Source organism: Fundulus heteroclitus, chromosome 14, assembly GCF_011125445.2.
Source record: "Fundulus heteroclitus isolate FHET01 chromosome 14, MU-UCD_Fhet_4.1, whole genome shotgun sequence".
NCBI lineage: Eukaryota > Metazoa > Chordata > Actinopteri > Cyprinodontiformes > Fundulidae > Fundulus > Fundulus heteroclitus.
Genome location: NC_046374.1, coordinates 33357090 through 33501268, shown reverse-complemented (window position 1 = coordinate 33501268; position 144179 = coordinate 33357090). Strand labels below are relative to the sequence as shown.

At 41.2% G+C, this 144179-nt stretch overlaps 7 protein-coding genes, 3 long non-coding RNA genes and 1 pseudogene across 10 annotated transcripts; 9 read left to right on the top strand and 2 right to left on the bottom strand.

Annotated features, from left to right (window-relative positions):
* The first annotated feature begins 7250 nt into the window (after nucleotides 1–7250).
* LOC118565807 (E3 ubiquitin/ISG15 ligase TRIM25-like) lies at nucleotides 7251–8255 on the top strand. Its single transcript, XM_036146822.1, has 2 exons — nucleotides 7251–8081; nucleotides 8236–8255. The coding sequence occupies exons 1-2, from the start codon at nucleotides 7277–7279 to the stop codon at nucleotides 8253–8255; spliced, it is 825 nt and encodes a 274-aa protein (XP_036002715.1). The 5' UTR covers nucleotides 7251–7276.
* A 14820-nt stretch (nucleotides 8256–23075) lies between these two features.
* Nucleotides 23076–24325, top strand: LOC118565806 (annotated as a pseudogene).
* Nucleotides 24326–25419: 1094 nt separating this feature from the next.
* LOC118565861 lies at nucleotides 25420–25695 on the bottom strand. Its single transcript, XR_004932674.1, has 2 exons — nucleotides 25575–25695; nucleotides 25420–25502 (listed from the first exon to the last, which is right to left on the bottom strand). It is a non-coding gene; the product is annotated as an uncharacterized LOC118565861 (long non-coding RNA).
* A 14416-nt stretch (nucleotides 25696–40111) lies between these two features.
* On the top strand, nucleotides 40112–41934 carry LOC105921924 (tripartite motif-containing protein 16-like). Its single transcript, XM_036146821.1, has one exon. The coding sequence runs from the start codon at nucleotides 40174–40176 to the stop codon at nucleotides 41932–41934; it is 1761 nt and encodes a 586-aa protein (XP_036002714.1). The 5' UTR covers nucleotides 40112–40173.
* A 2214-nt stretch (nucleotides 41935–44148) lies between these two features.
* Nucleotides 44149–46035, top strand: LOC118565823 (tripartite motif-containing protein 16-like). The gene has a single exon (XM_036146855.1). It carries the CDS (start codon nucleotides 44223–44225, stop codon nucleotides 45981–45983), a length of 1761 nt encoding a protein of 586 aa, XP_036002748.1. The 5' UTR covers nucleotides 44149–44222; the 3' UTR covers nucleotides 45984–46035.
* Nucleotides 46036–52085: 6050 nt separating this feature from the next.
* Nucleotides 52086–54766, top strand: LOC118565824 (tripartite motif-containing protein 16-like). Its single transcript, XM_036146856.1, has one exon. The coding sequence runs from the start codon at nucleotides 52098–52100 to the stop codon at nucleotides 53835–53837; it is 1740 nt and encodes a 579-aa protein (XP_036002749.1). The 5' UTR covers nucleotides 52086–52097; the 3' UTR covers nucleotides 53838–54766.
* Nucleotides 54767–61598: 6832 nt separating this feature from the next.
* Nucleotides 61599–61901, top strand: LOC118565855. The gene is made up of 2 exons (XR_004932667.1): nucleotides 61599–61726; nucleotides 61819–61901. It is a non-coding gene; the product is annotated as an uncharacterized LOC118565855 (long non-coding RNA).
* Nucleotides 61902–75563: 13662 nt separating this feature from the next.
* On the top strand, nucleotides 75564–76180 carry LOC118565856. Its single transcript, XR_004932668.1, has 3 exons — nucleotides 75564–75705; nucleotides 75777–76034; nucleotides 76102–76180. It is a non-coding gene; the product is annotated as an uncharacterized LOC118565856 (long non-coding RNA).
* Nucleotides 76181–78177: 1997 nt separating this feature from the next.
* Nucleotides 78178–100262, top strand: LOC105924167 (E3 ubiquitin/ISG15 ligase TRIM25). Its single transcript, XM_036146820.1, has 3 exons — nucleotides 78178–78662; nucleotides 93119–93356; nucleotides 100246–100262. Exons 1-3 carry the CDS (start codon nucleotides 78186–78188, stop codon nucleotides 100260–100262), a joined length of 732 nt encoding a protein of 243 aa, XP_036002713.1. The 5' UTR covers nucleotides 78178–78185.
* A 584-nt stretch (nucleotides 100263–100846) lies between these two features.
* On the top strand, nucleotides 100847–102016 carry LOC110367565 (E3 ubiquitin/ISG15 ligase TRIM25). The gene is given in 2 exon segments (XM_036146865.1): nucleotides 100847–101914; nucleotides 101916–102016. Coding segments are annotated over 2 exon segments (987 nt in total). The 5' UTR covers nucleotides 100847–100970; the 3' UTR covers nucleotides 101959–102016.
* Nucleotides 102017–106872: 4856 nt separating this feature from the next.
* LOC105920087 (SH3 domain-containing protein 19) lies at nucleotides 106873–139120 on the bottom strand. The gene is made up of 17 exons (XM_036146908.1): nucleotides 138636–139120; nucleotides 129365–129401; nucleotides 123756–123796; nucleotides 122126–122186; nucleotides 121247–121382; nucleotides 119875–120022; nucleotides 118682–119800; nucleotides 113732–113797; nucleotides 111712–111919; nucleotides 110202–110451; nucleotides 109904–110113; nucleotides 108456–108514; nucleotides 108115–108371; nucleotides 107799–107824; nucleotides 107457–107631; nucleotides 107120–107214; nucleotides 106873–107020 (listed from the first exon to the last, which is right to left on the bottom strand). Exons 1-17 carry the CDS (start codon nucleotides 138724–138726, stop codon nucleotides 106913–106915), a joined length of 3087 nt encoding a protein of 1028 aa, XP_036002801.1. The 5' UTR covers nucleotides 138727–139120; the 3' UTR covers nucleotides 106873–106912.
* Nucleotides 139121–144179: the final 5059 nt, after the last annotated feature.

The following is a 144179-nucleotide window of genomic DNA, read 5'->3' as shown; positions in this document are numbered from 1 at the left end:
TTCAGTTTTCAGACTGTAGGGTTGAGTCGATACTTACCCCATTTTATTTTACTAATTCATATTAAATTCAGCAATAATACCAATCATTATTAAAACTGCTGCAACTTTGTGCAATTAGGCATCTGCTTTGACTGGTCTGTATTGGGTTCAGACCTCTTATTTATGCTGACCAGGCCACCTTTTGTCACTCTTTTCAATCCATCGGTTATTTCAATGTTTTGCCAATCAATTACTTCAGGTGTTGTGCAATTATAGGCAAGGCAAGGCAAGGCAAATTTATTTATATAGCACAATTCAGTACAGGGACAATGCAAAGTGCTTTACATGATTAAAATATAGCAAATTAAAACAGAATAAAAGCAAGTAGGAATAAAATGTAGATAGTGTGATGAATTTAGGAGGACCCAAGAAATACCCGAAAACAAGTGAGTACAAAATATTAACAGTCTTTATTTTGACGCTGGTGGCGCGGTCCCCTGGCTCGGCTCGCACTCTGCGACTGGCCGCTCCTGAAGGCAGAGTCGCAGGTTAGTGACCAGCAGATACAGACAGGTTGGTGAGAGAGAAGTAGGGTCACTAACCTGGACGTACTGAGGGCAGAACTCTGACTCCTTTTGTCGAAGGCGTCCGAGAGGGGGTTATCCAGGGTTCTTTGTCCAGGTCCGGTCCAGGTCTTTGTCAGGGGGAAATCCGTTTAACTCAGGCAGCGGTTTCCAAGGGAGAATCCAACAGAGCGTCCAGGTCCAGGTCCAGGTCACAATCCAGAAAGCACAGACGGACAGGGGACAGGCGAACTCGTTTTTACTCACGGACAGACTGGGGTCAGAAACACGGTGAGGCAATCCAGTTCTCTGAGGCTGACAGGCAGGACCCAGGCAGGCAGACAAATCCAAAAGGGGGCAGACAGGTTTTCAAAAAACAGAGGCAAAACAGGTCGAGAGACTGACTGGCAGACAGGAATTCAAAAAGAAGGCTGGAAGCGCTCACCGTGTGGCTCGAGACGTTCTGGCACTGGAGGCTGCGGGGAGCAGAGCTTTTAAACAGTCAGGGCGGAGACAGACACAGGTGTGCTGATTGCAATTAGCAGCTCCAGTGCCAGAAACGTTACAGATAGAAATTAGAACAAAGAAGTGGTGATTCAGTTAACTAGAACAGTTGAAGGCAATCCTAAACAAATGTGTTTTTAATCTTGATTTAAAGGAACTCAGGCTTTCCGCACCTTTACAATTTTCTGGAAGTTTGTTCCAGATAAGTGGAGCATAGGAACTAAATGCTGCTTCTCCTTGTTTAGTTCTGGTTCTAGGTATGCAGAGTAGGCTGGAGCCAGAAGACCTTAGTGGTCTGGATGGTTGATACACTGATAACAAGTCTGTGATGTATTTAGGTGCTAAACCATTCAGGGATTTATAGACTAACAGAAGTATTTTAAAGTCTATTCTCTGAGATACAGGGAGCCAGTGTAAGGACTTTAGAAATGGGGTGATGTGCTCTACTTTCTTAGTCTTAGTGAGGACGCAGGCAGCAGCGTGCTGGATCAGCTGCAGCTGTCTGACCCACTTTTTAGGCAGACCTGTGAAAACACGTTGCAGTAATCTATTCGACTAAAAATAAACACATGGATTAGTTTTTCCAGATCCTGCTGAGACATCAGTCCTTTAATCCTAGAAATGTTCTTCAGGTGATAGAAAGCCGACCTTGTAACTGTCTTTAGGTGCTTTTGGAGGTTCAGGTCTGAGTCCATCACTACTGTTTCATAGTCACCTGGTGACATGGTGATGTAGAGCTGTGTGTCGTCTGCATAGTTATGGTAGCTGATGTTGTTGTTTTTTATTATCTGAGCAAGAGGGAGCATGTAGATATTGAAAAGGAGGGGACCAAGGATGGACCCTTGGGGAACCCCACATGTGATTTTTGTCATCTCTGATGTAAAGTTACCCACTGATACAAAAAATTCCCTGTCCTTTAAGTAGGATTTAAACCAGTGGAGAGCTGTACCAGAGAGACCGACCCAGTTCTCCAGGCGCTTTAACAGAATGGAGTGATCAACAGTATCAAATGCTGCACTGAGGTCCAATAGAACCAGCACGGTGGTTCTTCCACAGTCTGTATTTATATGGATGTCATTAAACACCTTGATAAGGGCGGTCTCTGTACTGTGGTGAGCACGGAAGCCAGACTGGAAAACATCAAAGCGGCTGGTCGTTGTTAAGAAGGTGTTTAATTGTTGAAATACAGCTTTTTCAATAATCTTACTGATAAAGGGGAGGTTTGAGATGGGCCTGTAGTTCTGGAGTAGTAGTTTGTCTAAATTGTTCTTTTTCAGCAGTGGTTTGGTAATTGCTGTTTTTAGGGACTGGGGGAAAACACCCGACAGAAGGGACGTGTTTATTATCTGGGTCAAATCAGACGCTATGACAGGCAAAACTTTCTTAAGGAAAACTGTGGGTAGAACATCAAGGCAGCATGAAGAGGAACTTAGCTGCTGAATGATCTGCTCTAAGCTTTTGTGGTTTATTTGGCTGAATTGGGACATTTTGTCAGGATAATACCCAGCTGAGTACGGCTTTGGTTCTAGAGTTGGTGTGGATGTACAAACTGATCCTCTAATTTTTTAGGATTTTTTCAGTAAAGAAGTTAGCAAATTCATTGCAGGCCCTGGTGGAGTGGAGTTCTGAAGCCACGGACACAGGAGGATTTGTTAACCTGTCGACTGTGGAAAATAAGACACGAGCATTATTAATGTTCTTGTTTATGATCTCAGAGAAGAAAGATTCTCTTGCATTTTTCAGTTGCAAGTTATATCTGTAAAGTCTCTCTTTATAGATGTCATAGTGAACCTGGAGTCTATTCTTTCTCCACCTGCGTTCAGCTTTCCGGCATTCCCTTTTTTCACTTCTAGCTGCTGGAGCATTTCTCCAAGGAGATTTTTTCTTCCCGGAAACAACTTTCACTTTAACTGGAGCAATGCAGTCAATGATGTCTGAGACTTTAGAATGAAAGTTATCTACTAGCTCTTCTACTGAGTTGCAGCCCAAGGTTGAAGTAGCAGAGTAAGCTTGAATAAAAGTTTCAGTGGCATTGTCCTTAAAGGTGCGTTTTCTTACGATGTCCCTTTGGCTAAATGAGTCACTGGAAATGATACATTCAAAGGTAACAGAAAAATGATCAGATAGGGCAACATCAGTTACATTGACCTGTGAAATGTTTAGACCTTTAGTGATGATCAAGTCTAAAATATGTCCCTGTTTGTGTGTTGGCTGTTTAACATGTTGGGTTAAACCAAAGTTTCTAAGTGTGTCACACAGTTCTTTTGCACTTCTGTCTTTAGGGTTGTCAACGTGAAAGTTGAAGTCTCCCACAATAATTAAAAAGTCAAAATCAACACATATCACAGACAGCAGGTCACTAAAATCATTAAAAAAGTTTGATGTGGACTAAGAAGGCCTGTACACATTCAGAAACATAGTTCGTACCGGGCTCTTTACCTGGAGAGCCAAATGTTCAAAAGAGTCAAATTTTCCCAAAAACACCTTTTTACACTTTAGTGAATCATTAAACAATGTTGCTACTCCTCCACCTTTCCTTTGCTGTCTGCTTTCACAAAGAAAATTGTAGTTTGGAGGAGTCGACTCCAGCAGAATGGCTGCTTCATTAAATTCATGTAACCATGTTTCTGTTAAAAACATAACATCAAGATTATTGTCAATAATGAAGTAATTAATTAAAAGGGATTTTCCTGACAGAGATCTAATATTTAGTAAACGCAGTTTATATGATTTGGTGGTTGATGATGTCTCTGCGGCAGGTTGCATTTGACAGTTTATGACTTTTAAGTACGACTGATTATTCCTGTCTGTTTTCCTTTTGCTTTTCTTATTTCTGCCACGTACCATAACACATATTCCATATTCTCCGTCAGGAGGCCCAGGCTGATGCTGGAAGCGGTCTTGACTGATAAACGTACTGCCAGGGCCCGCTGAATATCACAAGGAAGTTATCCGAAGGTCTTCAGGACAGGCATGTTCTGTGATATGTAGAGGAGGAGGAGGATCTGGACCTCTACGTCCTTTGGAAGATGCTGATTTAGTCACAGAACTGTGGTTTTCAGAATTAATATGTGGAGAGGATGTCAACTGTAGACCAATCTTAAGGACTTTGTTCATGTTATGAGAAAAATCCAGAAAAGGAACCTCTGGGCTTTGTGGAGAGGAAGGCGAGGCGGGTGTAGTCTGGATCGGTGTTCGTGACGATGACGGTTCTTGGTCCTCTCTTTGTCCTGCTGAGATCTGGGATGAATCGTCCTGTAGCTCTGACAACGCCTCATTCTGTGTCATCTTTCTGGCCATCTTTATCTTGGCTTGTTCGGGCTGCACTGGGCTTATCTTTTGTTTATGCATTGGATGAGCTTTGTTTTGGAACAAAGCTGATGGTGCATGGTTCACAGAGTAGAAGATGTTTGAAATCAGTCGTTTTGCACCTGACCTATTTAGAGAGAAACCATCTCTGTTGAACAGATGTCTTCTTTCCCAAAATATGTTAAAGTTGTCTATGAAGGTTACAGTTGTTTCTTTGCATGTTTTTTCCAGCCATTTGTTTAGCATCAGAATTCTGGAAAAAATCTCGTCTCCACAGGTCATGGGAGGAAGAGGGCCGCTGAGAAGCACCTTGACATTTTTGCCATGAACTAAGTTCAACAGACGAATGTAATCCTCTTTCAATACTTCTGATTTTCTTATCCGGGAGACGTCACCCAGGGCTTCAGCTTGTATTATGAGTTTTTCCAAGGTCGGGCGTTCTTTCAAGATCCTTGGAAGGTCTGTCTGAAGGATGTCTAATAAATCAGACACCGGGCCATAGTTCGAGTCGTTATAAATTAACCATCTGTGTTTTTCTTGTTACAGAAATGTTTAATCCCACATACAGACACACTGCATAAAATCAGGGTCCTTGGCCCCGTGGCATGTCCTTTCTCTGATGTATTAGAGCAAAAGTCGTTGATGTACCTCTGAGTGTTGTCATGATTCTTCTGGGTCACATTTTGGAGCGGAGCGAATCTGTTTCGTAAAGGAATTCCAGCATTTCCAGCAGGTTTACTCCTATCATTTGTTGTGGGAACAGCCCGCTGTTGTCCTGGGACATCTCTCTGTAGTCTCGGCCAGTTTTCTTTGTCTAGGCGTGGGGTTCGTTGATCCTTTGGTCTTGCACTCAGAGTGGTCCAGGGATTCTCGTTTTCCTCAGGGATCTGTTTGTTCAGAGAGTTGCCGGGCTGGTGGTCACCGTTTGGAGTCGCAGGCAGGGTTGTTTCATTTCCATACCCGCCGTTTACATCATAATTCAGTTCGAGTCGGCATATCTTCTGTTCTATAACAGCGATCTTCTGTAGAAGCGTGTCAAGGTCCACTGTGGTGAAGGTAGGCATCTTTGCAAAATCAAAATCAAAAATAAATAAAAAGAAAATAAATAAAAATAACTAAATCCAACTTTCCGTGGTTTTGGCAAAGAGATAAAAAGGAGATAAAAAGTAAAAGGCAGGAAAATGCAAGCAAGCAGGGAGCAGAGAAAAATGCGTCCGAGCAGGCCATACTAAGGTTGCATGACGTCCACGGCCCAGGAATATATGGGCTGACTAGAATTTTTTTTCAGTCAAATTGATTATTTTTGCTTTAACCCCTGAATATTATGGATTTTTCAAAACGTATATTAATACATGTCTTGTGTCCTTCACATTTGTAAATTAATTTTGTTGTTTGTTTTTTAAGAGTATTATTACGTTTTCTGCTCAAAGCGGTTAAAGTAAATTAATACCCACTCCCGAGTTATGACAGTAGATGGCGCAAGTTTAAAGACAATAGTCTAACCTACTGGATCTAGCTAGCTAACCATTATTAATAAAACTTTTATTCATTAATAAAACTTTTGAAATGATCCACCCCCCCCCCCCCCCCCCCCCCCCCTCACCCCCGGTTCTTTTGCAAATCGCACACTGCACATCTTTATTACTTTCAACTGGAAGAGAGCACAACAAAATGCCTGTTTTTACACACATAAATACAGGGAAAACATAAAAGACACAACAAAATCAAAATACCAACACAGAACAAGTCCGTATTGCACATGTCAGGATAAATGTAATTTTGGCTTAACAAACTGTAGAAATATCCAAATTACCCAAAATCTGTCAAACTTGTTGTTGATAGAATAATTAATCATCTCAAGGGCAACATAAAATATCGTCCTATTGTAAGAATACATATATTGACTCCTTCTTCCATGCCGTTGCAATACAACACTTAGCTTCTATAAAAACAAACATTAAGCAGGGATCTTAGGTTGTTTGGAAAAAACATTGTCACAGACAGACTTTCTTACTGGTAATTGCATCTCATACATGTGTCTGGGATATTAGGGAGGAAGTGGCTTAACCTCGCCAGGCGTAATATATGGCCTAGTTAGCCATCTATAGATTGTAAATGTTTTTTTTAATTTCTGAACAAATACAGTGATTCAAGAGCAGCTCTTTCTTTACTTAAATGGTGAGTTTTATCAGTCAATACCAGCTATTTACATAAACTGTATAAAGCGATTCATCCATTTTTGTAATTTTTCTTATCACCTGTAGTACGAGGAAATGATCACTAGATGTCAGCTAAAGAATGTTTATCAATTCATGGTTTGTGTTCATGTCATATCAATAAATAAGAAAATGAGTGAACAGGCAAATATGTGGTGTGGGTCTTACACGAATTGAGGACAGTGATGGGTGCAGAGGGCCTCAATGCTTTTAGTGGTGGCAAATGTGATGTTTGTTGCTTCATTGGATAGAGTTGCACTTTCAACATTTCTGTATCTGAAGTTCTCAAAAAAATAAATAAAAATATGGCAAACATTTTCCTGATAGTTCTCATAAATGCTATGTTAAATACAACAGAATAAAAGTTATGTATCTCTAGGAAAAGTGACATGCTCTCTTTGATCAACTGATTTCTCACAAAACATGAACATACAAATTATAAAACTGACAAAAACTGACAAAAGCGTGCAAATAATCATGCCAGATAAAGCTGAAAAGGTATTGGCAAACCAAATATTTCCTGAAAGAGCTGCTCCTCCCCTTTTGTTTCAGAAAGCTTTCTTGGAGAAACTATTTCCTTTGTCTGACAAAACATATTTGTTCTTCCTGGTTACTCCCCTTTCAGAGAACTGAAACTTTACGGACCTGTTAAGCAAAGGCTTATATTCTTCAGAGGAAAGGAAACCTATCATTCAAGCCGAAGAAATGGCAGAGCAAGGATATCAAATGGATTCTGTGAAATTCTCCTGTTCCATTTGTTTGGATCTCCTAAAGACTCGGGTGACTATCCCCTGTGGACACAATTACTGCATGAACTGTATTGGAAACTTTTGGGACGATGAAGACAAGAAACAAAGCCACAGCTGCCCTCAGTGTAGACAGACGTTCACACCGAGGCCTGTTCTGATGAAAAACACCATGTTAGCAGAGTTGGTGGAGGATCTGAAGAAGACTGGACTCCAAGCTGATCTCTGCTATGCTGAACCTGAAGATGTGGCCTGTGGTATCTGCACTGGGAGGAAGATGAAAGCTGCAAAGTCCTGCCTGGTCTGTTTAGTGACTTATTGTGAGAATCACCTCCAACCTCACCATGATGTTCCTGGACTCCAGAAGCACAAGCTGGTGAACCCCTCCAAGAACCTCCAGCAGAACATCTGCTCTCGTCATGATGAGGTGATGAAGATCTTCTGTCGTACTGATCAGCAGTGTATCTGTTATCTCTGCACTATGGATGAACATAAAGGCCATGAAACAGTCCCAGCTGCAGCAGAAAGGGCTGAGAAGCAGAAGGAGCTCCAGGTGAGACGACAACAAATCCAGCAGAGAATCCGGGACCAAGAGAAAGATGTGAAGCTGCTTCAACAGGAGGTGGAGGCCATCAATGTATCTGCTGATAAAGCAGTGGAGGACAATGAGAAGATCTTCAATGAGCTGATCCGTCTCATCCAGAAAAGAAGCTCTGATGTGAAGCAGCAGATCAGATCCCAGCAGGAAACTGAAGTGAGTCGAGTCAAAGAGCTTCAGGAGAAGCTGGAGCAGGAGATCACTGAGCTGAAGAGGAAAGACGCTGAGCTGAAGCAGCTCTCAGACACAGAGGATCACAAGCAGTTTATCCTCAACTACCCCTCACTGTCAGCACTCAGTGAGTCTACACACTCATCCAGCATCAATATGCGTCCTCTGAGATACTTTGAGGATGTGACAGCAGCTGTATCGGAGCTCAAAGAAGAAATAAAGGACATCCTGAAAGAAGAACAGAAAAGAACCTTGTTGCCTGTCACTAAGGTGGATGCAACCATGAAAGTCGAGGAAGCCAAGAAAGTGGATGCAGCCATGAAAGTAGCCATGAAAGTGGATGAAGCCAAGAAAGTGGATGCAACCATGAAAGTGGATGAGGCCTCAAAAGTGGATGTAGCCACGAAAGTGGATGCGGCCATGAAAGTTGTTAAAGCCATTAAAGGGTATGAAGCCATGAAAGTGGATGCAGCCATGAAAGTGGATGAAGCCACGAAAGTGGATGAAGCCATGAATGTAGATGCAGCCATGAAAGTGGATGAAGACATGGAAGTAGCCATGAAAGTGGATGAAGCCAAGAAAGTGGATGAAGCCATGAAAGGGGATGCATCCATGAATGTAGATGAAACCATGAAAGTGGATGAAGCCATGAATGTAGATGCAACCATGAAAGTGGATGAAGCCATGAATGTAGATGAAGCCTCAAAAGAGGATGTAGCCACGAAAGTGGATGTAGCCACGAAAGTGGATGAAGCCATGCAAGTGGATGAAGCCATGAAAGTGGATGAAGCCATGAAAGTGGATGAAGTCATGAAAGTGGATGCAACCATGAAGGTGGATGGAGCCTCAAAAGTGGATGTAGCCACGAAAGTGGATGCGGCCATGAAAGTTGTTAAAGCCATTAAAGGGGATGAAGCCATGAAAGTGCATGGAGCCATGAAAGTGGGTGCATCCATGAAAATGAGTGCATCCATGAAAGTGGATGAAACCACGAAAGTGGATGAAGCCATGAAAGTGCATGAAGCAATGAAAGTGGATGCAGCCATCAAAGTGGATGCAGCCCCGAAAGTGGATGAAGCCTCAAAAGTGGATGTAGCAACGAAAGTGGATGAAGCCATGAAAGTAGCCATGAAAGTGGATGAAGCCATTAAAGTAGCCATGAAAGTGGATGAAGCCAAGAAAGTGGATGCAACCATGAAAGTGGATGAAGCCTCAAAAGTGGATGTAGCCACGAAAGTGGATGCGGCCATGAAAGTGCATGAAGCAATGAAAGTGGATGCATCCATCAAAGTGGATGCAGCCCCGAAAGTGAATGAAGCCTCAAAAGTGGATGTAGCCATCAAAGTGGATGCAGCCCCGAAAGTGGATGAAGCCTCAAAAGTGGATGTAGCCACGAAAGTGGATGAAGCCATTAAAGGGGATGAAGCCATGAGAGTGGATGCAGCCATGAAAGTGGATGAAGCCATGAAAGGGGATGAAGCCATGAATGTAGATGCAACCATTAAAGTGGATGAAACCACGAAAGTGGATGAAGCCATGAAATTGCATGAAGCAATGAAAGTGGATGCAGCCATCAAAGTGGATGCAGCCCCGAAAGTGGATGAAGCCTCAAAAGTGGATGTAGCAACGAAAGTGGATGAAGCCATGAAAGTAGCCATGAAAGTGGATGAAGCCATTAAAGTAGCCATGAAAGTGGATGAAGCCAAGAAAGTGGATGCAACCATGAAAGTGGATGAAGCCTCAAAAGTGGATGTAGCCACGAAAGTGGATGCGGCCATGAAAGTGCATGAAGCAATGAAAGTGGATGCAGCCATCAAAGTGGATGCAGCCCCGAAAGTGGATGAAGCCATGAAAGTAGCCATGAAAGTGGATGAAGCCATGAAAGTAGCCATGAAAGTGGATGCAACCATGAAAGCGGATGAAGCCTCAAGAGTGGATGTAGCCACGAAAGTGGATGCGGCCATGAAAGTTGTTAAAGCCATTAAAGGGGATGAAGCTATGAGAGTGGATGCAGCCATGAAAGTGGATGAAGCCATGAAAGGGGATGAAGCCATGAATGTAGATGCAACCATTAAAGTGGATGAAGCCACCAAAGTGGATGCAGCCATGAAAGTGGATGAAGCCTCAAAAGTGGATGTAGCCACGAAAGTGGATGAAGCCATGAAAGTAGCCATGAAAGTGGATGAAGCCATGAAAGTAGCCATGAAAGTGGATACAACCATGAAAGTGGATGAAGCATCAAAAGTGGATGTAGCCACGAAAGTGGATGCGGCCATGAAAGTTGTTAAAGCCATTAAAGGGGATGAAGCTATGAGAGTGGATGCAGCCATGAAAGTGGATAAAGCCATGAAAGGGGATGAAGCCATGAATGTAGATGCAACCATTAAAGTGGATGCAACCATGAAAGTGGATAAAGCCACGAAAGTGGATGCAGCCAAGAAAGTAGATGAAGCCATGAAAGTGGATGCAACCATGAAAGTGCATGAAGCCACGAAAGTGGATGAAGCCATGAATGTAGATGCAACCGTGAAAGTGGATGAAGCCATGAAAGTGGATGAAGCCTCAAAAGAGGATGTAGCCACGAAAGTGGTCGTAACCACGAAAGTGGATGAAGCCATGAAAGTGGATGCAACCATGAAAGTGGATGAAGCCTCAAAAGTGGATGTAGCCACGAAAGTGGATGCGGCCATGAAAGTTGTTAAAGCCATTAAAGGGTATGAAGCCATGAAAGTGGATGCAGCCATGAAAGTGGATGAAGCCACGAAAGTGGATGAAGCCATGAATGTAGATGCAGCCATGAAAGTGGATGAAGACATGGAAGTAGCCATGAAAGTGGATGAAGCCAAGAAAGTGGATGAAGCCATGAAAGGGGATGCATCCATGAATGTAGATGAAGCCATGAAAGTGGATGAAGCCATGAATGTAGATGCAACCATGAAAGTGGATGAAGCCATGAATGTAGATGAAGCCTCAAAAGAGGATGTAGCCACGAAAGTGGATGTAGCCACGAAAGTGGATGCAGCCATCAAAGTGGATGCAGCCCCGAAAGTGAATGAAGCCTCAAAAGTGGATGTAGCCATCAAAGTGGATGCAGCCCCGAAAGTGGATGAAGCCTCAAAAGTGGATGTAGCCACGAAAGTGGATGAAGCCATTAAAGGGGATGAAGCCATGAGAGTGGATGCAGCCATGAAAGTGGATGAAGCCATGAAAGGGGATGAAGCCATGAATGTAGATGCAATCATTAAAGTGGATGAAACCACGAAAGTGGATGAAGCCATGAAAGTGCATGAAGCAATGAAAGTGGATGCAGCCATCAAAGTGGATGCAGCCCCGAAAGTGGATGAAGCCCCAAATGTGGATGTAGCAACGGAAGTGGATGAAGCCATGAAAGTAGCCATGAAAGTGGATGAAGCCAAGAAAGTGAATGCAACCATGAAAGTGGATGAAGCCTCAAAAGTGGATGTAGCCACGAAAGTGGATGCGGCCATGAAAGTTGTTAAAGCCATTAAAGGGGATGAAGCCATGAGAGTGGATGCAGCCATGAAAGTGGATGAAGCCATGAAAGGGGATGAAGCCATGAATGTAGATGCAACCATTAAAGTGGATGAAGCCACGAAAGTGGATGAAGCCATGAATGTAGATGCTGCCATGAAAGTGGATGAAGCCATGGAAGTAGCCATGAAAGTGGATGAAGCCAAGAAAGTGGATGAAGCCATGAAAGGGGATGCATCCATGAATGTAGATGAAACCATGAAAGTGGATGAAGCCATGAATGTAGATGCAACCATGAAAGTGGATGAAGCCATGAATGTAGATGAAGCCTCAAAAGAGGATGTAGCCACGAAAGTGGATGTAGCCACGAAAGTGGATGAAGCCATGCAAGTGGATGAAGCCATGAAAGTGGATGAAGCCATGAAAGTGGATGAAGTCATGAAAGTGGATGCAACCATGAAGGTGGATGGAGCCTCAAAAGTGGATGTAGCCACGAAAGTGGATGCGGCCATGAAAGTTGTTAAAGCCATTAAAGGGGATGAAGCCATGAAAGTGCATGGAGCCATGAAAGTGGGTGCATCCATGAAAATGAGTGCATCCATGAAAGTGGATGAAACCACGAAAGTGGATGAAGCCATGAAAGTGCATGAAGCAATGAAAGTGGATGCAGCCATCAAAGTGGATGCAGCCCCGAAAGTGGATGAAGCCTCAAAAGTGGATGTAGCAACGAAAGTGGATGAAGCCATGAAAGTAGCCATGAAAGTGGATGAAGCCATTAAAGTAGCCATGAAAGTGGATGAAGCCAAGAAAGTGGATGCAACCATGAAAGTGGATGAAGCCTCAAAAGTGGATGTAGCCACGAAAGTGGATGCGGCCATGAAAGTGCATGAAGCAATGAAAGTGGATGCATCCATCAAAGTGGATGCAGCCCCGAAAGTGAATGAAGCCTCAAAAGTGGATGTAGCCATCAAAGTGGATGCAGCCCCGAAAGTGGATGAAGCCTCAAAAGTGGATGTAGCCACGAAAGTGGATGAAGCCATTAAAGGGGATGAAGCCATGAGAGTGGATGCAGCCATGAAAGTGGATGAAGCCATGAAAGGGGATGAAGCCATGAATGTAGATGCAACCATTAAAGTGGATGAAACCACGAAAGTGGATGAAGCCATGAAATTGCATGAAGCAATGAAAGTGGATGCAGCCATCAAAGTGGATGCAGCCCCGAAAGTGGATGAAGCCTCAAAAGTGGATGTAGCAACGAAAGTGGATGAAGCCATGAAAGTAGCCATGAAAGTGGATGAAGCCATTAAAGTAGCCATGAAAGTGGATGAAGCCAAGAAAGTGGATGCAACCATGAAAGTGGATGAAGCCTCAAAAGTGGATGTAGCCACGAAAGTGGATGCGGCCATGAAAGTGCATGAAGCAATGAAAGTGGATGCAGCCATCAAAGTGGATGCAGCCCCGAAAGTGGATGAAGCCATGAAAGTAGCCATGAAAGTGGATGAAGCCATGAAAGTAGCCATGAAAGTGGATGCAACCATGAAAGCGGATGAAGCCTCAAGAGTGGATGTAGCCACGAAAGTGGATGCGGCCATGAAAGTTGTTTAAAGCCATTAAAGGGGATGAAGCTATGAGAGTGGATGCAGCCATGAAAGTGGATGAAGCCATGAAAGGGGATGAAGCCATGAATGTAGATGCAACCATTAAAGTGGATGAAGCCACCAAAGTGGATGCAGCCATGAAAGTGGATGAAGCCTCAAAAGTGGATGTAGCCACGAAAGTGGATGAAGCCATGAAAGTAGCCATGAAAGTGGATGAAGCCATGAAAGTAGCCATGAAAGTGGATACAACCATGAAAGTGGATGAAGCATCAAAAGTGGATGTAGCCACGAAAGTGGATGCGGCCATGAAAGTTGTTAAAGCCATTAAAGGGGATGAAGCTATGAGAGTGGATGCAGCCATGAAAGTGGATAAAGCCATGAAAGGGGATGAAGCCATGAATGTAGATGCAACCATTAAAGTGGATGCAACCATGAAAGTGGATAAAGCCACGAAAGTGGATGCAGCCAAGAAAGTAGATGAAGCCATGAAAGTGGATGCAACCATGAAAGTGCATGAAGCCACGAAAGTGGATGAAGCCATGAATGTAGATGCAACCGTGAAAGTGGATGAAGCCATGAAAGTGGATGAAGCCTCAAAAGAGGATGTAGCCACGAAAGTGGTCGTAACCACGAAAGTGGATGAAGCCATGAAAGTGGATGCAACCATGAAAGTGGATGAAGCCTCAAAAGTGGATGTAGCCACGAAAGTGGATGCGGCCATGAAAGTTGTTAAAGCCATTAAAGGGTATGAAGCCATGAAAGTGGATGCAGCCATGAAAGTGGATGAAGCCACGAAAGTGGATGAAGCCATGAATGTAGATGCAGCCATGAAAGTGGATGAAGACATGGAAGTAGCCATGAAAGTGGATGAAGCCAAGAAAGTGGATGAAGCCATGAAAGGGGATGCATCCATGAATGTAGATGAAGCCATGAAAGTGGATGAAGCCATGAATGTAGATGCAACCATGAAAGTGGATGAAGCCATGAATGTAGATGAAGCCTCAAAAGAGGATGTAGCCACGAAAGTGGATGTAGCCACGAAAGTGGATGCAGCCATCAAAGTGGATGCAGCCCCGAAAGTGAATGAAGCCTCAAAAGTGGATGTAGCCATCAAAGTGGATGCAGCCCCGAAAGTGGATGAAGCCTCAAAAGTGGATGTAGCCACGAAAGTGGATGAAGCCATTAAAGGGGATGAAGCCATGAGAGTGGATGCAGCCATGAAAGTGGATGAAGCCATGAAAGGGGATGAAGCCATGAATGTAGATGCAATCATTAAAGTGGATGAAACCACGAAAGTGGATGAAGCCATGAAAGTGCATGAAGCAATGAAAGTGGATGCAGCCATCAAAGTGGATGCAGCCCCGAAAGTGGATGAAGCCCCAAATGTGGATGTAGCAACGGAAGTGGATGAAGCCATGAAAGTAGCCATGAAAGTGGATGAAGCCAAGAAAGTGAATGCAACCATGAAAGTGGATGAAGCCTCAAAAGTGGATGTAGCCACGAAAGTGGATGCGGCCATGAAAGTTGTTAAAGCCATTAAAGGGGATGAAGCCATGAGAGTGGATGCAGCCATGAAAGTGGATGAAGCCATGAAAGGGGATGAAGCCATGAATGTAGATGCAACCATTAAAGTGGATGAAGCCACGAAAGTGGATGAAGCCATGAATGTAGATGCTGCCATGAAAGTGGATGAAGCCATGGAAGTAGCCAAGAAAGTGGATGAAGCCATGAAAGTGGAAGCAACCATGAAAGTGCTAGCGGCCATGAAAGTTGTTAAAGCAATGAAAGGGGATGAAGCCAAGAAAGTAGATGAAGCCATGAAAGTGGATGCAGCCATGAAAGTGGATGAAGCCATGAAATGGGATGCATCCATGAATGTAGATGCAACCATGAAAGTGCATGAAGCCACGAAAGTGGATGAAGCCATGAATATAGATGCAACCGTGAAAGTGGATGAAGCCCTGAAAGTGGATGAAGCCTCAAAAGAGGATGTAGCCACGAAAGTGGTCGTAACCACGAAGGTGGATGAAGCATCAAAAGTGGATGTAGCCACGAAAGTGGATGCGGACAGGAAAGTTGTTAAAGCCATTAAAGGGGATGAAGCCATGAAAGTGGATGCAGCCATGGAAGTGGATGAAGCCATGAAAGGGGATGAAGCCATGAAAGGGGATGAAGCCATGAAAGGGGATGCATCCATGAAAGTGCATGAAGCCCTGAAAGTGGATGAAGCCTCAAAAGAGGATGTAGCCACGAAAGTGGTCGTAACCACGAAGGTGGATGAAGCATCAAAAGTGGATGTAGCCACGAAAGTGGATGCGGACATGAAAGTTGTTAAAGCCATTAAAGGGGATGAAGCCATGAAAGTGGATGCAGCCATGGAAGTGGATGAAGCCATGAAAGGGGATGAAGCCATGAAAGGGGATGAAGCCATGAAAGGGGATGCATCCATGAAAGTGCATGAAGCCATGAAAGTGCACGAAGCCATGAAAGTGCATGGAGCCATGAAAGTGGATGCATCCATGAAAATGAGTGCATGCATGAAAGTGGATGCAGCCAAGAAAGTGGATGCAGCCCCGAAAGTGGATGAAGCCTCAAAAGTGGATGCAGCCACGAAAGTGGATGAAGCCTCAAAAGTGGATGTAGCCACGAAAGTGGATGAAGCCATGAAAGTAGCCATGAAAGTGGATGAAGCCATTAAAATAGCCATGAAAGTGGATGAAGCCAAGAAAGTGGATGCAGCCACGAAAGTGGATGAAGCCTCAAAAGTGGATGTAGCCACGAAAGTGGATGAAGCCATGAAAGTGGATGAAGCCTCAAAAGTGGATGTAGCCACGAAAGTGGATGAAGCCATGAAAGTAGCCATGAAAGTGGATGAAGCCATGAAAGTAGCCATGAAAGTGGATGAAGCCAAGAAAGTGGATGCAACCATGAAAGTGGATGAAGCCATGAAAGTAGCCATGAAAGTGGATGAAGCCATTAAAATAGCCATGAAAGTGGATGAAGCCAAGAAAGTGGATGCAACAATGAAAGTGGATGAAGCCTCAAAAGTGGATGTAGCCACGAAAGTGGATGCAGCCATGAAAGTGGATGAAGCCTCAAAAGTGGATGTAGCCACGAAAGTGGATGAAGCCATGAAAGTAGCCATGAAAGTGGATGAAGCCATGAAAGTAGCCATGAAAGTGGATGAAGCCAAGAAAGTGGATGCAACCATGAAAGTGGATGAAGCCTCAAAAGTGGATGTAGCCACGAAAGTGGATGCGGCCATGAAAGTTGTTAAAGCCATTAAAGGGGATGAGGCTATGAGAGTGGATGCAGCCATGAAAGTGGATGAAGCCATGAAAGGGGATGAAGCCATGAATGTAGATGCAACCATTAAAGTGGATGAAGCCATGGAAGTAGCCATGAAAGGGGATGAAGCCACGAAAGTGGATGCAGCCAAGAAAGTAGATGAAGCCATGAAAGTGGATGCAACCATGAAAGTGCATGAAGCCACAAAAGTGGATGAAGCCATGAATGTAGATGCAACCGTGAAAGTGGATGAAGCCATGAAAGTGGATGAAGCCTCAAAAGAGGATGTAGCCACGAAAGTGGTCGTAACCACGAAAGTGGATGAAGCCATGAAAGTGGATGCAACCATGAAAGTGGTTGAAGCCTCAAAAGTGGATGTAGCCACGAAAGTGGATGCGGCCATGAAAGTTGTTAAAGCCATTAAAGGGGATGAAGCCATGAAAGTGGATGCAGCCATGAAAGTGGATGAAGCCATGAAAGGGGATGAAGCCATGAAAGGGGATGCATCCATGAAAGTGCATGAAGCCATGAAAGTGCATGGAGCCATGAAAGTGGTCGTAACCACGAAAGTGGATGAAGCATCAAAAGTGGATGTAGCCACGAAAGTGGATGCGGACATGAAAGTTGTTAAAGCCATTAAAGGGGATGAAGCCATGAAAGTGGATGCAGCCATGGAAGTGGATGAAGCCATGAAAGGGGATGAAGCCATGAAAGGGTAAGAAGCCATGAAAGGGGATGCATCCATGAAAGTGCATGAAGCCATGAAAGTGCACGAAGCCATGAAAGTGCATGGAGCCATGAAAGTGGATGCTTCCATGAAAATGAGTGCATGCATGAAAGTGGATGCAGCCAAGAAAGTGGATGCAGCCCCGAAAGTGGATGAAGCCTCAAAAGTGGATGCAGCCACGAAAGTGGATGAAGCCTCAAAAGTGGATGTAGCCACGAAAGTGGATGAAGCCATGAAAGTAGCCATGAAAGTGGATGAAGCCATTAAAATAGCCATGAAAGTGGATGAAGCCAAGAAAGTGGATGCAACAATGAAAGTGGATGAAGCCTCAAAAGTGGATGTAGCCACGAAAGTGGATGCAGCCATGAAAGTGGATGAAGCCTCAAAAGTGGATGTAGCCACGAAAGTGGATGAAGCCATGAAAGTAGCCATGAAAGTGGATGAAGCCATGAAAGTAGCCATGAAAGTGGATGAAGCCAAGAAAGTGGATGCAACCATGAAAGTGGATGAAGCCATGAAAGTAGCCATGAAAGTGGATAAAGCCATTAAAATAGCCATGAAAGTGGATGAAGCCAAGAAAGTGGATGCAACAATGAAAGTGGATGAAGCCTCAAAAGTGGATGTAGCCACGAAAGTGGATGCAGCCATGAAAGTGGATGAAGCCTCAAAAGTGGATGTAGCCACGAAAGTGGATGAAGCCATGAAAGTAGCCATGAAAGTGGATGAAGCCAAGAAAGTGGATGCAACCATGAAAGTGGATGAAGCCTCAAAAGTGGATGTAGCCACGAAAGTGGATGCGGCCATGAAAGTTGTTAAAGCCATTAAAGGGGATGAGGCTATGAGAGTGGATGCAGCCATGAAAGTGGATGAAGCCATGAAAGGGGATGAAGCCATGAATGTAGATGCAACCATTAAAGTGGATGAAGCCATGGAAGTAGCCATGAAAGGGGATGAAGCCACGAAAGTGGATGCAGCCAAGAAAGTAGATGAAGCCATGAAAGTGGATGCAACCATGAAAGTGCATGAAGCCACAAAAGTGGATGAAGCCATGAATGTAGATGCAACCGTGAAAGTGGATGAAGCCATGAAAGTGGATGAAGCCTCAAAAGAGGATGTAGCCACGAAAGTGGTCGTAACCACGAAAGTGGATGAAGCCATGAAAGTGGATGCAACCATGAAAGTGGTTGAAGCCTCAAAAGTGGATGTAGCCACGAAAGTGGATGCGGCCATGAAAGTTGTTAAAGCCATTAAAGGGGATGAAGCCATGAAAGTGGATGCAGCCATGAAAGTGGATGAAGCCATGAAAGGGGATGAAGCCATGAAAGGGGATGCATCCATGAAAGTGCATGAAGCCATGAAAGTGCATGGAGCCATGAAAGTGGGTGCATCCATGAAAATGAGTGCATGCATGAAAGTGGATGCAGCCAAGAAAGTGGATGAAGCCAAGAAAGTGGATGAAGCCATGAAAGTGGAAGCAACATTGAAAGTGGATGCGGCCACGAATGTGGATGAAGCGACGAAAGTAGATGCAGCCAAGAAAGTGGATGAAACCACAAAAGTGGATGAAGCCATGAAAGTGCATGAAGCAATGAAAGTGGATGCAGCCATCAAAGTGGGTGCAGCCCCAAAAGTGGATGAAGCCTCAAAAGTGGATGTAGCCACAAAAGTGGATGAAGCCATTAAAGTGGATACAGCCATGAATGTAGATGCAACCATGAAAGTGGATGAAGCCACGAAAGTGGATGAAGCCATGAAAGTGCATGAAGCAATTAAAGTGGATGCAGCCATCAAAGTGGATGCAGCACCGGAAGTGGATGAAGCCTCAAAAGTGGATGAAGCCACGAAAGTGGATGAAGCCATGAAAGTGGATGAAGCCATGAAAGTGGATGAAGCCATGAATGTAGATACAACCATGAAAGTGGATGAAGCCACGAAAGTGGATGAAGCCATGAATGTAGATGCAGCCATGAAAGTGGATAAAGCCATGGAAGTAGCCACAAAAGTGGATGAAGCCACGAAAGTTGTTAAAGCCATGAAAGGGGATGAAGCCACGAAAGTGGATGCAGCCAAGATAGTAGATGAAGCCATGAAAGTGGATGCAGCCATGAAAGTGGATGAAGCAATGGAAGGGGATGGAGCCATGAATGTAGATGCAACCATGAAAGTGCATGAAGCCATGAAAGTGGATGCAGCCTCGAAAGTGGATGAAGCCATGAAAGTGGATGAAGCCATGAAAGTGGATGCAACCATGAAAGTGGATGAAGCCATGAATGTAGATACAACCATGAAAGTGGATGAAGCCATGAAATTGGATGAAGCCTCAAAAGTGGATGTAGCCACGAAAGTGGATAAAGCCATGAAAGTGGATGAAGCCATGAAAGTGGATGAAGTCATGAAAGTGGAAGCAACCATGAAAGTGGATGCGGCCACGAAAGTGGATTCGGCCTCAAAAGTGGATGAAGCCACGGAAGGGGATGAAGCCATGAAAGTGGAAGCAACCATGACAGTGGATGTGGCCATGAAAGTGTATTCGGCTATGAAAGTGGATGCAGCCATGAAAGGGGATGAAGCCATGAAAGTGGATGCAGCCAACAAAATGGATGAAGCCATGAAAGTGTATAAAGCAATGAAAGTGGGTGCAGCCATGAAAGTGGATGCAGCCATCAAAGTTGATGCAGCCTCCAAAGTGGATGTAGCCATGAATGTAGATGCAACCATGAAAGTGGATGAAGCCACGAAAGTGAATGAAGCCATGAAAGTGGATGAAGCCACGAAAGTGAATGCAGCCATGAACGTGGATGCAGCCACGAAAGTGGATGAAGCCATTAAAGTGGATGCCGCCATGAAAGTGGATCCAGAAATGAAAGTGGATGAAGCTATTAAAGTGGATGAAGCCACGGAAGTGGATGAAGCCATGAAAGTGGATGCAACCATGAAAGTGGATGAAGCCATGAATGTAGATACAACCATGAAAGTGGATGAAGCCATGAAATTGGATGAAGCCTCAAAAGTGGATGTAGCCACGAAAGTGGATAAAGCCATGAAAGTGGATGAAGCCATGAAAGTGGATGAAGTCATGAAAGTGGAAGCAACCATGAAAGTGGATGCGGCCACGAAAGTGGATTCGGCCTCAAAAGTGGATGAAGCCACGGAAGGGGATGAAGCCATGAAAGTGGAAGCAACCATGAAAGTGGATGTGGCCATGAAAGTGTATTCGGCTATGAAAGTGGATGAAGCCATGAAAGTGGATGCAGCCATGAAAGGGGATGAAGCCATGAAAGTGGATGCAGCCAACAAAATGGATGAAGCCATGAAAGTGTATAAAGCAATGAAAGTGGGTGCAGCCATGAAAGTGGATGCAGCCATCAAAGTTGATGCAGCCTCCAAAGTGGATGAAGCCATGAATGTAGATGCAACCATGAAAGTGGATGAAGCCACGAAAGTGAATGAAGCCATGAAAGTGGATGAAGCCACGAAAGTGAATGCAGCCATGAACGTGGATGCAGCCACGAAAGTGGATGAAGCCATTAAAGTGGATGCCGCCATGAAAGTGGATCCAGAAATGAAAGTGGATGAAGCTATTAAAGTGGATGAAGCCACGAAAGTGGATGAAGCCATGAAAGTGCATGAAGCAAATAAAGTGGATGCAGCCATCAAAGTGGATGCAGCACCGGAAGTGGATGAAGCCTCAAAAGTGGATGAAGCCACGAAAGTGGATGAAGTCATGAAAGTGGATGAAGCCATGAAAGTGGATGCAGCCATGAATGTAGATGCAACCATGAAATTGGATGAAGCCACAAAAGTGGATGAAGCCATGAAAGTGGATAAAGCCATGAAAGTGGAAGCAACCATGAAAGTGCTAGCGGCCATGAAAGTTGTTAAAGCCATGAAAGGGGATGAAGCCACGAAAGTGGATGCAGCCAAGAAAGTAGATGAAGCCATGAAAGTGGATGCAGCCATGAAAGTGGATGAAGCCATGAATGTAGATGCAACCATAAAAGTGGATGAAGCCATGAAAGTGGATGAAGCCTCAAAAGTGGATGTAGCCACGAAAGTGGATAAAGCCATGAAAGGGGATGAAGCCACGAAAGTGGATGCAGCCAAGAAAGTAGATGAAAACATGAAAGTGGATGCAGCCATGAAAGTGGATGAAGCCATGAATGTAGATGCAACCATAAAAGTGGATGAAGCCATGAAAGTGGATGAAGCCTCAAAAGTGGATGTAGCCATGAAAGTGGATGAAGTCATGAAAGTGGAAGCAACCATGAAAGTGGATAAAGCCATGAAAGTGGATGAAGCTATTAAAGTGGATGAAGCCAACAAAGTGTATTCGGCTACGAAAGTGGATGAAGCCAACAAAGTGTATTCGGCTACGAAAGTGGATGAAGCCACGAGAGTGGATGCAGCCATGAAAGTGGATGCAGCTATGAAAGGGGATGAAGCCATGAAAGTGGATGCAGCCAACAAAGTGGATGAAGCCACGAAAGTGGATGCAGCCATGAAAGTGGATGCAGCCTCCAAAGTGCATGAAGCCACGGAAGTGGATGCAGCCATGAATGAAGATGCAACCATGAAAGTGGATGAAGCCATTAAAGTGGATGCAGCCATGAAAGTGGATGCAGCCATGAAAGTTGTTAAAGCCATGAAAGGGGATGAAGCCACGAAAGTGGATGCAGCCAAGAAAGTAGATGAAGCTATGAAAGTGGATGCAGCCATGAAAGTGGATGAAGCCATGAAAGGGGATGAAGCCATGAAAGGGGATGCATCCATGAATGTAGATGCAACCATGAAAGTGCATGAAGCCATGAAAGTGGATGCAGCCTCGAAAGTGGATGAAGCCATGAAAGTGGATGCAACCATGAAAGTGGATGAAGCCATGAATGTAGATGCAACCATAAAAGTGGATGAAGCCATGAAAGTGGATGAAGCCTCAAAAGTGGATGTAGCCACGAAAGTGGATAAAGCCATGAAAGTGGATGAAACCATGAAAGTGGATGAAGTCATGAAAGTGGAAGCAACCATGAAAGTGGATAAAGCCATGAAAGTGGATGAAGCTATTAAAGTGGATGAAGCCAACAAAGTGTATTCGGCTACGAAAGTGGATGAAGCCAACAAAGTGTATTCGGCTACGAAAGTGGATGAAGCCACGAAAGTGGATGCAGCCAACAAAGTGGATGAAGCCACGAAAGTGGATGCAGCCATGAAAGTGGATGCAGCCTCCAAAGTGCATGAAGCCACGGAAGTGGATGCAGCCATGAATGAAGATGCTACCATGAAAGTGGATGAAGCCACGAAAGTGGATGCAGCCATGAAAGTGGATGCAGCCTCCAAAGTGCATGAAGCCATGGAAGTGGATGTAGCCATGAATGAAGATGCAACCATGAAAGAGGATGAAGCCATGAAAGTGGATGCAGCCACGAAAGTGGATGAAGCCATTAAAGTGGATGCCGCCATGAAAGTGGATCCAGCCTTGAAAGTGGATGCTGCAAGGAAAGTGGATGAAGCCACGAAAGTGGATGAAGCCATGAAAGTGGGTGCAGCCATGAAAGATGATGAAGCCATTGAAGTGGGTGCAGCCAAGAAAGTGGATGCAACCACAAAAGGGGATGAAGCCATTAAAGTGGAAGCAGCTATGAAAGTGGGTGCATCCATGAAAGTGGATGCGGCCATGAAAGTGGATGCGGCCATGAAAAGGGATGAAGCCATGAAAGTGGATGAAGCCATGAAAGTGGATGCAGCAATGAAAGTGGATGAAGTCATTAAATTGGATGCAGCCATGAAAGTGGATGCGGCCACGAAAGTGGATGCAGCCATGAAAGTGGATGAAGCCATGAAAGTGGATGCGGCCATGAAAGTGGATGCAGCCATGAAAGTGGATGAAGCCATGAAAGTGGATGCATCCATGAAAGTGCATGAAGCCTTGAAAGGGGATGAAGCCATGAAAGTGCGTGAAGCCATGAAAGTAGTTGCATCCATGAAAGTGGATGCATCTATGAAAGTGGATACAGCCATGAAAGTGGATGAAGCCACCAAGGTGGATGAAGTCATCGAAGTCGGTGAAGCCATAAAAGTTGATGAAACCATGAAAGTGGATGTAGTCATGAAAGTTGATGCCTTACTGTCCAAACAAGAACCAACAACAAGAGAGGACTTCTTAAAGTATGCATGGAAACTGACACTGAATCCCAACACAGCGCACAAATATCTGGAATTATCTCAAGGTAACAGAAAAGTTACAATGACTAACAAAAACCAGTATTATTCAAATAAAGAAGACAGATTCACCAGAAGATGGCAGGTCCTGAGTAGATCACGTCTGACTGGACGTTATTACTGGGAGGTGGAGTGGAGCGGGAGCTCAGTCGAAATAGCCGTCGCTTACAGAGATATAGAAAGAAAAGGGAACACAAACGACAGCTCTTTTGGTTTGAATGAGAACTCTTGGGCTTTGTGCTGCTGGTGAACAGGTTACACATTTTACAGTGACGGAGATCACATCTCCATCCCAGGTCCAGTTTCCCCCAGAGTCGGAGTGTACCTGGATCACAGAGCAGGTATTCTGTCTTTCTACGGTGTTTTTGGAGCTGTGATGATTCTCCTCCACAGAGAAATAACCACATTCACTGAGCCGCTTCATGCTGGGATTTGGCTTTCACGTTACAAAAGAACCACGGCAGAGATCATTAAATTCAAAAAGAGCAGCAGGTAAATCTGTAGATAAAGTGACACATCTGACCTAATCCCATTCCTTTGATTATTTTTTATAGTAAATCTGGTATAACATTACATTATACAGTTGTTAACATTAAACCATGAGATTTACATTGACTCCTTCACAGACATGTTTTCAGTCTCACCAAAAAGCAGCACATTCTTTATTTTTTCCCATTGTCAAAATGTCAATGTACATGTTTTTGCTTGTAAGGTGGTATGTGCTGTTTGTCATATTAAATGTTTTACAACCACTTAAATTATATAAGTATATTTGAGCTGCTATTCTATGGGTGCTTGTGGGTTTTATCAATGAATGACATGTAATCAAATGCTTAGTTGAATTACTGCATATTGATCTGTTGTAAAACTTCTTGCATTCTATCCATTTGGGTCCATTTTAAACCTGATTTAAATTTTAGGGACATACATTTTTGATTTTATCCTTTATGGTATTTGTGTTTGAACCAAAATAAAAGCAATACTATTTTTCTGTATTTTTCAATTTGCAGTGATCAGACATTTACATGTAGCTCAAAATAATAAAACAATATGTTTACTTTCTGTCAGTGTCAAACTCCTTGATTTTAAATCCGTTACTAAACTGAGATACTGTGACAGCAGAGGTAAACTACAGGAAATACTGAGAGACATGTGGACAAACATCTCACTGAAGCTGGATTCTTTGAATATTCATGAGAAATGACTCTGCCATATATCTGTTATCATCTGAGGGGAACAAGAAAGCAACATTAATAAAAGAAAAAAAGCTTGCTCAAGAGTAGGATTGTACCTGGATCACAGAGCAGGTATTCAATATTTCTGCTTCATCTTGTAATGACCTCGGCACTGATCACTCACTCCACACACCTGCGCAGCTCCACCCCATCTTCAATCAACTCTCACCTGATCCACCTTCATCTACCACTATATAACCAGCCTTGAGACAGACATCAGTTCCAGATTATCTTGAACCAACTTGTAAAACTAGTCCAGCGTTCAATCTTGATCACCTGCCTGTTACGTGACCTGTTCTGTCCTCTGTTTACCGAGCCTGTCTTATCCCTGCCTGACTCTGATTGCCTGCCTGTAAGGCTGACCTGTTCTGCCTGAGGTATTGAACCTACCTAACCCTACCTAACCTGTGTGCCTCTAAAGCCAGCCTGTTACCTGTGCCCTGACCCTGTTTTGGATTCCCCCTTGGATTCTTATCGGACCCCTGTCTCTCGGCTCTGACACCGAACCTCACCTTGGAACTTGAACCTGGAAAAGCCCTTAAATCCTCCTTCTTGTGATTATCGTCACGGCTCTGTAACAACCACCTGTCCCCGGAACACAGAGCTCCAGCACTAGCCCACAACAGGGTTTCCCAGTGCAGCACGGAAGTCGCTGGCCAGCCGCCTACCAACACGAGCCGGCACTTGGTGCTCTGTACCTGGACTCTAAGAGGTTTGTGATCTTTCCCCTACAACTGTGACGAATAAGGGCGGACCCAAAGACAACCCGAGACAGGTCAGTGGCTCTTGAGCCGATTTTATTGAAAAAACAGGGAAGCGGAGGCTTTCGGGACGTGCTGCTCGTGCTTACGGGCCGACAACTCCTGGGGGGATAGAGACGGGTTAGTGACCAGTGGAGGCGATAGAGAGGATGAGCTGAAGGTTTGGTCACTAACCTGATGGGGAGTTGACTTCTTTAGGAGTCCTTGCTCCAAAGCGTGTCGGAAGCCGAGCGACAGGGAAATCCGGGGGGCGTCGTCCAGGGGCAGTCTGAGTTCGGTCACGGGGAAGGCCAATACGTCCAGGCAACAAATCCAAGGGGAAATCCAAAGAAGGGTCCGGGTCCAGTTCCAAGATCCAGTTTCCAGAGAGCACAGATTGATTAAGGGACAGGCAGGTTCCAGTACTCACGGGCTAGCGGGGTCAAAAACACAGGAGGGCAATCCGGGGTCCAGAGGCTGACACAGCAGGGCTCAGGCGGGCAGACAGAATCCAGGAGAGGGCTAGGCTGGCTCAGAAATGAAGGCAAAGACAGGTCGGGCAACAGACAGGCAGGCAGTTTGATAATAATTGCTGGAAGTTCTCACCGGTTGGCTCGAGACGTTCTGGCACTGGAGGCTGCGAGGCGCAGGGCTTATAAGCCGGTAGAGGTGGAGGCAGCGCAGGTGCGTTGATTGCAATTAGCAGCTCCAGTGCCAGAAACGTTACAACAACACGTTGGGTATAAAGAACTAAGATCACTAACCTGCTGTCTCTGCCTCCAGGGGTTCCAGTCCTAAGCACAGATGATGGCCCTGCAAGTAGCCGTGCTTACAGTCTCAATAAACTGTACTTAAACGTCACTGACCAGTCTTGGTTGAATTCTGGGTCCTTTGTCTCGGACTCCACAGAGTCCAAACAACATTCACTCAGCCCCTATATGCTGGGTTTAGGCTTTACTTTCTTCAGTAAAGCCTTTGCTGAGTTTGTTAAACTGAAATAAAAGTAATCTCAGGTACAGCTGAATAAAACAAGTATTTCAGTTTCTTTATTCTCCATCATTGTTGCTGAGAGTTAATTGTGTCATTTCTTCTCTGCTTAGAGATCAGCTCTCTCTATGGAGCTACTTTGTCAACTTGTTTGTTGTTTTGTTGATGTTGGAGTTTGTTTAGGTGCTGCCACTCCTGTTTCTGTTCAGACATTGAGCCTATCACTGCTCAGGACGATCTGCCCAAACTATCTATACTTATTGCTTTGTGTGTGTGTGTTCTTGTACTTCCAGCTGAGTGACAACAGTTTTTGCTTATTTTCGTAGTAAAGTGAAGACTTTCATGTAAAGTGAGGAACGAAAAAGGTAATTTTTTTCTGGGCTCGGACTAAGGTGTCAATTGAGTTTAGGTTAGGGTATAAACCGCTAAAGGTTAGGGCTAGGGTCAAGCTATAGAAAGGGTTGAAGATGAATGGAAGTCAAGGCACGGTCTGGCAATATCTCTGGGGTGCCTGGACTTGGGTGTATAGGATGTAAGATGGCGCCTCTAGAAATATTTCGTAGGGGTGGCCAGATGGAGCCACTTAAACTCTTTGGGTGGCACTGAAACTAAAAGTTGTAATTTCAGGATTTCATTCTGAAAATCCTGAATGAAATGGCTACCCCCTGGTGGCGCCCCTGGTGAGTGTACAACGTCATTTATTTCATTTTTTTTTTCTTGTGTGGGTAAGTGTGTCTGTATGTGGGGTGGAATGTGATCGTGTACCTGGTTCTCTGTATGTCTGTCAGGTTGGCTTTGAACAGCCCCCTCTCCTGGGTCATCTCAGGTCTCCACTAGGTGGGAAGCCCATCCATCCCGTTCGGCTCCCATCCCTTTGGCTGGCGCCATGACCCGCTGGTGCGTTGGTGGTCCCTCTGTGTCAGGGGCTGAGTGCCCGGGTGTGTGCTCACTGGCAGCTTCGAGGGGCCTGGGCTCCATGGCTCTGCAAGGCCCCACTGGGAGGCTATGGAGCTAAACCAGTGACTGCTTGTAATGACATTGTAAAAAGAGATTTGGCATTGTAAAATCAAACATCAAAAAATGTAACATGGAAAAATTTAAAATTGGATAATCCAACAGTGAAAAGTCATTGAAAAGTCAAACATTGAAAAATCAAACTTATAATATTCTCAATTTCTGCTGCAGCTTTTACAGCGAGAAATGTTTTCAGTTTCACTGTAGAGTTCTTTCAGCAACAATGTCACTACAAGCTGACACTGTTTTGTTGTAAACAGAACAGCTGACACTGTTTATATTGTAAACAGAAGTATTGCTACATATTTAGTCCTATTTTGAAAAGCTCAAAGTCGAGAAAAGAAAATGGTGGAGGGCCTAAATGCTGGTGAAGATTCTTAGTCATCCAAGTCATGATCATTCCAAAAAAGTAAAAAAACAAAAAACAACTGGACTTTTTTCCAAAGTTTGAAGACATTTCGCTTCCCATCCAAGAAGCTTTCTCAATTAAAATGTCTGGAGTAGTGGGGAGTTCCAAGTTTTTATACTATTGCCCAGAAAAGGCAATAGTATAAAATACTAACTTATGCCAACTTATGCCAGGTAACATTGAGATTTTCCAGCGGAGAAAGGTGGTGGGTTTATCATTTTTGTTTGTTTACCTTTTTACTGACTGCTATCAACACTTCTATCTTGCTTTGTGCTCTTTTCTTTGCAAAGAAACCTGGTCAATATAATTGGAATGTGCTAACAGAGAGATTTTAGTCTCTTTTTTTAGACATTCTCAGATGCGAGTGAGTCCAAATGGTGCCGCAGTGACATAAGGGCTGATCCAGGGGACACAAAAAAAGGTGATATCATTGACTTCTGCCTAATTCAGTTTTGATTAAAAATTTGGACAAATATTAAGAATGTGTAGTGGATTAACATCTCACAGTGCTTGTATTTTCTTGTCACAGTAGTTAAAGGGTGTGCTCACATATCTCACAATGAATGTATTCTTATCACAATGATTAAAAAGTGTGCCTTAACATGTATCTGGGGGAAATGTGTGTGTATCAGTCCAGAGGTCAAGTTGAGAATTAGAGAATGGATGCACACAGGCCCGGGCAGGAGGAGAAGTACATGATGCACCAAGGAAACATCATAATCAGAAATCAAATTATACTGTAATGTAAACAAAATGTGTATGGTAAAGGTCCAGGAAAAGGAGATGATGTGCAGCTGTTTAGCATGGCCAAATGATGTTAACATAATGGGGTGGGACCATCTGGAAGGAGGCAACGACAATAAAGTGTAACCATGTTTTTAAAAATATGCACCCTCGGGAAGTTTCCACCGATATGTAATAAAATAATAAAGATATCCGTGGAAAAGTAATTGAAAATACTCCTCTGGGAGGAGCCCCCAAGACCCAGGGAATGTATATAAGCACACCACTTTCTGTATGTTATCAGATGTTGTCCGGAAAGCATCTCATGTGTGGCTGACTTGTGTTGTTGCAATAAACCACTCTGGACCGAAACTCAGCTACTTTTGTTCACTTTTTGACTACTGTTGGATATTCTTAACTGCCTTACCAAGAACTTAGAATTTTTGAAGGACTTAGTACAAATCACTACGTTGTGGGAAGGACATCCACAACAAATGTTTGCAGAAGCTGCGTAAAGGTTAATGTGGAAATGTGATGATACTAGGTTTAAGAGAAATCTGTTCTATCTAATCTATTGTTGTGCAATTATACACTGTTTAAAGTTATTTAATGTTTATTAAATAACCATCTGTCTGTTAAGTGTTGTCTGATGATAATCAGCTCTTAAGCTGATATCAAGATCTCGCTGCCAAACCTGCCGGTGCCTCATGTGAGTCGGTCCACTTTGGTCATCCCAGGAAGGCAGTAAAAGGGGAACCATTACTTGGTTCTGTTTACAGAAGCATCCTGCTGAGAGAGAGAGAGAGAGAGAGAGAGAGAGAGAGAGAGAGAGAGAGAGAGAGAGAGAGAGAGAGAGAGAGAGAGAGAGAGGCATTCCTTTCTGCCTGTGTCTCCTTTGCAGCAGGAGTGGGATTCCTTTGTCACCTCTTCCACTGTTCGGAATTCAATCTGACATCAATTATTCCATATTGGGAAATAGAAGCCAGAGAGCTATGATTTTTTTTAAATTCTGAAATGAAGAAACAGTTGCCTGAGAACCCGGAGCCGACCACTTATGAGCGATTAGACTAATGTCTGCCACGTGCTCTGAATGGCCTGAAGGCTGTCTTCATGTTGCATTCTTAACGTATGGACTCTTTTTATATTGTGTTACTGTGTTTTTCAACTGCTCTGTTCCACTGACTTACATAACCCTGTTTGATTTTATGTGTTATGACATTTATACTGAAATGTTGCATTATGGTTTTATGATTAAGAATGGAAACTGCCTGCTACAGACCCACACACCAAGTAGCCTCGTGAGACCCTCAGATTGGCCGAAAGCGAGATTTCCCTGGGGTCTCAACAGTTTTTACCATCTTTTAGAGGGGATGGAGTTTTCTGGTGGAGAAAGACCCTCTCTGCCCTGTGATGCCCCCTACTGGTACTCTTGGATTTGTAAGGTATGAAAGTGATGGATATTTATCCATGGGAATGGAGTGTGGAGGACCACGTAAGGGTTTTTTTGGGGTGGGGAAGAGTAGATGGATTTGATCTTGGTTACTGAACAGTCTTCGCTTACCTAGTCTAATGTAAAATTAAAATAATGTGTGCGTAGTAACCTAAAACAGGGCTAACTCAGTTAGTTGACCCCTAAATTGTTGATAAATGCTGGGACTATGGTCTTGAGTGAGATATGCTGAATTATTCATGCTTATTCGTGTTAAATGTTTCCATTAATGTTTGTCCAGCCCATTTTTGTAATTGCTTTAGTTGTGCTGTGCCTTTGGGGCACACCAACAGGGGGAATTGTAAGGGATTATGAGATTACAGAGACTGGACTGCAAAGTTGGTTGCCGTGGAAATTACAGATAGACAAACTCTGAAGGCAAACTGTCTGACATATTTAGACTGGACAGAGTGACTAATGGGGAAAATGTGTCTGACATACTTAGACTAGACAGAATGACTGTTATGGGTGTTATGTGTCAGCAAGGACACGTCTGCATTACTGCATTATCTTCTCCACCAATGTGATGAACGGAACGCTGCTATCATACTGTGCCCGCCCCTGAATGGGTGGCCAAATGCTTGGTATTTAATGTCTGACTGAAAGGAAAAACGGGGCTCTCAGGTACCGGTTCTGTTGTTATGAGAACCCAGTACTGAAATTGTACACATAGCTCTGCGTTTTAGATTAAATATGGTAAAATATAGTTATGGTTGGAAGTGTTTTTATTACAGAAGTCTACAATACAAACACCACATTACCAGATAAAGGAACCAGGGGTGACCGTGAAAAGGTCAATAGTTTGACACTATGATGGAGAATGAAAAGAAAGTCCCACCAAGCTCAACGCTTTAGGCAATCTTTGACATAGGATTTACCATCGTCTGATTCACACTAATGATCCTTCTAATAATGATTAGATACAACACAGGGTTTTCCGGCTCAGTTTGGCCAATAGTGGAATCTCCCCGGAGCCTCCAATGTTTTTTTTGTCATGATTTGTGTTTTGGACTGTCTAGACTTTACATTTCCACTTGATGTATCTCAGTCACTTCCCTGCCATTTGTTCCACCTGCTGCTGCCACTAATTAGTCTCAGCTCACCTATAACTCCGCCTACATTTACCTGTCTCAGTCAAGCTTCAAGTGCCAGAAGGTCTCATCTTGTTTCGTCTCCACTGCTTGCAACTGGTCAGTCTGGTTCTGTCTGCCTCTAGTCAATCTGGTTCTGCCTGCCTTGTCAGCCACTATTCAACCATTCAATGAACCTCTTAAAACGTAACTCAGGTTCTTGCTGAATTCCAGGTTCTCAGATCCAGTCATTACAGATTTTACTGGTTGTTAGAGAATGTGGCCATTTTCTTAGAGTGTAGGCAGTGGGCTGCCATGAATTAGAAGAGATTACTCAAGTGCGAGCCTCTGATTTGATAAAGACTGTTGGATAGGTGTTGAAATGTTTTGAGAAAGAACTGATCAAAAGTCCAGTGTCTTCTGATTTAAGCCTGTTTTATATCTGTATTAGTGTTTACTCAACACAAGGTTATGTCTTTCTCATTCCCTTCCTTGAAACAGATCACAGTGTCAGAATTGTTCTTGATGGTACGATGACATTTTCTTTTAAAACATAATGTGAAAAAATCATGCTCAGTATTTTTAACATCAGAAAGAAAAATGTGTGACTGAAGTCTTTCTTATGCTGAATTCACATCCAATGGATTCAATACACAATATCAAGAACTCCAAGCTAAGGTTTTTTATTTTTTCAGAAAGATAATTAAATGTTAACATTTTCTTAAAAGTGAAAAAAACACGATTAACAATTACCAATTCCTACATTGTCCTAGATATCATTTACTTATAATACACCCACCTGCTGATGAAATATTCCAGCCCTGCAAAAGAAAACAAGTTTGACTTCTTGTGCAGCACAGATATTTGCACTTGCGGCATCCAGTGCTGCTGGAAAGTAAGAAGACAACCAGCGATGGACCACACACTATTCCCTTATTTGATTTCACTGGACTGTCTAAAAGGAAATTATGACTATTTCTTATTTATACAACTAACAACCACTTCCTTCTCCCCAAAGCACCGGTCAGATGTGACAGTCTGACAATTTATCCCCTTGCTCCTCCTATGAGACAGTGTCAGGAGTTAAGGTGTTCTTCCTGTAACCAGTGGGTTGCCTGTTTAGTATCCTGCTCTGACCATCTCAGTAGTTGTGTCATTTGGAAGACCCTTCCCCTGCAATGCCTTCTGACAGTGATAAGAAAACTGTTTGTGTAAATAATGAGAAATTGTTACAGCCCTAGGCCTGTATTGCCTCTTTTGGTATTCTATATTTTTTCTCCACTGACTTTACATATAGGACCCTCACAATCATATGGGTGATCAAAACATTGTTCCTTTAAGCCAGGCCAACAACAACCCTAACGACTCCTCGTTACAAAGGAGTGGACCAGTTTTGGTTCAATCTGCTGCCTTAATGTCTTTAACGACCGCCCATTACTAAGGGGTGGACCTGTTTCGGTTGTATTTGCATGTTATCTAAGCCATTACAAGGCCTTTGTTTGGGCAGTAGTATAAAGCTTGGCACTCTACATTACTCCAGACTTTTTGAATTGAGAAAGCTTCATGGAGAGGAAGCGAAACGTCTTCAACTATGGAAAACAAGTCCAGTTGCTTTGTTTTTAATAATTTTTTTAATTACCTGTGCCTTAGCTTGAAAAAGCTAAGGATGACTGAGAATCTTCACCAGCATAAGGCGCAGGTACATTAACTAAAAAAAACTAAAGCCTGTATCAATCAGCTGTGATGAAAACATGTTTATTTTACAAGACACAGTTGTAGGAGTGGGTCTAAAATCAATGTTACATGTAACGGCTACAACTCTGAACTGAATAAATTAAAAGTGATGCTGACTTGGGGAAGTACAGCTTTAATGGACGTTTAGAAGAGCGACTACAAACATAACAGCAGCTTTCCAGGCCATTGTCATATTAGAAGCCTAACTTTTTTATTTTATTTTTTTATTTTGGAATCCTGACTTCTTTGACTGTGTTAACTGGAACACTTTTACCCCATTCCCAGCTCATATTTTGGATATTCAAGGCAATTTTGTTTTTTACTTTTTTTGATAATACATATAGGAAGTTTCCTCATATTACTTTATCTTCAGTTGCTCATTGGATGCCTCCCTCTACTGGTGGAAATCACTCTGGTTCCAAACACAGCAATCAGAAAGTTATCTGAGGGGGACCGAACAGCAACAAGAATAGACTACAACCTTATCCTCATCATCCAGACAGATTCAATTATTATAAACAGGTTCTAAGTAGAAAAAGTCTGTCTGGACGCTTTACTGAGAGGTGGAGAAGGCAGGTAGGGGGTAGTTGATGTAGCAGTTTCATATAAGAACATCACCAGAGCAGGAGGGTTAGATCAATGTTTATTTGGAGCCAACTACAAATCTTCATCAGGAAGCACTACAAACAAATTGGTTTTAAATACATAGATGACACTTGGGTCAAAATACAAACCAAAGAAGTTGAGGCATTCACATCAACTCAAGCGACAGCAAATATTTTTTTTTCTTGAATGGATGCCAATTTGGACATGATGCCCTTTCTGGATTGGTAGATAGAAGCCTTAAAATCGAGGTTTACTGGAAGCCTACACACACACACACACACACACACACACACACACACACACACACAAACAACAATATCTGCATTTTGATTCCCATCACCCAATGGAACAGAAACTCTCTGTTATCGGAATTTTGAGTGGTGCCATTGCCTATGACCACATACCCAAAAGACCTCAACAGCTACAGGCAGGTAACAGTAACATTGTATCAAAAATTCAAAAATTTGCGTGACACTTTCGTGTAACCTTCCTTTTGCACATGCCAGATTTTGCGTTAAATATTGCACCACAACTTTTTGGTGTGTACACATGCTTCATATATGAGGCTGCTAGTCAGCTTGACTTTAAAATGTGCAGGTCAGGATGTTAGATGGGTCTACATGCTGATTTTAAACAAGACAGTTATTCTTTCCAGATATCTTTCAAACTGTTCTTGAACTAGGCTTTAAATGCTACAGAGTTATTAATCCTTCCTTCCAAGAACAATTGTTAAAAACAGTTACTTTTCTCTTTTCCAGGAGCATTTTATCTATCACATTTCACTCTTAATAAAAAACTTTATACACACTGAGAAAAAACATTTCTTTTATAAAGTCACAAAGCTGAACATACAATATGTAGATATATTATAAAAATAAACATATACTTAAGTGATAATTTACCAACAGTTTTTTACAGCTAAAATACTTTACCAATAGAGTGGTTAAATATACTCCCACGAAGTGAATAATATCAACACAGTTTACAATGAATGAAACATGTTTGATAATAATAATTCCACTGAACATCGTATAATGGATTCTAAAGTGTTTGTCTAAACTATAAATGTTTAAAGCTGGAGGTGAAGAAATGCAGTTGCAGTTTAATGCCTTTAGAAATCCTCCGCCCCTCCCAACAATAATAGCTGCTAAGCTCCTCCGCTTAGAGGCTCAATCCGAATACCCTTACTAATAGCCCCTAGCTCCTGATTCTTGAACGTTCACGAGGTCAACAGTAAGAACTTTATCATGGAAAGGAAAGGAGCTTCAGGCGGCTGTGCAGAATTCAGGCATCCTTCAACTCCGACATCATTACATGACAGAAACGCGCATTGACAATGCGAGTCAAATCCAGGCCTAAGCCTTCCGAAAATGAAAGGGCGGGGCTATATTGAAAGCCCCTTCATGGGCCTTACGTTTGATGATGAGGAGTACCAGGAAAATGGTATGTGCTTTAGTGTAATCATGTGTCTGAATTAGTATAGGTCTGTAAACTGTGGCTGATAGCCCTTGCAGCCAGAGTCCGATAGCGATGATGTTATCAGGCCGCTCTGTTCCAGGTCACAGTTGTTAAAGAGTGTCTTGCATGCATAACATCCAGGAGAAATTAAGATTGTCTGCCTTTTTAAGGCTGATGGGGAAGACCAGATTCTGATAATAGCATTTGTTTTCAAGCAAGGAGACACCTGTTTTCCTGTCTGCCTTAGAGTCTTACTGGATCTTCTAAATGGCAATTCCAAACAGCCGAATTTGTGGTCATTCTGCCAAAGTCGAGCTTCCAACTTCTCCAAGATCGTTTCCATCCTGCTAGCAAGTTCAGGAACTGCACCTGGCCTGCAGTTCTGCTTACACAGCATTTGTTGGTTTTGGTTTGTTGGTACCAGACATATCCCTCACAAAGTTTAGGCAACCTTGACATAGGCCGAACCAGCTGCCAACATTTTCAGAATTTCTCAATACTCAAGGTAAACGGCAGCTCCAAAAAGCAGAAATCCTGTTATCATAAATCCAATTTTGATTGCATTTTTAACATCCTCGACCAACACAATGGACAGACACACAATCCTCCTTCCAGGAGTCCACTATGTGTCCAGCTCCAAATGTCCCACTGGGGTACAGGGGCTCTCTTTCGCCCAGTTACAAAAGACAAGCACAGTTAAACAGTGGGCTAAGCATTAGCAGAGGATAGACAAAGGACTACCCAGATTTTTACATATTACACAAGGCTGGTGAGATCGCTTCAATCAGGGGTGCATACAGCTTCATTGAACTGTTGTCATGCTTACACAGCTGCTGAACAAGGTTTTTTGAAGTATATGATTTACTTCATTACTATTATTGCTCAACTCAAATAGTATTTACCAGGATTGCCCTGCGCTATAGTCCTCTTCCTCCTTTTGGAGTGGACTCCAGTCTTCTTGGCATTTCCATATGTATTCAAACCGCTCCAGAGTTCAGTTTAACCGAGTTGAGACCTAGGTTTTGAGGCGGACCCCAGTTTGTTTATTTGGTCAACATCAGAGTTCAATTAAGCATTCACACTCCCCTAAATAACATACAGATATGGAACAGAAACATGGGTGTTATGTTTAAAGAGATCTGATGATCTAAAAATCAAAAGTTTCATTTTACAGAAAAGACAAAGAACAAAAACAAAACAAAGCCAGTTCTAAATAAAATTAACTGACAGTTCATTGTCCTCCCTCTCCTTCAGCCTAGTTGCTTTTACTCATCCCACCTGTTTTAATTTACACCACCTGCTGTTCCTTCCATCTCCCCCCTATGGGTTCAGCCAGGAATTCATTATTAGGTTCTCCATCATACTACCCTGTTCTGGTTTCATCCTTTCCATGTTCCTGGTTCCTGTCATTCCTGCCATACTGTAAGGCTCCATTATTTTAATAAATCACTTACTATGCTGCTTCTTAGCTCTTGTCTGCGATATGGTCCTACCACAAACACCTGAAATCTGACACTTTTATTAACACCAAACCTCATGGTATTAACATTGACATGAAAAATAGCACTGAAAAAATAAAGATATAAATAAAAGATTCTAAAAACAAAGATATGTCAAGGTAACATATCAATAAGCATATTACTGTTACGGTTTAATTTTGTAAAATATATTTATTCTTAGTATTAGATGTGGCCTTCACAAACCCATGCCACTGTAACTATATTGTCTTTCTTTTATCTGAAAATAGGACAGTATATTTAAACACTCAAACTATTGACCTGCATCCAAAAGGTCTCTGCATAAACATGCTTGATATCAACTTTGTCCATCAGGTAACATGAACTGTACAGAAAATGTGAATGCAAAATACAAGAACTCAGTACGCCTGAACTTGTGGAGTCTACTGGAGGGCAACACTACCATGACTCAGCAGGGATAGATCGGAGATGGCAGAAGCTGAAAGAGCTTCAAACATCCAGCCAGGTCAGATATTTGGGTTTAGATCAGTGGCGGCTGGTGAAAAAAAATCTTGGTGTGGCTGGCCAATAGATTTCCCTGCGTAACCCAGTACATGCATTCAAATTAAAAATCGGAAATTTCCAAGATTCCACAATAAGCATTTAATTCCCTTCACAAAATCAGCAGCTTACAGATGCATTCAACCACAGCTAATTAGGTCTTATTTTGGAAAGTAACACAACACTCAAATTCACTATTTGTCACCAAAGTAGGCATACACCATACTGTACTGCCATAATCTTCAGCCAAACAGTTTCAAAATAACACAATGGGTTTCACAACAGAACAGAAACAGAACAGAATTTCAAAATATGAAAAAAATCATCAACTGACAAAATTATGTACATGATACAATGTTCACAGTACCTTCCAAAATCCTTTCACTCTCTTCAAAACAAATAGCCCAACATTCAAACTCACTCACCACATGACAAAATGTGTCTCTCTCTCTGTCGTCGTCGCCGTAATCTCTGCCTGACTGACTACTAGATACATCACCAATTTATGATAAACTGGCTTGCCATACACCTATATCACTGTGTAGCAGGGGCAAAAATTCCAGTAGCCCCAAAGCCATTCATTTTGGCGATGCTGATTGGCTAAATATTTATAAATTTTCCCTAACAACATTATACGATTGGTTATTTCGCTACACTTGTGGGGCGCTTTGAGTGACAGCCCCACTAGAGAAATTATAATAATAATTGAATAATTGAACTTTATTGATCTCACAATGGAGAAATGATGTCTGCATCTTAACCCATCCCCTTGGGGAGCAGTGGGCTGCCACTGTGCGGCTCCTGGGGAACAATCAGGGGTTAAGGGTCTTGCTCAGGCACCCAGGGTGCCATGACTGGGGATCGAACCGGGTACTTGCATCCTTCTCTGAGCGCCAGCACGCTGCTTTAACCACTAGACCACGACCCCCCCTTAAAGGGGGGGCGGGGGTCGTGAGTTTTTCAGAGACTCCAGCAACATCTTCTTTTTGACTCACACCACCCACTGGAGCACAAACTTTCTGTCATCAGAACCTTACAACACCGGGCCGAGCATGTCCCAACTAAAACAGAAGGGAAGCACAAGGAACAGAAACACATCAAAGATGTCCTCCAAACCTGTGGGTACCCTAACTGGGCTTTTGTCAAATCAGCAAGAAAATCCAAAAGACCCGCTGCAGAACATAATGGTGAGAAGAATAAACGAAAAAACATCGTCATCCCATATGTTGCTGAAGTCTCTGAAAAACTCAAGAGGATTTTCTCCAAACACAAAATCCCAGTACATTTCAAACCAAACAGGACCCCCAGACAGAGGCTGGTGCATCCCAAGGACAAAACCCCCAAACCTAAGATGAGCGGAGTGGTGTATGCAGTTCAGTGAGGAATGTTCTGATCTTTATATTGGAGAAACCAAACAACCTTTCCACAGATGCATGGCTCAACACAGAAGAGCTACCTCCTCAGGACAAGACTCTGCTGTCCACCTACACCTAAAGGACAAAGGACACTCTTTTCAGGACCAACATGTTCACATTTTGGACAAAGAAGACAGATGGTTTGAAAGGGGTGTGAAGGAAGCCATCTACGTTAAGAGAGAAAAACCAACCTTAAACAGAGGAGGAGGCCTTAGGTTCCAACTCTCTAAAATTTATAACACAGCTACAGGATTAATTCCGGCCAATCATCACCTTAACTCTCACCCTCATTCGGGTGATCAAAACATTGGTCCACTCCTCGTTACAGAGGAGTGGACCAGTTTCGGTGCAATCTGCTGGCTTAATGGCTTTAACGACCGCCCATTACTAAGGGGTGGACCTATTTTCGATTGAATTTGTGTGTTATCTAAGCCAATACAAGGCCTTTGTTTTGCAATGGTATAAAGCTTGTTACTCCACATTACTCCAGACTTTTTGAATTAAGAAAGCTTCCTGGAGAGGAAGCGAAACGTCTTCAACTACGAAAAACAAGTCCAGTTGCTTTGTTTTTAATTTTTTTTAATTACCTGTGCCTTAGCTTGAAAAAGCTGAGGCTTAAAGTGACAGTGGTTTGGTTCCATGGTCACATCTCGTCAGCTAGTGGATGGAAGCCTGATGCAGAGACAGTAAATGCCATAATCAACATGCCAAACCCATTAGATGCAAAGGGAATGGGGCATCTAATGGGCTTTGCTAATTATCTGGCAAAGTTCATGTTGCACCTGTGTGGTGTTTGTGAGCCATTGTGGCACCCATTCTGGACAAAGACATCATGGCACTGGCTTCCCAAGCATGACATGGCAGTGTCAGAGCTGAAGTCACTAGCCTCATCCATGCCAGTGCTACATTACTACGACGTGACCAACCCTGTCACAGTCCAGAGTGACTCCAGTATGACTGGCTTGGGGTGCTGTTTCACGCAGAAAAGTCAGCCTGTCGCTTACACATCAAGAGCTCTCATTCCTACAGAAACAAAGTGGACAAATTGAGAAGGAGCGCCTCAGTATTGTGTTTGCCTGCCAGAGGTTCCATCACTACCTGTATGGACACGATGCTGTCACAGTTGAGACTGATCACAAACCCTTGAATCCATGCAGGTTCTTATCACCTGTAGTATGAGGAAATGAACACTAGATGTCACCTAAAGAATGTTTATGATTCATGGTTTGCATTTATGTTATATCATTAAATAGGAAAGGCTGTATTTTCCTGAGAATGCAAAGCAAGAACAACTTTGACAAACAACTGCTGCTGGTCTTTTATCAATCTGCAAAAAAAAGTTTTTACCCTGTTATAAAAGTGTGGCATGTGGGCAGTCATCAAGAGCTTTATAAAATGCAAGTATAAAAAGAGTTGCACTCTCAACATTTCTCTATCTGACTTTCTCAAAAAGATAAAGAAAATTATAAGATAACCATTTATGAGCACTAAATAGTGCTCATAAATGGTATGTTAAATACAACAGAATTGAAATTATATATGTCTGAGAAAAGTGACATGTTCTCTTCTATTAACAGATTTCTCACAAAACATGAATATTAAAATTATAAAACTGAAATGACACAGAAAGACCAGCAAAAGTCTGCAAATGATCATGCCACTTAGAGCTGACGAAGTATTGGCAAACAAAATACTTCCTGGAAGAGCTGCTCCTCCCATTTCTTAGAAAAGAGGAAGAGGGTTTTTCATTTCCTAGCTCTGATGAAGTTACTCCCCTTTCAGAGAACTGAAACTTTACAGACCTGTGAAGCAACGGGTTATTGGCTTCAGAGGAAAGGAAACCTATCATTCAGCAGCTGTTTGCCGAAGAAATGGCAGAGCAAGGATATCAGATGGATTCTGTGAAATTCTCCTGCTCCATCTGTTTTGATATCCTAAAGACTCCGGTGACTATCCCCTGCGGACACAATTACTGCATGAACTGTATTGGAAACTTTTGGGACGATGAGGACAGGAAACAAAGCCACAGCTGCCCTCAGTGTACACAGACGTTCACACCGAGGCCTGTTCTGATGAAAAACACCATGTTAGCAGAGTTGGTGGAGGATCTGAAGAAGACTGGACTCCAAGCTGCTCCAGCTGATCTCTGCTATGCTGAACCTGAAGATGTGGCCTGTGATATCTGCACTGGGAGGAAGATGAAAGCTGCCAAGTCCTGTCTGTTCTGCTTGGTTTCATACTGTGAGGAACACCTTCAACCTCACTATTATGTTCCTGGACTGAAGAAACACAAGCTAGTGAATCCATCCAAGAACCTCCATGAGAACATCTGCTCTCGTCATTATCAGGTGATGAAGATCTTCTGTCGTACTGATCAGCAGTGTATCTGTTATCTCTGCACTATGGATGAACATAAAGGCCATGAAACAGTCCCAGCTGCAGCAGAAAGGGCTGAGAAGCAGAAGGAGCTCCAGGTGAGACGACAACAAATCCAGCAGAGAATCCAGGACCAAGAGAAAGATGTGAAGCTGCTTCAACAGGAGGTGGAGGCCATCAATGTCTCTGCTGATAAAACAGTGGAGGACAATGAGAAGATCTTCAATGAGCTGATCCGTCTCATCCAGAAAAGAAGCTCTGATGTGAAGCAGCAGATCAGATCCCAGCAGGAAACTGAAGTGAGTCGAGTCAAAGAGCTTCAGGAGAAGCTGGAGCAGGAGATCACTGAGCTGAAGAGGAAAGATGCTGAGCTGAAGCAGCTCTCAGACACAGAGGATCACAGCCAGTTTCTCCTCAACTACCCCTCACTGTCAGCACTCAGTGAGTCTACACACTCATCCAGCATCAATATTCGTCCTCTGAGATACTTTGAGGATGTGACAGCAGCTGTGTCAGAGCTCAGGGTCATAATACAGGACGTGCTGAAACAGGAACAGACAAACGCCTCGTTGCCAGTCACTAAAGTGGATGCAGCCATGAAGGTGGGTCTGGCGGATGCCTTACTGCTCAAACAAGAACCAACAAGAGAGAAATTCTTAAAGTATTCAGGGAAACTCACACTGGATCCTGACACAGCACACAAATATCTGAAATTATCTAAAGGTAACAGAAAAGTTACAATGACTAACAAAGACCAAGAATATTGGCATGATGGAGACAGATTCACCAGAAGACGGCAGGTCCTGAGTAGATCACGTCTGACTGGACGTTTTTACTGGGAGGTGGAGTGGAGCGGGGGATCAGTCAAAATAGCCGTTGCCTACAGGGATACTGATAGAAAAGAGTACACAGAGGACAGTACTTTTGGTATGAATGAGAAGTCTTGGGCTTTGGGCTGCAGCAGAACAGGTTACACATTCTACAGTGACGAAGTTGAAATCTCCATCCCAGGTCCAGTTTCCTCCAGAGTCGGAGTGTACCTGGATCACAGTGCAGGGATTCTGTCTTTCTACAGAGTCTTTTTAGCCGACCGTTTTTTCCAGGAGGTGTTGACTCTGATCCACAGAGAAAAGGCCGTATTCACTGAGCCGCTACATGCTGGGATTTGGCTTTCACGTTCCACAGGAACCACAGCAGAGATCATTAAATTGAGAAAAGTATCTGAAATAAGTGAAGGAGAGTGGCTCAGTTCATAGATTGGGTTTAATTGTACCCAATATGTATGCCTAGCCATCTAAAAAAAAATCAAAGTTAATCAGAGGCTTAGAAGTTTATCAAGATGTAAGCAGGAATACTTCTTTTAATTAAAAGCTAAAAGGCTGCACGCTTCTTGGTGATTTTTTAAAGCAGGGAATCATGTTATGTATTTTCCAAATACCACATAAACCAAAAAAAGGGTTGATTGTGTAACTTTAAAATGGCAGGGCTGTAAAATCGATGCTGCAGCAAGTGCATCTGTAAATAAAGTGACACATCTGACATATTCCAATTCCTTTAATTTTTTTTATAGTAAATCTGGTATAACATTACATTATACAGTTAACATTAAACCATGAGATTTAGGTTGACTCCTTTCCCAGACATGTTTTCAGTGTCACCTAAAAGCGGCACATTCTTTATTATTTCCCTTTGTGAAAATGTCAATATACATGTTTTTGCTTTTAAGGTGGTACTGTGTGCTTTTGGTCATTTTAAAATGTTTTACAACCATTTAAAGCATAGAGCATATTTAAGCTGATATTCTAAAGATGCATGTGGATTTTATCAATGAATGACATATAATCAAATGCTTAGCTGAATTACTGCATATTGATCTGTTGTGAAACTGCTTTCCTTTAACCCCTTTGGGTCCATTTTAAACCTGATTTAAATTTTGGGGACATACATTTTTGAGTTTATTCTTTACGTGTTTGTGTTTGAACTAAAATAAAAGCAATACTGCATATTTTTCAATTTGCAGTCATCAGACATTTACATGTAGCTCAAAATAATAAAACAATATGTTTGCTTTCTGTCAGTGTCAAACTCCTTCATTTTAAACCTGTTACTAAACTGAGATACTGTGACAGCAGAGATAAACTACAGGAAATACATGGAGAAACGTGGACAGATATCTCACTGAAGCTGGATTCCTAGAATATTCATGAGAAATAACTCTGCCATACAGCTGTTATCATCTGAGAGGAACAAGAAAGCAACATTGATGTAAGAAAAAAAAACTTTTGTGATTATCCAGATTTACTGTTTATACGAGAGGATTTAGAGATTGAACAAATGTGCATTTGGGCAAGATGATCTTGGGTGTTACATTGTGAGAGAAAAAAAACGTGTGAATTTTAGTAAAACATTCAATCTTCAGTGTCAGGTCAATTTTCCTCCAGAATAGGAGTGTACCTTGATCATAGAGCAGGTGTTCTGTCTTTCTACAGCATCTCTGATACCATGACTCTCCTCCACAGAGTCCAGACCAGTTTTACTCAGCCTCCACATGCTGGTGTTAAACCTTACCTCAGTAAAGCCTCTGCCGATTTGGTTAAACTGAAATTAAATAGATCTCAGGTCCAGGTGGTTAAAATGTGTAGTTCAGTTTCTTAGTCTACACCATTGTTGCTGAGAGTCAAGAGCTCTCACTCCTACAGAAACAAAGTGGACAAATTGAGAAGGAGTGCCTCAGTATTGTGTTCGCCTGCCAGAGGTTCCATCACTACCTGTATGGACACGATGCTGTCACAGTTGAGACTGATCACAAACCCTTGAATCCATGCAGGTTCTTATCACCTGTAGTACGAGGAAATGAACACTAGATGTCAGCTAAAGAATGTTTATCATTCATGGTTTGCATTTATGTTATATCATTAAATAGGAAAGGCTGTATTTTCCTGAGAATGCAAAGCAAGAACAACTTTGACAAACAACTGCTGCTGGTCTTTTATCAATCTGCAAAAAAAAAAAGTTTTTACCCTGTTATAAAAGTGTGGCATGTGGACAGTCATCAAGACCTTTATAAAATGCAAGTATAAAAAGAGTTGCACTCTCAACATTTCTCTATCTGACTTTCTCAAAAAGATAAAGAAAATTATAAGATAACCATTTATGAGCACTAAATAGTGTTCATAAATGGTATGTTAAATACAACAGAATTGAAATTATATATGTCTGAGAAAAGTGACATGTTCTCTTCTATTAACAGATTTCTCACAAAACATGAATATTAAAATTATAAAACTGAATTGACACAGAAAGACCAGCAAAAGTCTGCAAATGATCAGGCCACTTAGAGCTGACGAAGTATTGGCAAACAAAATACTTCCTGGAAGAGCTGCTCCTCCCATTTCTTAGAAAAGAGGAAGAGGGTTTTTCATTTCCTAGCTCTGATGAAGTTACTCCCCTTTCAGAGAACTGAAACTTTACAGACCTGTGAAGCAACGGGTTTTTGGCTTCAGAGGAAAGGAAACCTATCATTCAGCAGCTATCCGCCTAAGAAATGGCAGAGCAAGGATATCAGATGGATTCTGTGAAATTCTCCTGCTCCATCTGTTTGGATCTCCTAAAGACTCCGGTGACTATCCCCTGCGGACACAATTACTGCATGAACTGTATTGGAAACTTTTGGGACGATGAGGACAGGAAACAAAGCCACAGCTGCCCTCAGTGTACACAGACGTTCACACCGAGGCCTGTTCTGATGAAAAACACCATGTTAGCAGAGTTGGTGGAGGATCTGAAGAAGACTGGACTCCAAGCTGCTCCAGATGATCTCTGCTATGCTGAACCTGAAGATGTGGCCTGTGATGTCTGCACTGGGAGGAAGATGAAAGCTGCCAAGTCCTGTCTGTTCTGCTTGGTTTCATACTGTGAGGAACACCTTCAACCTCACTATTATGTTCCTGGACTGAAGAAACACAAACTGGTGGATCCATCCAAGAACCTCCAGCAGAACATCTGCTCTCGTCATGATCAGGTGATGAAGATCTTCTGTCGTACTGATCAGCAGTGTATCTGTTATCTCTGCTTAATGAATGAACATAAAGGCCATAAAACCGTCCCAGCTGCAGCAGAAAGGACTGAGAAGCAGAAGGAGGTCCAGGTGAGACGACAACAAATCCAGAAGAGGATCCAGAACCAAGAGAAAGATGTGAAGCTGCTTCAACAGGAGGTGGAGGCCATCAATGTCTCTGCTGATAAAGCAGTGGAGGACAATGAGAAGATCTTCAATGAGCTGATCCGTCTCATCCAGAAAAGAAGCTCTGATGTGAAGCAGCAGATCAGATCCCAGCAGGAAACTGAAGTGAGTCGAGTCAAAGAGCTTCAGGAGAAGCTGAAGCAGGAGATCACTGAGCTGAAGAGGAAAGACGCTGAGCTGAAGCAGCTCTCAGACACAGAGGATCACAGCCAGTTTCTCCTCAACTACCCCTCACTGTCAGCACTCAGTGAGTCTACACACTCATCCAGCATCAATATTCGTCCTCTGAGATACTTTGAGGATGTGACAGCAGCTGTGTCAGAGCTCAGGGTCATAATACAGGACGTGCTGAAACAGGAACAGACAAACGCCTCGTTGCCAGTCACTAAAGTGGATGCAGCCATGAAGGTGGGTCTGGCGGATGCCTTACTGCTCAAACAAGAACCAACAAGAGAGAAATTCTTAAAGTATTCAGGGAAACTCACACTGGATCCTGACACAGCACACAAATATCTGAAATTATCTAAAGGTAACAGAAAAGTTACAATGACTAACAAAGACCAAGAATATTGGCATGATGGAGACAGATTCACCAGAAGACGGCAGGTCCTGAGTAGATCACGTCTGACTGGACGTTTTTACTGGGAGGTGGAGTGGAGCGGGGGATCAGTCAAAATAGCCGTTGCCTACAGGGATACTGATAGAAAAGAGTACACAGACGACAGTACTTTTGGTATGAATGAGAAGTCTTGGGCTTTGGGCTGCAGCAGAACAGGTTACACATTCTACAGTGACGAAGTTGAAATCTCCATCCCAGGTCCAGTTTCCTCCAGAGTCGGAGTGTACCTGGATCACAGTGCAGGGATTCTGTCTTTCTACAGAGTCTTTTTAGCCGACCGTTTTTTCCAGGAGGTGTTGACTCTGATCCACAGAGAAAAGGCCGTATTCACTGAGCCGCTACATGCTGGGATTTGGCTTTCACGTTCCACAGGAACCACAGCAGAGATCATTAAATTGAGAAAAGTATCTGAAATAAGTGAAGGAGAGTGGCTCAGTTCATAGATTGGGTTTAATTGTACCCAATATGTATGCCTAGCCATCTAAAAAAAAAATCAAAGTTACTCAGAGGTTTAGAAGTTGTTCAAGATGTTGTCAGGATCTGGGTTTTTGTTTTGACTGTTTGTTTATTTTGATCTATTAGTTAAACTCTCCAGCTTTAAAGCTCAGTTTTGGTTTCGGGTTCTTTCTTGTTTGGTTCCTGTTATAGCTTGTGTTCTGTTTAGTGTTAGGTTTTGGTTCTGTTATGGTCTAGTTTAGCCTCGTGAGACCATCCTGATCTCGCGAGTGTTCAAGGTTTCACCTCGCAGATCAGTCTGGATACTCTCCGTTAAAGAAAATTTGGAGCCGTTCACCAAACGAACGTCCAATCAGCGTTGGCTTTGAGGCGGTTGAGGTGTGACGTAACGGGAAGCGCGACAGTTCAGTCTAAAGAACATGGCGGCTTCAGCCGATGAAACTAGCGTTAGCGTGGCTATCGAGCAAGTTTTATCGGAATTACAGAGTATTTCTCTGCTGAGCTAACGAGCCTTTACTTGCAGCAGCAAGAGTAGCTTGGCTTGTGGTTGTGTTTTCGTCGTCGCTCGTAACAGAGCGACGACGAATCTGATTGGTTTATTTGGCCCGTCTATCACCAACATAGGCCAATCAGCTAACCAGTATTTTCGCCCCTTCCCAAAATTACTTCAACGGAAGGTTTCCAGATGGATATGCGGAGCAAATCTATCTGGCAGAGCCAGGTTAGGTCTAGTTTGGATTTTATTGTGGTTTGATGTTGTTATCACTTCACTTGGCCTGCTCTGTTTACTTCTCTGTATCCAGCCTTTAATCAGTCACTCAGTTCACCTGCCAGCTATCTGCCAGCTCACCTCGTAGACAACACCCAGTCACTCCTCTTCTCCAGTCACCATCCAATCAGTGTCAGTTTTCTTTCAGTCACTTCCTTGTTCCTAATAAGTTCCACCCATGTCAGTAATTAGTCTTCACTCCTGTTCACCTGCTCACTCCCCTATATAGTCCTGTCACAAACCTCTGCAATCGGCCAGATCAATTCAAACCACTTGGTGAGTCTTATCCAGCGTTGTATTACTGATAGCCCTGTTGATACCGACCCGATTGCCTTTTTGACTCTGAGCCAGCCTGATCCCTAAACCTGATTTTCTTGCCCTGAATGATTGCTTACCTGTTTTTCTGACCTGGACCTGCCTTGTGATATTCTGAGTTTGCCTTATCCTTGTCTGTACTTCTGCCTATTTTGGACTGCCTTTAGTGTACCGGATTTTGGACTGCCCTTTTGATCATTGAGTCTGCCTGTCCCTGTTTTATTATTAAATCCTGTTTTTTGCTTAAAACCTCTCTTGTCTGGCTGAATACTGGGTCCTCTGTCTCTGGTTCGTGACAGATGTAAGCAGGAATACTTCTTTTAATTAAAAGCTAAAAGGCTGCATGCTTCTTGGTGATTTTTTTTTTTAAAGCAGGGAATCATGTTATGTATTTTCAAAATACCACATAAACCAAAAAAAGGGTTGATTGTGTAACTTTAAAATGGCAGGGCTGTAAAATCGATGCTGCAGCAAGTACATCTGTAAATAAAGTGACACATCTGACATATTCCAATTCCTTTAATTTTTTTATAGTAAATCTGGTATAACATTACATTATACAGTTAACATTAAACCATGAGATTTAAGTTGACTCCTTTCCCAGACATGTTTTCAGTGTCACCTAAAAGCGGCGCATTCTTTATTATTTCCCTTTGTGAAAATGTCAATATACATATTTTTGCTTTTAAGGTGGTACTGTGTGCTTTTGGTCATTTTAAAATGTTTTACAACCATTTAAAGCATAGAGCATATTTAAGCTGATATTCTAAAGATGCGTGTGGATTTTATCAATGAATGACATGTAATCAAATGCTTAGCTGAATTACTGCATATTGATCTGTTGTAAAACTGCTTTCCTTTAACCCCTTTGGGTCCATTTTAAACCTGATTTAAATTTTGGGGACATACATTTTTGAGTTTATTCTTTACGTGTTTGTGTTTGAACTAAAATAAAAGCAATACTGCGTATTTTTCAATTTGCAGTCATCAGACATTTACATGTAGCTCAAAATAATAAAACAATATCTTTGCTTTCTATCAGTGTCAAACGCCTTCATTTTAAACCTGTTACTAAACTGAGATACTGTGACAGCAGAGATAAACTACAGGAAATACATGGAGAAACGTGGACAGATATCTCACTGAAGCTGGAGTCCTAGAATATTCATGAGAAATAACTCTGGCATACATCTGTTATCATCTGAGAGGAACAAGAAAGCAACATTGATGAAAGAAAAAAAAAACTTTTGTGATTATCCAGATTTACTGTTTATACGAGAGCATTTAGAGATTGAACAAATGTGCATTTGGGCAAGATGATCTTGGGTGTTACATTGTGAGTGAAAAAAACGTGTGAGTTTTAGTAAAACATTCAATCTCCAGTATCAGGTCCTGGTTCCTACAGAGTAGGAGTGTACCTGGATCATAGAGCAGGTATTCTGTCTTTCTACAGCATCTCTGATACCATGACTCTCCTCCACAGAGTCCAGACCATGTTCACTCAGCCTCCACATGCTGGTGTTAAGCCTTTCTTCAGTAAAGCCTCTGCCGATTTGGTTAAACTGAAATTAAATAGATCTCAGGTCCAGGTGGTTAAAATGTGTAGTTCAGTTTCTTTAGTCTACACCATTGTTGCTGAGAGTTCATTCTTGTCATTTCTTCACTACTCAGAGATCAGCTGTCTTTATGGATTTACTTTGTCATCTTGTTTGTTGTTTTATTGATGCTGGAGTATGTTTGGTTGCTGCCCCCACCTGTTTCTGTTCAGCCATGGAGGCTATTGTTCTGTTCTCCGAAATGTATATTTAATAATATGTTGAGGCCACAAAGAAACAGACGTGACACATCATCTTAGCAGGTACACTTTAATTCTGTCCCCTTCCAACACAATACAGCACAAAGGTTTCTATCCACCTGTAGCGGATAAAATCCTCTATTTTAGGCTACTGGCTGCTGTTTCTGAAAGTCGTTGGTTTTACGTGCGCTCAATTAACATTCGTAATCCGATCTTCAGTTTGACTTATAATAATGTCATTTATTGTTTGCACAATGTCCATTGTCTCAATATTTCCATTTAGATCCACATATATTCAACCTCAATTCTTACTAAGCACAGTAGAAAACTGTTGCCTCTTCCCATTAACAACACCTGAACACAATCATGGTTAACCTTAGATAACCTCATCCCCCATCAGACACTCAGAACTCAAAAATGAAATACGCCCCCTGGTGGCGATAAACACAGGAAAGGAAAAATGGCTCCTACACCACCGATAGCCTGATACTACATCCCCCTTTCTGAATAGGACTTGTTATGAGGGTCTACATAAGAACATGTAGAAATGTAAACTTAAATGACACACCAGAAAGATGCATCATGTGGAATAACCCAATATTACCTCAGTATAGGTATTCTGTCTTTCTACAGTGTCTCTGAAACCATGACTCTCCTCCACAGAGTCCAGACCACATTCTCTAATTCAGTACATGCTGGGGTCCGGCTTTGAGGACATGTAACCACTGCTTGCTTTAAGTAAAGTTTGATAGACAAACAAATTTTAACAAAACTGAACTAGTTCAACAACTTTTATGCTTACAGAGTGACAACGGAGACACCACCACCAAGACAATACGCCATGCACCGCTCCTTCACACTCTTTTAATGGTGTCCACAAAGCAATGAGGTGGATCAAAGATCTAAATCAGAATAGCCTTAATGACATTACTTTCCCATCGTTTACTTGTTGCCAAGGAAGAAAAGTCCTCCTTTGAATACAAATAAATGCCGGAACATTCTACCAGTGGTTGGGCACGATTGCGCTAATCCGCAAACAGATAATGGTGGAACTAACTTCAAGCTAAGTTTGCAGACCAGTTAACTTCCACGTGGGGTACAATACCTGTAAGTACTCTAACAATGTTCATAAGATGTTCATCTAATGTTTATGTCACTGTCATGGCTCTCACTACACATTCACCCAGACTTCTCCACACGACAGTAGTTATGGCTCCATAAAAAAACATTGTTAATAGCTGTGCTGTTTTACTTATTACCTTTCTTATTATTATTATGATATGTTACATTGCATTCCAATTGTTTTAAAAATCCAAAATAGGAGCTGACTTCTTTGACACAGTCAAAGAAGTCAGGATTCCAAAATAAAAAAACAAAAATAAGTTAGGATTCTAATGTGACAATGGCCTGGAAAGCTGCTTTTGTGTTCTTAGTCCCTCTTATAAATGTCCATTAAAGCTGTACTTCCCCAAGTCAGCATCACTTTTAATTTATTTGGTTCAGAGTTGTAGCCGTTACATGTAACATTGATTTTATACCCCCTCCTACAACTGTGTCTTGTAAAATAAACATGTTTTCATCACAGCTGATTGTTACAGGCTTTAGTTTTGTTTAGTCAATGTACCTGTGCCTTAGCTTGAAAAGCTGCAGTTTAAAGTGGCAGAGGTTTGATTCCATGGTCACATCTTGTCGGCTAGTCAATCGAAGCCTGATGCAGAGAAAGTAAATGCCATAATCAACATGCCAAACCCATTAGATGCAAAGGGAATGGGGCATCTAATGGGGTTTTCTAATTATCTGGTGAAGTTCATGTTGCACCTGTCTGGTGTTTGTGAGCCATTGTGGCGCCCATTCTGGACAAAGACACATCATGGCACTGGCCTCGCAAGCATGACGTGGCCTCATCCATGCCAGTGCTACATTACTACAACATGACCAACCCTGTGTTGAGAATTAAAAAATATATATTAGTAGGGGTGTCTCCCCTCTCTTTTGCTGGGTAGAATAACAGGGCGTGTTATTGCCCCGAGGGGGTGGTCAGAAGGAGAGGAGGTCAGTCATCCTCCCCCTTGAGCGAGCAGGAGGAGTTTTAAAGTTGATAAAAAGAGTCTTTGTTCAAAGCTTACTTCAGACAGACTTCTCGACCGCACGGGGAAATCATCTTGATTGGTAAATGTATACTCTGTCTCCATATTTCATTTCTATGAATTAAATATGCATTTAAACTGTTCTACCTCTTGATTAATGTCTTCTCACTTGCGGTCAAACAAGTGGCCGGTAAACCCAATCTTTAACACCTGTCACAGTCCAGAGTGACTACAGTATGACTGGCTTGGGGTGCTGTTTCATGCAGAAAAGTCAGCCTGTCGCTTACACATCAAGAGCTCTCACTCCTACAGAAACAAACTATGGACAAATTGAGAAGGAGCGCCTCAGTATTGTGTTCGCCTGCCAGGGGTTCCATCACTACCTGTATGGACATGATGCTGTCACAGTTGAGACTGATCACAAACCCTTGAATCCATACAGGTTCTTATTACCTGTAGTATGAAGAAATGAACACTACATGTCACCTAAAGAATGTTTATGATTCATGGTTTGCATTTAGGTTATATCATTAAATAGGAAAGGCTGTATTTTCCTGAGAATGCAATGCAAGACCAACTTTGACAAACAACTGCTGCTGGTCTTTTATCAATCTGCAAAAAAACTGTTTTTACCCTGTTATAAAAGTGTGGCATGTGGGCGGTCATCAAGACCTCTATAAAATGCAAGTATAAAAAGAGTTGCACTCTCAACATTTCTCTATCTGACTTTCTCAAAAAGAAAATTATAAGATAACTGAGATAAATAGTGATCATAAATGGTATGTTAAATACAACAGAGTAAAAATTATATATGTCTGAGAAAAGTGACATGCTTTCTTCAATCAACAGATTTCTCACAAAACATGAATATTAAAATTATAAAACTGAAATGACACAGATAGACTAGCAAAAGTCTGCAAATGATCAGGCCACTTAGAGCTGACGAAGTATTGGCAAACAAAATACTTCCTGGAAGAGCTGCTCCTCCCATTTCTGAGAAAAGAGGAAGAGGGTTTTTCATTTCCTAGCTTTGACAAAACATATTGAGAAATTAAACTTTACGGACCTGTGAAGCAACGGTTTATTGTTTTCAGAGGAAAGGAAACCTATCATTCTGCAGCTGTCCGCCGAAGAAATGGCAGAGCAAGGATATCAGATGGATTCTGTGAAATTCTCCTGTTCCATTTGTTTGGATCTCCTGAAGACTCCGGTGACTATCCCCTGTGGACACAATTACTGCATGAACTGTATTGGAAACTTTTGGGACAATAAGGACAGGAAACAAAGCCACAGCTGCCCTCAGTGTAGACAGACGTTCACACCGAGGCCTGTTTTGATGAAAAACACCATGTTAGCAGAGTTGGTGGAGGATCTGAAGAAGACTGGACTCCAAGCTGCTCCAGCTGATCTCTGCTATGCTGAACCTGAAGATGTGGCCTGTGATATCTGCACTGGGAGGAAGATGAAAGCTGCTAAGTCCTGTCTGGTCTGTTTGGTTTCTTATTGTGAGAATCACCTCCAACCTCACCATGATGTGCCTGGTCTGAAGAAACACAAACTGGTGAATCCCTCCAAGGACCTCCAGCAGAACATCTGCTCTCGTCATGATGAAGTGATGAAGATCTTCTGTCGTACTGATCAGCAGTGTATCTGTTATCTCTGCACTATGGATGAACATAAAGGCCATGAAACAGTCTCAGCTTCAGCAGAAAGGGCTGAGAAGCAGAAGGAGCTCCAGGTGAGACGAGAAAACATCCAGCAGAGAATTCAGTACCAAGAGAAAGATGTGAAGCTGCTTCAACAGGAGGTGGAGGCCATCAATGTCTCTGCTGATAAAACAGTGGAGGACAGTGAGAAGATCTTCTCTGAGCTGATCCATCTCATCCAGAAAATAAGCTCTGTTGTGAAGCAGCAGATCAGATCCCAGCAGGAAACTGAAGTGAGTCGAGTCAAAGAGCTTCAGGAGAAGCTGGAGCAGGAGATCACTGAGCTGAAGAGGAAAGACGCTGAGCTGAAGCAGCTCTCAGACACAGAGGATCACAACCAGTTTCTCCTCAACTACCCCTCACTGTCAGCACTCAGTGAGTCTACACACTCACCCAGCATCAAGACCCGTCCTCTAAGATGCCTTGAGGGTGTGACAGCAGCTCTGTCAAAGCTCAGGGACATAATACAGGACGCGCTGAAACAGGAACAAACAAATGCCTCGTTGCAAGTCACTAAAGTGGATGCAGCCAAGAAGGTGGATCCAGTTATGAAAGTTGATGCCTTACTGTCCAAACAAGAACCAGCATCAAGAGAGGACTTCTTAAAATATTCACGGAAACTCACACTGGATCCCAACACAGCGCACAAATATCTGGAATTATCTGAAGGTAACAGAAAAGTTACTATGACTAACAAAAACCAATGTTATTCAAATAATGAAGACAGATTCACCAGAAGATGGCAGGTCCTGAGTAGATCACGTCTGACTGGACGTTATTACTGGGAGGTGGAGTGGAGCGGGGGATCAATCGAAATAGCCGTCGCTTACAGGGATATAGAAAGAGAAGGGGACACAAACGACAGTTCTTTTGGAATGAATGAGAACTCTTGGGCTTTGTGCTGCTGGACAACAGGTTACACATTCTACAGTGACGAAGTTCAAATCCCCATCCCAGGTCCAGTTTCCTCCAGAGTCGGAGTGTACCTGGATCACAGTGCAGGGATTCTGTCTTTCTACAGCGTCTTTGGAGCTGACTGCTGTTTCTGTAAGGAGGTGATGATTCTCCTCCACAGAGAAAAGGCCGTATTCACTGAGCCGCTGCATGCTGGGATTTGGCTTTCACGTTCCACAGGAACCACAGCAGAGATCATTAAATTCCAAAAGTAACTGAAATAAGTGAAGGAGAGTGGCTCAGTTCATAGCTTGGGTTTAATTGTACCCAATATGTATGCCTAGCCATCTAAAAAATTCAAAGTTACTCAGAGGCTTAGAAGTTGTTCAAGATGTAAGCAGGAATTCTTCTTTTAATTAAAAGCTAAAAGGCTGCATGCTTCTTAGTGAGTTTTAAAAGCAGGGAATCATGTTATGTATTTTCCAAATACCACATAAACCAAAAAAAAAAAGGGTTGATTGTGTAACTTTAAAATGGCAGGGCTGTAAAATCGATGCTGCAGCAAGTAAATCTGCAAGTAAGTGACACATCTGACATAATCCAATTCCTTTAATTTTTTTTATAGTAGGCCTAAATCTGGTATAACATTACATTATACAGTTGTTAACATTAAACCATGAGATTTAAGTTGACTCCTTTCCCAGCTGTGTTTTCAGTGCCATATGTTTAAGTGTGGAGCCCATCCATCCCGTCCGGCTTCCCTCCGTTAGCTGCTTCGCAGGGCCTGGGCTCCATGGATGTCGGGGCCCCACTGGGGGGCTATGAAGCTAAACCAGTGACTGCTTGCTATGACATCGAAAAAGAGATTTGGCCTTGTAAAATATAATTGTCAGGATTATTGCCTGTGCATTGTGGACAGATGTAAGATTGTACAAAACCCATCCAAAATAATTTTTTACCTGTATAATGTACTCTATGAAGGATTTTGTATTGTATTAGTTGTAAATTCAAATTTCTAGTCATTTTGAAAGTTCTTAAACATATCTGTTCAAACCTGACTGATAAATCCCCTCCGAAGAGATATTGAATAATCTAGTTTGAACAGTCTTGTAAAATTTAGGTAGTTTGATAGTTGATATTCTAAGAATGTTTTTTTATCAATACAAAATTGTATATTTATCCTATCAACTTTGACAAACTCAGTTCCTTTATGTTCTAGGTATTCAGTACTTTCATTCTTCCAGTAAGGAATGTTGTAATATTGTAAATATTGTAATATATTCGATTCACAGTAAATGATTTCTACATTAAAATTAGAAGTGTCATAATTTTTATTTTGCGCACATTTTCAATGCTAAAATTATATATTTTCATAGTTTTTTTGTCATTGTTAATTTTTCATGTTTATATAAAAAAAATTGACTGAATATGTCATGTAACGTCACTCAGCTTAACCAAGCAGAGTTCATGTGCACAAGCAGCAGCCAATGAGATGTCACGTCCAGCCACTGTCTGCGCGCTACTTCTCTATTTCCTTTTCCGTCTGAAGCCGAGCATAGAGAGACCACACAACGGCCCGAGTGCAAAACCTAATAAGTTACAAGAACTAAGTAAAATATTTGTCTATTGTCTATAGTGGTGCAACATGAGAGGAGTCCAGTGCCACTTTGAAATTGAGAAAACAAGTGCTAAAACGGTGGCAACGGACAAGCATTTTGACCGCGCCGGAACTGAGAGGGGACCTCACTCTCTTGTGGAGTATAGGCAAATCGCTCAGGTCTTTTGGTGTATGGTCAAAATCTGTAAAGAAGAATCGTTTAGATGGCGAGCCAACCCAATTGAGCCGTGGAACCAGAGTCTACATTCATTATTACGAAGAGCAGATGTACTATCTGCTGTGGTAGGATTGTACCAAGCCATCTGCATGGATACTTGTTTGAACTTAGAAACAGGATTAAGGAGTGCACTCCATTAGACAAACTCATTCACCAATAAAAGGGAACAAAGCTCTAGTGATAAACAAAGTCATTGGGGATTTGAAGGCACCTGTTTATTTTTTTGTATGCCAATATCTGTTGTTACATTTCTATGTCGACAAGTTTTTCTACTAAAGTCAAATTTATATTTGCAGCCCCATCGTGTTTGTGTTTTCATTGTGGCTGTTCAAGTTAGTTAAATCGAGCTCTGTTCGGACCTAGCTTTATAATACATGTGATAACTCAGAGGTGGGTTAAAATATTTTTTTTTTTTGTAGGATGTCAGGATTATTACAGATGGGTGTACGGCTACATGGGATAAGTGATGTAATTTTAAAAAACTCCCACCCACTGCATGAAAAGTGTGATTTTCGTCACTATGCGGCACTGTAGATTGTCGTGGAAGTTCAGGTTAACGGCTGTTCACGGTAATTTGCAGTCAACACCGAAAACTGCCATGAATTGTCAGAAATTGACGTGGCAGTTGTCCCCCCCATGACCCCCCTCCTCCTAATTCTAGGGGAGGCTTTAACATGTAGATGAAAATGCTGTGAGCTATACAAACACAAATCAGTGTTGCAGGGGGAGGTTTCGCCTTTAGCAAGACAGAGCCACATTTCACAGACTTTAGCTGTGGGTGATTATAGAATGGTATGTGACCACAAATCTTACAAACCTTTGTGCCATCGCGTCTTAGCTCGTAGGTTTCAGTAAGTATGTATACTGTCATACATTTTGGACAAACCACATACTGTAAGAAGTTGTCACGGAGGACACCAGTCCATTTCCTCAAGGAGAATAAAGTCTTTGGAATATTGCTTGCAAAGGCAGTGAGGGAATTAGCACACACAGACAACATTTCCAAGTATCCACATGAAATGTTTGATGCACAGAAGAAGTGATGTGATGGCATTGTCAGAAATGTTGAAGGTTGATTGCCATGACAAAAGCATCATGGCCAGAAGTTTCATCAACAAGTCTCCTGGTTTTTCACTTGTGGACTGATCACTTCGTAAAATGTGTTATTTAGTTAGAAGTTATAAATTTACTGAAGGCTGTGGCTGGAAATAATTGGGGTGCAGATAGACAATCATTATTAAACATATATAAGGCTCTCATGAGATCAATAATACATTATGGCAGTTTTATTTATGGAGCAGCAGCTAAAACATTACAACGAATAGATAGATTACAAAGTAGGGCTTTACGTATATGCACAGGAGCAGTGAAAACAACACCTATCAACGCTCTTTTGGTAGAGACTGGAGAAACTCCACTGGAATTCAGAAGAATGAAATTAGGTTTAGTATATTGGATAAAAATTAAAAGTAGTATGGATGAAAATGTAACTTCAACAATTTTACAAACTTGTTGGGAATAAAAGGACAGGCCAAGAATGGTGTCTTAAAGGATAATTGGGAAATAAAGGAAATATAAAGGATATTTATAGATTAAGGAAAGCATTATTTATTTATTATTTATTATCTTCAGAATACAAAATTAACAAATAGAATTTAATAGATGTAAAACAGTGTTGCTACACACCATGGGCGGATCTACAGGGGGGCAAGGGGGGGCAGCTGACCCCCCAATATAGAGCCTTGCCCCCCCAGCTGCCCCCCTAACTTTGTTGATCCAAAAGCTGTACCTGTAAAAACAACCTGCCACTATGTTCACAGGCTTCTCAAAACAATACATTTACCAAAAGGTTGCAATTTAGTTTTTTATTTTTAATGTATTATTTGCCACCGTCCCTCAAATACTTAGCTACGCCCCCTGATTCAAACGTGCAGGGCGCAGTTCGCGCTCAGTCTGTCTGACACACACACACAGTCTGCAGCGTCACGGTGGCTCTGTAGTGTGCAAACCAACTGGAGAGACTGAGCTGTCCCAGGGCATCTGAAGGTGAAGTGACTTTTACCAGGTGTAGTTTAAACACACGTTTCACTTAAAAGTTACATTTGTAGTCAATATCTGCTAAAGACGATTAGCAAAAACAGCGAGTGTGTCGGTTAAATCCTTCCCTCGGGATTTGTAAGAGCACTCTTCCCTTTGATTAATGTTAAGAAAAAAACAGCTTAATAAAAAAATACAAAATATTTTTGTATCCATAACGTTAACTGATTTACTGATGGTAACCGTTATGCCGCCGTTACGTTACAACACACAGGCTACAGTGTTGATTTGATTAGCTGAGCAGTCCTATAAATCCAATTCCTCTCAGATATCGCAGCAATGAAACCAGGTTATAACTGGGGAAATAACAAATACAATAGAATTAAGTAGTCTAAACATAACTGGTGTGTGAATGTGATAAATCTTTCTCATTTATATTTGTTATATAGGCTATACTACAATACCTATATATATATATATATATATATATATATATATATATATATATATATATATATATATATATATATATATATATATATATATATATATAGGTATTGTAGTATATGCTACCTAACTTATAAGTTCTATGGCCCTACAGTGTAGGCTAATGAAATACAAGGATAACCAGAGGTTTTCACATATTGACTTTCGCATGCAAATATTACTTCATAGGCCTAGCCATGAAAAGGAAGGCTAAAAGTGGGGATATAACCAGCTTTTTTGCAAAGAAAATTCCAACAAGTACACAAGAGGAAGAGCGCAAGGGAAATGAGGGAGAAGGCAGTAAACTGGAGAGCCCAGGAGGGTCAGTGCAGGAAAAGACTGAAGGAGACACAGAAATAAGTGACGAAGAAGAGGAAATACATGAAGGAGACACAGAAATGAGTGAAGGAAATGAGGAAATAAGTGCAGGATCTGAGGAAAAAGAAGAATCAGTGAGAGATGAAGAGGAGGCTCCAGATTCAGAGAGAGGAACAGACGCAGGGAATGATCAGGAGGAGGAGGAGGAAGATGACAGAGAGGAAGAGGGTAGACCTGAAATTCTCCCTGGACCACATGGTATGTTTTTATTCTTCTTCTATATAAATTGCCATACAGAGGGATAATATATGTAATGCCACATATGCATTAGCTATGTCCATGTACTGTTCAATTGCATTAGATAATCATATTTGGCACTCTTTGTTTTTTAAGATATATCAAAATGCAAAGGTGATGCAGCAGTACAGCCTGATTTAAAGACATTTCCAAAGACACAACGTGGAGCAGCAAAAAGAAGCTTCCACAGGGAGTGGTACAGTTCTTGGCCATGGCTTGAATATTCCATGTCTAAAGATGCAGCATTCTGCTTTGCATGCAGACATTTTGCACATTTGAAAAACAGTGTATTCACTTCAGAAAATGGCTATTCTAACTGGAAGAAGGCCACTTCCAAAGACAGTGGGTTTAGTGTACATTCCAGAGCAGACACACATGTGAATGCAATGATTGCATGGAGTGAGTTTAAAAGAATGGCCAAGAAAAACACAACTGTCTTGGGAATGATGGGAGATGAAAATCAGAAACAAGTAATCGAAAATCAAAAGTACATCAAAACTTTAGCTGAAACCTTGCTGTTGACAGCCACTCAGAATATTTCCCAACGTGGCCATGATGAATCAGAAAACTAAAAAAACAGAGGAAATTTCCTTGAGATTTTAGATCTTGTGAGTAAACATGATGCCTTAGTAAAAAAGCGGCTGTGTCAGGGTCCCAAAAACGCTAAATACACAAGCAAAAGCACGCAAAATGAGCTTTTGGAGTGTTTAGCAGAAATGGTGAGAGAGGAAATTATAAAAGAGGTTAAAGAAAGTGAGCACTTTTCTATTTTAGCTGATGAGACTAAAGACATTCAAAAAAAGGAGCAGCTATCTCTGGTCGTACGATATTATTACAATGGTGTGGTTCAGGAGAGCTTCCTTGAGTACCAGAATTTAGAGCACTTAGATGCAGTAAGTTTGACAGAGAAAATTATTTCATGTCTAGAAAAGTATGGACTGGAATACAAAGAGAATCTGGTAGGCCAAGGCTATGATGGGGCTGCAGTCATGAGTGGCAGGTGCTCTGGGGTCCAAACAAGGGTTAAAGAAGTTGCCAAACATGCATTTTATGTTCACTGCAGGGCACATTGTTTGAATCTTGTCATTGTGGACAGTGTAAAAAATGTCCCAGAAGCTGCATGTTTTTTCACTTTGCTGGAAAGACTGTACACATTCATGTCAGGCTCATATGTTCACATTAAGTGGATGGATGTTCAAAAAGAAATGTTCAGTGGTGTGCCACCACGAGAACTTCCTAGGCTAAGTGACACTAGATGGGCCTGTCGCTATGCTGCATGTAGAAACCTTATGGACAGGCTGCCTGCAGTAATAAGAGTGCTGGATGAAATTTCAGATGAGGCTAATCCACAGAGAGCTGTAGACGCAAGAGGACTTCGTTCTCAAATGGATTTTAATTTCATAGGGCTCCTTGCAGTCTTCAGAAAAGTTCAAGGTGAAACTAAGATTTTATCTGAGATGCTCCAGTCAACTAATGTGGACCTTACCAAAGCAGCTGACCTTACTGAAACCCTCAGACAGACATTGGAAGATTATCGTAAAGAGGAGAGCTTTAATGACCTGTGGAGTACAGCAATTGACACATGCAATGGTTGTAACATTTCTACTATTGTCAAATCCAAAAGAACCAAACACACATCTAGGATACTACATGATACTCTTGTAACATCTACACTTGGACAGCAAACACACATTGACAGCAAAGATGCCTTTAGAATAGGTATATTCATTCCCATCATAGACTCAATGATCAGTGAAGTGGACAGGCGCTTTTCTAACTCTAGCAGTAAAATTATGAGGGGTATACAAGCTTTAAACCCATCCAACAATGACTTTTTAAAGGAAGAATTAGTTTTGTTAGTGGTTGAGGAATACGGCTCTGAATGGCAAGACTTAAAAACTGAGATACACCAGGCAAAAAGACTTCTTGAAAGAAGCAGAGCAAACGGCAAAGTAAACCCGTCCAGTCTGACGGAGTTTGTGACATTCTTGGTGCCTTTTAAAGAGGTTTTCTTTGAACTTTTTCGCCTGTGCAAGATTGCTATTGTTTTGCCAGTTAGTACTGCTGGGTGTGAGCGAAGCTTTTCCACTTTAAAGCTTGTAAAAACTCACCTGCGCTCAACCATGGCAGATGACCGTTTGAGAAATCTGGCTGTTCTCAGTATTGAGAAACAGCGTGCAAAAGCACTAGATTTAGATAAGTTTGTCAAACGTTTTGCTGCTAAGCACAACAACCGTCGCCTTAAGCTTTCTTAAAGAAATGGCTGACCATGGGTCATTTGTGGTTTCAGGGCATAAGTTTTTAGGTAGAGTATTGTCCGCTGTTTCATACTTGTAGTCCACTGCATCTTGGACACAATTATTATAACAAATAAATTAAAGGGATTTTGCTTGTTAGACTTTTACTTTTCAAAAGATGCAGGTTTTTTTTGTTCGATCACTGCACTTTGCTTATTCTGTTGTGAATTTAAAAGAAAAACTTTGTAGTGTGTAAGGGCATGATTAAACAACAACTACTGTAGTTTAAAAGTGTTTTGTGTTTATTTGGTTAAAGCAGCTCACATATAAGGATTCCCATGTACCGTCTACTTCTGCCACCCTGCCAAGACCTCTTGCCACCCCTTTGCCCCCCCATGTAAAATTTTCTAGATCCGCCACTGCTACACACTCATTAACAGTAGGTGGCGGTATGCACCTTAAAGTTGCTTGCGATCCGCCATGATAGAAGAGAAGAAGAAGACGAAGAAGACAAAGAAGAAGAAGAAAAAGAAAAACGTGCTGAGCGCTCCGCTACTGTGTGTTCATGTCCACTTCTGAGCCTGAAGATGAAATAAAACCACAACTGCTGGTAAGTGATCAATGGCTGGACGACGTCTCGCGTTCAACCCGCCTTCAACTTGCAAGAACAAGCTTTATTAAAGTGTATTTTTTGTGATTCACAAAAAGCAGGACGCCGTCTTCACAACTCGGAGACAAATTGCAGGCGCTATGAACCAGAGCAAGGGTAAGATTTAAAGAATATGCTTTCATTCTGCGGTAAAAGGAAATAGATACGGATAGATACCGATCATAACTGTACATTTTGTTTTCACAGACTAATCTCGCCTCATAATGAGGCGGTGACCTCCTATTTGCTCTGAGCAATATATGCAAGTCCAGATTTACACGATGTTGATAAAGACGACATTGTGTGTAAGTGACTTGTTTTACTGTTTTCTCCTTCCTTGTTACTGTGACTTGCGTTTGATTTTTATTCATACCACTCTCATTTAATTGTTTTCCAGCCGCTTGTAAGACGTATTATGAGACGGTACGCAGGAGCTTCAGATATACGCAGCCAGAGAACTCAATGCGGGCGGAAGCTGCCAAGAATTTAGCTCGGAGTCGAGCTAGAAGAAAGAGGGTAAGACTTTATTTGGTGACTACAGTGTTGCCAACTCCTCAGTAAGGAAAGTAGCTATTGGCTGGTCTAAAAGTCGCTAGAAGTCGCTGAATGACGTCATCGCCTAATTTGCATAATCTGCCACATGACGTGATGTGCATATTATTGACGCTGTGTGAGAAATAACGTCGTAAGAGAGAGACAAAAAGTGAGTAAAAACACTCAGAATATATATAGAGCTACTTTTTTCTGTCCATTAATGTTTATTTATTATTATTATTATTATTATTTTATTTTATTTATTTTTTTTATTAATGTTTATTTTATTACAATACTAACCCTCCTCCTTTATATATATATATATATATATATATATGCCAACCAATCACGAGTAAGAACATTCAAGCCTGGCCTGGCCACGTGTGGTTTTGCTGCCAATCACGAGCTGTTTTACTTGTTTGAAATAGTGGTTTCAGCCAATACTGAGTAGGTTATTCAAGCCAGACCTGGCCAGCCGCGCGGGTTCGCTGCATTCATATGCTAATTAGGGCCATTAGTACAGCTGATCGCTCTCCACATATGTCATAGTCCGGTTCAGAGAATTTGTGGCACTGACAAACGGCGACAAGCGCGGGTTGCAAATTGTCGTTAACTGCCGAAAATGAGGGAGATCTGCGGTAGTTTACGGAGACGAAAATCTCACTTTTCATGCAGTGACCATGATGTCAGAGAAGAGCTAATGTTATTTTTAAAGCACACATGGCGTTTTATATTTGAGCAAATAAACGGCAAATCGGAAATCTTGATATTATTACATATTTTCTATTCTGTGTCTAGCCAGGGTTCATCTAAGGGATTACATTTTATCCATTTTGAGATGTATTGTATGTATCCAAAGAAATTTAGAGATGGAGGAGTCTAGAGATTAAAACCAGTCAAATGACGGTTAATTGGGGATCGTTGCGAAAAAGTAATTAATTCTAGGTAAAACCATAATTTTAATTGAAGCAACCCTACCCATAAATGAAATTGGAAGTGATTTCCATCTCACAAGATCCTCTTCTGTCTTCTTTAAAAGAGAGATGTGGCTAAGTTTTAGTAAATCTGCCGATTCAGATGACGTAGTAATACCCAAATATATAATACTCCCTGATTGCAGTTGTAAATCTTGGGGGTGCTGTAAAGAGCAGTTAAATGGCAGTATTGTAGATTTAGACCAATTAATAGAGTAATCTGAGACTTTTGAGAAATATTCTAGTAGTCTAATTACTTGAGAGAGAGAGGTATTTGAGTGCCGGGGATATAAAACAGAGTAAAACATCATCTGCATAAAGACTAATTTTCTGCTGTATTTTCATGCATTTTATATCTTTAATAACATTAGTTTGTCTAATTGTTGCTGCTAGTGGTTCAATAAAAATGGCAGTGAAGGAGATTGCAGGCATCTATGCCTAGTGCCCCTCTGGAGACAAAACCTGAAAGATGTTTGATTATTTGTCCTGGCACATGGTGTGTGGAAACTCTATTAACCAATTTATTAAAAAAAAATCCAAAACCAAATTAATGTAGATTAGCAAATAATTAATTATATCAAATTCTTTTTCTGCATCTAAAGACAATATATTGGATTCAATGTTGTTTACTATAGGAATAATCTATTTAATTAAGTAATCTGCATGGATGACTGCCTTCCTTTAATGAAACCAGTTTGATCAGGGTATATTATGAGAGAACTGACTTTATCTAATTGTTTTGCAAGAGCTTTACAGATTATTTTAATATCCATAAGGATATTGGACAATAGCTGGTATGAAACATAGGATCTTTGGCTTAAAATGGAGACTAATGGTAGCAAAATTCATATTAGGCAGGAATCTGCCATTTTCCCGAGTTTCCTGCAACATTTTGTAGAACATTGGTGCGAGAATATTCCAGAACTCTTTATAAAACTCAACTGGGAATCCATCTGGACCTGAAGCCTTTTTATTATTAGGGCATGGTTTTTAGAGCTTCCTGAATTTCTAATGTTGTCAGTGGTAAATCCAGGGTCATTGTGTGACAATTTATGACATAAATTGTCACATAAATTTTATGTGATAATTTAGAAAGGGTTAAATTATCCAGAAATTGCTTGATGTCATTATCTGATGGATTTATCTGCAATGTGTATAGATTTGTTGAAATCTTGGAAGGTGTCGTTTATACTTTCCGGATCATATAATGTATTACCAGTTGGGCCTGTAACTGCTAATATAGTTGTTTTTTCTTTGTTTATTTTTAGCTGTTTAGCTAAGAAGCTTCCTGACTTATTGCAATGTTCAAAATTTCCTATTTGAAGTCTTTAGATAAAAAATGTATTTTACTCAGGGAGCTGCCGATTAAGAAATAGTCCTAACAAGAGTAAGAATGATGGACGTTTGAAAAGAAAGTATATTCCTGACTGTTGAAGAGATCGCCATGCATCGCATAATCACTCATGTATTGTTTGACTACATTTAATGATTGCCAATGTGCTGAGTCCCTGTTGTATTTAACCTGTCTATTTCCTAATTTAGACCAAAGTTGAAGTCCCCCTCCTATAAATAGAGAGTGATCTAGGTGTTCTGAAAGTGCATGGAAAAGGTTTGTGGAATAATGAGGGATCAACAACATTTGGGCCATATATACTGACAATACATAACTTTTGGTTATGAATAGATATGTTTTTTAATATGAATCTGACTTCAGGATCTACAATTTGCACAATATTGTAAAACTAATGTTTTTGTGGATTAAAATCGCTACTCCTCTTTGTCTAGAGGTACAGCAGACAGCAAACACATTAGGGAATTCAGCTGAGTTAAGATCATTTACAGAACTAATATAAAAAGGTGTTTGTGAGATCAGAAAAGATGTTTAATGGGGGAGTGAGCTTCCACGAGGTTAAAAAGAGCAATTTGGTTTATTGAGTTAGCAATGGAATCAGCCCGGAGGCTGCAAAACACTCATGAATCACTTTTAGAGAAAACACTGTGGTAACAATGATTGTTTGAAACTGTTTTACCTAAATTTCGTTTAGACTAATTGAAGCTTGTTAGTATTAAGAGCTGGCCTGTTGCTGCATATTTCTGAAGGCCCATCTTACCACGGTTCCAGATTTGCCAGTAAATGAAGAATACGTTGATCAGAGGTAAAACATTGCAATATGCATATTTAATTTATTAGAAATTAAATATGGAGACAGAGTCTTATATTACCATTATAAGATGATTTCACAGCGCGATGCAGGATTCTGTGTAACTTTCACTACTCTGAACTCATCTTTTTAAAGGTGAGACCCTCCCATGTTTTCTTAAGAGGAGGGGGAATCTGTTTCGGATAAACGAACTCTCTTTCTGACCCACCCCCTCCATGTGTTATCCTACCCAGCAACTGGGGGGGAGACATACCTTAAGCCGGGGATATTTTTCTTAACAAGCTTCACTGCAGATAAAAAAAGATGGACAATGTTTAATTTAGACAATATGACATCACAAGGACTTGAGTCGACAAAGATGCTTGGCCACTGCTCTACCTCCACAGATACTAGTGGGAGTGATCCACTACTGAGAGAAAGAACTGATACAGAGTTTTATAACAACTACCCTTCACGTAGAGGGATGGTCTGCCACTGATGGGAACACAGCGATTGGGGGGTCGACAGTGTCCTCCACTTAAGACAACACTAGAATGGACAGAAAAAGCCAAGGAGAAGAGGTGATCAAGGAAATTCAACTTACATCAGAGGATCTCCATATGCTGCAACAAAAGATGAGTGCAGCATAACACACTTCAGTGCTCACTAAAGTTTTCTCATACACAAAATAAAGAAAACACGTTGAAAAATATCATGTTCCACATAGGTTAAACAAAGTTTTCCAGACTAGGAACCTTTGACCAGTAGTTTGCATCAAGTCTTGCTATACTGAGCACTGATCTATTATAACTATTAAAATGCACACACACATTGCCTATATTACATTTGTATTCTTCTACCTTTCCATGTGTGCTTACAGATTTCCTGTTTGTACCAAGTGTCTGATCATCAACCAAACACGATCAAAAACAGCCTGAATAGATTCAAGTAGTTTTAAAATGATTCTATTAAGGGGGAAAAAACATGTCCAACTCGATCTGAAGCTGTTCAAAAATAATATTGCTCCCTTTGTCAGCTAGAGAATTAACTGACTCAGCATGTTTTTTTGGATAAACTGAGTTCAGTTTCATAAGCCACAACCAGCCTATTTACTGTCAGAACTTCAGCTCAACAAGCCACAGACAGTCTCAACAATAGAGGAAAACATGGAGCTGGTACTGTGCATGGGAACCTGAATGTTATTAGAGGTAACGGCATAAATATTACTCCGGGATAATCTATGGTAACATCAACTAAAACACCCATTTCCGGGATTAGCAGTCACCTGACTAGACCGGCCAATCACAGGAGCTGTCAATAGCTGTAAAAAACGGCAGTTTGTTTACGACACTGATCTCTTTTTATTCACTGGGTTGCTGATTTTGGCGAAAAACTGAAGTCACTGGCCGCCATCTTGCTCCTCCCTACTCTCACAGAATCCCACAGGATTTGGTTGCAACAACAAGCAGTTTTGTGGCTGTGTGAAAACGTTTCACAGGTCATTCTATAGTCACTGGATGTACTAACACTATCAACTGCTAGGATATTATGTGCTGAAATATTTACACGTTATTCATATTAAATACATTTATGTATATATAAATATGTGTATATTTATATATGTATACATATATGTAAATATATGTTTTTGTATATTGTTATTTATATATTTATGTTATTTATACAACGTACTCACTTTAATTATTCTGCAGCAGAGCAGTTTACAGTCATGTTATTCATGTATTTTTCAAAACACCAGATGCTTGAGATGGATAAAATATCCTTTCTTTTGCACAATCAATTAACAGTTGAGTTAAAGTGAATCAGTTGCATATTTTGTTTTTTTACTGACAGATCAGGAGAGTTGCTTTTGAACAACTTGAAACGTAGAATAAAGAAATAATTAATGAGAAGTAAAAAAGATCTTTGAGGATCTCATGCTGGTAAAATTGAAGCTTCAGTCCCCCTAGTGGTCAGGTAAAAACAGTAAGTACAAAAAAATCCAGGTGAAACGGTAAAATCAAAGTAACGGTCCGTCATTGTGTCGTCGTTCCCTTTCATCTCAGTCGTCCAAACCAGGAACAAAACATACAGATTTCCTCCTTTCGCACTTCAGTAACAACTCGACCATTAAAAGCAATCCAAGCTTATTTAGGTCCTTTCTGCCTGGCAAAAAAAGAAAAATCTCAGTCTAAAAAATACTGGAACAAATTCATATCATCTAAAAACATTGTAGGTAAAAAAAAAAGAAAAGAAAAGAAAAACAACCCGGCAGGAAAAACCCTGTAGTTTAACGACGTTTTTTTTTTAACTTTCCCTCTTCAGTTGACGGAAGATATTCCACATCAGAGGAATGAAATGTAGTTTTTAGGCACAATCCCGCGCTTTCCGCCCGCAACTCCCACAATCCACTGCTCATCAACAGACTCCACCTGCGTGAGGATTTCCCCGACCTACAGAAGGAGCGACAGAATAAAATAATCCTTAAAAGTCATTATTAAAAACACGCAAAGAAGTTAATCTAAGAAAGAAAACGCTTTTACATCACGCACCTTCAAGGTGAGCTCATCTGGGTTCTCTGCTGTGAAATCAAACAGAGCTTTAGTCGTTCCTTTAGCTGCAGACTGCTGGCCTGTGATTGGCTGAGCTGCTTGCAAAAAAAGAAAGACATGTCGACTTGTCAGGAAGTGAATAAACTCATCACTCAACAAGATATAAAGTTAAAACATGTTTTTAAATACTATTATCTTATATTTATGAAACTGAAAAGTCAAACTTAAAGTGCAAATTCAGCTTTTATCTGATTTTATTCTTCTTCGCTTTGCAAAGATGGCGGCTTTGACCTCAGGAAGCTGCTTTATAACTGAGGGGGGTTCTTTGCTCTGTACCCTGACAGGGTTGAGTGAAAGCGGCGGGGTAGAGACCCTCTCTCCCAGCCAGTCGTCCTCTCCTCCACTCTGCATCCACATGCTCTGTCACTTGAATCAGCGCCCCCTTATGGAAGGACAAGTCCTCTGCAGTCTGACCTAGGAAGTCAAACAGCGCCACCGCCCACTCCTCTGCCTGTTTACACAAATAAAACTCAGCTCTAGCACAAATAATCACGCCAAACTCACAGAATTAGTGCTGTGTTGACATTTTCTAAGTAATCATATTATATTTTTAAACAATAAACCAGGCGGCATCTATGGAAAACATTATAGAACAATAGAAAATAGAACTACACTCACCTCCGATTGTGACGGTTTGACGGTCACTGTGAAAAAAAAGGAAAAAAAAAATTATTATTTTAAAAAAAACAAGATGTATAAATAGCTGTAAAAAGAAGGTAGCAAGTGAAAAAGCACCTGCCCGCAACACACAGATATAACTTCACATGCACGGAAATAACACGCAAGTTTGTAGCCCCATTAGTGTTGAACTGTAACTTTAATATGCATAAAAACTGAACCAAGAACATGGATATATCAATGCACAACTCCAAAAAAATTAATGCAATATGAAATATGAAAATGAAAAAAGAATAGACTATCATCAGAGCAGCCGCTCCACAAACGTGTCTTAGCCTAATTAACGTCATGCAGTTAACAAGGTGCGAAGGAGATTGCTCTTCTCCGCAACCCTGTCAATCACGGCATCAGCATCCAAGTTCATCAGGACCTCTTTCTCTGTCGCCATCAGCATAAAGGCCTCCAAATTATTACTGTGCTCTTCTCAATACATTCCGCGATGTGTTGCTGTAAACAGCTGTCATATTTGCTGAGTAGCAAAAGTATTTCTAGAAAGTTCCCGTGATCAACAGACATATCAGCTAATGACCTTGTTGATTCATTTTTATTGCCACGATAACTAAGTGTGCATTTTCCAATTAGTTTAACAATGTCAACCACTCGCTCTAAAACTTGACGTCTCTTGCGCACTTGTTCTCGCAAGGATGTCATTTGATTGCTACAGATCAGAGTTTTAATGTCTGCGTTATTCATCCATGAAAAGTATGCTTTAACACATTCTAGATGGGTTGCAGTTTTTTCGTGTTCATTTAGCCTCTGATGTATATGTCTCCAGTCATTACATCCATACATAAAAGGATTCTGCTCTGTCTTTTTTGAAAATGCTAGACAGACAGCACAAAATAGCGAATGCTGATCTGCACTATAGCTGACCCATTTGCGCTGTGATCCATCTTTCCGATTAAATGCTTTCTTAACAGTTGCATCATCAACTAACTGGTTTGGATGGAATTTGAAAAACATGCCCATTGTAGTGGAGTTTGGCCGACTGAAATAATTGATCTGATCCAATGAAGTAGATACACTTACTGTGTCTGTCGCGACACTCCCTCCTGCAGCATTGGTCCCAATCGTTGCTTCTGCTAATCCACCACAGTCAGTGTTGGTTGCCAGTTCCATAGATTCATCCATGTCAGATTCAACATCATCCTCCTCTTGCTCATTTTGTTCTTCCTCTTCTTGCTCATTTTGTTCTTCCTCCTCTTCCTCGCTGTCATCCTGTCTCACACTGTCACTCCTGTCTGTTTGCTCAGTGTCTTGAACATTGGTGCTAGCAGTGCTAGCGCTGGTGCTAGCTGAAGCTGCACTTGGCTTAAAAAACAAATCGGTCAGCCTCGCACATTTTTCACTGTCAGCCAACAGTAATTTCCTGGATTTCTCTCTCTTTTTCTCCGCTCCTCCCTTCTGTCGCTTAATTCCTCGATTCATAGTTTCATACTCATAGTTTAACCTTAGCAGACTATGGTATCTTTCAGCTTTTTACCTCCAACAACCTAACACACACAGACACATTCGGTTTTGAAATTCCCAGAAGTCATTGCTTTATATAACTTTTGTAAACCAATAATAAAATAAAAGATAGCCTACATACAGGCATATTTATTGTATTTCGATTTCAAACAATGCACTTTTTAAACATTTGATTGAATAAGGCTACAAAAGAATGTAGACTTATGTAAATATTGAGGGTCACCATGATGGTAGTATAGAGACTCATATTTGGTATAAATACTGATCAGTTTCCTCAGTGTATTAACGAAGAGAAGTTAAAGATAAATAGCTGACTAAGGCCTTTGGCTTATTAGTGGGCCGAGAGATAATGTAGGCCTACAATGAACAGGGTGAAAGGGGCCGCGCACACCCGACGATCATGCCGCCTCGTGATTGGCCGGCCCAAACGGCCCACAAGGGCCCGTGGCCCTTCTGGCATCTGCCTAAATGCCAGACCGTCCAGTCCGTCACTGACCTAGTTCCATGATGGCTTCCTGCCTGCAGACAGGCTCTCGAATTCACGAGATATCAGTCTCATTCCATATCAGTTATTTCCAACCGTCAGCTGCTCTCCTCGCTCGGTCACCTCAATCTCGCAGGTGCATCATTGCCAAAGTCACGCTTTTATTTCCAGGTAGCTCGAGTTTACTACTTTTGTTTCTTCCCTTTCTTGAAAAGGATACTCTGGTTGAGAGCTGCTGTTCTGTTCTTTCCTTCTGGTCTGGTCTGCTTCTCAACTGGATTGGAAATATATTTTCTATAATGACGTCTTTCGGTCTGTAGATATGTTTAAAATTTTACGGATTCTGCCATCCATAGATTTTTTTGGGGGGGAGGGGGGGTTCTTTATAAATAGTTGGTTCACAGATTCCTGATCGCTCCAACAACTTGGCCAATGGACATCATCATCATGCCCCACATTCTGTTCTGAGCATTCATTCATCTTAGCTGCTCAATGCTCTCTCAGCTTTAAGGTAATCTAACTGCAAATACTGGTGGTGGATCTGAAACTCATTCACATGTCTCGCCATACCCCTTATGTTTCACTCTTTCAAATTTGTGTTTTATAATTAATCATCATTACACTCCTGTAACTCCTCTCTCCATATGGTTGATATTCCATGCTTCATTCATCTCATCATTCATCACATCATGTATACTTTCATTCATATTGTAATTTATATCGTCACTCATTTTGTCAGTTTATCCTGTCCTTTATCCTGTCATGCATTCTGTTCTTTATCCTGTCACGCATCCTGTCACACATCCTGTTATGTATTCTTTCATGCATCCTGTCATGCATTCTTTTATGTATCCTGTCATGCATCCTGTCATGCATTCTCTCGTGTGTCTTGTCGCATCTGGTCCTGCGTCTTGTCATGCGTCCTTTCATGCATGCTGTCATGCATCCCGTTATGCATCCTGTCATGCGTCCTGTCATTGTCTTGCAACTCGTCATGATCACTCGTTTGTCGCGTCTGGTCCTGCGTCTTGTCATGCTTCCCTTTCATGCATGCTATCATGCATCCTGTTATGCATCCTGTCATGCATCCTATCATGTGTCCTGTCACCTGTCTTGCATCTCATCATGATCATTTGTTTATCTATGTGCATCATCCATGAAGAATCATCCGCAAGAATCATTCGCATCAGCAAGAAATCATTCTCATCAGCAAGAAATCATCCGCATCAGCAAGAAATCATCATCATCAACATTCCTAAGCAACTCATCATCATCATCTTCCCATTCACCTCACAGAACCTTTGGTAGACCTTTGCGGCGCAGGCCCTGTTTTGGTAAGCCTTCGCGCAACGGCCCTGTTTTGGTAAGCCTTCGTGGCAACGGCCCTGTTTTGATAAGCCTTCGTGGCCACGGCCCTGTTTTGGTAAGCCTACGTAGCAACGGCCCTGTTTTGGTAAGCCTTCGTGGCCACGGCCCTGTTTTGGTAAGCCTTCGTGGCAACGGCCCTGTTTTGGTAAGCCTTCGTGGCAACGGCCCTGTTTTGGTAAGCCTTCGCGGCAACGGCCCTGTTTTGGTAAGTCTTCGCTGCACTTCTCTTCTGTCCCTGTCCAGGGTTTACCCCGCCTCTCACCCATTGACAGCTGGAGATAGGCACCAGCACCCCTCTTGACCACATGAGGGATAAGTGTGACAGAAACTGGATGGAAGGGTGGATGGATAAATTAACAGTGTGTATTTGCACAACAGTGGAAAAAAACTTGAAGAGTCATTCCTAATGCCAAGTGTTTCCTGAACATAAATTATTTATAACCTACCCAGCTATCCATGTCAGACTCCAGCCCTGGCAAAAAAAACCAACAACACAGGTTTGACTTCCAGTGAAGAGCAAATATTTGCACTTCAGATACCTCCTTGTTGACACAGCTTATAACCACTCCCCTTTTTCCTAAAGCAAAGGTTAGATCTGACAGTATGACAGTTTGGATCCCCGTTCCTCCCAAGCAGACGAGGCCTTGGTTAAATCTTTGCTGCAAAGTGCAGGCACTGACAAGTCAAACTGCTCTGGATAATTCACATGGATTTTTTTAATTTATCCTGTTCCATCTGTCTGGATCTACTGAAGGATCCGGTGACTATTCCCTGTGGACACAGCTACTGTAGGAACTCTATTAAAGAACACTGGGATGGAGAGGATCAGAAGAGAATCCACAGCTGTCCTCAGTGCAGGAAAGAGTTCACACCAAGGCCTGTCCTGGTGAAAAATATCATGTTAGCAGAGTTGATGGAGGATCTGAAGAAGACTGGACTCCAAACTGCTCCAGCTGATCATCACAATGCTGGACCTGAAGATGTGGCCTGTGATGTCTGCACTGGAAGGAAAATGAAAGCTGTCAAGTCATGTCTGGTTTGCTTGGTTTCTTATTGTGAGAAACATCTTCAACCTCACTATGACTCTTTAACTTTTAAAAAGCATAAAATTGTTGAAGCTTCTGCTAGACTAAAGTACATCTGCTCTTGTCATGGTGAGGGGATGAAGATGTTCTGTCGTACTGATCAGTAGTGTGTTTGTTATCTCTGCAGTATGGATGAACATCAAGGCCATGAAACAGTCCCAGCTGCAGCAGAAAGGGCTGAGAAGCAGGAGCTCCAAGTGAGTTGACAACAAATCTAGCAGAGAATCCAGGACCAAGAGAAAGATGTGAAGCTGCTTCAAGAGACTCATGGACAAACATCTCACTGAAAGTCACTCAAGTGGATGTTTTATTGTCAGAACTGCCAGAACCAAAGACCAGAGCTGAGTTCTTTAAATATTCTTGTGAAATCACTCTGGATCCAAACACAGCTCATAAGCACCAGGTACTGTCTGAGGGAACGAAAAGCTAAATTAAATGAAGAACAGCTTTATCCTGATCATCCAGACAGATTCACTGTTTATAATTAGGTCCTGATCAGAGAAAGTCTTACTGGACGTTATTATTGGGAGGTAAAGTGGAGAGGGGAAGCAGTTACTGTTGCAGTAGCATATAAAAATATCAGAAGAATAGGAGGGTCCAATGAATGTGTATTTGGAGTTGACATGAATCTTGGGCATTACGTTGTGACCCAAACAGTTTCATTTATCTGCACAACACAGTTAAAACTCCAGTATCAGGTCCAGTTTCCTCCAGAATAGGAGTGTACCTGGATCACAGAGCAGGTATTCTGTCTTTCTACAGTGTCTCTGAAACCATGATTCTCCTCCACAGAGTCCAGACCACATTCACAAATTCAGTACATGCTGGGGTCCGGCTTCTAGGACATGGAACCACTGCTTGCTTTAAGTAAAGTTTGATAGACAAACTAATTTGAACTAAACTGAACAATTTTTATGCTTACAGAGTGACAATGGAGACACCACCATCAAGAAAATACGCCTTCCAACACTCCTTCACACTCTTTTAATGGTGTCCACAAAGCAATGAGGTGGATCAAAGATCTAAATCAGAATAGCCTTAATGACATTACTTTCCCATTGTTTACTTGTTGCCATGGTAGAAGAATCCTGCTTTGAACACAAATAAATGCCGGAAGATTCTACCAGTGGTTGGACACAATTGCACTAATCTGCAAACAGATAATTGTGGAACTAACTTCAAGCTAAGTTTGCAGACCAGTTAGCTTCCACATGGGGTTTGATACCTGTAAGTACTGTAACAATGTTCATAAGATGTTCGTCTACTGTTTATGTCACTGTCATGACTCTCACTACACATTCACACAGACATCTCCACACGATAGTTGTTATGGCTCCAGAAAAAGACCATTGTCAATAGCTGTACTGTTTTACTTCTTACATTTCTAATTATTATGATGTTACGTTACGTTGCATTCCATTTGCCTTGAAAATCAAAAATAGGAGCTGGGAATGGGGTAAAAATGGTCCACTCAACACAGTCAAAGAAGTCAGGATTCCAAAATAAAAAAAACAAAAATAAGTTAGGATTCTAATGTGACAATGGCCTGGGGAGCTGCTGTTGTGTTCGTAGTCCCTCTTATAAACGTTCCCCAAGTCAGCATCACTCACATCATCATCAGAGTTGTAGCCGTTACATGTAACATTGATTTTAGACCCACTCCTACAACTGTGTCTTGTAAAATAAACATGTTTTCATCAAAACTGACTGTTACGGTGTTTAGTCTAAGTTGCATGCTATTATTTTGAAAGGTTCTAGCTCGGAAGTAGGAGCTTGTTCCCTGGTTTTGAACACAGCTTCAAACTTACAACATAGCTGGTGTACCTGCGCCTTAGCTTGAAAAGCTGCAGTTTAAAGTGGCAGAGGTTTGGTTCCATGGTCACATCTTGTCAGCTAGTCGATCGAAGCCTGATGCAGAGACAGTAAATGCCATAATCAACATGCCAAACCCATTAGATGCAAAGGGAATGGGGCATCTAATGGGCTTTGCTAATTATCTGGCAAAGATCATGTCGCACCTGTCTGGTGTTTGTAAGCCATTGTGCCGTTTGTTGGACAAAGATACATCATGGCACTGGCCTCCCAAGCATGACATGGCAGTGTCAGAGCTGAAGTCTCTGGCCTCATCCAGGGGTGGACTGGGACAAAAAAAATCGGCCCTGGCATTTTGGACTAGACTGGCCCACCACATTTTTTTTGTGTACTAAATGTGTATACCAACTGTGCAATACCTTGAGGCCAGGTTAATGGAAATTAGTGAGAGTGGACACTTAAAATACTTCCAAAATCTTAATTTATTAACACTGTAAAATGTAAACTCCACCACGGCACGGCAACAATTCTTAGATATGAGAGAGAGAGAGAGAGAGAGAGAGAGAGAGGTCACGGTCAATCACACATATTATCACGTTACATCATCATAAGAAGTTATTGTAAGTTGCTCATCAGATCTATTCAGTCTTCCAGATACTGTAGGGTAACATTGGACTACTGTGCACTCACTGTGTAAAAAAGGATGCCAATGACAAAACGAACCATTTGAAACGTGTAGAAATCCTGTCAGAGAGGATGAGAAGGAATAAAGATTAGACAAATGTTGCACAGAATAGTTTTATTATCATTCATAATCAGGCATGGACTGGTAATCGGGCGTACCGGGCATTTGCCCGGTGGGCCGACGTGCTGTTTGGGCCGCCAGACCCGACATGTATAATAATAATATGTATTATTATTATTATTATTATTATTATTATATATCTGTCAGGACTCAGTTAGCAGGGCTGTGCAGCTCTCTGCCAGTTCTGCCATCTTTCCTCCACAGGTGTTCGTGGTTGACTGGTGGGTGGAGACGCACACCTGCGACTCATCCAGCAGCACCAGAGTGGCCTACAAGAACAGCGCTCGAACAGCGAGAGGACGCCAGAGTGTTTTCGTTGCAGTATGCCTAGCAGCCACAACCTCTCGCCAGATTTTCCCCACGACGCTAACTTTGCCTTTGTGTTTCCTAAGGTTACCTTCTCGAGCTGCAAGGTTCCCTTTGTGACTCTCCAGTTCCTCCGTCCTCCTTCCGAGTCGATAACCTCACCTCTGGATCCAAGACTCCCGCCAACATCCTCCGGTTCCTCTCGCTGCTCTGGATCTCGGTACCCACGGTGCTGCTCGGACCTCCTCGCCCCGCTCACCAGCCACCCGGACATCTGCCATCAACAACAGAGCTGAGTCCACACACACACCATCCTCCCCGGCCGTGTTCTCTCGCACCTCGTGGTAAGCTTACGCTCACTAGTCTCCTCTCTGAACCCTTACTAGTACTAATCACTCACCTTGCTCCTAGATCGATCCGGTTCCCTGGTCCCGAGCCCGTCCAAGCCGTCTCCTCCTTCCGCAGATTAGTTCTGCCGTCTTGTGACCCGCCTGAGTCAATAAAACCCTTAAACTTCTATCTGTGTAACCGAGTGTATTTCTGCATGTGGGCCCGACACCTTAAGGCAAACATGACAATATCGGCCTCGTTATATTTGCATAATGCATGAAGAAAAATAAAATCAACAGCGCAAGAGTCTGTTCCGATCATCCAGCCCTTACCACAGACTACCGCAGCCCATTGGTTATCATCCCTGACAGTCTAAAGGGCTAGGCCAATCATAAAGTAGAAAAACACTTTCACACTCCATGTGGAACTTTGTGCAGCGGTGTTCACAGTAGTAATGGATAAGAAATGCAAGGGAGGCGCAGAGAAACTGCGCGAAAAAAAGAAACGAGTTCTTCAAACGGACGCTGCGAAATGTGTCAAACTGACTGACAGGTTCCCAACAGCAGGTCCTTCATCTGCTCTGGTGTCTGATGTAAAATGTGGTGGTTGTAGTGGAGGCAACGGCGAAGCGAGCAGTGAACATGTCAGTGCGGCTGCTGCAGTATCAGAACCTGCGATAAGCCGGACAGTTTTCAGAGCCCCAAACTATGTAATGATAGTAAAAACCAACCAACCCCTTGATGAATATGATAAAATAACATAAATTGAAAGTGCATTGCCTCAGAAACGAGAAAGGGGAAAAAAACTAAAGCAGGAGAATTGGCTCAAGATGAGCCTCCAACTGATGCTGAGAAAGCATTTGAAATAAATGTCCACAACAGAATTCTGGACACTGCTCTTGAGGCTATTCATAGAAGGTTTATGACACATGGCACTCTATTCGCTGATTTAGCATGGCTGGATCCCAGGAACTTTGAACAGCTCCAGACCACTACTCTGCCCAACAATGCTCTGGGAGTTTTGAGTAGATGTCTGATGAAATTCAGCACTAGTGCAACAGTGGACAATCTCCAATCAGAGCTGAAATGTTTAGCAGGACAGTGGGACAGACTGAAAGCTTCCCATCTTGAAGATTACATGACTAGAACAGTAGAAGATGGAGCTGAAGGACAAGTGCCAGTGCTACATTACTACGACGTGACCCACCCTGTCACAGTCCACAGTGACTCCAGTCAGAGTGGCTTGGGATGCTGTTTCACACAGAAAAGCAGCCTGTCACTTATACATCAAGAGCTCTCACTCCTACAGAAACAAACTGGACAAATTGAGAAGGAGCGCCTCAGTATTGTGTTCGCCTGCCAGAGGTTCCATCACTACCTGTATGGACACGATGCTGTCACAGTTGAGACTGATCACAAACCCTTGAATCCATACAAGTTCTTATCACCTGTAGTACGAGGAAATGAACACTAGATGTCAGCTGAGGAAAGTTTATCAATTCATGGTTTGCATTCATGTTATATAATTTAAAAAGAAAACGACTGTAAGAAAGGCTTTATTTTCTTGAGAATGCAAAGGAAGAACAAATTTGACAGATAACTACCGCTGGTCTTTTATCAACCTGCAAAAAAAGTTTGAACCCTATTATAAAAGTGTGGCATGTGGGCAGTCATCAAGGTCTTTTAAATGCAAGTATAAAAAGAGTTGCACTCTCAACATTTCTGTATCCGACTTTCTCAAAAAGATAAAGAAAAATATGATAAGATAAATTAGGCCCATAAGAGGTATGTTAAAAACAACAGAATAGAAGTTAGACATCTCTAAGAAAAGTGACATGCTCTCTTTGATCAATTGACTTCTCACAAAACATGAATATTAAAATAATAAAACTGAAATGACACAGAAAGACCACCAAAAGCCTGCAAATAATCATGCCAGATAAAGCTGATGAGGTATTGGCAAACCAAAGATTTCCTGGAAAAGCTGCTCCTCCCATTTCTCTGAGAAAAGGGAGGAGGGTTAACTATTTCCTAGCTCTGACAAAACATTTGCACTTCCTGGTTACTCCCCTTTCAGAGAACTGAAACCTTACAGACTTGTGAAGCAATGAGTTATTGGCTTCAGAGGAAAGGAAACCTATCATTCAGCAGCTGTCCGCCGAAGAAATGGCAGAGCAAGGCTATCAGATGGATTCTGTGAAATTCTCCTGCTCCATCTGTCTGGATCTCCTAAAGACTCCGGTGACTATCCCCTGTGGACACAATTACTGCATGAACTGTATTGGAAACTTTTGGGACGATGAGGACAAGAAACAAAGCCACAGCTGCCCTCAGTGTAGACAGACGTTCACACCGAGGCCTGTTCTGATGAAAAACACCATGTTAGCAGAGTTGGTGGAGGATCTGAAGAAGACTGGACTCCAAGCTGCTCCAGCTGATCTCTGCTATGCTGGACCTGAAGATGTGGCTTGTGATATCTGCACTGGGAGGAGGAGGAAAGCTGTCAAGTCCTGTCTGGTTTGCTTGGTTTCATATTGTGAGAATCACCTCCAACCTCACCATGATGTCCCTGGACTGCAGAAGCACAAGCTGGTGAATCCCTCCAAGAACCTCCAGCAGAACATCTGCTCTCGTCATGATGAGGTGATGAAGATCTTCTGTCGTACTGATCAGCAGTGTATCTGTTATCTCTGCACTATGGATGAACATAAAGGCCATGAAACAGTCCCAGCTGCAGCAGAAAGGACTGAGAAGCAGAAGCAGGTCCAGGTGAGACGAGAACAAATCCAGCAGAGAATCCAGGACCAAGAGAAAGATGTGAAGCTGCTTCAACAGGAGGTGGAGGCCATCAATGTCTCTGCTGATAAAGCAGTGGAAGACACTGAGAAGATCTTCTCTGAGATGATGCGTCTCATCCAGAAAAGAAGCTCTGATGTGAAGCAGCAGATCAGATCCCAGCAGGAAACTGAAGTGAGTCGAGTCAAAGAGCTTCAGGAGAAGCTGGAGCAGGAGATCCCAGAGCTGAAGAGGAAAGATGCTGAGCTGGAGCAGCTCTCAGACATAGAGGATCACAACCAGTTTCTCCTCAACTACCCCTCACTGTCTGCACTCAGTGAGTCTACACACTCATCCAGCATCAATATTCGTCCTCTGAGATACTTTGAGGATGTGACAGCAGCTGTGTCAGAGCTCAGGGAGAAACTACAGGACATCCTGAATCAGGAACAAACAAAAACCACGTTGCCAGTCACTAAAGTGGATGCAGCCACAAAGATGGATGCAGCCATGAAAGTGGATCCGGTTATGAAAGTTGATGTTTTACAGTCCGAACAAGAACCAACAACAAGAGCGGACTTCTTAAAGTATTCGCGGAAACTCACATTGAATCCCGACACAGCACACAAATATCTGGAATTATCTGAAGGTAATAGAAAAGTTACAATGACTAACGAAGACCAATGTTATTCTGATGATGAAGACAGATTCACCAGAAGATGGCAGGTCCTGAGTAGATCACGTCTGACTGGACGTTATTACTGGGAAGTGGAGTGGAGCGGGAGCTCAGTCGAAATAGCAGTCGCCTACAGGGATATAGAAAGAGAAGGGGACACAAACGACAGTTCTTTTGGTATGAATGAGAACTCTTGGGCTTTGTGCTGCAGCACAACAGGTTACACATTCTACAGTGACGGAGATCACATCTCCATCCCAGGTCCAGTTTCCCCCAGAGTCGGAGTGTACCTGGATCACAGTGCAGGGATTCTGTCTTTCTACAGCGTCTTTGGAGGTGGGATGACTCTCCTCCACAGAGAAATAACCACATTCACTGAGCCACTACATGCTGGGATTTGGCTTTCTCGTGCCACAGGAACCACAGCAGAGATCATTAAATTCAAAAAGTAACTGAGATAAGTGAAGGAGAGTGGCTCAGTTCATAGCTTGGGTTTAATTGCACCCTAAAAATGAAAAGTTACTCAGATGCTCAGAAGTTTATCAAGATGTAAGCAGGAATTCTTTTTTTTTAATTCAAAGCTAAAAGGCTGTTTGTTTCTTGGTGTTTTTAAAGCAGGGAATCATGTTATGTACTTTCAAAATACCACATAAACCAAAAAAATTTTGATCATATAACTTTGCAATGGCAGGTTTGTAAATTGATGCTGCAGCAAGTAAATCTGTAAATAAAGTGACACATCTGACAAAAGCCCATTCCTTGGATTATATTTTATAGTAACTCTGGTATAAGATTACATTATACAGTTGTTAACATTAAACCATGAGATTTAAGTTGGCTCCTTTCCCAGTTATGTTTTTCAGTCTCACCTAAAAGCGGCACATTATTGATTTTATTCCCTGTGTGAAAATGTCAATGTACATGTTTTTGCTTTTAAGGTTGTATTCTGTGCTTTTTGTCATTTTAAAATGTTTTACACAACCACTTAAATTGTAGACATATATTTGAGCTTCTATTCCATGGATGCTTGTGGGTTTTAATCAATGAATGACATGTAATCAAAGGCTTAGTTGAATTACTGCATATTGATCTGTTGTAAAACTGCTTTCCTTTTATCCATTTGGGTCCATTTTAAACCTGATTTAAATGTTAGGGACATACATTTTTGATTTTATCCTTTACAGTGTTTGTGTTTGAATCAAATTAAAAGCAATACTACTTTCTGTATTTTTCATTTTGCAGTGATCAGACATTTACTTGTAGCTTAAAATAATAAAATAGCAGGTTTGCTTTCTGTCAGTGTCAAACTCCTTTATTTTAAACCTGATTCTAAACTGAGATACTGTGACAGCAGAGATAAACTACATGAAATACATGGAGAAACGTGGACAGACATCTCACTGTAGCTGGAGTCCTAATATTCATGAGAAATGACTCTGCCATACATCTGTTATCATCTGAGGGGAAAAAGAAAGCAACTTTAATGAAAGAAAAAAGAATACCTTTGTGGTTAGATTTAGGAATTAGAGACTGAAAGAATCTGCATTTGGGCAAGATGATAAAACTTGGGTGTTACTCCAAAAAAAAAAAAAAAAACCCAAAAAACTACTGGACTTTTTTCCGAAGTTTAAATACGTTTCGCTTCCCATCCAGAAAGCTTTCTCAATTCAAATGTCTGTAGTCTTGAGTCCCAAGCTTTATATTATTGCCCAAAAAGTCGTTATGGCTTAGATAACATTTTTTTTAAAGAAAATTTGTGTATAAAATTCAGAACTTAAAGATGGTTTTAGTTAGTTCTCAAATATGGGCTTAACCTATTTGTGAACGTAATGATTTTGTCTTTACATTCAAATCTAAAGATTTATTTTTTGTGTGAAATGTACCATTTACTCATTTAGTGACAGCAGAGCTGAAGAAGCCTTTGGCTGAAGACCTTTGACCAGTAGTTTGCATCAAGTCTAGCTATGCTGAGCACTGATCTATTATATCCATTTAAATGCACACACATTATCTACATTACATTTGTGTTCTTCTACCTTTCCACGTGTGCTTACAGATTTCCTGTTTGTGCCAAGTGTCTGATCATCAACCAAACATGATCAGACGAAGATAGCCTGAATAGATACCAGTAGTTTTTAAACTTGATTCTATCAAGGGAAGAAAAAAACATGTACAAATCAATCTGAAGCTGTTCAAAAATAAAATTGCTCCCATTGTCAGCTAGGGGATTAACTGTGACTCAACATGTTTTTTGTTTTTTTTGGATCAGCTGAGCAGTTTCATAAACCACACCCAGCCTGATTATTGTCAGATCTTCAGCTCAACAAGCCACAGACAATAGAGGAAAACATGGAGCTGGTACTGTGCATGGGAACCTGAATGGTTGTTAGAGGTAGCGGCCTAAACGGGATAATCTATGGTAACATCAACTACAACACCCAATTCCGGGGTTAGCAGTCACCTGACTAGACCGGCCAATCACAGGAGCTGTCAAAAGCTGTAAATAACGGCAGTTTGTTTACGCTACTGCATCCCACAATGCACTGCAAACCTGGCTACGGAAAGTGGTCTGGCTCAAGCTTGTGGTATACCGCTAAAATTGTCTAAGAAACGACTTTAGCTCACTTTCACACCATGAAGGAGCCGCTCTAGAGGGAGTTTAGACCCGAACCGAGACCACCTCCTCCAACCGGTGCAGTGTTCACATTTACCCAACCAAACCGCACCAGGGTGGGGGAAACAAACCTGAGCTTGTTTTAATCAGACACCTGAGGAAGGAAAACAACCCAGAGACACATTTTACCTCTGAAAAAAATAAAAAACATCTTTACCCAGAACCTTTGGAGAATTCTTTTTAGATTTAGATTATACTTTATTATTCCCCATAGGGAAAATTGATCTTGGACTACATGTGCTTAAAAAGATGATTCTGTGGAAATCCTTCTAAAGGTGTTTAATTCGTTGCATCAACCTCTGACTGTCAAAGCTGTTGATGGTGGAGTTGTTTTCTACTTCAGGACCTAGAATTGCTGTAATTCATGGATCCATGATTTCTGCTCCTTACCTGAAAATCCTGAAGGGAGAACGTCCTTAAGCTCGAGCAGACTTTACATGAAGCACAGCAGTATTTCAACTAAGTAAACCTTTTTTAATTATAAAACTAAATAAAAATAGCACAAATGTGTCTAACAAAAACAGTGTTTTACCTGAAAACAACATACTCACCTTAATCATTCTGCGGCAGAGCAGTTTACAGTCATGTTATTCATGTATTTTTTCAAAACACCAGATGCTTGAGATGGATAAAATATCCTTTATTTTGCACAATCAATTAACGGTTGAGTTAAAGTGAATCAGTTGCATATTTTGTTTTTTTACTGACAGATGACAAGAGTTGCTTTTGAACAACTTGAAACGGAGAATAAAGAAATAATTAATGAGAAGTAAAAAAGATCTTTGAGGATCTCATGCTGGTAAAATTGAAGCATCAGTCCCCCTAGTGGTCAGGTAAAAACAGTAAGTACAAAAAAATGATCAGGTCCAGGTGAAACAATCAAAGTAACGGTCCGTGATTGTGTCGTCGTTCCCGTTCATCTCAGTCGTCCAAATCAGGAACAAAACATACAGACTTCCTCCTTTTGCACTTCAACAACTCGACCATTAAAAGCAATCCAGGCTTATTTAGGTCCTTTCTGCCTGCCAAAAAAGAAAAATCTCAGTCTAAAAAATACTGGAACGAATTCATATCATCACCTAAAAACACTGTAGGTAAAAATCACGCCAAACTCACATAATTAGTGCTGTTTTGACATTTTCTAAGTAATTATAGTATATTTTTAAACGATAAACCAGGCGGCATCAATAGAAAACATTATAGAAAAATAGAAACTAGAACTACACTCACATCCGATTGTGACGGTTTGACGGTCACTGAGGAAAAATATGCAATAAAAAACTGATTATTTTAAAAAACAAAATGTATAAATAGCTGTAAAAAGAAGGTAGCAAGGGAAAATGGATTCTTAAAATAAAACCATATCTGCTAATACAATAAATATTTGATAAAAAAAAGATTTATTTGCACATAAAGTTGATAACGCGATATTTTGTAGACCAGTGGTTTTCAATAGGTGAGCCCATAGACATAATATAAGAGTAGACGCGTCATTGGGCGGGTTCTGCCTATGCTGCGATGCGTCAGAGCGTCCGCCATCTTAAATGTGGCAAATCGGCAGTTACTCAGTCACTTAAACAGTATCAGAGGGACTTTAATCTATGAATATACTTTGTATTCGTTGTATTTCTTTTTTGTAATATTACAAGTTTATTTTCGTATCCCTTTAGCTTCATTCTCCTGAATGTATTCTCCTAAAGAATAAAAATAATTAAAATAATCTAACCTGGCCCTATTACTCCAGGAGTGAAATAATTCTGCAAACTGTGATTATTCTGGAAATGTTCCCCCTTAATTCTCATAATATGATGTTTTTTTCATAACATTATCACTTTTGTGTTTGTTAGTTTATTTTTACTTTAGGACTTTTTTTTCCTCATATTATTAATTTTACCTCTTTAATACTCACCCAAAAAGTCTGTTCCTAAAGGTTCTCCTGTGACACGGGTTTATGAAATAATGAAGACCACAATGTTTAGATTTAACAAATTTATCCTTATATTCATAACACATAAACACACACACATACACACACATTATATATATATATATATATATATATATATATATATATATATATATATATATATATATATATATATATGCGTGTGTGTGTGTGTATTTATTGCAGCACAGGAATGAGGCATCTTTTCTGATTCACGTTCACAATAACAGAACTCGACTTTTTTCTGCCACATACAATATGGCGGTGACGTTGACGTGCGAACCTGCGCCCTATGACGCGTCTACGTATATGATGTCTATGGGTGAGCCCACAGACATATATACGTAGACGCGTCATAGGGCGCAGGTTCGCACGTCAACGTCACCGCCATATTGTATGTGGCAGAAAAAAGTTGAGTTCTGTTATTGTGAACGTGGATCAGAGAAGATGCCTCATTCCTGTGCTGCAATAAATACACACACACAAAAAAAAAAAAAAAATATATATATATATATATATATATATATATATATATATATATATATATTTTTTGTGTGTGTATGTGTTAAGAATATAAGGATCAATTTGTTAAATCTAAACATTGTTGTCTTCATTATTTCATAAAACCGTGTCACATGTGAACCTTTAGGTAATTTTGGGTGAGTATTAAAAAGGCAAAATTAATAATATGAGGAAAAAAAGTCCAAGGTCAATAAAGTAAAAATAAACAAACAAACACAAAAGTGATAATGTTATGATAAAAACATCATATTATGAGAATTAAGGGGGAACATTTCCAGAATAAACACAGTTTGCAGAATTATTTCACTCCTGGAGTAATAGGGCCAGGTTAGATTATTTTAAATATTTTTATTCTTTAGGAGAATAAATTCAGGAGAATGAAGCTAAAGGGATACGAAAATAAACTTGTAATATTACAAAAAAAAAAATACTACGAATACAAAGTATATTCAGAGATTAAAGTCCCTCTGATACTGTTTAAGTGACTGAGTAACTGCAGATTTGCCACATTTAAGATGGCGGACGCTCTGACGCATCGCAGCATAGGCAGAACCCGCCCAATGACGCGTCTACTCTTATATTATGTCTATGGGTGAGCCCCCCAAGGGAGGCGCGCAAAGACAGAGAAGAAGAAAGAAAAAAACAGAAGAAGACAACACTGCCGCTCAACTCTGTGAAACTAAATGTAGCGATATTTTTGCCTTCTGTCTGAGCGCGCAGGAACCAATCAAGCGCGCAGTGAGACAACCCTCAACGATCAAAAAATGTGATGGCTTCACTTCTCCGCTGTCTAGAATTTTATAGCTTTTTAAACATAAAAAGTAAAAAAAAAAAAAAAAAAGGTTTTAGCTGCATGCCTTAAAAAGGTTTCCATCTGAAATTTTGTGTAAAAAGGACTGGAAAACGCACAAGTGTGAACTTTTTTCTTTCTTTATGAGTTGCCTCTGTGGGCTGCCACAACACAGGAAACCAATATCATCAGGTTGCAGTGGCTGGTTTTGTGCCATTAAACAAGTTACTCTGCCACCTATTTGTTAGTCCCACAACAGGAGCTTTGTTAGATTCATAAACTCTGGTTCGTTAAGATCTAAATGGTGGATTTTTTTATGGCTCTTTTCTGAATTATAATTTATAATGCTGGATATTGAGAACCAACTAGTGAAGTATTTGTAAAATTCTTCACTGTCAAATCTTTGGATATTGAATATTCACAAACTATACCTTTTAGAATAGCACATTAATTATCTTCCTATTTGTATTCAAAATTTATTTAAATGAAGAAGTTTAAGAAGATTACATATGTTTGAAATATGTACGGACTAATATAAAAATAGATGTGTTTCAGCTTCTGGTGTTAAGTTGTGGAATGGCCTTAATAATGATTTTAAATGATATACTTAAAATCCAAAATAATAAATGCTTGTATTGTCAGGTGATTTAAGTGTAATATAATTAAAGATTAAATTTTCATGAAATAATTGTGATATTCATCTATTTTCTTAATGATATTCTTGGTAATTGCTTTTTTTAATGGGATTATTATCGTTAATAAGCCGTGTGCTTCAGCCTGGTCCTTTTTCAGATGCTGATCATAAAGTTTTCTGTCTGTGGTGATTTTATCTATTTTTCACAGGTGCTCTTATGTATCTGAAATAAACTATTCATTTAAAAAATGGAGAATATGGAATATTTCTTCCATTTTTTTAGATATCTTATTGATAAAAATGTTTCAGACTGATTCTGAAGTGTTTGTGTAATAAAAAGCAATTTATTGAATTAGTGGCCTGTATTTATAATGTTTTACACTATTAAATACGGCACCTTATCTCGTGTTCACAGACCTAAAACCAGCAGTGGGAGAAAAACTAAAAGTGCAAAGCGTAAACTTTGTTTCTGAGTGATGAGGACTAATTTGACTAAAGACTCAATTTGCATTTTTGAGTCGTTTTACTTTGAATATTTTGTCAATAAGATCCAGGAATCATTACTGCCACCTACTGGTTGGAGTATGATTTGTGATGGTCTATTTTTATGTATTTTTATCCTACCCATCTATATCATTCATTCATTCATTAACCTTTACCTTAATTCTTTCAAACACTACTCATATATCTTCTCTATTTTATAATTATATCATTCCAATTTAACTCGGTAACTCAGCAAATGATGTCTCAGCATTTTCAAATCTCTGATTTCATCATTCAAAGACTAACTATTGGCAAAATCCTTTTTGCATTAAGCATCTACGATGACATTTACATTCAGTTTACCCAGACTGTAGGGTTGATTCGATACTTACCCCATTTTATTTCACAAATTCATATTAAATTCAGCAATAATACCAATCATTATTAAAACCGCTGCAACTTTGTGCAGTTTGGCATCTGCTTTGACTGGTCTGTATTGGGTTCAGACCTCTTATTTATGCTGACCAGGCCACCTTTTGTCACTCTTTTCAATCCATCGGTCATTTCAATGTTTTGCCAATCAATTACTTCAGGTGTTGTGCAATTATAAGTGTTAAAGTTATTTAATGTTTCTTGTTTGTAGGTATTGTCTGATGAATGTTAGCTGGGAGCTGATGTCGGGATGGCTGTTGGGGGATGGTTCGAGTACTGGCGATCTTTAACAGCAACCTTTCTCATGTTTTTCAGAGATTGACAAATTTTTTTTCAGGTTCAAGAATTAATTTCAAGATGAACATCCCGGGAGCATCACTGTGGGTGCTGTTTTATAGTTGATACTATTTTAAATTACGGATCCTCTCTGCAGGCTGGTGAGGCTAACTAAAGCTGCTAAGCAATGAAGATCATCAGTTTTATCAGAATGCAGTGCAGAATCTGAGTTAAAGTATTAAATTCATTCAAACAACATGGAATGAGTTAATTAAGCTTAATCGATTAATGACAGCATTGGTATGTGTTCGGCCATTCTATGTGTAGCACCCCAACCCTCAGTAAATGCCTAGGTAAAAGGAACTCACCTGTGACTTGAGTGATGGGGTGTTTGGGTTCGATATTTTAAGGTAGCTACCACGAAGGTTTACCTGTTTTGTGTGGAACGTTGTATAGCCTACTACCTTATGAATAAACACAACACTGTTAGATTAAGCAGTGGCTTTAATCACTACACTATTTTAAAGAACTGACCCCAGACAAGTCTTCGAAAAAATAAATTAAATAAGATTTTACTAAACAGTTGTGTTGTCAGTTTAACAAAGAATATTTATGTTTTTAGTTAACCAACAACAATAACTATCACCAAATTTGGTAAAACCTTGTAGAAAGTCAACACTTGTAATAAGAACAATAGAATTGACTATATCAAAAAACTATTCAAAACTTAAATGATCTTATGTCTCTGATCTACCGATTGCTTAACACTTTAGCTGGATTTCTCTGTACTTATCAAACTCCTAACAAATACAATACTTAACTGCACTTTAACAAACAATGGGCCCACACACACTCTCCACACGCACACAAAAACTATAAAAGTTGCAGGCCTGTGTGCTCCCGGTGCGGTGCGGCAAGCAAATCCTTATCCTATTCGTCGCTTAGCATTCCCACAGTATATTCAACTCACGGTCTGGAGTAATTCGTGGAGAAACGGTTCATGAAGAGATGAAGATGAAAGTGAACGGCACCAGACGTAAAGTCCTCCTCAGGAAGCACGAAACAGTCCTTCCCGTTCAGCAACGGCGTCTTCTCCGCTCGCGGCTCGCTAACAGTCCTTGCCCGTTCAACAACGGCGTCTTCTCCGCTCGTGGCTCGCTAGCAGTCCTTTCCCGTTCAACAACGGCTTCTTACAATCTTAAACACTCCACAAGTTATCTTCTCAAACGTTATTACTTCTTAACTTTTTTCCTTAGCTCCGCACCTCCTCTTCCCCTCACTCCCCGCTCTTCCTTTCTCCCTTACCATGCCCAATTACCAACAGTTGACACTGATTGACATATACAGCAACCAATCAAACAAAAAGCATGGACCAATCACACAAATCCACATATTCATGTTTGGTTTACCACACACCTTTCTTCAGCTACTATTCCGTTTAATGTAACTACTTAATCAACTATTTACACTCTATTTATCATGAATTTATGTTAATCATAACATTTCCCCTTTCACTGCTTTAACCCCTAAATTACTTTCAGTTTATTTGCATTACTACATTATTTAATTAACTAAATGAAATAATTATTTGTATTACAAATTAACTTTAACCCCTGTACTTTTACACCGGGCTACATATGCATTCATGAGTTAAGCAAACATTATTTGATTTGAAATTACGTTTGCATACAGCTTGAGAACATCATAGTAAATTGCAGGATAAGGTGCAGCGGTGATTTTTGTAATCAATTGAAATGTAAACAATCAACAATGTAAACATGCAGGGAAAATAGACAGTGTGTGATTCCACAGTGTACAGGTGAGTATTATTAAAAACTGTGTAGTTTATGAATGCGGTACAGAGTCCATTCGTGGCTTCAGCAGTTCAGCAGTCTGGAGTATATGTGCAAATATGTAAATGTACATATATACAAATGAGTCCATTTGTGGCTTCAGCAGTTCAGCAGTCTAAAGCACATGTGCAAATGTGTAAATTTGCAAATGTGGTACCGAGTCCATTTAGCATTTTGCGGCTTCAGCAGTTCAGAGTCCCTTTTGTGGCTTCAGCAGATACAGAGTCCATTTTGTGGCCTCAGCAGTTTCGGCAGTTCAACAGTCTGATGCCAACAGGGAAAAAGCTTTTGCAGAACCTGGTGGACATGCAGCGGAAGCTGCGGAATCTCTTCCCAGAAGGCAACAGGGAGAACAGTTCATGGTGGGGGTGTGAGGGGTCCCCGATGATGTTACGGGCTCGGGACTACACCATGTGATGAGATGTCCTTGATGAAAGGGAGAGGAGCCCAGATGATCCCTTCTGCTGTCTTCACCACTCTTCTCACGTTCTTCCAGCCGGAGGCACTGCAGCCTCCACACCACACAGAGAGACAGCTGGACAGAATGCTCTCTATTGTGCTTCTGTAGAAGGTTGATAAATTATGTCTTAAGAAGTGTTATCCGTTTTCTATCCGTTCTTCATCTTCTGGTCATTTTCGTCTTATAGATCTTCCTTTCACTATTTGCGGTTTGTCCTTTCTCAAATTAAACCTGTCAGCCCTGAAAAATTGAGTTCTAGGTATTGATCTCAACCTAGTTCCATGATAGCTTTCTGCCTGCAGACAGGCTCTCGAATTCACGAGATATTAGTCTCATTCCATATCAGTCATTTCCAACCGTCAGCTGCTCTCCTCGCTCGGTCACCTCAATCTCGCAGGTGCATCATTGCCAAAGTCACGCTTTTATTTCCAGGTAGCTCGAGTTTACTAATTTCATTTCTTTCCTTTCTTGAAAAGGATACTCTGGTTGAGAGCTGCTGTTGTGACCTTTCCTTCTGGTCTGGTCTGCTTCTCAAATAGATCGGAAATATATTTTCTATAATAACATCTTTCTGTCTGTAGATATGTTTAAAATTTTACGGATTCTGCCATCTATAGATTTTGGGTGGGGGTTCTTTATAAATAGTTGGTTCACAGATTCCTGATCACTCAAACAACTTGGCCAATGGTCATAATCATCATGCCCCACATTCTGTTCTGAGCATTCATTCATCTTAGCTGCTCAATGCTCTCTCAGCTTTAAGGTAATCTAACTGCAAATACTGGTGGTGGATCTGAAGCTCATTCACATGTCTCGCCATACCCCTTATGTTTCACTCTTTCAAATTTGTGTTTTATAATTCATCATTATCATCACACCACTGTAACTCCTCCCTCTATATGGTTGCTATTCCATGCTTCATTCATCTCATCATTCATCACATCATGTATACTTTCATTCATATTGTCATTTATATCATCACTAATGTTGTCAGTTTATCCTGTCATGCATTCTGTTCTTTATCCTGTCACGCATCCTGTCACACATCTTTTTTATGTATCCTTTCATGCATCCTGTCATGCATTCTTTTATGTATCCTGTCATGCATCCTGTCATGCATTCTCTCGTGTGTCTTGTCACGTGTGGTCCTGCGTCTTGTCATGTGTCCTTTTATGCATGCTGTCAAGCATCCCGTTATGCAACCTGTCATGCGTCCTGTCATTGTCTTGCATCTCATCATGATCACTCGTTTGTCGCGTCTGGTCCTGCGTCTTGTCATGCGTCTTGTCATGCGTCCCTTTCATGCATGCTATCATGCATCCTGTTATGCATACGATTATGCATCCTGTCACCTGTTTTTCATCTTGTCATGATCACTCGTCTTGTCGCGTCTGGTCCTGCGTCTTGTCATGCGTTCTTTCATGCATTCCATCATGCATCCTATCATGTGTCCTGTCACTTGTCTTGCATCTCATTATGATCATTTGTTTATCTATCTGCATCATCCATGAAGAATCATCCGCAAGAATCATTCGCATCAGCAAGAAATCATTCTCATCAGCAAGAAATCATCCGCATCGGCAAGAAATCATCATCATCAACATTCCTAAGCACCTCAGCATTCACCTCATCATCATCATCTTCCTATTCACCTCACAGAACTTTTGGTAGACCTTTGCGGCGCAGGCCCTGTTTTGGTAAGCCTTCGCGCAACGGCCCTGTTTTGGTAAGCCTTCGTGGCAACGGCCTGTTTTGGTAAGCCTTCGTGGCAACGGCCCTGTCTTGTTAAGCCTTTGTGGCAACGGCCCTGTTTTGGTACGCCTTCGCTGCACTTCTCTTCTATTACTCATTTGTTGTCCTCTGTTCTTAGTTATCAATTCACTTCTCTCTGCTTTCTGGGTATACAGACGCACTGGCCTTGACCTCTGCAATTTTTTGGGGGGGAACATCGCTATTCTCATACACCTGCTTATGCATATTGAAGTATAATTTAGCGTGAATGTTTCCTGCCAAGGTCTGAGCGCCAAAGTCTTCAAATATTGTATCAATAGAATTCTTCTAATTGTCTCTTCTTTCCGTGTAGTTTTTCCTCTCCACAGTCGCTTCATGCTTGCTCATCATGGACAGTTCATGCAAACCTGTTTATCCAAGTTGGACATCTATCTTTCGGGTCCCCGAGTGAAGCATTGGTATCCGCTCACGCAGTCTACTGGATCCCACCAATTGAGCTCAAGTAGATCATCTCGCAAACCAGCCTCTATGGACTAACCCAACTTTGTCTATCTCCACTCCACCACCAGTTTCAGGCCTGGGGGGAACCATCCCTATTCTCATACACCTGCTTATGCACATTAAAGTATAATTCAGTGTGAATGTTTCCTGCCGAGGTCTGAGAGCCAAAGTCTTAAAATATTGTATCAGTAAAATTCTTCTATTGTCTCTTCTTTCCATGTGAGTTTTTCAGATTGAAATGGTTATTTAGAATGTTTAAGTAATGCGTTTACATGGTGTTTCAAAACAGATGGGACTGATCGACATAGCTTGCATTAGCATTTTGATACCATACCATTGCAGATGTAATTCGAGTGTGTTTTCATGGTTATAGGAAACGTTATCTTCACAACATAACTTTAGCCATGCAACAGACTGGCGGCCTGTCCAGGGTGTACCCCGCCTCTCACCCATTGACAGCTGGAGATAGGTACCAGCACCCCTCTTGACCCCATGAGGGATAAGCGTGACAGAAACTGGATGGAAGGATGGATTGAGAAATGAACAGTGTGTATTTGCACAACAGTGGAAAAAAACTTGAAGAGTCATCGCTAATGCCAAGTGTTTCCTGAACATAAATTATTTATAACCTACCCAGCTATCCATGTCAGACTTCAACCCTGGCAAAAAAAAAACAAAAAAAAAAAAAAACACAGGTTTTACTTCCTGTGAAGAGCAAATATTGCACCTCCTTGTTGACACAGCTTATAACCACTCCCCTTTTCCCTAAAGCAAAGGTTAGATCTGACAGTATGACAGTTTGAATCCCCGTTCCTCCCAAGCAGACGAGGCCTTGGTTAAATCTTTGCTGCAAAGTGCAGGCACTGACAAGCCAAACTGCTCTGAATAATTCACATGGATTTTTGTAATTTATCCTGTTCCATCTGTCTGGATCTACAGAAGGATCCGGTGACTATTCCCTGTGGACACAGCTACTATAGGAACTGTATTAAAGAAGACTGGGATAGTGAGGATCAGAAGAGAATCCACAGCTGTCCTCAGTGCAGGAAAGAGTTCACACCGAGGCCTGTCCTGGTGAAAAACATCATGTTAGCAGAGTTGGTGGAGGATCTGAAGAAGACTGGACTCCAAGCTGCTCCAGCTGATCATCACTATGCTGGACCTGAAGATGTGGCCTGTGATGTCTGCACTGGAAGGAAGATTAAAGCTGTCAAGTCATGTCTGGTTTGCTTGGTTTCTTATTGTGAGAAACATCTTCAACCTCACTATGACTCTTTAACTTTTAAAAAGCATAAAATTGTTGAAGCTTCTGCTAGACTAAAGTACATCTGCTCTCGTCATGATGAGGGGATGAAGATCTTCTGTCGTACTGATCAGCAGTGTATCTGTTATCTCTGCACTATGGATGAACATAAAGGCCATGAAACAGTTCCAGCTGCAGCAGAAAGGGCTGAGAAGCAGAAGGAGCAGCAGGTGAGACGACAACAAATCCTGCAGAGGATCCAGGACCAAGAGAAAGATGTGAAGCTGCTTCAACAGGAGGTGGAGGCCATCAATGTCTCTGCTGATAAAGTAGTGGAGGACAGTGAGAAGATCTTCAGGAGAAGCTGGAGCAGGAGCAGGAGATCACTGAGCTGAAGAGGAATGATGCTGAGCTGAAGCAGCTCTCAGACACAGAGGATCACAACCAGTTTCTCCTCAACTACCCCTCACTGTCAGCACTCAGTGAGTCTACACACTCAACCAGCATCAATATTCGTCCTCTGAGATACTTTGAGGATGTGACAGCAGCTGTGTCAGAGCTCAGAGATACTACAGAACATCTTGAGAGACTCATGGACAAACATCTCACTGAAAGTCACTGAAGTGGATGTTTTATTGGCAGAACTGCCAGAACCAAAGACCAGAGCTGAGTTCTTTAAATATTCTTGTGAAATCACTCTGGATCCAAACACAGCTCATAAGCACCAGGTACTGTCTGAGGGAAAGAAAAGCTAAGTTAAATGAAGAAGAACAGCTTTATCCTGATCATCCAGACAGATTCACTGTTTATAATCAGGTCCTGAGCAGAGAAAGTCATACTGGACGTTATTATTGGGAGGTAAAGTGAAGAGGGGAAGCAGTTACTGTTGCAGTAGCATACAAAAATATCAGAAGAATAGGAGGGTCCAATGAATGTGTATTTGGAGTTGACATGAAATCTTGGGCATTACATTGTGACAGTGGCGGTTCTAGACCAAATTTACCAGGGGGGCCAAGGTGGGGCCAGTGTTTTTTCACAGGGGCACAGAACAAAAAAATTAAAAAAACAATAAAATGGCAATATTTAAATGTGTAATAATATTAAGTAAACCACTGGTGGCTCTGGAACTGCAGGTTTCGGACCCCTGATCTAGCAGTTGAAAACTTTTCCCCCAGCTCAATACGGCTAAAGCTAAACATGGAACATCTTAAGTTTTAAATTCTTTTTAGTGTAAAACTGCATAGGTAAAAAATAATATTGGTCAAAGGGACCAGTCAGTTGTGGTTTCTTTACCATTGGAAATAATTATGAGAAGTGTATTTATTATCATGTCTTCAGTACAGGGGCCATAACAGGGGCCAGGACCATTTCTACAGGGGCATGGGCCCCTGTTGGCCCCTGTCTAGAACCGCCCCTGCATTGTGACCCAAATAGTTTCATTTATCTGCACAGAAGAGCTAAAACTCCAGTATCAGGTCCAGTTTCCTCCAGAATAAGAGTGTACCTGGATCACAGAGCAGGTATTCTGTCTATCTACAGCGTCTCTGAAACCATGACTCTCCTCCACAGAGTCCAGACCACATTCACTAATTCAGTACATGCTGGGGTCCATCTTTTAGGACATGGAACCACTGCTTGCTTTAAGTAAAGTTTGATAGTGTTATAAGAATTATTATTCTGAAGTCACTATGGCCTCACACCACTCGGACAGAGGAGGCCTGGAGACCTGATGTCTGTGTATAAGTTCCACTGTTTGCCGAGTGCAAGGCTGAATGCTGCGTAGAATGATTATTGTCTATGATAGACTGTCTTTGTTATGTCTCTAGCCAAGGCCACGGTGCAGTATTAGGGGAAGCCGGAAAGTGAGACAGACAGAGACAGGGCAGACGCAGACCGCAGCGGAACCGAGGGGTGCGATTACTTTCCAACTATGTGAATCTCTGCTCTGTTTCTCAATAAAAGTGCTGGAACGTCATTACTACCGTCTCGTCATTTAGTAAAGATGGGAACTCAGTTACTATTGTTTAGAATTCCACCCAAAACTCCCATAACAATTTGGCGTCACGAACAGGATTATAACTCCTTACCGCACTGCTAGCACTGTCTTTTCAGAGTCTTCTGTTGGCAGAAAGGTGCCGTCTCCTTTAATCTGAAAGCAATAACTCTGAGAAAAACAAGAGTGTTAATAGCATGCAGTTAAAACCCCGGTCCCCTTAGTGTCACTTTAACGTGATGTTGTTCTGCTGATCCTGGGAAGGTATCTATTCTTCACCTTTCCTTTGAAACTCTGTTCAAAACACCTCCCATCTTAAATAGTGAGGTGAGATCCTTACAACGAGAGACGTTCCACACAGGGGGGTGTGGAGACCCCTGGGGCATGGCACCCAGGATGAGCTGCTGTGGACTTGACACAGCTGGTGGAACCAGAGAGACGATGAGGTGGTCCCACAGGTTACCTGACAGCTAACACTGACTGTAAAGGGTTCTGGGTTTTCAGGGTTGCTGAAAACAGAAAGCTTCAGAGAACCTTAACCCTTCCTGACCAGGCACTCAGAATACATAGATCATAGATCAGATTGCAGAGGCCTAGACAAATAGGAACGCAGAGACGCGTTCATCTAAGAACTTCTTAATCAAAGTCCTCAATCCTCAGTTTAAGAAGATAAATAGATAAATAATCACAATGTACACAATGTAAGGTTTACTTTATTTTAGGATTAATTTGGGAACTAATTCTGATTTGTTTAAGTAGCTTTGGTTGTTCAACAATGTTAGAACGTTTTCAAAAAACTCCTGTTCTCTCCTCCTCACGGCTTTGTTTTGTTTTGTAGAACCTTGGCATCCTTGAACAGTAACAGCATGGTACAAATATTTTGTCTTCTCTGTGCAGAACAGCACCTCACTTTCTTTCTTTTAAAAAGAGAGAGAGAGAAAGAGGGAAAAGGCTTTCACATGGAAAAGCTTTCTTTTTCTCAGTTGGGTTTTCAAAATAAAACGGGAAATGTCATGAAACGAATATGTTGATGAACTTGTGTTGCAGAGAAGTTCAACTGTCAGACAACAACAGTTAAGACACACATTAAAAGCATTCTGTTAAGAATTATTATGAATTTACTGCAGATACATTTGAACTTAAAGATTACTCTTTTAACTAATAATTAAATTGCAGAATTCTGAGAGCTAAATAATTATGGACAGAAACATCTTGAAAGTGAAAGTGCTTGGAGGATGTTTTAATAAATGACACATGAATGGTTTTTTTTGATAAGAACACTAATTACACCTTGTTTCTGTTCTCCAGTGGAAACAAGGACTCGTGTCTGCAGACCATCTTCACAAAGTGTTTTATTAGAGAGAAATGCAAAATAAAATGCTCAGTGCCCATCCAGAACTGAACGCTTATTACCATCCAGCTCAATCGTCCAGCCTGCGAGGAGGAACCAAGAAGAGGACTGGGGATGAAGAAGCCAGAGAACTCTGATTCCTTATTCTTCAACGGGAGGAGTTGCCTGAAGAGACCCTAAGCGCGATTAGATTATTTTCTGCCTTGTGCCTGAATGGCCTGAAGGCTTCCTTAACTTTGCGTTCTTGACGTTTAGAACTCTTCTCATATTCTGTTGCTGCTTGTTTAACTGCTCTGTTCCACTGACTCACATGTTTGATTTTTTTGTGTTATGAGATCTACACTTTAATATTACATCATGTTGATCAATATGGTTTTATGGTAAAAAATGGAAACTGTTTGCTTCAGACACACAAGGATCTATGGTTTATGCACCTTTTGATTTGATATAGGAAGAACCAGGATCGGATTGGCTCTAAAGATCCTTTAATATTAGCTGGTAATGATAACACTTGGATTCAATACAGGGTTTTCAGGCTCAGATTGGCCGAGAGCAGATCTCCCTGGGAGGGGGGCCTTGCCAGTTTTTACTACCCCCTAGGGGTAGCTTTTTCTGTGGTTCCCCTGCCCACACTGAACCTCTCCTGCCTTTGCTCCTGGTGTTGTAAGTTTGGAGTGGTGGATTACTGTTCATCGTAGGGGTGAGTGGAGAAAGGAGTAGGAGGGTATTCAGGGTGGGTCAGAGTAGACGGATTCGACCTTGGTTACTGAACAGGTTTAGCTTACCATAGTCTAATGTAATTTTAAAATAATGTGCGCATAGGTACCTAAAACAGGCCTTACTTAATTAGATGAACCCTAAATTGTAGATGAAAGCTAAACCTTTGATCTTGTGTGTTAAAGCTCTATGAAGCATTCATGTTGATTTGTACTAAAAGTTCCAGCACTACTCGGTTCCAACACGGGAACCCTTTGGGTCCCACTTTATGAGTTTACAGAAACCGGACCCTTTAATAAGGGCTGTCAGGTCTCTGTACGACCGGTGTCAGAGTCTGGTCCGCATTGCCGGCAGTAAGTCGGACTCGTTTCCGGTGAGAGTTGGACTCCGCCAAGGTTGCCCTTTGTCACCGATTCTGTTCATAACTTTTATGGACAGAATTTCTAGGCGCAGCCAAGGTGTTGAGGGGATCCGTTTTGGTGGCCTTAGGATTGCGTCTCTGCTATTCGCGGATGACGTGGTCCTATTGGCTTCATCAGGGCGTGATCTACAGCTCTCACTGGAGCGGTTCGCAGCCGAGTGCGAAGCGGCTGGGATGAAAATCAGTGGCTCCAAATCCGAGACCATGGTCTTGAACCGGAAAAGGGTAGAGTGCCTTCTCCGGGTTGGGGAGGATGTCCTGCCCCTAGTGGAGGAGTTCAAGTATCTTGGGGTCTTGTTCACGAATGAGGGGAAGATGGAGCGGGAGATCGACAGGCGGATTGGTGCAGCGTCTGCTGTGAAGCGGGCGCTGTACCGATCCGTTGTGGTGAAGAGAGAGCTGAGCCAAAAGGCAAAGCTCTCGATTTACCGGTCGATCTATGTTCCTACCCTCATCTATGGTCACGAGCTTTGGGTCGTGACCGAAAGAACGAGATCCCGGATACAAGCGGCTGAAATGAGTTTTCTCCGTAGTGTGTCTGGGCTCTCCCTTAGAGATAGGATGAGGAGCTCAGTCATCCGGGGAGGACTCAGAGTAGAGCCGCTGCTCCTCCACGTCGAGAGGAGCCAGTTGAGGTGGCTCGGGCATCTGGACAGGATGCCTCCTGGACGCCTCCCTGGTGAGGTGTTCCGGGCACGTCCCACCGGGAGGAGGCCCAGGGGAAGACCCAGGACACGCTGGAGGGACTATGTCTCCCGGCTGGCCTGGGAACGCCTTGGGATTCCTCCTGAGGAGCTGGCCCAAGTGGCTGGGGAGAGGGACGTCTGGGCCTCCCTACTGAAGCTGCTACCCCCGCGACCCGACCCCGGATAAGCGGAAGAAGACGGACGGACGGACGGACAGAAATGGTTCCTCTGTGCTTTGTTCACATTTTCAAGTGATGGGTCATCTTGTTTTGTCTTGATGCTGACGACGCCATCATCAAAAAAAAAAAAAAAGAGAGGAATGTTATAAGAATTTTTATTCTGAAGTCACTATGGCCTCACACCACTCGGACAGAGGAGGCCTGGAGACCTGATGTCTGGGTATAAGTTCCACTGTTTGCCGAGTGCAAGGCTGAATGCTGCGTAGAATGATTATTGTCTATGATAGACTGTCTTTGTTATGTCTCTAGCCAAGGCCACGGTGCAGTATTAGGGGAAGCCGGAAAGTGAGACAGACAGAGACAGGGCAGACGCAGACCGCATCGGAACCGAGGGGTGCGATTACTTTCCAACTATGTGAATCTCTGCTCTGTTTCTCAATAAAAGTGCTGGAACGTCATTACTACCGTCTCGTCATTTAGTAAAGATGGGAACTCAGTTACTATTGTTTAGAATTCCACCCAAAACTCCCATAACAGATAGACAAACTAATTTGAACTAAACTGAACTAGCTCAACAACTTTTATGCTCACAGAGTGACAACGGAGGCACCACCATCAAGACAATACGCCATGCACCACTCCTTCACACTCTTTTAATGGTGTCCACAAAGCAATGAGGTGGATCAAAGATCTAAATCAGAATAGCGACAAGTAACATTACTTTACCATTGTTTACTTGTTGCCATGGAAGAAGAATCCTGCTTTGAACACAAATAAATGCTGGAAGATTCTACCAGTGGTTGGGCACGATTGCGCTAATCCGCAAACAGATAATTGTGGAACTAACTTCAAGCTAAGTTTGCAGACCAGTTAGCTTCCACATGGGGTACAATACCTGTAAGTACTCTAACAATGTTCATAAGATGTTGGTCTACTGTTTATGTCACTGTCCTTGCTCTCACTACACATTCAAACAGACTTCTCCACACAACAGTAGTTATAGCTCCATAAAAAAAAACACTGTTAATAGCTGTGCTGTTTTACTTCTTACCTTTCTTCTTATTATGATATTATGTTATGTAGCATTCCATTTGCCTTGAAAATAAAAAAAAAATAGGAGCTAGGAATGGGGTAAAAGTGTTCCAGTCAACACAGTCAAAGAAGTCAGGATTCCAAAATAAAAAACAAAAAAAGGTTAGGATTCTAGTATGACAATGGCCTGGGGAGCTGCTGTTGTGTTCGTAGGGCCTCTTTTAAATGTCCATTAAAGCTGTACTTCCTCAAGTCAGCATCACTTTTAATTTATTCGGTTCAGAGTTGTAGCCGTTACATGTAAATTGATGTTAGACCCACTCAGAGGTTTGGTTCCATGGTCACATCTTGTCGGCTAGTCAATCGAAGCCTGATGCAGAGACAGTAAATGCCATAATCAACATGCCAAACCCATTAGATGCAAAGGTGAGGCATCTAATGGGCTTTGCTAATTATCTGGTAAAGTTCATGTTGCACCTGTCTGGTGTTTGTGAGCAATAGTGGCACCCGTTGGACAAAGACACATCATGGCACTGGCCTCCCAAGCATGACATGGCAGTGTCAGAGCTGAAGTCACTGGCCTCATCCTTGCCAGTGCTACATTACTACGACATGACCCACCCTGTCACAGTCCAGAGTGACTCCAGTCAGACTGGCTTGGGGTGCTGTTTCACGCAGAAAAGTCAGCCTGTCGCTTACACATCAAGAGCTCTCACTACTACAGAAACAAAGTGGACAAATTGAGAAGGAGTGCCTCAGTATTGTGTTCGCCTGCCAGAGGTTCCATCACTACCTGTATGGACACGATGCTGTCACAGTTGAGACTGATCACAAACCCTTGAATCCATGCAGGTTCTTATCACCTGTAGTACGAGGAAATGAACACTAGATGTCAACTAAAGAATGTTTATCATTCATGGTTTGCATTTATGTTATATCATTAAATAGAAAAACGACTGTAAGAAAGGCTGTATTTTCCTGAGAATGCAAAACAAGACCAACTTTGACAGATAACTACTGCTGGTCTTTTATCAATCTGCAAAAAAAGTTTTTACCCTGTTATAAAAGTGTGGCATGTGGGCGGTCATCAAGACCTTCTTAAAATGCAAGTATAAAAAGAGTTGCACTCAACATTTCTGCATCTGACTTTCTCAAAAAGAAAAAGAAAAATATAAGATAAATAGCGCTCATAAATGGTATGTTAAATACAACAGAATATAAGTTATATATCTCTAAGAAAAGTGACATGCTCTCTTCGATCAACTGATTTCTCACAAAACATGAATACTAAAATTATAAAACTTAAATGACTCAGAAAGACCAGCAAAAGCCTACAAATAATCATGCCAGATAAAGCTGACGAGGTATTGGCAAACAAAATACTTCCTGGAAAAGCTGCTCCTCCCATTTCTCTGAGAAAAGGGAAGAGGGTTAACTATTTCCTAGCTCTGACAAAACATTTGCTCTTCCTGGTTACTCCCCTTTCAGAGAACTGAAACCTTACGGACCTGCGAAGCAACGAGTTATTGGCTTCAGAGGAAAGGAAACCTATCATTCAGCAGCTGTTTGCCAAAGAAATGGCAGAGCAAGGATATCAGATGGATTCTGTGAAATTCTCCTGTTCCATTTGTTTGGATCTCCTGAAGACTCCGGTGACTATCCCCTGTGGACACAATTACTGCATGAACTGTATTGGAAACTTTTGGGACGATGAGGACAGGAAACAAAGCCACAGCTGCCCTCAGTGTAGACAGACGTTCAAACCGAGGCCTGTTTTGATGAAAAACACCATGTTAGCAGAGTTGGTGGAGGATCTGAAGAAGACTGGACTCCAAGCTGCTCCAGCTGATCTCTGCTATGCTGAATCTGAAGATGTGGCCTGTGATATCTGCACTGGGAGGAAGATGAAAGCTGCTAAGTCCTGTATGTTCTGCTTGGTTTCATACTGTGAAAATCACCTCCAACCTCACCATGATGTCCCTGGACTGAAGAAACACAAGCTGGTGAATCCGTCCAAAAACCTCCAGGAGAACATCTGCTCTCGTCATGATGAGGTGATGAAGATCTTCTGTCGTACTGATCAGCAGTGTATCTGTTATCTCTGCACTATGGATGAACATAAAGGCCATGAAACAGTCCCAGCTGCAGCAGAAAGGGCTGAGAAGCAGAAGGAGCTCCAGGTGAGACGACAACAAATCCAGCAGAGAATCCAGGACCAAGAGAAAGATGTGAAGCTGCTTCAACAGGAGGTGGAGGCCATCAATGTCTCTGCTGATAAAGCAGTGGAGGACAGTGAGAAGATCTTCACTGAGATGATCCGTCTCATCCAGAAAAGAAGCTCTGATGTGAAGCAGCAGATCAGATCCCAGCAGGAAACTGAAAGGAGTCGAGTCAAAGAGCTTCAGGAGAAGCTGGAGCAGGAGATCACTGAGCTGGAGAGGAAAGACGCTGAGCTGAAGCAGCTCTCAGTCACAGAGGATCACAACCAGTTTCTCCTCAACTACCCCTCACTGTCAGCACTCAGTGAGTCTACACACTCACCCAGCGTCAATTTTCGTCCTCTGAGATACTTTGAAGATGTGACAGCAGCTGTGTCAGAGCTCAGAGAGAAACTACAGGACTTCCTGAAACAGGAACAGACAAAAACCACATTGCCAGTCACTAAAGTGGATGCAGCCATGAAAGTGGATGAACCAATGAAAGTGAATGCAGCCATGAAAGTGGATGAAGCAATGAAAGTGAATGCCGCCATGAAAGTAGATCCGGCTATGAACGTTTATGTCTCACAGTCCAAATCAGAACCAACAACAAGAACTGACTTCTTAAAGTATTCGCGAAAACTCACACTGGATCCCAACACAGCACACAAATATCTGAAATTATCTGAAGGTAACAGAAAAGTTACAATGACTAACGAAGACCAATGGTATTTGTATCATGAAGACAGATTCACCAGAAGATGGCAGGTCCTGAGTAGATCACGTCTGACTGGACGTTATTACTGGGAGGTGGAGTGGAGCGGGGGATCAGTTGAAATAGCCGTCGCTTACAGGGATATAGAAAGAGAAGGGAACACAGACGACAGTACTTTTGGTTCGAATGAGAACTCTTGGGCTTTGAGCTGCAGCACAACAGATTACACATTTTACAGTGACGGAGATGAAATCTCCATCCTAGGTCCAGTTTCCTCCAGAGTCGGAGTGTACCTGGATCACAGTGCAGGGATTCTGTCTTTCTACAGCGTCTTTGGAGCTGTGATGATTCTCCTCCACAGAGAAATAACCACATTCACTGAGCCGCTTCATGCTGGGATTTGGCTTTCACGTGCCACAGGAACCACAGCAGAGATCATTAAATTCAAAAAGTAAGTGAAATAGGTGACAGAGAGTGGCTCAGTTCATAGCTTGGGTTTAATTGCACCCTAAAAATTAAAAGTTACTCAAATGCTCAGAAGTTTATCAAGATGTAAGCAGGAATTCTATTTTTCAAATTCAAAGCTAAGAGGCTGTTTGTTTCTTGGTGTTTTTTAAAGCAGGGAATCATGTTATGTATTTTCAAAATACCACATAAACAAAAATAAATTTTGATTATGTAATTTTACAATGGCAGGGTTGTAAATTGATGCTGCAGCAAGTAAATCAGTAAATAAAGTGACACATAATCCCATTCCTTGGATTATATTTTATAGTAAATCTGGTATAAGCTTACATTATACAGTTGTTAACATTAAACTTGAGATTTAAGTTGACTCCTTTCCCAGTTATGTTTTTCAGTCTCACCTAAAAGCGGCACATTATTGATTTTTTCCCTTTGTGAAAATGTCAATACACATGTTTTTTCTTTTACGGTGGTATTCTGTGCCGTTTGTCATTTTAAAATGTTTTGCACAACCACTTAAATTGTAGACATATATTTGAGCTTCTATTCCATGGATGCTTGTGGGTTTTATCAATGAATGACATGTAATTAAATGCTTAGTTGAATTACTGCATATTTATCTGTTGTAAAACTGCTTTCCTTTTATCCATTTGGGTCCATTGTTAACCTGATTTAAATGTTAGGGACATACATTTTTGATTTTATCCTTTATAGTGTTTGTGTTTGAACCAAAATAAAAGCAATACTAGTTTTCTGTATTTTTCAATTTGCAGTGATCAGACATTTACATGTAGCTTAAAATAATAAAACAATATGTTTGCTTTCTGTCAGTGTCAAACTCCTTCATTTTAAACCTGTTACTAAACTGACATACTGTGACAGCAGAGATAAACTACATGAAATACATGGAGAAACGTGGACAGACATCTCACTGTGGCTGGAGTCCTAATATTCATGAGAAATGACTCTGCCATACATCTGTTATCATCTGAGGGGAAAAAGAAAGCAACTTTAATGAAAGAAAAAAGAATACCTTTGTGATTAGATTTAGGAATTAGAGACTGAAAGAATCTGCATTTGGGCAAGATGATAAAACTTGGGTGTTACTCCAAAAAAAACAAAAAAAAAAAAAAACTACTGGACTTTTTTCCAAAGTTTAAATACGTTTCGCTTCCCATCCAGAAAGCTTTCTCAATTCAAATGTCTGTAGTCTTGAGTCCCAAGCTTTATATTATTGCCCAAAAAGTCGTTGTTATGGCTTAGATAACATTTTTTTAAAGAAAATTTGTGTATAAAATTCAGAACTTAAAGATGGTTTTAGTTAGTTCTCAAATATGGGCTTAAACTATTTGTGAACGTAATGATTTTGTCTTTACATTCAAATCTAAAGATTTATTTTTTGTGTGAAATGTACCATTTACTCATTTAGTGACAGCAGAGCTGAAGAAGCCTTTGGCTGAAGACCTACGACTAGTAGTTTGCATCAAGTCTAGCTATGCGGAGCACTGATCTATTATATCCATTTAAATGCACACACATTATCTACATTACATTTGTGTTCTTCTACCTTTCCACGTGTGCTTACAGATTTCCTGTTTGTGCCAAGTGTCTGATCATCAACCAAACATGATCAGACGAAGATAGCCTGAACAGATATAAGTAGTTTTTAAACTTAATTCTATCAAGGGAAGAAAAAATCATGTAGAAATCAATCTGAAGCTGTTCAAAAATAACATTGCTCCCATTGTCAGCTAGGGGATTAACTGTGACGCATCATGTTTTTTTTTTTTTTTTTTTGATCAGCTGAGCAGTTTCATAAACCACACCCAGCCTGATTATTGTCAGATCTTCAGCTCAACAAGCCACAGACTATAGAGGAAAACATAGAGCTGGTGCTGTGCATGGGAACCTGGATGTTATTAGAGGTAGCGGACTAAACATTACTCCGGGATAATCTATGGTAACATCAACTACAACAACCATTTCCGGGGTTAGCAGTCACCTGACTAGACCGGCCAATCACAGGAGCTGTCAAAAGCTGTAAACAGCGCCATAGAGATTGAAGATTTACAGATTTACAGCCAGAGCCATATCGCTATGGCTCTGGCTGTAAATAACGGCAGTTTGTTTACGCTACTGCATCCCACAATGCACTGCAAACCTGGCTACGGAAAGTGGTTTGGCTCAAGCTTGTGGTATACCGCTAAAATTGTCTAAGAAACGACTTTAGCTCACTTTCACACCATGAAGGAGCCGCTCTAGAGGGGGTTTGGACCACTGAGCTATATAATACACTGGAGGGCTAATCACCCGCTGTTTGAACGAGTTGCTTTGAAGCCACCAGCTGCCATATTGGTACTCCCTATTTCCCCCCAGTAACTAGGGAATATGTGTGCTACAGCATCGAATAACGAGGATTTTCTCATGTTCAGGGGGGGCTTAAGACTTTTAAAATGTCAAATGCCATATACTTTTATGTTATGTTCTAAAAATATCAAGTACTGAGAAAGTCATGTGCTGAAATATTTTGCATTTTATTAATTTAAATATATATGTTTAACATTTATAAATATATAAATAACAATATACAAAAACATATTTACATATGTATATACATATATATATATATACATATACACATACTTATATATACATATATATATATATATTTAATATAAATAACATGTAAAATATTTCAGCACCTAATTTCCTAGTAGTTGATAGTGTTAGTACATCCACTGACTGTAGAATTACCTGTGAAACGTTTTCACTCAGCCAGAAAACTGCTTGTTGTTGCAACCAAATCCTATGGGATTCTGTGAAAGTAGGGAGTAGCAAGATGGCGGCCAGTGACTTCAGTTTTTCGGCAAAATCAGCACTCCAGTGTATGATATAGCTCAGTGGTTTGGACCCGAACCGAGACCACCTCCTCCAACCGGTGCGGTGTTCACATTTACCCAACCGAACCGCACCAGGGTGGGGGAAACACACCTGAGGTTGTTTTAATCAGACACCTGAGGAAGGAAAACAACCCCGAGACACATTTTACCTCTGAACAAAAAACATCTTTACCCAGAACCTTTGGAGAATTCTTTTAGATTTAGATTATACTTTATTGTCCCCATAGGGGAAATTGATCTTGGACTACATGTGCTTAAAAAGAGGATTCTGTGGAAATCCTTCTAAAGGTGTTTAATTCGTTGCATCAACCTCTGAATGTCAAAGCTGTTGATGGTGGAGTTGTTTTCTACTTCAGGACCTAGAATTGCTGTAATTCACGGATCCATGATTTCTGCTCCTTACCTGAAAATCCTGAAGGGAACCTTTCAAAACAGTAGCATGCAACTTAGACTTAAGAACATCCTTAAGCTCAAGCAGAGTTTACATGAAGCATAGCAGTATTTCAACTAAGTAAACCTTTTTAATTATAAAACTAAATAAAAATAGCACAAATGTGTAACAAAAACAGTGTTTTACCTGAAAACAACATACTCACCATAATCATTCTGCGGCAGAGCAGTTTACAGTCATGTTATTCATGTATTTTTTCAAAACACCAGATGCTTGAGATGGATAAAATATCCTTTATTTTCCACAATCAATTAACGGTTGAGTTAAAGTGAATCAGTTGCATATTTTGTTTTTTACTGACAGAACACAAGAGTTGCTTTTGAACAACTTGAAACGGAGAATAAAGAAATAATTAATGAGAAGTAAAAAAGATCTTTGAGGATCTCATGCTGGTAAAATTGAAGCTTCAGTCCCCTAGTGGTCAGGTAAAAACAGTAGGTACTAAAAAAATGATCAAGTCCAGGTGAAACGGTGAAAGTAACGGTCCGTCATTGTGTCGTCGTTCCCGTTCATCTCAGTCGTCCAAATCAGGAACAAAACATACAGACTTCCTCCTTTCGCACTTCAGTAACAACTCGACCATTAAAAGCAATCCAGGCTTATTTAGGTCCTTTCTGCCTGGCTAAAAAAGAAAAATCTCAGTCTAAAAAATACTGGAACGAATTCATATCGTCATCTAAAAACACTGTAGGTAAAAAAAAACAACAAAAAACAAACCGGCAGGAAAAATCCTGTAGTTTAACGACGTGGTTTTAACTTTCCCTCTTCAGCTGACTGAAGATATTCCACATCAGAGGAATGAAATGTAGTTTTTAGGCACAATCCCGCGCTTTCCGCCCGCAACTCCCACAATCCACTGCTCATCAACAGACTCCACCTGCGTGAGGATGTCCCCGACCTACAGAAGGAGCGACAGAATAAAATAATCCTTCAACGTCATTATTAAAAACACGCAAAGAAGTTAATCTAAGAAAGAAAACGCTTTTACATCACGCACCTTCAAGGTGAGCTCATCCGGGTTCTCTGCTGTGAAATCAAACAGAGCTTTAGCCGTTCCTTTAGCTGCAGACTGCTGGCCTGTGATTGGCTGAGCTGCTTAAAAAAAAAAGAAAAATATGTCGACTTGTCAGGAAGTGAATAAACTCATCACTCAACAAGATATAAAGGTAAAACATGTTTTTAAATACTATCAACTTATATTTAAGAGACTGAAAAGCCAAACTTAAAGTGCAAATTCAGCTTTTTGTCTGATTTTATTCTTCTTCGCTTTGCAAAGATGGCGGCTTTGACCTCAGGAAGCTGCTTTATAACTGAGGGGGTTCTTTGCTCTGTACCCTGACAGGGTTGAGTGAAAGCGGCGGGGTAGAGACCCTCTCTCCCAGCCAGTCGTCCTCTCCTCCACTCTGCATCCACATGCTCCGTCACTTGAATCAGCGCCCCCTTGTGGAAGGACAAGTCCTCTGCAGTCTGACCCAGGAAGTCAAACAGCGCCACCGCCCACTCCTCTGCCTGTTTACACAAATAAAACTCAGCTCTAGCACAAATAATCATGCCAAACTCACAGAATGTGTGCTGTGTTGACATTTTCTAATTAATTATAGTATATTTTTAAACGATAAACCAGGCGGCATCAATAGAAAACGTTATAGAAAAATAGAAAATAGAACTACACTCACCTCTGATTGTGACGGTTTGACGGTCACTATGAAAAAAAATGCAATGAAAAAAATGATTTTAGAAAAGAAAATGTATAAATAGCTGTAGAAAAAAGGTAGCAAGTGAAAAAGATGCTTAAATTAAAACCATATCTGATATCTGACTAATACCTAAACATGTTGGAAAAACTAGCTGCTTATCCAATAAATATATATAACGTGATATTTTGTAGACAATACCAACTTCCCCTCTGCGTTAAAGCGGAAACTTATTTCAGCCACCTAAGAGTTAAACAGTAACTAAACAGAAGGAGAGGAGCAGCTTCCTTCATCTCACCAGACTTTTCCATCTCTCCCGTTTCTGCTGACTCATGTTTAGATGTTTCTCCTGACGATGGCTCCGGCTGCAGCTCTGGGAGGGGCTCCAGCACCTCTGCGAAGTTCAGGGGGAATAACCCGGTGCGCCCGTGGATGCGGCCCCGCCCCCACTCCTTGCCAACAAGCTCCAGCAGGGCGATGACGTCGCCCTGGGAGAAGGTGAGCTCCTCGTCGTCCTCTCCCTCGTAGTCGAACAGAGCGACGCAGCGTGGGCCGCTGCAGAGAAAGGCAGCACACGTCACACTGGATTAGCATCTGGCCCTGAGGGTTTCTGGCTTAGATTCATCGTTTCTCTCTGACCTGACAGCTGGAGGGTCCGGCTGCTCTTTGAGCTCAGCAGGCTGCACGGAGAGGATGGACTGAAGGAAAGACACAGAAAAACTGTTTCATACCAATACTCTCATCATACGACTGATCATCTTCAGTTAGCGCCACTTATTTCTCTTTGTTTGTGTAAAAATGTGATGGCTTCACTTCTCCGTTGTCTAGAATTTTACAGCTTTTTAAACATAAAAAGGTTAAAAAATACATAATTGATCTATTAATAAAGAAAATTGTTTAGCTGCATGCCTTAAAAAAGGTTTCCATATGAAATTTTGTGTAGAAAGCACTAGAAAACATTTTACTTTCTTTATAAGTTGCCTCTGTGGGCTGCCACATTAAACAAGTTACTCTGCCCCCTAGTGGTGTTAGTCTCACATCAGAAGCTTTATTAGATTCATAAGTTTTGGCTCTTTAGCAACTAAATGGTGGATTTTTATGGCTATTTTTTCAATTATAATAAATAATGCTAGACATTGAGAACCAACTAATGAATTATTAGTAAAATCCTTGACTTTCAAATCTTTGGATATTGAATATTCACAAATTCTGGTAGTGCTTTTTAGATAAATGTACTCCTATTTGTATTCAAAAATCTATTTAATTATTAAAAAGGACAATATAATTTAAGAGGATTACATATTTTTTTGAAATATGTAAGGACTAATATAAAAATAGATGTGTTTCAGCTTCTGGTGTTAAGTTGTGGAATGGCCTTAATGATGATCTGAAATTATATTCTTTAAAATCCAAAATAATAAATGTTTATGTTGCCAGGTGATTTAAATGTAATATAATTAAGGATTACTTGTTCATTAAATAATTGTGATAATCATCTATTTTCTTAATGATATTCTTGGTAATAGTTTTTTTTTTTTAAATGGGATTATTATGGTTAATAAGCTGTGTGCTTCAGCCTGGTCCTTTTTCAGATGCTGATTGTAAAGTCTTCTGTCTGCGGTGATTTTATCTATTATTCACAGGTGCTCTTATGTATTGTAAATAAAATATTCATTCATTCATAAAAATGGTGAATTAATTGGGAATGCTTCTTTAATTTTATTTTTTTAAATATCTGATTGATAAAAAATATTTCAGACATCCTAGGAATACATGGACTGATTCTGAAGTTTTTGTTTAATTAAAAGTATTTTATTTAAACAGTGGCCTGTGTGCCTCCTGTTTTCACTATTAAATATGGCGCATTATCTCCTGTTTACAGACCTAAAACCAGCAGTGGGAGAAAAACTAAAGGTGCAAAGCTGAACTTTGTTTCTGAGTAACGAGGACTAATTCGACTAAAGACTCAATTTGCATTTTTGAGTCTTTTTACTTTAAATATTTAGTCAGATTCCAGAATAAACCTTTTAAATAAAAACATTAAAACATATTTTTTGCCATCTTGAACACAGTATAAAAAGCGGTACCTGGACGTCTAACTGGTTGAGGTCTTCTAAGGCCGTCTTTGACTCGCTGTCCTTATCTTGGACTGGCTGTGGTTGTGGGTCCAAATCCAGGAGGCACTGAGACGGGCAGATGAGGGGCTCCACGCTGCTTTCCTCCTTCCCTTCGCTCGACGGCTGCGGCTCGGCGGGAGCAGGGCTCGGATCGTCCAGGACGATGAGCACTTCTTGTTTCTGGGAGACAAATTGAAATGAGATTCTGCAGAAGGTCCAGCAGGACCAGCTGGGATTTAATCATCTTCACGTGTTTCTGTGTGAGCACCGGGTAGCTGCTGTACAGCGGGTGGCCCGGCTTGGGCCGGGGCGGCAGAGGAGGTCCTTTCTTCGCCGCCTTCTGTGTCTGCATCTGATTGGCTGTTGAAGGAGCTGAGGAAGTCTGTCCAGCAGGTGCAGCTCTAGGGGCAGCGACCTGATTGGTCGAGGCTGTTGAGCTGAGGGCTGGGGGCGGCGGTCTGCCTGGAGCCAACTTGATTGGTGGAGGACGAAGAGGGAGGAGCTTAACACTTGGCGGACTTGGAAAAGAGAAAAAACGAAGACCCGACATGAATGAAACGAAACGTAAACCGTCTGAACTTCTGGTCCTCGTCTGTCTCCTGATTCTCCAGAACAAAAAAAAAAAAAAAACACTTTAGAAAACACTAAACAGAGCTTTCTCAAAAATAAATACGTCACAATGAAAGCTTCTGAATAACCAGTTCGCTCACTCTGGCCTTCTCAGGTTTAAGTGAAAGTTTTGTATTTTCTGGAATACAAGTCACATCAGTCAAAAAATGCATCATAACGAGCAAAAAAATCATGTATAAGTCCCACTGGACTGTACGTATTTATTTAGACATTTATTTCACACAATCTAATACTAAAAACTGACATTAAATCTGGTAAGCCAACTTGTTAAATCACACAGCTGCATCTACAACAGGCTGAATAACATAAAACAGACCTGGGAGGATGAATGGAGTAAATTATTAACGCCAACCTGCAGGTTTTATCAGCACGTTTTAGTGTAATAACCCGTTACGCTGAAAGTTGTCATAATTACGCTGAAATCAGACCGTGAGCGTAATGGTGCTACGTGCTAAGCTAACAGTACGACATGAATGTTTCAGAGCAACATAAAGACCACGTACATCAGTGAAGTTGTAAAGGGCACGGACATCAGAGCTGTAAGCTAGCGCTAGCTGCTGTTAGCATCACAGACAACCCATTAACAGGTTCTGTCAGCGGAGAGCTTAGAGCTGCACCACACAACGCTCTGCTGCGTGAATACAGACTGAAAAAAAACATACAAGCATGTGTCCAGTCTTTGTTGTCTAAATTTATGTTTCAATTAATTTTTGAGTGGTGTGGCAGCAAATAGTTTTCACAAGCCTAGAGCGCCCTCCTGTGGTTATAGACGGTAATGTTTACTCCTTGGTTCATACTGGTTAATATGAATTACCATTTACATTTTGATATGGAAGTCGCACCTGAATATAAGTCTCAGGATCGGCAAAACCATGAAAAAAAGTGCTACTTATAGTCCAGAAAATACGGTAGTGGTATAAATGGCTAAAATAGTCGCTACATTAATCCTCAAATCCTGATCTGAAAACTGATATAATAAGACTTCTATAGCGTTTCAGTAAACCCAAAGCTTTCAGATCATCTCTATAAAACACAAAATGTACTTCTGCTGTAACAGATGCATTCCTCCTGTAGAGATGATCTCAATCGAGGCGTTTCAGTCCAACTATTCATTCCTGTTATGAATGATTGATTATTGTTTTTCTTACCGCTGAGGGACAGAAGGGTCTGAGGACGCTGGGTTTGCAGGGTTGGAGCCTTTCCTCGTGGCCGGGGCCGGAGCTGGATTTGGGGGTTTGGGCGGTCCTGGAGGTCTGGGGGCTGCAGCAGGGTTGACAGCCGGAGCTTTAGGAGGAACTGGGTTTGAATCTGGACGAGCTGGTGGTACCACAATCGGTCTGGGAGCCAGATTAGGAGCTGGAAGAAGTAGAGCAGCTGTCTAGTTATATTTATTTAACACTTAAGGACAGATAAATACCTTGGTGGAATACAAATACCCCCCAGGATTTCTCTGCAGATATTTTTCCAACCATATTTCAATGATACATTTAGTTTTTCCCTCCATACAGCCCAGCTCTATCACATCAAACATGTAGCTGTGGAATATAACATTTTCCTAACCTGACCACACCTGACTTTACCCGTCACATGAGGTCTGCTCCTGTATTACAGGTCCAAACAGGTCCAAAGCAGATGGATCTGTAGTTTCTACCACAGTTACCTCACTGATCTAGTTTTCATTGCTTAGTCTGTTTATCTGCTGCAACAGCCTCTGCTGAGACACCAGCACCCTCTGCTGGCCTCAAATTGTAGTTTAAGTTACATGAACCTTCCTCTAATTCTCATTCTTCTCCGCTGGTTTTCTACATGCAACCTTTAGAGAAACATGATTTGGTTGTCCTCTTTCTACAGAGGAGGTCCACACTTTGTGCTAAAGCTGAAGCTCCTGGGAGCTCCTGTGTGTGTGTCAGGGTTGAGGAAACGGTGAACCCCTTCAGAGCAACTCACAGAAATAAACAGGACTGAAAATCAAAGTCTCTAATGTTTCATATTAATCTCACAAACAGATCATTGCTGAGTGTCTGGGTCACTGACTGCAGTCAACTCATGATTCCTGTTGTTCATCTTTGGTCTATCCATCCATCAGCTGCACTGATGTGCATCAGGTTTTGTTCTATGTCTTTTTTTTCATAGAAGGTACCCCTGGTCTGGCGTTCTGTTAGCTGTGACATCATCCAGAGAGGCAGATCACCCGCTATTACCATCTAACATAGAAAGTACTCCTGGGTCAATGTGAGCTTCTGTGCTTTCTGTGTCTCTGCTCTGTCTTCTCTAAGCCCCAGTGGGTCGAGGCAGATGAGCGTTCACACTGAGCCTGGTTCTGGTTCTGCTGGAGGTTCTCCTCCCTGTTAAAGGGGAGTTTTCCTCTCCACTGTCGCTTCATGCATGCTCAGTATGAGGGATTGCTGCAAAGTTATCAACAATGCTGGGTTTCCTTAGAGAGGAAACTTTCTGACCAATCTGGAAGATTTGATTGAATTTGACTTTAGAAAGCGCCTTGAGATGACGGTCATCATGAATTGTCGCTATATAAATAAAATTGAATTGAACATAGATGCCCGTCTGCTTTGAGCTACTGGCCGATTGGTGATTTCAATCATTTTGTTTTTTTTTAACCACATGCACTGGTTTCTGGAGCCTGGATTCTCCCTGACATGTTTTTCTTTGTCACGCCGTGCAGGATGACAATACTTTGCTGCTTCGAGAAGCGGACATTTAAGTGGAAGCGGAGGGAAGACAACAGAACCCATCCATTGGTCGACACACACGACCGAATTTAAAGAGGCAATAAAAACAGCTGAAAACACGGCCAGCCACACACACCAAGCCGTCTGCACGCTTCAGGCACACAACAACACTGGGGGCTTGTTCGTCGCACACAATCATCCCATTTTTCTCCCGCAAAGTTTAGATTGCATAACACAGGCCTCCCCTCTTTGTGCTGGACCCAAACGGCCAGGCGCATACAAACACGCAGCGCATAAAATCTGCCCGCATGTTTGCATGTTTCTGCCACGTTACCAATGAGCTGCGTTTGTGTCTCTAAGGCTGTCAAACGGCACCATTGTGCTGCAGCGACATCCAGATCCGTGTCAACCATCACACACACACACACACACACACACACACACACACACACACACACACACACAGGGCCTGTCGTCTCACCGCTGGCTCTGCGAGGGGAAGTCGGTGCTGCCGGTTTGACGACGGGGCGGCCACTTCCTGCTTTTGCTGCAAAGGAAATAAATGTTAAAAATCCTTCCAGGACAATAAATTGATACTTTTTACTGTGTAATTTTCCAGATAATACCCTGATTATTAGGATAAATGAACTTTCCGTGTGTTCACTGGTGTCACGCTTCAGCTTTATGTACAAAAGGTTTTAAAAGAGGCTTATATCCAAATAAAAAAAATCACTGAGTTTAAAACACACATTCACAGTTACAAGTTTTCTTTCAGAAATCGTTTCAGTTCAGAAAAATATTAACAAGTCATTTATCTGTCATGTATATTATAAAAACTTAAATGACATAGCAGCACCTGAGAAGAAACCAACAAATCAACTTCCTGATTCACCGGCCAAGTTGGCCGAGCATAATTTTTACCGGCCAAAATATTAATTCTGACTGAGTCCTGCTAAATATCGCCATGTAATCCTGCTACGTTATTAGGCTGAGATAGACGCTAGCTGTTAGCAAACGGACACGACGTAATTGCTGTCGTTGTATTGCCGGTGTTTGTTGTCATACAAGCTGAAAGGAGAGAAACAAAGAAGCATCCACCCAAATGATGACTGAAAAACACGATTTATCTGGTGCAAACACTTCCCAGGAAGTAGGGCTGTGCATAAAAATCAATACAACAATGTTTTTAAAAACGATTTAATATCGATATTATGATTGTCTGCTCAGTCTTTGGGAAATATCCAGACGCACGTCGGAAAAAACTTAATGCAAATCTCTTACTTACCGCCATAGAATACCTGACATTTTCTTTTAATCAATGAACAGTAGGGTTGCACATAAAAACCGATACAAAGATTAATATCGATGTTTTTAAAAACAATTTAATATCGATAATCTGGCTTTCATTATCCTCCCAAACCCATAGGGGGCGATATTACAGCGTGATGTTACTGTTCACAGCGAGGAAAAGCAAGTGAGACGAATTTGCAGAATGGCTGAAGCACCTTCGTCCCTAAAATCAGACGTTTGTGCAAATTTCTGTGACACATTAAAGGCATTGAACCAAATGCATTTTATTTTTATTATCAATAAATCAAACATAAATATAATATTTGGCTGGTTTTGTTGATTGAATGACTTTGACCATTAATTTGAAAGTGATAAATATCGATATTGGAGTTAATTCAAATCAAGCTGAGCTATATCGAGAACCGTATCGTACCGGCTTCTCCTAGATCAGGGGTCGGCAACCCGCGGCTCCGAAGCCGCATGCGGCTCTTTGTTGCATCTGATGCGGCTCATCTGTTGAAAACAATTATGTTGCAGAGCTGTGTACCTCATGCAGGCAGTCTCGTCAGTGCTGGCTGACGAACACTCCTCACCAGTTGGTGGCAGTAATGCGCACTGAAGAGATGTTTGCCAACTGCCAATAAACTCAAAAAGAAGAAATAATGCTTGCGAGTGGCTGCAGAGCGAAATAAGCAGAGAAGGCGGCATTTTCAGATGCTGTTTTTTTGTAGTAAATTCTACAAATGACTAGGGCAACACGGTGACCTAAAATAACATGGAGTCATTGATGAGGGTGAAGAGAGCTAAACAGCAGGGTAAGAGTCGTTTCTATATCTGACATTTGTTCGTTTTCAAAGTGAGGAAAAGCGAACTGCGCTTGGCTCGAGGCTGTGAGCGGAGTCCTGCGCGGCTGAAGTCAGAGCTTCAGCTGCGCAGGACTCCGCCTGAATGTCTGATAGCTCGTCTAATGCAGCTGTTAGCTGGTTAATGACAGGAGCTCGTTTACGTGCGTAACTTTCCCGGATGTGATTAAAATGTGTTCAGATTAAAAGAAAAGTATTCGGAAAGTACCGTTTATATGGGATGAAAACAAATAATCCAACCATGACGTGCGTTTACTCGCACCAAGCTTTATTCAAAATAAAAACTCTGACATTAGCAGAGTTGGTGATTTCCATAAAACAATATAAAAGTTTTGTACTTATACAAAAAACAAAAAAAAAAAGAGGCAAAGATGTGTTTGTTCTGCTCCCGGTCCATTGTGTCGCAAAAAATGTGTTATATGCAGTGTGATTTAATTTAAAATTTCAAAAGGGTTTTATGGCTCCCAGTGTTTTCTTTACTGTGTGAAACGGGTCCAAATGGCTCTTTGAGTGGTAAAGGTTGCCGACCCCTGTCCTAGATGATACCCAGCCTTTCCAGAAAGTGTCGCTGACCACAAATTTCCCTAAAACGCTGCATACGTAGCCGCTCCCAAGAATGAGGGGCTAGCCACTTCAATGGCTCAGTAGGACGCCGACGTCTTCTCCGTTCGGCTGATGAAGAGCGGCGGTGCCGTGGCTGAAATATGAAAATCTCTCGTAAGGTTAGCATCTGTTTCCGCCATGTTTTGTTACTGCGTGAACAAACTTGTTAACGTGTGATTTTAATCGCAATTCTTATTTAACGGAAATGTTGCAATTGCAGAATTTTGTTTTTTCGACATCAGAAGATATCAACAAGGTTTATCAAATTTGTAACAGAAGCGCGGCTACCGACTCTTTTAGTCAGCAACGCGTCTACACCTGCTCGTGTTCGGTCGCCACGGTAACCAATAGGCTGACGGGCGGCGATGGTAGTTTGAACCACTGTCATCACTGCTTTGGGTTCAAACTCAGGTCTGCACCACAGCATCAGGACACAGCTCTGGAAGAAGGTTTAGTATTTTGACTTAATATCCGCTCCACTATAGTATGTAGCTAAAGAATACATATGGACATTTTTTAGATTATACTTTTTACTTCTGATTTTTAGTACTTGTTTAGAGCTTTTCACCACGTTCTCTGCATGCTAGCTTGCTTATACTCAATAATTTCCCAGTTCTGGGATGGATAAATGACACCGTTTCATTGCCACTACCACCCATAGATGACTGAAGGTGACCCTTGTCTGCATCGAAAACAGGAAAAACAAAACGTTGCAGTTGAAATAAGGAATAACGGATACAGTGAAGTATTTAGCCATTGTTGTGTAGGATATGAAGGACCTCCATGATTGCCTGGTATAACATTGTATGTATTTTTTTTCTTCTTCACAGAGAAGCTGAGGGGTTAATGTTTATCCTGAAGACACCCGAACATTATCAGGCGCTTTAATGACTCCACCTGTCTGTGGTCTCACTCAATATGCCTGATCAGTGTAGATACTACTGACTGGTTTTATGATCCCAGGTCTTGAGCGATTGTAATTAACACCATTAACTCCTGCCGTTTAGAAAATACCCTTTTCTACCAGTCTGTGCACATCAGCACTGCATCATTCAACCTCCAAGTTAAACAGAGCGTGATAATAAGTACCACCAATAAAGCTCATCTGGGAGTGATTGTGTGGTTCAGTCAATAATGTCCTTATCAGCTCCAGCAGCAGCAGCAGCAGCCCATCCAGGCTATCTGGCTGATATGCAGCGTAAACAGGAAGCAGGACACTTCCTTGTTGCAAATGTTTGGCAAATAACCCGAGCCTTGCAAATGTCTGCTAACAGAACACCATACCAACATATCGGATTACTAGAGTACGCTTATGAGACCAGACCTTTAGAGATTAACCACCATTACTGCTGAGGCAAAGCCATGAATACAAGAAAAAAAAAGGAGATTTTTACAAACTGGAGCCTTAGCTGTACAGATCACCAGGGCTGCAGAATCACAGGGTCATTCAGATCCACTGAAATGTTAATCAATATGACACTCCAAAGATGGAGGAAGGCTATCATCCTAAACAGAGATACAGTGAGCAAACTACAGCTTATCAAAGACGTCTAGCAGCTTGATGTAGATGCTAAAGCCTCTAGACCAGGGGTGTCAAACATACGGCCCGCGGGCCATATCCGGCCCGCCGAAAAATTTAGTCCGGCCCGGTGGCTAAATGCATTATCATTATTAAAAATATATATATATTTTTCTTTTCTCAGTGTCCTGTCTGGCAATGTGGCAATAAGAATTGTTGTCTTAATGCCAAAAATAGCTCATCAGATTTGACTTTCACAAGTGGAGCAGTACTGCTTTTGCCATAGTGCTCCGCTTGATTTATGAATGTGAATAGTTTTATTATGATTCATGCGGGGAATATCTCAAATGTTATGGACACTAAAATGGGAAAGTAGGAGAGGAAAGGAAGAACAAGAAGAAAAAAAACAAAAGGTGAAAGAAAGAGGAGATAAAAGGAAGAGAATGACAAAACAATTATTGAAAAAAAACATGTACTTCGTTTAATTGAAAATATGCAGTTCCTATATTGTCCACGAGGGGCGCTGTGTTTTAATTAGCAGATTAAGCTTCAGGTGTGGAAAAATTTAATTTTTATGTTTTTTTTTAATTTCATTTTTATGTCTGATGTTTTTTGTCATGCAGGACAGTGTTTTTAAGTTCCAAAAAATGTGAATAAATGTTTTTCAACATTGTACAATCACTGTGATCAGTTCTTATGCATAATGCACAAGTAAATGTTTAACTGAGTAAAAGTATTGTTGAAATTGCACATACTTTTCTTAAAAACGCTGAGGTTATTCATAATATATTGTGTAAAAGTGAAATATAAAGTCGCACCTTAATATAAAAACCAACAACAAGTCCACATTTATTAGTTATATTTAATCTTGCAATGAGTTTACTCGTGTGGCACTCTTGAGATCAGATTAAGCTGAATGCGGCCCCTCAACCAAAATGAGTCTGACATCCCTTCACTAGATGAAAGATATTATGCTTTATTCTCTAGATTTTTTATTTTTATTTTGAAAAAAAATAAAAAAAAGAAAACAAGCTGTTAAACGTCTTCAGAAACGCCTCCATGACTATTTTTATCTCACTTCTTGGGAGGAAAAAGTGTGAATATGTGATCAGTGACTCCAGATGTAAATGTTAAGCTGACTTAAAACAACACCCACCGGGTTGGGTCACGCTGTCCTGCGCAGCTTCACCTCCTGCCTCCGCTGAGCTCCTTTCCTGCTGAGGAGGAGCTCCCAGGCTCGCTCTGGGGGCCACCGGAGGCCTGCGGGGGGGTCTGGGGTTCGGCGGGGAGGAGCCGGCGCTGACGGAGTGCGTGAGTTTGGGCGGAGGAGGCCTCGGCGCCGGGACAGGGGCGGGTTCGGTAACGCTCTGAGGTTTCGGTGACACGGAGGGCTTTTCGCCGGTTTGGGGCGTCTTGAGCTCTGATCCCGGGTCGGACTTTGTCGGTTCTGCAGGAGGCGGAGCCTCAGGGGCGGCTCCGTCCTCCCAGAACCCCCTGCTGGAGGGTTTGGGAGGCGGTGAAAAGCTTTTGGGTTTGGGAGCAATGACAGGCGGGACGGACTTGGCCGGCTGCCCCTGGAGGCGAGGCCGTGGTCGCGGTTCGGGTCTCTTAGCAACGACAAAACCCTCGACGCTCCCGGCGTTTATGTCCGCGGCGTCTCCACGGCTACCAGCGGCGACCTGCTGCTGCTGCTCGAACGCCTGGATCCTGGCTCTCAGCGTCGCCATGTCCTCGCCGTCCTCTTCCTCGCTCTCTGACCGGCTGCCCCCGCCGCCGTCGTGGTGTTCGGGGAAGCCCCAGTCGTCGGAGCTGAACGCCTCCAGCAGCTCCTGGAGGTACCTCCCCTGGCTCTCCTCTGGCTTTGCGCCGTCGCCCCGGGCAGCTAGCGTGGCGCAACCGTCGTCGCGCAGCTTCACCAACGTCTGGACTTTCACCTCGCTGCTGACCGGCCGGCCACTTAGCCTAGTGCGAGGGCGTGGCCTGGGAGGCTCCGGCTGGACATGAGGAGGAGCCGCGTCCCCTGGAGGAGAACTCTGGAGCCGCTGGTCGGTCTGAGTCCCGCAGGCTGAAGGTAAACGCTGCTCAGTGAGGACGGCGGAGCATTGGGCGTCTGCAGAGCTGCAGGCTACAAGCTCAGGAGGCGTGTTTGTAGCGACGCTGTTCGTCTCAGAGGAGCCGACTGCTGATTGGCCGGAGGCGACGCTGAAGTCATCAACGCTGGTTGATCTGGGAGTGCATGGGGGCGGCGGGCGGGGCGGTCTCGCTTGTCTCCTTTCTGGGTACGGAAACAGACGTCGGCCTTTTTAGTGACGAACAGGAGAACATAAGGAGAGAGAAGGAGTCACTCACCGCGGTTCTCCTCGGGCCCAGGAGCAGGTCCTGGGTCGGTCTGCGTGGCGATGGTTGTCCTGTAGACCGGAGGAGAGGACGGAGCAGGAGGGAGGAGAACCTGCTCCTGCGTTTTCTCCCTGATCACCTCCTCGTAGGAAGGAGGCGGCTGAGGAAGGAGGCGACGGTGAAACAAAATGAGTTTCCCAGACTTTAAAACCTGGCAGCTAAAACAAAAACAACCAGAACCGCTGACAGCAATTTATACACACAAGAATCAAGAAAATTTGTTGTTATTATCTGTTACCATGACAAAATTTATGAAGAGGCTCAGAATACACAGTTACCGTATTTTTTGGACTATAAGAAGCACTTTTTTTCATAGTTTGGTCGATCCTGTGACTTATATTCATTCAGGTGTGACTTGTGTATCAAATATAAATGGTAATTCAACACGAACCAAGGGTAAACATTACTGTCTGTAGCCACAAGAGGGCGCTCTAGGCTTGTGAAAACTATTCTGTACCACTTAATAATGAATTAAAACATTAACTTATAGACAACAAAGACTGAACACATGTTTCTTGTTTCATTGTTTCAGTCTGTATTCATGCAGCAGAGCGTTGTGTGATGCAGCTTGAAGGAACCAGACCGCGACAGAACCTGTTATTGGGCCGTCTGTGAAGCTAACAGCAGCTAGCGCTAGCTAACAGCAGCTAGCGCTAGCTAACACCAGCTAGCGCTAGCTAACAGCAGCTAGCGCTAGCTAACAGCAGCTAGCGCTAGCTAACAGCAGCTAGCGCTAGCTAACAGCAGCTAGCGCTAGCTTACAGCTCTGATGTCCGAACCGTTTACAACTTCTGATTTAAGTCAGCTTTATGTTGCTCTGAAACATACGTGTCGTACTGTTAGCTTAGCACGTAGCACCGTTACGCTCACGGTCTGATTTAGGCGTAATTACGACAACTTTCAGCGTAACGGGCCGTTAAATGCGCTAACGAGAACTTTCTGCTTGTTAGCTTGTTATGCTAATTTACCCCATTTCATATTATTCAACCGGTTGTGGATGCAGTTGAGTAAATTAATAAATTGCCTGACCGGATTAAATGCCAGTTTTTAAGTCTTGGATTGCGTGAAATAAATTTCTAAATAAATGTGATTTATGGTCCAGTGAGATTTATATACCTTTTTTTTTGTTCTTTATGACACATTTTCTGACTGATGCAACTTATAGTCCAAAAAATGCGGTACACATAACACACAGCAAGATATCACAGTCAAAAAATAATCAGACAGCAGTAATAGTTGTACGCTCAATGCCAAACCTATAAATAGAAGGAAATGGGCGTGTTTTAGGGTGGATGCATCATCTACCAGACCCAATCCCCCTCACCTGAATAGTCGGAGCGATCGTGGCTCCCCAGATTTGTGCGGGTGGAGGAGGAGGAGGCGGGATTCCTGCGGCAGCTCCTGGAAACCAGGATGTGGAGGGCAGCGGCTCCGCGGCTAAGATGGTGATCTCTGGTCGCCTAGCAACCGACATACAACAGGAAGTGGTAAAGAGGAAAACAAGTTATTGGCTGATGAGCAAAGAAGGAAAAATCAATTTGTTTATAAACTAATAAAGCATCAAGGAATCAGGTTTAAAGGAACAAATATTTCAGTTAAAGTTAAATAAGTTGTAATTGTAGCGGTATTAATATCTAGCCATAAAGGTTCTTAGTAATTAATATGTAATTGTTAGTTTTAATTGTTTCCTGTTAATCAGATCGAACATTATTTAAAAATAAAACTGTTATTTTTGGACAACTGTATCCGTCTAAAGAAACGGAACTCTATATTTTTAGGTTCTGCTCAAAACCGTTCTAATTTAAAAACAGGTCTGTTGCAAACTGAATCATGTTCTGGTAAAATGAATCAATAAATCCAGAATTTGAACCTGATTACCATTTACTGTAAACCTTTCAGCGCACAGGGCTGTAAACGTTAAAACGTTCTGCGTAGCGTCCATTGTTTTTAAAGCGAGGCTCTAACTGGACGGAGGTGAGCAGCAGATAGGAGGTTCATCACTATGTAGCTGAGTTAATCCTAAATTAAAGGAATCCTTCCAGAAAGAGCCATGAAAGTGAAAACTTGTTCAGATGATTAGGGACGCTCTGAATTCAGGGTTATAATTGCAGAAACGTGTAAAAATGGCAGAAACGTCTTTAAATCAAGCGTTATTTAAAGTGCATGCACACTGGATTTATTTCTGAGGAGATGTAAGTTTTACCTCCTGTCTCTTTCTCTTTCTCTGTCTCTGGGCGCCTCTGACACAGTGGTGGACCTCGAAGCTGACAAGAGATAATAATGATAAAAAAGAAACAGCACAAACACACAAAGTTAAATGAGAGCAACAAACACTGGGAAAATATTAAAAGGGATTGAGGAAAAACAAAATGCCGCGATGGCAGAAACTCGCCAAGGACTGCAGCTCCATCTGGTTCTGATCTGTGGATTCTTGAGCACTTTGAGAACGGCTATATTTTATGGCTTCGATCACGTCGAGCTCTGTTCTTCTTTGTTTCCCACTCTGTGTGTGTGTGTTTGTAAAAGTTTATTTTAAACCAAACCAAAACTACCTTCAGCTACAAATAAAGGAACCTTGAACCTTAGGCTGGAGCTCTAAAGCTGACCCGTCATTTCTGGATCATCTGCAGCCTCTCATGAACACGGCCAATAACCAGAAAAAAAGTGTTTTTATGCAACTAAGATGTTTAAAAGCAGCTTTAAACAGCTATTTTAATGTCTTTAAACCAAACTCCCGGTAGCACAGCTAATAAATCTGCTTCCTGAGTACTTTAGTCGTTTCAGATCTTTGACCTTGGAGGCGGGTGAAGTTGTGCCAGAAACTTTTGTCTCCAAACGGCTGTATTAAAACTCTGCTACAGACGTCCAGGATATTTAGAAGATTTCATAAGATGATCCAGCTTTAAAACTTTGACCTGATACACATGAAAAGAAAACGTCCAACTTTATAGAAGCAGGACATGCGGAGCATTAAAAAGGCTACGTGTCCTTATTTTAGAAGCTACAATGTCTCACAAAAGTGAGTCCACCCCCCACATTTTTAATATTCTACTGTATCTTTTATCTTTTGTACGGGGCAACGCTGAAGATAAGACACTTTGATACAGTATAAAGTGTACAGCGAATAATAATAAGTAAATGCACCCCTAAGAAGGCCCAAATCCAAACAACCCTGATAAGTGGTTTGCTTAAAGTTTGAAATCTTTGCTGCAGGGTTTTTTATTTGCTAAATTAGTCGTTTCCAACAGCATAAAGTGTACAGCTTGTGTAACAGTGGAAAAATAACAGCAAATAATAATAATAATAATAATAATAATAATAATAATAATAAGTAAATGCACCCCTAAGAAGGTCCAAATCCAAACAACGCTGATCAGTGGTTTGATTAAAGTTTGAAATCTTTGCTGCAGGGTTTTTTATTTGCTAAACAGCATCTAAGCACCAGTCAGCTGACCTGAGATCAGCTCTGATCTGCAGGTCAAACACTGATAAATCAGAGCCGCTTCTGCATGAAAAACAAGAACTCTCCCCGTTTTTGGGTTGCAAACCCATGAACCACACGAATGCATTTTGACGAACATTGTTACGAGTTTTAAAAAACTCAGATAAACAGTCGGGGACAGAAGCCTTGACGCCTAAATAAGGATAACGCTGCGATCCTTTCAGTATCTGCTGCCTTGGTTTCTGGTTTACAGTCAAAGTGCTTCAATAATCATCAGATCTCACAACCAGAAGTCCGTTTCTCTGATTCGTCAAACTGCAGTAAATCTGCCTTTAAGGCGGCTTTTAGTGAACCAATGTCACAGAAAAGGTGAGAAGAGGTTTCTACTTACTTCTCTTGATGACGGCTCTGATGGAGGACAGAGGACCCTGGCTGCAGACAGAGCAGAGAGAAACGCCTCGGTCAATCTCTACCCTCCTCATGCTCTCAGTGCTGGTTATGATCAACGTCTTCATTACTGCTACTTTCTACAAGTTATTTGGTTCGGATCCAGTCTGATAATTTATGTACATGCAGAAAAACGTGGTGCAATGGATGGTATTTTCACACATAAACAACTAAAATATTGACAAATTAAACAAAATATCAATAAACATGTGAACAAACCCCTGGTGGTTTAGTCAGGATAATAGCTCTTAGATCTAATTTTCCCACATCTGTCTTTTTTTCTGGATAAAAACGAGTGAAATTCACCAAAAAACGAAGGAATAACCTGACATTTTCAATAAATTGATGTTAAAACAAAAATGAGGATGGTAGTGATTAAATATAACAAGAAATGCGCAAAATATACAGATAATAAACAGTGTTTTTAAAGTGAACTTAAATCAATAACTTCAGATCTTTTTACTCAAAGAACAAGCACTAAAAAGAAAGAAATCTGGATCAAACTGGTACCAAGAAGGAAGAAAGTAGCTGAGAAGCCAAGGATCCACCCTAGAATAACATCAGTCGTGTCCAAACTGTCTGTAAACACAGAACAAAGAAACTTTTCCTCGACCGAGTCGATAAAAATCGGACTTTAATCATTAAAGAAGGTTTCAAGATATTTCAGAAGCTCCAGGATCATAGGAAAGTCTGAAACGGAGCCAAAGCCGTCGGCTCTTAAAGGTGCAGAGCTACGTTATTTGACTTTTTAAATTTATATATGTCATCTGCTCACTCTGGTTGCATACAAAGTTTTTATCACGTCCAGCTGGTGTATTAGTTGTTATTTTTGGTGTTTTATGCTTTGTTTTTGCTCAGTTTGTTAGTAAACAAAGCATTTTGTGTTTATTTATAATATAAATGGAAGTACGTACTGCGAATGCGCAGCAAGGGATAAACAAGGAAGAGGCTAACAGCTGTTAGCATCTCCGGCGAAACAATGAAAAGAGGTTCAAGATCCAGTGGAAAAAAAGATGTGACCGCAGAGTTGACTGACGTGAGTAAATGTTCTGATATGAGGCTCTTAAAGTTACTGTAGATCTTTTATTTAATTAATAACGTTGGTCTTCGATCACGCTGAGCTGCTGCTTTACTGCGAGGCATTGCAGAGGGTCAGGCTCAGTCCGTCATTATTTAATTTTGATTTATAAAATAAGCAAACCGGCATTATGACAGTTCTGCGATACTGTCACTAGATGGCGCCACTTCTGTTTATATTTACTAATCGTGCCCATGGGGCTATTTATATCAACAGAAAGGACGATCAAAAAACACCATCAGGATGGAGGTTTGGTGTATAAAACCTTATTTTATCATGATCAAACGGTTTTTGGTCTTTTTTTATAAACATATAACGTGGCTAAAGACCTTTAAAGGAAAATATTCTAAGACAGATTAAAAAAGATGACAGAGAAACTCAGTTTACGCAAAGATGAATCTCTGACTCGTTTTGGATCCAAAGCTTTCTTTACTGGAGGTTCTCCTTGTCCAGTTTTCTATAAACACAGACAAATTAACCTCTGATAAAAAAAAAGCATCTTATCTTGTGTTGTTGCTTACATAGTTTACAGAAAAATAACCACTTATTAAAGTGAAATGCGGTAAATGAGGCGCTATAAAGTTTCCGTTTTTTTGGTCAGACGTGTTTTGTGATATCAGCGCTTATTTCTGACCGGTTTCATAGTTTTAAGTCAGAATCTGGTGCCTCTGCGTTGAGGCCGGCAGACAGTTTTTACGGATCTCGCTCCATTACATCACGCCTGGCCGAGAGCAGAGCGGGCAGAGACTGAAACACAAAAACAGGGATAAAAAAACGGTGGTAAAACTCAGCCAGTTCTGCACTTTAACAGCCCAGATGTTCAGAAAGAAAAAAAAAGAAATGTGCAAAACCTTTGGCCCAGACTTCTGTCCTAGATACCAAAATACGCTTTACAGCGAGCAGGAGTCTCTGAAGGAGAGCAAGCAGGTGGGTGAACCTCAGAGGTATAAAAACCCCCAGTGGAAAAATACGTTTTCTTTAAAAGATGCTGGAATTAAAAGGCCTGTTGACGTGTTCACAATAATCTCTGGACATTTAATCAGCACTAAAATATATTCTCTGGATAAATTAGGAATTTCTACCAGATGCTAAAGATATTTGCTCTGACAAAGCAGCTCAGCTGGTGTTCAGAAAGGCTCATAGAACCAACAACCACCACAAATAACGGCTAGATGCTGGCCGGTGGACTGTGTGCAGGTAATTAGATTATTTTAAGATTTTTATCCTGAAAATATGCAACAAATTCTGAAACTGCATTGTTCAATGGAAACTTTATCTCTTTTTTGTAAGTGCAAAAATACAGAATCATTCAGCCAAACTGGAGGCAGCGTCCACTGAAGAAGGGACTAAAATACTAAAACGATATTTATTTTACCCATAAAGGTCACTGTGTAAAGAGAGCAGGACATTTAATTACTGCAGGTTCCATATATTTTATGAAAGAAATTTTCAGGACTGTCATGGTCCCACTAAGAGTTAAAAAGGAGTGAAAAACCTAAAAGAGCAATGCAAAGTGAATACCAGGATGCACGTAAATTATCTTTATTATCGCAGAGAAAGCAAAATGTTATACATTATTTTGAATTCACCAAATAACCCTGGACTTTTTTCTTTGCAATAAATAATTTTGCATGTTTAACACCTTTAAACTGTAAAAACCTGCTTTTTTCTCATAGTTTGATGTTTGATGGTGCTGCACATAGAAAAATGACTACATATATCTATATAAATATATATTATTGAAAAAAAATCTAAAAACCATACAGTTAAAACATTGCATTTGCAATGCAAAAACATTGCAAAAACACTGACATTGCATTTTTATCTTTTTTGTACGATGACCTTGAGTGTCCAGAAAGGTGCCTTTTAAATAAAATGTATTATTAATATAAAGGTTATATTGGTAATTTTCTAAGAATGGAGAATTACAGAGGAACAAAATTATGTAAAAATCAATGACTATTATTTCATCTTAATGATGTGAACAGAAATATTTTTTTCTCTCATTCTTATTGATCAAAGAACAATTTACATTAATTCTGAATTGTGAAAAATTAATAATCGAATAATGTTTTTATGATACTCCAACAGACAAATGCAACCGCCACAATAAAGTTCTTCAATTCTATACCATTCATTTTTATTCAAACAGCGCCAAATTACAGCAACGGTCTATAAAAAGGTAAAAAATAAACAAATCACTGTCATTTATATTTGGTTATATAGGACCCATGCTGTCCTAATTGTATTAAATTAAAGACAATTAACCATTATTCCAATAATATTGTCATATTTAGAGCCAACACACGGTCCCAGATGTGCAGCATTGGGACTTTTTACAGGAAGAAGCCTTCAACAGAGCCGAACTCAGCGGCCAGTCGAGCTTTTCAGTGATGAAGACATGATCTCAGTCAAAGAAATTGACTTTATTCATCAGGCTTCAGGGAGAAATACGGCTGTTTGTAGCCAGAAATAAAGTGAATACTGATTAGACGCAGGTGGAAGCACACTGCTGGTAAAGAAGGTTGGCCCAAGCCCTGAGGTAACTCCATATTTAACTATTTAACCAATAATAAAGCTGTAATCTAGCAGAGAAATATGATCTAAAGCAGCTTAGGGCTGTTCTCCTTGTTCCAGCCTCAGTAAAGGAGGACAGGCAGGAACAAGTCCATCACCTGAGGCTGAACTTTAGCAGCTGACTGAAGCCAAACAGGAATATCAGTTTAACTGCACAAACAATTAATTAGAATGATTTAAACTGTTTTATACAACTTAACGCTAACGTCATAGCATTACATTAGCATTTACTTTAAGTTAGGAGCTGGAAAGCTGCACTACAGCTTGGCATCTGAACTAAGTCAAGATTAAAGTAAATATGCTAACTCTCCTATAAGCATCATACCTCACATGTAATTGGTGATTTTCACCTTTAGATGCATTTATCACCTGCCTATAAAGCCTTGTGATATTTTATTATTAGGACATTTAAGTTTCCTAATCAGTATTTATTTACGAATGCTTTTCCTTTTTCTCAGTCTCCATTGCATTTTGACTTAGAAGTAATTTTTCAAAGTCTAGTTTTACAGGGAAGTGGGGCTCAGAAATAAAATCTCTGATTGTATTATATTAAATTTTTCTTTGTCCTTTTCATTTCACAAAAAAAAAAAGATTAAAGAAATTAATTTAAAAACTTGCTTTACGGTTGACCTGAAATCAAAGTGCAAATAAATCGAAACTGTGAAACATGTTTATAAAACAAGATGGCGGCCCTGCTGTAGTAAACAATGACGATAAAACTAAATGTTTGCTGCTAGCAGTTTTACACAATGAACTGAGAACAGGCTTCACTTTACTGGTGTAACTTCAAACTAACTTGAAAAAAAGAAAGAAATTAATAAACTGTCTCTTCTTATGGTAAAAAAACAAAAAAACATTCTGACATTACTGTATTACTGTAGTTACTAATTTACTCCATTCATTCTCCCAGGTCTGTTTTATATTATTCAGCGGGTTGTAGATGCAGCTGTGTGATTTAATAAATTGGTTTACCAGATTAAATGTCAGTTTTTAGTCTTGGATTGTGTGAAATAAATGTCTTACTGCGACATATGTTTTTTTTTCCCTCTTAATGACACATTTTTTGACTGATGGGACTTGTAGTCCAGAGCGACCTACAGTCTATATTTTCCTAAACATATCTTCAGTATTGCAAGCTTCTCTCTTCATGGAAGCCCAATGAGAGTATTTGCAAAATAAAATCCTGATTTTCCCAAACTTAAATCTTACTAAACTGTAAATTTGAATTAATAGATAAAGCTGATGCATCGCCCAGCCCTACAGGAAAGTTAAAACCAGTTTTTTTGTGATGCATCTGAAGGCCCTGAGTCATCCTCTGTGGGGGTTTTGTTTGCGGTGCTCTGCACTCACAGCTTTCTTTGTTTTGCTGCTTTAAACATGTGTTTAGCTGAAGGTCAGGAGCTGCAGGTAATTATTGCAGAGCGAGCCTCTGATTAAAGGACGTCACTTAATTAACACGAGAAAAAAAAAAAAAACACGGTGCAGAGCCAGAGAGGGTTAAAGTGACGGCTCATGTTCGCCTGTTTTTAATGAATAATCTCAAACTGGGGGGGAGGGGGGGACTTTAAACCCGATGACTTTTACAGGTCCCCATGCCAACCAGCCAACAGCCTAAATACTTTGAGGAGTGAGTAAGAGGGGAGGAAAGCTAAACGTGGAAGTCTGCGAGGCAGCAGGAGCTGCAGTTAAAGGCCTTTTGTTCTGTTTGGCCTGATAATCCACACTTTTATCTGAAACTACGGGTCAGACGGGCTGAGATCAGAAAGACTCAACGTCAGACACCCGTCCCCTCGGACCCAGCTGCCTCCTACATGTGGGAGAAATAAAAAAATAAATAAAAAGCACACTTCCTGGACCCAGCAGAACCAGAAGAGACGAAGGGCAGAGGAACCTCCTACCTGAGGCGGTGCTCCGGTTTACGTCTGTCGGGGCGACCTGGGGGAGAAGAAGAAAGGCGGATTGAGTTTCATCTGTAAACTGAACCGTTTGGCAGCTTTCTGAAAATAAAGAGCGTCAGAGAAAACGAGCACCTAGACGTTCTGGTGAATATCACAACGTCATCGGCTGTAATGACGCAACTTTCCCTTTTTTCGTCCACGTCGTCGTCACCCTAAGAGCTGCAGTGGGTCTGTGAAACATGCTGGGTGTTTGTCCACAGCACAGGAATTCAACCGGCCACTTATATGATCAGGAAGCAGGGCATTCCAGCAGGCCGGTTTATTTATCTATATATCATATATAGTGATTTGTCACGAAAGGTATGATTGGGTATAGTGTACACCGTATTTTCCGGACTATAAGGCGCACTTAAAATCCTTAAATTTTCTCAAAATTGATGGTATGCCTTATTAGCACTAAGCACTGATCTTAAGCTGCTTGTTTGTTTCATCGCTGACATAAAACTGATTATATATATATATATATATATATATATATATATATATATATATATATATATATATATATATATATATATATATATATATATATATATATATATATATATATACACACACACATATACATACATACACATTTTTTTATATATAATATATTTTTCTTTTTTTACACTGCTCTCATCTATTTTTGTATTACCTTCAATTATCTACTCTTGCTGGATTGGTGTCAAATGTTCTTGGGATGGGGGGTTAAAATATAAATATGAGTATCATGTCTCTTGTAATTGAAATTATATGATGTAACACTGATGCTCAATAAAAAAGTATTTAAAAAAAAAATTTGGCCGATAAAACATAAAAAAAAAAAATGTTGCACATTATATTTTCCCTTTTAGGAACATTTTAATTTGTCTCTTTTTTTAAAGGTCTTGTATCGGTGAAAACTGCCAAAGTGTTTCGCCTCAACCGTCTGAACAGGCTGAACCAAATTTAGGCCAGTCTGATCTGTGATTGGGGGCCGGCCAAGATCATTCAGCGGGCCACAAAAGGCCCCCGGGCCACAGGTTGGGACACCTCTGCTCTGCTTCCTGCTCCTTTTTTTTGCACAAAACAAACACATCAGCACAGAAAGCTTCACAGACGCACGTTTTCTTCTGCAGGCTGGCTGCTCTGCACACAAACACAGAAAAAAAAAAGTGATGAGCTCATCTCATTTTCTGTTTCCACTAGATGAATCACTGCCTTTTATTTTCTTCCCCCTTATTACTGGAGCTTTGACACAGACGCCACCTTTACCTCACAAACCGCTTTTTTCCATCTCTTTCCTCGAGGACGTGGACTAGTTTTTACTTTAAACGTGTTGAAACGAATAAATAATCAGTTTAAAAGTTTTCTTAGACGACAGCAAGAGGCCGCAACGTGAAGATAGCGAACAAAGCTCTGAGCCTTCGCTGCATCTTTGTTAAAACTTTCCTGGTATTTATTCTGGTGTCACGGCAGCGGCTGACAGACAGAGGAGAGGTCCCATCCTCTAAAAGCTAAACAATGACAGGAAGAGTCCGCCGCATCCCTCAGATGATCAAACTGGCAGCTCAAGGTCGGCATCAAGCAAGAAAAAACAGGAAAACAAAGATCCAGGTTCAACTTTCAGCCTTAACTTCTTTTTTTAAGACTTTCAGATGAACAAAAACTAGAGAGGGGAAGATTTTCCCTTCGTGGATCAGATTTTTTTCCATTTCCTACCTCCTCTCCCTTGCTTTTCCTCACAGTCTGCACGTTAAACCAGGTCGGCTCGGTTCTCTTCAGAGTCCTAAAGAAGCAAAACCTCGGCTCATCTGAGCCCGTTTCCTTTGTTTTCTTCTTCTGCAAATTCAAAAGCGGAAAGTTGATCTCCTCCGCTCCTCTGTCTGCTGCTCCTCTATCTTCTCAGCCTCTGAAACTCGAACCGGACCGCCCGTCGGCTCTGGCCCGGCTCCCCCGATTGGCAGAGAGCCTCCAGGAAGTGAGGCTGTGATTGGCTGTCGTCTGGGGGGGGTTTAACGCTTCCAGATGTTGGCCTCAGCTCCGCGCTCAGAGGAGCGACGCAGCAGATTTTACCCGGCGCTCGTCATCGGGACGCTTTCTGTCTTCACAGCAGGAGCTCAGAGGTCAAAGGTTAAAGCGAAAAGACCCAATGTTTTTCTACCCAAGAAGTTCTCAACCGTATTAAACTTGTTTTGTTTTGAGGGATTACTTTCTGCAAAATAAAAGAAAAATGATTTAACCTTTATTCTGATCAAATTTCCTGAATAAAGTCTCAATAGAGGCTTATTTTCAGGTTTAGTAAAGCCTTGTTTGGTTTAAAGTTATTCAGATGCACGACTTTTTGATTAAAATTGCTTTGTTCAACAAACTAAAACCCTCCATTTATCGCCGTCGGACACCAAGACAGTCGTTGGCGGGCAAACGGAGCCTCGAATGTTTAATATTTCACAATATTTAATTGTTTCTTGAGGTTTTCACTGAGCTTCATTTGCCAGAGCGACAAAAGAACAACAAAAATCCTCCTGAAAGGGAAAGAAAAAGCCTCCAGATGCCAGAAAAATTAACAACAGATTGAGGCGAGTCCTCGGGGAGCGGAGCCACGACGCTCCAAATGTTTCGACTCATGCTGTTAGATTTCATCGTTCAGCTTTTAACGTGTTAATGTGAGTCAGAAGAAACAAGCGTGTCGGATTTAAAAGACGTAATGATGCAAGTTTTTATGAAGAATGTGGCATTGGTTGACTGGAGAGTCAGAGGTTTTACTTGTTGCATTAAGCTTCGTTTTAAATAAACATCTGAGACGGTGAGGAGAAAGCCTGTACCCAGCAGAAGAGACGCTATATTTCCAGATTAATTGACGTTTTTTCCTCACACATCTCTGCCTTTAAGTTGTCAGAATATCCAAGTTTGTTTCTTGTAAAAATGGATAATGAGCCTAGAAAGGGTTTCAGATCACAGTTACTCCCCCATGGCCACAACATTAAATTTTTTCCTCTTTATATGATATTAGGATGTATCGCTACATTTTATTGTGCGTTTGAGGTTAGGGTTAAAGGGGCGTAAGATATTTAAATAAATGTAAGACTTGCACATGATAAGCCTATGAATTTAAGACTTTCTAAGAACCTGTGGAACCCCTGAACGCTACAGTCATCACATCCAACCAATCACAGACCAGGTTCCGTCACCAAGCCCCGCCCCCTTCATAAAGTTCAGAGAAAACACTTTTTTCTTTTCTTTTCTTTTTAAAACCTTGCAGTTCTGGTCAAAAGTTGTGTGTTTATGTAAAAACATAAAGCCACAGCATAAAATGGCCCCGGCTGAACGTATTAATAGATATTTGATAAATATTAATAGATCAATAGGATTTCTATTTGACTGATATGCATCTTGTCCAGCTCTGCTCCATGGTACATTTTCCTTCTGCAGTAAAGGATGTATTCTTGTTTATTTCCAGGCTTTTTGCACGTCTGCACCCAGACTCCCAGTGATGGTGCAGAGCGTTGCTGCTTTCTGCTGCTCTCCTGGTGAGAGGAGCCCTCCATGTTTCATCTTCTGTTCGTAAACGTGAAACCGGCTTCAACTGAAGGCTCTGACCTGCAGAATTAAGGTAATTCAAGTAATTAAAGGCAGAGATTAGCGAGAGAATATTTCCCATTTTGGTCTCGGTTCTGTTCTGGTTGATTTACACCTTAACGGAGGAGGTCTACCTCTACGGTAACTTTGCCACAAGCTAAATTAACAAAATCGGTCTTCTGTCACAATAATACAAGTAAAGAAAAGGAGATTTGACTTTATTTTCATGATCTAATAATCTGGAAAAGATGTTTATATTTAATTTGATTATCTTGTAGAGTGAGATTACAGATTTTTTTTTTAAAAAAAGGTCAAAAATCTAGATTAGAAAACATTAATTTCCTGATTGCAGCAGCCATGAAACCACCTGGAACACCTTCGTTTATCGCCGTCTCCTGTAGCCATGACAACGCAGACGCCGCGGCGGTTCTGACCTGTTGCAGCAGAGGAAAACATCCCATGTTTACCAAACGTCAGGGTTAATTATGGGATGGAGGCGCTCAGAGCGTTCCACCGTCTCTGTTTTAGAGGGATTCCTGAAGATCATCTCAACAAGCGGCCTTATGGCGCGTTTACGCAGACAACAGAGAAAATATCGACCATTATGCCATTTATTTTATATTTAACCATCGTCATCCATCATCACCCAGGCAGGTGAATCGAGGCTCATCCGTTAGGTGCTGTGCAGTGTTTGGTTTTCTTTATAAATTATCCAGATCCAACCTATAGAAACGACAAAATTTAACGTATTTTCATGGTTTTATATCTTCAGAGCAGCCGGCTGTTGATCAGTGATCACACCGACGTCACCTGGTCCTCTGCTGGTGTTTGCCTCCTGCACCGAGGCGCTAACGGCCATAAACGCATCTCTAAATGGCTGTAATATAGCCAAAGGTTTAAAGGATGCGGATGTTTAAAGGACACAAACACAAAAATCAGAACGTGTGATTAAATATGTTAAAATCAAAGCTCTAAAGTGATTAAAAATCTAGGAAGTTTACTGTAAATGTTGCCTTTAAAGCTCGGCTACAGAGCTGGGTAAACAGGTTTGTTGGTATAATAATTGACTTGTTTTCAACATCTTAAATGCTAGAAATGGGCTTGTTGTGTTTTGACCAAAGAAAGCAATCAATGATTAAAATGAGAGTTAAAATAGTGACTTTGAAGAAGAACAGGGGAAGGAGTCGGTGAAACCAAGTTCAGATCCGCCCCACAGTCTGAGAGCAATGAAAGGATCCAACATTTAAAATAAAACAAGGATTAAACCAGCAGCAATTTAGATTTCAACTTGCAAACAAATGGAAATAAAAACTAATCCGGTAAAAAGAAAACACACTGGGCCTCTACATTTGCCGCCCAGAGTCCATCTGAAGTTACTTTAATGCATTAAAGCCAAACCTACAGAGCCGTATTTAGCTTCTCCTCTTTGTAGGTTATTATTAGATAAATAGAATATTAAATAAATAGATTCATAAGTTATTTCTGAGACCTGCAAACACGTCAGAATTGAAGCCTTGGACGTCGCTGCTCTGTAAAATCCTCAGTAAACTAGAAAACATTGAGACTAAAAGCAGCTAAAACATCACAGAGGAGTAGCGTTAGCATCCAGGAGGCTGAAATATGAGAACCCTGCAGCCCAGCGGTCCTCAGAGCTGCTGATTGTAACTCGATAACCTGAGCAGCTCTGCTGAAGAGTCAGAAAACGCCCGAATCAGAACGTCTTCATCACCTCATAGGAGGAAGAGGAGGAAGAGGAGTTATCTTCAGCGATGCTAACCTGTTTGCTTCCTCTGTGAGGCAGAGAGGAAACCTGAGGCTGTCTCTGATTGGTTCAGAGATGGTTTCATGCTCTCACTCTTTACTGACCTTTTTAGAAGGCCAGCTTTTCCTCTAGATCTGGGCGATAAATCCATTTAAAATCGATTCATTCTAATTCACAATTCTTTAAGATTTAATTATTCGGGAAAATCTGGATTTTATTTTGATCCCATGAAGGGAACAGCAGCAACGCTGAACACATGTTTATGGAAATATATTTTATAAATATTATAAAACAGAAAACTCTTTTTACCATAACATAAAGCTCTTTAATTTGATCGTTTACTCAGTGTTTTTCTATAAAGTTGGTTCGTAGTGAGTCTGTTCTCGGCTCAGTCTTAATAAAACCACCAGCAGCAACATTTAGTTACATTTTCTCTGTTTACAGCGGCAGGGCGGCCATCTTGTTTTACCAGCCTGGTTCACAGCCTGTTTTTAGCTGCTTTGATTTCAGGTCGACTCCCAGAAGAAACGCTTGACATGAAAATACGTTTTTCAAAATGATTTCTTTTCGTGAAACGAAAAGGAGTAAAAAAAAATCAGATTTAGTAGAATAAAATCAAAAGATTATATTTTTACGCCATATCACCCAGCTCTAGTTTCCACTGTCGTTTGCTTTTTATGTTTTAATCGTTGCTTTCATTGGTTCTATCTTTGCCATTTGGGTGCCTGATGGTATATTAAAGCCTTTTATAAATTAAGTTTGATGTTACCTTCCTTTATTCATGAGCTCCTCGCTCTTTTTATGCCCTGTTACTTAAAACCGACTCACTTCCACTTTCCAAACGCGCATCCATGACAGAGATACATTACAGCAGCAGCAAAATGACCAAAACAACAACCTTTTGTGCTTATTTTGACTTAATATTCACATTTTATTTTTTTTCCCTCCAGGTAAACTTAATCAGTAAAGACCAAAACAAACTGCTGGGCTATTATCTCAGCCGCGGTTTGAACCAAACGGAGCATTTTGCTCTTTTTGTTAAACTGAATTAATCTGCTTTAACGTGGTGTTCGGCCGGGTTTCTTTACTTCTTTATTTTCTCTTTCCACCTTTCGTTCATTATCAAACTTTGCTAAGTTTTAGCTCAGACATTCAGGGCTAAACACAACCTATCGGATCTGTAAACATGGAGAAAATCAACACTCCTTATCGTTTCATCTCCCTCTATAAAGCAGAAACGTTAAACGTCAGGCTTTGTCTTGCGCGTAAACTCCCCGCCTCTTGAACTCAGGGCCAAAAATCAAAGTCTAAAACTGTCACCTCATATAAAAGGGACTCTACAGCCGCCACGTTTTTGGTAAGCTGTAATTTTCCTGTTATAAATAACCGAAAACAGCGACTTTACGGCCTTAACCGGCTTGTTGTGGCTCCAGCCGCCAAGCGCAGAACTGCAAATCCTGCAAAAAGCTCTTAGCCTGGCAACCAAGGTCATTTAAAAACAGCCTTGAAGGGAAACCAAAACAACTGCTAGGACCTGAAGCCGCTGTTGTTGTGGACTATAACCGCCTAAAAGACCATTTTAAGTCATTAAAACCACCTTAACCACAGGGCAGAAGGTGCATCGGCGTCTCGTCTGACTCACAGACAACAATCTGCCTCGATGCGCTGATGAGGGGTAAAAATTACTGCTTTCTGTTTCTACCAGCGAACCGAAAGCATTCTGGCAGTCAGAGAGACGTGAAGATGAAGCCGCTGCCCGGGTTCAGTCTGGGCGAGCTGGGGCCTGACAGCGAGGCGAAGGAATGCCGGTTTAAAGGAGTCGAGGCGCTCCACCCTCAGGACGCCGCTCTGCGTCACTGCGTGTAAAAACCAGGAAGCTAGATTTAAAGTTCAACCTTCAGAACACATTTTTTGCTGCGCGTTATTGTTAATAATCCAGCTTAGACAACTTTATTTGTCATTTTGCATGTATTTGTATGTATTTACAAAAAAAACATAGCAGGACGCTGTGAGCTAGCTTGCTGCGACTGCATATTTGTCCAACCAGGAGTCTAACATTCACAAGAAAGGCTAAAAACATTTGATTAAAGCACCTACTACCAATTTAACAGTTAAATTAGGGCTGGACGATATAGAAAAAAAGCATATCGATAAAATAGAAATCATATTGATCGATATCGATAATTATCTAAAAAATTAAAAATATACATTTTAAATGCAACCCTGGCAATTTATGCTGTTGCTTGATTACCTATTTTTAAATAAATGGATTCAAACACAACCCTTTATTCAACCAACTTTTTACGAAAACTGTAAGTGTTAAAAAAGAAAAAAGAACATGTGCTCTCTGAACTCTCTGAAGGCTGATGGAGCTTTCCTGGGTTTGTGATTGGTTGGGAGGATGCAATGACTGTAGTATTAATCTACATGATAGGCTAAAATGCACTGTTCTTTTATTTAACTTTTTATTGACCCCTGTTTTATATTTTGAACCATACTATATATATTGATCTATCGATCGATATATATCGTAATTGAATTATCGTCCAGCCCTAAGTTTAATATATGTTTTTAAACGACCAAATAGCCACATTTCATACACGACGACATGCTGAATTTGAAAACAACACAAGCCGAGTATATATATTTTTTTGTTTCAGAGCACATAATTCTGTATAATTGTTTAGAAGAGCGAAAATACCTTTGATAGGAAACAAAATGTTCTCTTTTGGCTGAATAAAACTACTCCCCAGTGAGAAAATTAGTTAAATACCCCTGCAATATTCTTGTATTATTATTATTTAGCAATTCTTTGTGCATTTAGGACTTGCCACAGGTGTTTAATGTATATTCAGTGAGTCAATTACCCCAGAAACAATAATGTAATCTTTAGAAAGCTCTCCAGCTTTGCTGACAAACATAACTGAGTCGACCGTTGCCGCAACAACAGAGTTTAGCTTAAACATAAAGGCTTATAGAACATCCCGAGAAGGCTCAAATGTTAAATAAAAACATTTAAAATGTTATTTTTTATCATTCTGGTTGATTTACAGCTTCTGATTGGCTATGTTGAGCCATTAAGTTGCTGATATTTTAGCTAAACAGGAGAGGAAGGTCCTCTTTTATCAACCCAGTGTTAAATTTCCCAGGAACACGCCACATACCACAGCAGAGTCCCTCTGGAGCCATTTAAAGGGACAGTACCCACATTTAAAGGGACAGCGCCGCACATTTAAAGGGACAGTACCCACGTTTAAAGGGACAGTACCCACGTTTAAAGGGACAGTACCCATGTTTAAAGGGACAGCATTGCACATTTAAAGGGCCAGCGCACGTTAATTTAGTTTTCACCCAAAATGTGTTGTTATGCAGACTAGCTAAAGGGTAAAGTTATTTTATATTCTGAGTAACATGGCCAACTTGGCTCTGACCAGAGCCGGCCCAAGGCAGAAACAAAAAAAAACATCAGGGGCCTCCCATCAATGCTCAAATTCTAACACGTACCAGGGATTATATATTTGTTTAATAGTTTTACATTTGTTAAAAGATTTTAAGATGTTTAAATTTCTTACCGAGATTAAAATTTGCGATTTAATTTTGCAAAAGCGTAAAGAATAATCCTGGTGTCTCGGTTTTGTTAACCTGGGTAAAATCTGATGGTGAGAGTCCAGGTTTGGGTCTGATTTGCTCATAAAAACGTCTCTCTATACTCAGACAATTTATTTAATTCAACCTGGACCTCAAATTCCCACTAAATCTGAATTAAGATGCTTTTATCGGTGCGGTGGGCTTAACAAAGATGGGCCCCAGACCCAGTTCTGCCCCGGGCCCCGTAACCCTCTCCACCGGCCCTGGCCGGGGCAGCTCTCCCATGGACCGGGATGTCAGCAGGTGCTGCTGCCGCCTTACCTCCGCTGCTGGGCGGCTGTCTCCGGACCACCGGCTCCCGCCTGTCTCTCCTCAGGTTCTCCTCCTCCTCCTCGGACCGAGCCTCGGCCATGTTCCAGCCGCTCCTCCGCGCCTCCTCTGCTGCTCCTCTGGGGTGAAAACCGAGCTCAGCGCGGCGACATTTTCCTCTCCCCACCTCCACCTCCACCCTCACGGCTCCTCGTCGCGAACACCGACCGCAACGCCGCCCGCGTCTCCCTCCGGGGGGACGAGTTCACCTGAGCGGCGGTAACTTCTCCGCTCGGAACGACTCCCGGGGTCGGGTAGAAACTCTCGCCCTGCGGCCAGAAGTCGTTCCCGGGCGGAGCCGTCAGCGTCCGGGGAGAAAGCGGCGCTGCTCCGCGTCTCGCTCCAAGACTTTCTGCTGTTTCCCTGTTTCCCTCCGCGAGCTCCTGACACGGAGCCGCACGAGCGAGCTCCAGCTCCGTGACGTCACTGAGCGGAGGGGGGTAAAAAATAAATAAAAATGGGGGAGGAACGAAAAGAGAGTACCGTAATAAGCTTATCTGTCTACAGAGGCGGTCCTAGGTTTAATGGGGCCCGAAGCTAGAAATCACTTAGAGGCGAATCAGAGTTTATTTATGTTATTTAGGAAGAAATGTTTGCAATTATTTTTAGTTTACAGTGGGTGCAGGAGGTTAGACCGGACAGGGTGGTAATTTGCACAGATTCAAAAGCTGCAATAGAAAGTATTCACTCAGGAGGAAATAATAGGAAAGACCTTGTATTAGAAATTTATCAGAGTTTATTTAGGTTATATAGATGTGGAATAGATGTTCTGTTCTGTTGGGTACCGGTACATGAAGGAGTGAAAGGAAATGAAACAGCAGACAAGCTAGCTAAAAAGGCTTTAGGAAAGCAGAATGTAGTTGAGATTACATTTGGGAAAGGGGAAGGGAAATCAATAATTAAAAAGAAAGAAACAGAAATGTGGCAAAAAAAATATGGGATGAAGATGAGAAAGGAAGAAGATTATATAGGGTTCAAAAATCTGTAATAATTAAAAATTATGGAGAAAGAAGCCGAAGGGAAGAGATAATTTTTACTAGATTAAGAACTGGACACACATATCTGAATGAGTTTTTGTATATACTAGGGAAGAGAAATAATGATATATGTGAGGGTTGTGGAGGAAAAGAAAATGTGGATCATGTTCAGATGAAATGCATTAAATATGCAACGGAAAGAGAGAGGATGAGGAAAGTAATTATGGAAAATGGGAGAGAATGGAGTATTAAGGGAATATTAGGGCGAGATGGAGATGGAGAGGAAAATATGGTAATTAATAAAGCATTGTTTTTATTTTTACATAACACAAAATTAAAAAAATAGAATATAGTAGGTGGAACCATAGAGCTACACACTCATGTACAGTAGGTGGCGGTATGCACCTATAAGTTGTTTGTGATCCGCCAATAAAAGGAAAAGAAGAAGAAGAAATCAGAGGCGTGTTGTTCAGGGTGGCCAGATGGGGCCCCTTAAACTCTTGGGGTGGCACACTGAAACTACAAGCCATATTTTCAGGATTTTATTCTACTGTTGCAGTAAACCTGCCTGTAGAAAACTATCTTAAATACTTGACTAAACACCTACACTGCAAAAAGGGAACCAAAAGTAAGTACAATTTTCTTGAAATTTGCGTATTTTTCCTTGATTTGAGCAGCTAATTAAGACCATTTGCCAATGGAAGGAGTATATTTACCCCTAAAATAAGATAATTAGATAAACAGCCCTTTAAATAAGATGATGGAGATGAATTGTTCTTATTTTAAGTGCAAAAATCTTATTCCATTGGCAAATAGTCTTATTTACCTGCTTACATCAATGAAAAATACACAAATTTCAAGAAAATTTGACTTATTTTGAGTTCCCTTTTTGCAGTGTACTAATATCTTTTGGTTTATTGTTTGATTTTTAATGTGCGTAGACCAGGGGTCTGCAACCTGTGACTCCGGAGCCACAAGAGGCTCTTTGGACCTTCCACAGTGGCTCTTAATTGCTTGGGCTACAAATAATATTTTTATTATGGCATTTAAATATAATGATAATAATACTTAAATAATAAAAATAATAATAGTACCGATCCGTTGTGGTGAAGAGAGAGCTGAGCCAAAAGGCGAAGCTCTCGATTTACCGGTCGATCTACGTTCCTACCCTCATCCAGGGGCGGCTCTAGACAGGGGCCCACAGGGGCCAGTGCCCCTGTAGAAATGGTCCAGGCCCCTGTTATGGCCCCTGTACTAAAGACATATATTAAATAAACTTCTTACGATTATATGCATTGGTGAAGAAACCACACCTGATTTGTCACTTTGACCAATTTTATTTTTTGTACCTTTACAATTTCACCCTAACAAGGGTTTAAAAATCAAGGTGTTTTACTTTTAGCTTCAGCAGAATTGAGCTGGGATCACAGTTTTCATCTGCTAGATCAGGGATCTGAAACCTGCAGTATCAGTGCCGCAAGTGTCTCACTTCATATTAAGCGATTAAATATTGCCCTGTTTTATGATTTCATTATTTTATGTGCCCCTGTGAAAAAAACACTGGCCCCACCTTGGCCCCCTAGGTAAATTTGGTCTAGAACCGCCACTGCCCTCATCTATGGTCACGAGCTTTGGGTCGTGACCGAAAGAACGAGATCCCGGATACAAGCGGCTGAAATGAGTTTTCTCCGTAGTGTGTCTGGGCTCTCCCTTAGAGATAGGGTGAGGAGCTCAGTCATCCGGGAGGACTCAGTAGAGCCGCTGCTCCTCCACATAGAGAGGAGCCAGTTGAGGTGGCTCGGGCATCTGGTTAGATGCCCGAGCCATCTAACCATAGGAGGGACTATGTCTCCCGGCTGGCCTGGGAACGCCTTGGGATTCCTCCTGAGGAGCTGGCCCAAGTGGCCGGGGAGAGGGACGTCTGGGCCTCCCTACTGAAGCTGCTATCCTCGCGACCCGACCCCGGATAAGCGGAAGAAGACGGACGGACGGATAATAATAAATGCAGGTTTTAGCAGTTTTGTTTCCATGGAATAATTCCTTTTAATTTTCAAGACAGAAGGATGATAAAAGTGCCAGTAATATTTAATCTCAAATCAATATTTTTTTCATTATGTTGGAAATTATGATTTTTTTTACATCATTATCCACAAATATCAACATTCCATCCATCCTCTTTTTTTTTTGTTAAATCTCAAAATAGACTTAAAAGGGTGTTTCTTTAACAATGACAACATATTTCCTATTGTAAATTATAACTTGTCTTTTTTCAAAAGGCCAGGCAACAGTTGCGGCTCTGAACGAGTTTAATTCAAGTGGACTGTAGGCAAAATGGCTCTTTAGACAATAAAGGTTGCAGGCCCCTGGGATCGACCAATAACGGTACAGTTAACATTTTGAAAACAAAGTACCGTAATAAGCTTATCTGGCTGCAGAGGCGGTCCTAGGTTCAAAGGGGCCTGAAGCATAAATTTTGATTTTGGTTTATTGTTTGATTTTTAATGTTACTAATGATCTAATGTGCATAGACCAGGGGTCTGCAACCTGTGAATTTGGAGCCACAAGAGGCTCTTAATAACTTGGGCTACAAATTGTATTTTTATGTTGGTATTTAAATATAATAATGATAATAAATGCAGATTTTAGCAGTTTTTTTCTTTTCATGGAATAATTCCTTTAAATGTCCACCACAGAATGATGCTAAAAGTACCCGTAATACTTTTAGCAATAATCAATATTTCATCATTAAGTTGGAAACTGTGATTATTTTTTACATCATTATCTACAAATATCAACATCCCAGCCATCTTCTTTTTTAAAACCTCCACCCCTGGCCATCCCTGGTGGCTCTATTGGTATTGTTGCATTCAATGTGCCTCGGAAAACGAATACAGGAGCTGGGAATAGAGTAAACCTGAGTAAAAGGTGTTCCAGTTAACACAGTCGGAGAAGTCGGGATTCCAAAATGAAAAACAAAAGGTTAGAGTTCCACTATGACATCAGCCGGGAAAGCTGTTGTTTTGTTCGCGGAGTGTCTTATAAATGTCATTTTAATACTTTACACATAAAAACACCATTTTTAATTTGTTCGGTTCAGATTGGCAGCCGCTACATGTAGACCTGACATTGGTTTTTAGACACACTCTTACGAATGTGTCCTGTAAATATTCTATCACAGCTTTTCTTATGCTGATGCGAGGAGCTGCCATGTTTGATCCGACAATCGGCTTTGAAAAATGTATCTGGTCGTTTATGGTTGATTTTTTTTCCCGATCGGAAGCTGGGGTTTCCGATTTCCGACATCAAATGGAATGCAACACTTCTTGCGATTTTGGACCCTAACCCAGCCGCTCCAGTATGGGGATAGGCTCCGAAACTAGTCCCAGTTAAGAAACTAAATATTATCTGCAGCAAAATAGGTGAAAGCCACTGAGTGCAGTTCTGTAAAGAAACAGGAGAGAGTTTTGATTTGTGGAACTTGAGAAATGTAAGTAACCAACATCAGCATCTCAAAATAGCATCTAATTCTGAAGTATAATGCATTTATCAACAGAAACCCAATCTCTTTTATAAAACTAAATACTCTGTGGCAGGCAGGAGTTCTGAAGACTGCTGGAAAGATGGAAAAGCAAAGACTGTAAGCTTAGACTATTAAAAATTCAGATTCTTAGCCACAGCTGCCTGAAAAAGAAAAGGTGAGGGTTTCCCTTTTACCAATATTTTGTTGTCATTATTGCTTAATTTTTTTGTTGACCCTCTGATGCAGTTCAGGTATAAATAGCAGGTGATATTTCTTTTACATTATATACAGCACAACAACACTAGATGCTGCCTAAACAACTGCTATATTTCGTTTAGACTTTGGCTTATTTATAATAGCATAATTAGGATTTCACAAAATGATAGTGCTATTTATTTCACTATTTCTACTTCTAGAATAAGAATTACGACAAATACAACTGAGGAACACCATTTACATTGCTTTTATTGTACAAAGATTTCCACACTGTCCATTAGTAAATTAGTGCAAACCAGGGGCAGAGCTAGACATTCCTATCATCAGGGGCTTAGCCCAAAAAATATTACTTCATTACGAGGGTAATTTGGTACACCAAAAAAGTAAAAATTATTTAATCTGTTGATCTGGTCGTAAAATTAATTTAATATAGGCCTTAACATATCTTAAAGTTTTATCTGCTGTCTTACTAGTATATACCAATAGTATATTGTTCTCATTTGAATGATGAAATGGACAACCACTTATGTAACAATTCAGTCTTGGTGTCACTAATCTTACTCAAAGTACAGTATTGGGTCCTCCATGCTCCTTATGTATTAAGATTTACTGCACATTTAAACATTGAAATCTCACTATTGTTAGGGAAATATTTAGTTGTCTGAGAGGATGTAGGTAAGGAGAAGCTGTTATCTACACTTCAGATATATGATGTAAGAAATGTGTTTGGAATGTTAAGATAAATTACATGAAATGGGCTAAAGAGAGTAACTACAGCCCAGT

Excerpts from the sequence above, each read along its gene's own strand:
- LOC118565807 (XM_036146822.1), top strand. The coding sequence starts at position 7,277 with ATGGCAGAGCAAGGATATCAAATGGATTCTGTGAAATTCTCCTGTTCC. Across the intron at positions 8,082-8,235 it reads GGAAACTGAAGTGAGTCGAG|CATCAATATGCGTCCTCTGA; the intron begins TCAAAGAGCTTC and ends ACACTCATCCAG.
- LOC105921924 (XM_036146821.1), top strand. The coding sequence starts at position 40,174 with ATGGCAGAGCAAGGATATCAGATGGATTCTGTGAAATTCTCCTGCTCC.
- LOC118565823 (XM_036146855.1), top strand. The coding sequence starts at position 44,223 with ATGGCAGAGCAAGGATATCAGATGGATTCTGTGAAATTCTCCTGCTCC.
- LOC118565824 (XM_036146856.1), top strand. The coding sequence starts at position 52,098 with ATGGCAGAGCAAGGATATCAGATGGATTCTGTGAAATTCTCCTGTTCC.
- LOC105924167 (XM_036146820.1), top strand. The coding sequence starts at position 78,186 with ATGGCAGAGCAAGGCTATCAGATGGATTCTGTGAAATTCTCCTGCTCC. Across the intron at positions 78,663-93,118 it reads TCTGCTCTCGTCATGATGAG|GGGATGAAGATCTTCTGTCG; the intron begins GTGATGAAGATC and ends CGTCATGATGAG.
- LOC105920087 (XM_036146908.1), bottom strand. The coding sequence starts at position 138,726 with ATGGCCGAGGCTCGGTCCGAGGAGGAGGAGGAGAACCTGAGGAGAGAC. Across the intron at positions 121,383-122,125 it reads GAAAGAGAAAGAGACAGGAG|GCGACCAGAGATCACCATCT; the intron begins GTAAAACTTACA and ends GTCGGTTGCTAG. Across the intron at positions 110,114-110,201 it reads CGCTGTACAGCAGCTACCCG|AAACAAGAAGTGCTCATCGT; the intron begins GTGCTCACACAG and ends TTTGTCTCCCAG.